Source organism: Phascolarctos cinereus, unplaced genomic scaffold, assembly GCF_003287225.1.
Source record: "Phascolarctos cinereus isolate Bilbo 61053 unplaced genomic scaffold, phaCin_HiC Scaffold_4;HRSCAF=312, whole genome shotgun sequence".
Taxonomy (NCBI): domain Eukaryota; kingdom Metazoa; phylum Chordata; class Mammalia; order Diprotodontia; family Phascolarctidae; genus Phascolarctos; species Phascolarctos cinereus.
Window position 1 is genome coordinate 540,571,799 of NW_027555847.1, and position 144,179 is coordinate 540,715,977.

Consider the following 144,179-nt stretch of genomic DNA (forward strand, 5'->3'; position numbering starts at 1 on the left):
GAGTAAAGGTACTGGGGAGGGGGCAGAATGAATAAGGAAGGTACTCAAGTTGTTATTTAAGAGTGTTCCCTTGCATGGGAGTGTGAGTGTGATAATTTGAGGAGAGACCCTAGCTAGCAAGGTTGGCTTTTTAGGTTGTTTTGTTTTCTTTTTTTCAGGAGCATCCCAGGATTCTTGGATTCTGCCCTTTTGAGGCTACACAAGACGGCTAGGGCTGGGCTGCAATTTTCATGACAAAAATTCGTTTCTTCTAGTTTGGTTGGGGGGAGGGGTTTCTAAATGGATTAAGAGATTTGCAGAATTTCACAGAGCTTCTCCACTCCCTAGGAATAGCACTCCTAGACATTTGGGATGTATAATTTGCTGGAGTACAGGCTAGTTTGCTTTTAAAGACTTGCTGAGAGATGGAGGGAGACAGAGTGGAGTACAGGCTAGTTTGCTTTTAAAGACTTGCTGAGAGATGGAGGGAGACAGAGTGTCTTTCTTCCCAATGGATATTTTGGATCTCTAACTTGGTTTGCTTTAACACCCTTCCAAATTTTTTTCCCTTTCAGGGGTCAGACATTTAGCCTAGAACAGCACCTTTTAAGGGTCTGGAGTTCAAGTGTTTCTGAACTTTGCTTTTACAGAGCAGTAATGCTTTCTAGGGTGATAATAATCTGCTGCTATTTGGTGGTGAGCAAACAATTCTCACCTTTATCTTCCTTTCAGCCTGCTTTGAAGGCTAGTACCTGCTTGCAAACTATTTGGATGAGATAAAGTTCTTGTTGAGTGAAAGTCACACTACACAGGTACTCCAGAATGGTTATGGGGTAAGTCTGTATTTGGCCATTCAGGTTAACTTAATAACAGGCTCATGGGATCCCAATAGGAAGGAATTGTAGAGATCATAAAATCATAGGCTCAGAATGGAAGGAGACCTTAGAGGTTATCTAAAATAAACTCCTTATTTTACACATGAGGAAACTGAGGGCTGGAGATATGAAACATATTGGTAGCAGATTCAAAATTTAAACCCTGTTTGCCTCTGAGGTTCCTTGTAAAGTCTTAAATCTATGGTCCTTTGATTTCAAATCCAATTCTCTTTTTAAGGTTCCAAAAGTTAATTTGTAAATTGATTGCTTGGAACTCAAAGTGCATTTTCCCACCAAAGCACTGCAAGGAACAGGATGCCAGGAATGCATCATTTTGGCCCCAGAGAAGCAGCAGGAGGAATGGGTGGAAATTATAAGAGGAAAATCTAAGCACTGTATGGAAAAAGCTTCCTAATTATGAGTTATAGCTTAGGGAGGTACTAGAGGTACTTTGCATACCTTTATGCAAAGGTCAGAAGACCACTTTTCCAAGATACTATAGAGGGAATTCTTTCCAGGTATGAGTTGAACTTGATGATCCCTTCTAACTCTCAGATTCTGGAACATTCTGTGCACCAAATCAGGAACTCCCTCTCCTCTACCTGCCAGGCCATAGAAGAGGAAACACCTCCAGCTATAAGCCACTTAGGGTTTGTCTCTAGACCTGACTTAGCATTGGTCCACCAAGTTCAAGTTCAAAAGCTTGATGAGCTCTTCTGATTGGCAGAAGTCCCAAAGATCACTCCTTGCTTCTTGTGGCATTAATAGTGGGCTGGCTCTACCACCCAACCTGGATTCCAACTCTCAAATTCCTGTGGCTTGCTCTTCCGACCACATTGCCATCTCCACTCGTGCACCTAGAATAGAAAAGAAAGAATGAAAAATCCAAGAAGGTCCTCTTTTTTGGAAAGACATATGGCTTTAGAGGAGGAAGAAGGTCTCAAAGCTTTTACCTTAAAGCATAGTTTTTCATCAGATGTTATGACTGAAGTAGTCACCTTTCTCTTCCAGACAGGAATGCGGTAATGAAAACAGTCAAAACTTACTCAAGCCTTTTAAAGAGCTCGAAGTGTTCCAACTGTGCAACTAGTTCAAAAACGCTGCTCTCAATCAAATGGCCAGCCAATCAGAAGCAATTACTGAATGTCCAGGCACCGCTCATAGTCTCTCCTAGGCATTTCCCTTAAATATTGTCACAATTCTTCAGGAAGCCATCTCCCTAGTGTATGCCATATGTAGAGATGCCATTTGAATAAACTGTTGAAATCTGTTCACTAGACCTCCATTACATTTTTTATTCCCAGGACCTAGCAAAGTTCATGGCAGATATTAAGTGTTTAATAAATACTTGTTGATTAATTGAAAAAAGCATGAAAACCTCTTGGGGAGGGAATGAGAATTTATGTAGACATTATCCCTGGTCATTCATTCACAAAATCACAGAATATCCCAGTTGGAAGGAAACTCACAAAACATACCTGAACTAGAATTGATCAGTCAATAAACATGCATTTATTAAGCACCTACTATATGCCACAATCTGTGGTAGATACCGGGGACATAAAGACTAAAGTGAAAATAGTCATTGCTCTCAAACAGTTTACAATCCTTTTTGACCTTCTCTGCAATATCTTCAATAAGTGGTTACCAGTCCTTTGCTTGTAAGAGCAAACCACTACTTTCTAAGATAGCTAATCCTTTTTGAAAAAGAGTTTTTAAAAATTATGAACTTCATCATTAACAAATACAACTTTTCAATATAAAAATAATAAAGAAAGATTGTATATGGATTTGTGAACTTCTTATTTATAGTTTTTTAAAGTGCATATTAAATTTAACAAGGTAGTAACAAAATTGCTTTGTGTAAACTTCTGACTTTTTTTCTTCTGTGTATTGTTAATGTTTCATTAAGGTTCCTTTCTTCTTTTTTTCTTAATCTCTATTACTACCTACTAACTTATTCCCTCCAATAGAACACTATCACCACCTCCCTGAACAAATAAGTGTAGTCAAGGAAAAAAAAAAACTCTGGCCACATTTTAAAATGTGTGTCTTATTCTGTACCTTAGTCTACCTATATGCCAAGAAGAAACAGGTGTATTTCATCACTGGTCCTCTGAAGTCACTATCGATCTCTGCAATGGATCAGAGATACAACACCTTTCAAAATTGGTTTTGTTTTTTTGTTTGTTTTTACATTACTATAGTCATCATGGAAAGTGTTCTCCTGGTTCTCAACTTTCTCTATGTCAGTTCATGCAAATTTTCCTAAGTTTCTCTGATTCCTTCATATTTGGTCTTACCTACTGGCCAATAGCATTCTATTATGTCCATGTATCATAATATGTTTAGCCAGTATTCACTAACTGATGGGCACTCACTTTGTTTCCCATCATTTGCTACAATAAAAAGGAATGTTATGAATATTTTTGTATAGGTGAGTCCTCATTTTATCACTGACAGGTACTTTTCTAATTATTGATAAGTTTTTCCTTATATCAAACCCAATTTGGCCTCTAAGCAGCTTCTACCAATTCTTCCTAATCGTTCCCTCTGGGGCCAAGCAAAAGAAACCTAATGCTTCTCTCAAAGGACAGATAGTTCTTCAAATACTTAAAGATATGTGCCATGCCACATATACTCCTCACACTGCTTGGGTTTAGTCATTCTTCTTGTTCCTAATCTACCTACCTGTACTAGGGAGGAAGCATGATCTGATATAAAGTTATAGAATCAGGAGAGACCTGTGTCTGACACTTCCTATGTGACCATGGTCAAGTCACTTAACCTGGCTGCTTCTTGGTCTCTCTTATCTATAAAAGAACAATTCTATATTTCAAAATAATATACTTCTCTTATTGCTATAAGGTTTATAAAGTGCTTTCTTCACATCAACACCATGAAAATATTTCCCCCATTTTACAGATGAGGAAATAGGCTCAAAAGTTAAATGACTGGCCCAAAGTCTTATAAGCTAGTAAGTCTTCAAGGTGAGATTCCAAGTCAGGTCTCCCTGCTCTACCCAGTACTCTACTTTGTTATACTGATTCTTATGGGGATCATATGGGATAATTTATGTAAAACTGATTTGCAAAATTTAAAGCATAAGAGAAATTCCTGTTATAATAATTATTGCCATCTAACATGTCTCTCCATCCTGTCCAAAAGGACAGCATGAGATTTCATCAAATACTTTGCTAAAAAACTAGGTAAACTATGTATACAACCTTCCTCTGATCTACCAGTATGGTAACTTTGTCCAAAAAAAAAAAGGAAATGAGGTTAGTCTGGTATAACTTGTTTTTGATGAAACTGCAGATTTTCAGTTGCTTCCCTTTCTAGATGTAGGTTTTCCCAAACCATTCCATTAATGGTAGAATTTTGCCGGTGTAGTACCCCCCTTTAAAGGTGAAAAATGAGTTCAAGTGGCCACTGGAAATGAATGAATGTGGGTCAGAATGGAAATACAAAGTATGCCCTTGATTCAAGGACAAAAGGGGCCGTGATTGTTTTCTGAAGGGACAATTTCCTTAATCCTAAAGGAAGGGGGGAAATGAAACATAGAGAGGAAGGGGGAAGGAGAGAGAGACAAAGAAAGAGAGACAGAGAGGAAAGAGAGACAGAGACACACAGAAAGATAGAGACACAGAGAAAGGAAAAGAAAAAAGAGGAAATAATGGGGAGGTAGAAAGGAGAGGGGAGAGAAAAGAGAACAAAGAGAGGAAAGAGATAGGAGAAGAGGCTACACTGGGAAACAGAGACAAACTCAATGTAGTTTGCAGACTACTCTCTTCCTTTAAGAAAAAATCATAACATTTACCCTTCTCTAGTTCAGCAGCACTTACTTATTCCAAAATCAATGTAAGGAGCACTGAATATGCAGTCATAGACCTGGGCTCAAATATTGCATCTGTAGCTTACTCCTTGTGTGACCATGGGAAAGTCACTTAATCTCTCTGGGCCTCCTCGATTTTCTCATCCATAAAATAAATGAATTAAATAGTCTCTAAGGTCCCTTCCAACTCTAAATCTCTAATCCTATCAATTTCAACAATTGTTAACATAGGTTAGCAATTACATCTTTCAGTTCTTTCTACATCGGTAGCACCTGGGCAGATGTTTTAAATTCATAGAGGGCACATACCTAGGTATGCTCTCTTACCATCTCCCTGCTCATGCATTTGAATACCCTATTAGGTGCTTTCGTTCCATATCTTATCCTGTGCTACTTTGTACCCATCCTCCCATAATTCCTCTTACAGGGAGTCTCTATCTCTTGATACCATGTGGATGACTGTGGAGCACGTGGGATATCCATTGGCTTTTCTTCCCTTTCCTATATCTTCTGTTCTGTTCTGCATCTCTCTCATGAAATCATTTATGCCATTCCTTCACAATTCTTCACTGGTAATATTTTATAGCCTACTCAGTGCCCACCATGCACCTCTTTTTTGATCAACTTACAACTCTAATTCTTCAGCGACTATAGTACTTCATGATTTGTAGCCTTGTGGTGTCACTGGAATATACTGTTTTAAAAAAACAAACAAACACAGGCCTTTATTTGAGGGAGAAGCCTGAGGTCATTCAAAGCAATGAAAAATTTCCCAAAGGCAACTCAGCCCACTGCCTTCAATTTATTCAATTCTTAGGCAAGCTCATTCTCAGTGTCTATCCAAGATGTATTTAGCAACAGACCAGTTCTAAGGCTTACTATCCAACTCCATATCATAGTCTACACAATGAGCATTTTTTCATCCATTTGCTTTGTGTGTTATGTTGTTCAAGGCTCTCTCCAGTGATTATGTACCTCATTTTGGAAGCTCTTTCGTGTTTTGGGGACTTAATGAAAGCAGCACAATGTCATAGGAAAATAGGAGCAACTGTAGGGCTGACCATAGCATCTTCTAGGGATTCCCTCTTTGATTTCGTTGCTCTGTTGGATATACACCTAGAAGTGGCAAACACCTGTTTTGGATATATCTCCCCATTTTGTATTAATCCTCTAGAGGGTAACTGAAGAAAGTTATCTCTGTTATCTTTCTTCTTTTTTTGTTTTGTTTTTTAGGCAACTAGGGTTAAGTGACTTGCCCAGGGTCACACAGCTAGTAAGTGTCAAGTGTTTGGTCTGAGGCTGGATTTGAACTCAGGTCCTCCTGAATCCAGGGCCAGTGCTCTATCCACTGTGCCACCTAGCTGCCCCTATCTTTCTTTTTTTTTTTAGCCCAAGGAATATTACTTTATTGACAAATAATTTTTTAAAAAGTTTTGAAGCATATTATGATTTTAGAAGATGATTATGTATCAAAGCATGTTTTAATTTCCATCCAGGGAGCTCCAGTCTCCTTATCCTAGTACTCAAATTGTCTTACATCATTATTCCCTTTCTCAAAACTATGAAATTTCACACACTTGTATAAGTTCTGAACAAAGAAAGTGAAGTGATTCAGCATAATGCAAATTCTAAACTTCTCTCTCTTTGGCTCAGCAGCTTTTTCACCCATTCTAGCTTTGCCCTCCTCTACTGCCTTTTCCATGGCTTCATGGTATTTCTCTATAGCACTTCTCAAGGTGAGGAAGATTTCCTAGAATTTCAGTTTCTCACTTTCAGTAACATCTTTGATCTGTTCTATTTCAATTTTGGTTCTTTGGACATTGTGATTAATTGTTCACCTGTTCGCATACATCTCCTTTCTTCTTTTGAAGTTTATTACATTCTTCAAGTACTAAGCATTTATATTGCTTGCCATCCCTCCTGCTTCTTATTTATTTATCTTCGGTTAGGTTGTGGCAAGCTTCTCTTTCTCAACAATGACTGGTCTTTTCAATGAGGTTTCTTCTGTGATCAGTTTCTTTAACTCTGAGCACTTTCAGTCTGGTCCTCCAGTATTGGTCCTCTTTCAAGATAACTCGTTACTTTGTCTACACCCTCTGCAAGCTCTTGCATTTTCTTTTTTGTTGTTGTTGTTGTTTTTTTGGGGGTGAGGCAATCAGGGTTAAGTAACTTGCCCGAGGTCACACAGTTAGTAAGTGTTATGTGTCTGAGGTCAGATTTTAACTCAGGTCCTCCTGACTCCAAGGTTGGTGCTCTATCCAATGCGCCACCTAGCTGCCCCATTTTCTTTTGATAGAGCTGTAGCTCCATTTGCAATGAAGGTATATGCTCAGTTGTGTCTCAATAGGCTTCATATTTCTCCATCACTTCAAGCTGTGAAGTTTTGAGTTTCTGCACTGTCTCTGTCATTTTTTCTTTATCATTTTTTAACTTCTCTGGAGAGTCCATAATTTTTTGTTTTTATGCTCTCTTGTTCTTCTTTCAAAGTAACCAATGACAATTTTAATTCATTCAAACATTTAGTGGTATCAGCAAAATAACTTCTGGGAATTTCCTTCTTGTATTGTTACTGTTTTTTGGCTAAACCCTTTCAGTGTTTGCTGAAACCCCTGAACATCAGCTAAGAGTTTCTTGAACTCTGCTTGCTCTTCCACTGGGACAGAGTCAACTTTCTCCAGTTTCATCGATGCTTCCTGTTTTGATACATGTAGCTTCTGTATTTTGTCCCTAGAAGATTTATATTGCCATAAATGTTTCATATATATTTCTCTATGTGATTCTGTGAAGTGAATGAAGTTGATAATGGCACTTAAAACCAGACATGTATATTTTCCTTTTGGATACAGAATATCAGCAAACTCAAAATCATTCACCCAGCAGATGTGAAGAAAAGATTCCATATAAATAAACAAGTTATATAATAGTAAGAAGCCTTCCACTATCTGTGAGTTCATAACTTCAACATTCACTGATACCATGTGAAAAATGGTCCAGTGCAATCCCATATACAGTTTTTAGAGTTCACAAGAAAATCCTATGGCTTTGGATTTGCAAAAATATCATTCTTGGAAAGGTTTTTGCCATCAGCTCCGCTGTCCTTCCAAGATTGAGCAGCTTCTCTCTCCACAGACTCTGAGAACGTTTTTTCCTTCTGTTATCTTTCAAAGCATCTTGTATGATTATTACATATGCATGCAGTTTTGTACTACTGAGTCAAGTGCTTTTTTTTTTTAAGTCAATGAATAATAAGCATAATGGGATCTTGCATTTTCCACACCTCTTAGTCACCTGTGTCACCGTAAAGATGTTTGCTATAGAATATCATTTGCTAAAGTCTGTCTTTTCCTGTCTCATACCTTCTTTAAGGATGCCTTATATTTATTTGTAGCTATTTCTCATTAAAATGTTGACTAGATGGGAAAGTAGGCATATGGGTTGATGGTAATTAATATTTTTAGTAACCTTTTTAATGGAAGCAATAATATCTGTGGCTTTTTCCAAATCTTGATAATTGATCCTTAAAAAATTTGATCCCAAAACCGTGTTGCCTCAAGCATTGAATTCTTCTATTTATCCTTAGTCTAGTCCAAATTATTTTTTCTGTCTTTACTTTCTTTAATCCATTCCTACTTAATGCAATGGACAATATGACATTACAGGACAAATTTCAGTGGCTTTATTATGATTGATGGAGAAAAGAGTTTGCAAAAAAAAAGATAGGTTTTTATGTCTGCTTTTTTATTTCACTTTCCATCTTTAAAAAAATGCACCTATGGTGATTTAAAGTAGTTGAATCTCTCATAAGGTTTTCTAGAAACTTGGTTCCCTTCCTGATCCTGCCTTCTGCTTCTTCCTGTTTTATTAGATATGACTGAATACAACTTCTACCACCTTCTCTGTCACATTTTACAAATGAGTTTGTATTCTAAACTAACTTCATTTTGGCTTCCATAGCTCTCCATTTTTCTAGTATTTTCTGACAGAGATGGTTTCTAGGCACTTTTAGTTTCCCCATTGTGTTAACTGATTTACTCTAAAATTCCTTAGGCAATGGTAATTATGTTGATGTTTCTTCTTTTCTCTATTTCTCATCTTTCCATGTCCATAATTTGCTTAAATAGGGCCGGTTGGAAGTTCTTCAATTGTATACCCCATCAACATATTTTTATTCTTCCTTCCAGTTTGGTATTAATTTTTTCTTTAATACATCAATGTCCTGACTTTATCCAGTCAATATATCCAGTGATCTCAGAAATGACTCACATCAGTAACCTACACCTTCCTTTATGATAAAATATAATCGATTTCATTTTTTCTCATGATTATTTACTGTTCCTCATGTCCAAGCCTATAAACTATCTTCTGGAAGAAAGTATACGTACTACATAGCTACAGAACTAACATGTAGTCTATGAAATTTTAACTTTTTTTTCTTATTTAGGAACAATGTTTTCTAACTTTTTTAAACCATCCTTCTCTCCCCCCACCTTTGCACTGAAGTCACCACATATTAATGCACATATTGATTTAATTTGGAGGGTCTTACCAAGTTCCTAATAGAATTTCTCCAAAACTTCAATCTCTGCATCATGTGCTAGCATATAATTTATAGTGCAATAATTTATGTGGTTATCTTTCTGCAAATGTTTCTCATGAGCATCAAAATACAAAGTCACTAACTGTCCCATGAACTCTGATGTCTTCTGGTTTTATTCATAGCAAGAAGAATGTTCAGATCAATACAATTTGGTTCCTCCAGTTGTATTTTATTCAGTCACTGGACAAGTATCATACATTCAGCAGACCAATAGCTAAGTTGTAATTCTTAGCAAGTCTGCTTCAATTCTGCTGCTAGGCCACTGGGAGTTCCTTGAGAGCTGGGACTGCCTTTTGGCTTTCTTTGTATCCCCGCCACTTAACTCAGTGCCAGGCACAAAGAAGGTGCTTAATAATCATTCACTGACTGACTGGCAGTAACTGTAGATATGGAAGAAAATTGCACAGGACTAATGGTCATTTTAATCTTTTTTTTTTGGAGTTATTGTTGTTCCATTAGTTGCCACAGGCAAAGAATTCATGACCAAGTAGTCAGTCTCCTGGGGACAAACCTCTCCATACTTTGGCTGATATGTCAAAAGCCAACACAATCTATTGCTGGGCAGAAATTTAAGCCTTTCCAACGTGGCGTAACTTGAAAAGGCCTAATGTTTCCTTCATTCCATGATGAGGTATCATAGTAGGACTTTGTGAAACTTTGCAAGTAATTTTTTTTTTTTGCTTTTTGGTGAGGCAGTCAGGTTTAAAAGACTTGCCCAGGGTCACACAGTTATTGTCAAGTGTCTGAGGCCACATTTGAACTCAGGTCTTCCTGACTCCAAGGCCAGAGCTCTACCCACTGTACCACCTAGCTGCCCCACTAATTTTTAAAAGATACAAAAGAAACCAATTTTATTGAAATACAGTTAACAAAAATAAATTTTTTAACAAATATGTGGGGGAAACATGTTACAGACATGAGGGACAGTGTTCACAGAATTCCAGAATTTAGAATTGGAAGGGATCATCCATATGAAAAGGAGTAGTCACTATAACATACTAAACAGAAATAGTCACTATAACGTACTAAACAAAAGGGCTGTCCAGCCCTGGTTTGAAGATTTCTAATTGAGTGGGAACCCGTTCACCACCTCTATTCCATATTTGTAGAGTTCTGATTGTTAGAAAGTTGGGGTTTTTCCCCTGACATCAAACCTCAGTTTGTTTCTCTGTACTTCCAATCATTGCTACTTCTAGGGAAAAACAGAATAAGTTCTTCCATGTCGCAGTCCCTCAAATATTTCAAAATAAATATCATTCTCCCACTTCCCTAAGTCTTTTCTAAGGCTTGTAAGTTTCTGTATATTAACATAAAAGAATATTGCTACTCTATAAGAAATGACACAGATGAGGAAAGCAGAGAAACATGGGAAGGCTTGTTTGAATTGAGGGGAAGCAAAGTGGAACCAGGAAACACTATACATCATGATCAGAACAGTATAATGTAAATGAAAACAGTACTAAAAGGAAACTGATTGGAGATAAAATACAAAGCCCAGAGGGCAAGTGATAAAAACTTTCTTCTCTTTAGGTAGAGATGTGGTGGGCTACAGGGACAGAATGTTACCTATGCCATCAGATGTGGTTACATTAGTTGGTTTTGCTCATCTTTTTTTCTTTGTTACAAGAAAGAATTTTTTGGGGAAGGAAATTATTAGGATATCAAGAATATCTAAAATGGCTAAAGATATAAAAACAGGAATCAAACAGAAAAAAGAAGCTAAAATTTTACATTCAACATTTAATGATAATGTCTGATAATCATGTCATGCTTTAAATTTTACAAAGGACTTTCTAGACGATATCTTATTTGATCCCACAACAATCTATGTGAAGTAGATACTACTTCCCCATTTTATGTACTGTTACCATTTTTACAGATTAGAAAATTGAGGCTCAAATAGCTAGTAAGTTTTAGAGGTAGAATTTGAATTCAGGGCTCTCCTGACACTGTCTAGCACTTTTTCTAAGAAGAGGAATTTATATTTTATTTGATAGGTGATGAAGAGCCAGTAAACTCTTTTAAACAGATTAGTGGTATGATTAGATCCGAGAATTAGAAAGTTTACTTTGGAAGCTGAGTTAAGGATAGATCAGAGAAGAGAGAGACTAATCAGGAAGCTACTACAATAATTCTAGCAAAAGGAAATAAGAGCTTGAACTAGAATAGTGATAATAGCAATGGATGAGAAGGGAAGAATTTAAGCAATGTTGTGAAAATAGAATCAACAGTATTTGATAACTTATTGGATGATGGTTGAAGGAAAGGGCAATACATGAGAGGATCTGAGGTTTAAAGCTGAGCGACTGGTAGAATGTTGGTGTGATCAACACAAATAGGAAAGTAGAAGGAGAATATTTAGGGGTGAGGGGAAGATGGTGGAATTCTGTATTGCACAAATTGAGTTTGAGACGCTGGTGGTTTATCTCTGTAGAGGTGTTCAGCAAGCAATTTAAAATGGCAGTCTGGAGCTCAGTATTGTGGTTGAGGCTAGAAATGCAGACATCTGCATACAGATGATAATTTAATCCATGAGAGTAAAGGAAATTGCCACGGTAGGCAACGTCAAGAAAAAAGAAAATAATAGTAACTACAGAGCTTTGGGAAGTAGGTAAAGGAAGAGAAAATGGTAAAAGAGATCAAGGAGTTGTTGGAAAGCCTGGAGGGCAACCAGGAGAACAGAGAATAATATCATGGAAAGCAAAAAAAGGGAAAAAAGGCAATGACTTATAGAGGTGAGGAGTGGCAGGTCCAATAGTGTCAAAATCTTTAGAAAAGTTAAAGAGGAAGATGACTAAAAAGAGGCCATTAGGTTTTGCAATTAGGAAGTCATATATAGGAAACTTTCCTAATGCGCAGCTTCATCATTCCTGATCCTAAAGATTTATGTTAGTTCAACTTGGATTAAAGTGTTCACTTCCATGATATTGTCGCCTCAGCAGCTGCTCCCATTGACTTTAAATGACATCCTAGTTTCCTAGGTTGAAGAGTATCAAAAGCTTGCTCTTCTTCACAATTCCACACTTCAAATCACCTCAAACCCACTCTCTCTAATTCTAATCCCATAGGAAGAAGTAGTCCTCCTTCTTGTGAAGGGCAACTTCTCTATTAATGCCCTTGTTTCTATTCCCTCCCATCTTCTCCAGCTTGCCTCTTAAATCAAATCCTCTCTCCCTAACTTCCAACCATTTTTAGCTCCTTTTCTCATACCCTTACTTATGTCCATATCTACCCCATTACTAAAACAAACTTAGCTTAACCCTATTATTGTCTTTTAGCTTTCCTGCCTTTCACAAACAAACTCCTTGAAAAAGTTATCCACATACCTTGCCTCTATTTTTTCAATTTCCACTTATTTCTCAAACCTTTGGTCTAGTTTTTGTCCTCCTCCTACCTCCAAGGTCACCAAAGATCTCTATTACTATAGCCAATGACCTTTTCTCAGTTTTCATTTTTCTGGACCTCTTTATAGTGTATGGCACTGTTGACCACCTCCTCTTTCTAGTTTTTATAATCCTAGTGTCTTCTAGTTCTCTTCCCCTCAGTCTCTTTTATAAGATTATCATCCTTATCCTGCCTGTATGTGAGAGCATACCCCAAGGCTCTGTCCTAAAGTCTCTCCTCTTCATTCACTACACTTTCTCTCTTGGTGATCTCATCAGCTTCCATAGTTTTAACTATTATCTCTATGCAGATGACCACGAATCTATGTATAATGACCTCATCTTTCTCCTGAGCTTCAGTCCCATATGTACAACTGCCTGCTAAACATTTCCAACTGGACATCCCATAAGTGTTTCATACCCAGTGTGCACAGATATAAAAGTGAAACAGTCCCTGTCCTCAAGGAACTTTTGTTCTGATAAGTGAAGACAACATATGTAGGAAAGTGATGGACAGAGAAGGTGGTATCTGGGAAATCACAGAGATGATGAGTTAATCCATGTGGTAATCAATTATCAACAGACCCTTTCTGGAAGAAATGGTAATGTTGATTACTCTGACTAGAGAAAGAAGTGGCAAATGGAAAGGGGCAGAGCTGGTAGGGATGTATCTGAGGGTAGTTTAAACTTAGGTCTTCCTGACTTCAGGCCTAGTGCTCCATCCACTGTACCACTTAACTGCTACCATTTTCTTCTTTGTATGAATGCCTACCACAGTGTCCTGCAATGGAGTATGCATTTAACAAATGTTGAATTGGATTCCGATTTACAATTGCTTTTTTTTAAAGGTTTAGCTATACCTTCTGGTGTACCTTACAGACAAGTTAGTTCATGATATCACCATGTTCAGACAGAAAGGGTTCCACCAATTCATGGGCTGTCTTGTACAAAGCACAGAGAGTTGTCTTTTTGTCTGGTTTTTTAAATTTTCTTTAATGTAAGTATGTATGTATAATAATGTACATAATATTAAAGTTATGAAACAATGTATTATTTTAGACTTTATGAAAAAGTGAAGGTGTAAGAAGTAAAGACATTTCGGATCTTAACTTTCAATTCTATCAAATTGCTGTTACCCCCCCAAAAAAAGATACCCCTTATCTTCAGTTACTCAAATGAATCTGTAAAAATAGAGTTAAGACAAATCCAAATAACATCAAAACATTTTGAATATAGGAAACATAATATCATTTACTAGCACCCAAAATAAATTCATCTTGGAGCTATTTCCATTATTATTTATTATAATAAGAATATCATTTATGAAATGCCTTTCTTTTTAACTTCCTTGTTCTTTGGGCCATTTAACCACCAGTCACTGCCTCTGTTTATTCATTTTAACATTACTAATTTAGGAAAATGATTATAAAGCAGATATTGAAGAACTGAGAATTACATAAATTTATATTCAAAATAATCACAATGTCTTATACATAGTAAGCACTTAATAAGTACTTATCTGATCAAATTATAAATGGAACCAAACAAGAAAAATTATGTTGCAATAGATGAATAATAATTGTGATATTATATACTTTTTCTTCAGCTGAGCCTTCCATTATTCCAGAAACTCAAAAAGACTCCTTTGAGTTGTTCCTCTTTCCTGCTTTATATGAAGTTTACTGGAGAACATAAAAGAGAAGCGAATGTATGTTGTTTTTTAGTTGTTTCAGTCATGTCTGACTCTTCATGACCCTATTTGAGGTTTTCTTGGCAAAGATACTGGATTGGTTTGCCATTTCCTTCTCCAGCTCATTTTACGGAAGAGGAAACTGAGGCAAACAGGGTTAAGTGACTTGCCCAGGGTCACACAGCTATTAAATGTCTAAAGCCAGATTTTAACTCAAAAGATGAGTCTTCCTGACTCCAGGCCCAGCACTCTATCCACTGTGCCACTTAGCTGGCCAAATTATATATGCACACTGCTTTATGGAAGAAGAAAAGTGAATTATAAATCTTTTCTCTGAATCTTAGTGGAAAGAAAGCTGGACATAGAGTCAAAAGACTCACCTCAGATACTTACTATAGCTGTGGGCTTATGAGCAGATCATTTTATCTGTTCCAACCTATTTCCTTTTCTGAAAAATAGGAATAAAAATACTTATTCCTCCAGATGAGGGCAGGTACCTTGGGCTTTGCCCTGGGATGCCAAAATGCAATATGCAATGACGATATACTCCTTCAGCAAACAAAAACAATGTGCTCAGAACCTAGTTAGCAAGAATAAGTAATTAAAATAGGAAGCTACTATATGGTTGTATAATCTAGCCCCACCATCCACTTCCAGTACCCTGACTTCTTTCTTCTTTCCTATTCTAGCCCTGTCCCATCCCACTTCCTAAGAATGGCATCCCTAGTAGCTACAGTCTAAAATATCTCCCCAAAGTTTCTTTCCCCTTCCCTGCTGAATTTTATAGTGCTTGCCCCATGTACCAAAATTGCTAGTCATTCCATTACTTCTCTAACTCAAAAAGTCATTGTGAGAAAAGTACATTATTAGAGTTAAAGTGTTATAAAATGAGTTGTTTCTGTTATAATGATTCCCTCCTACCAGGTATCAGGAACTGTGTACCTATTAACAGGGATATGTTTGAGGCATTTCCTCCTGAGTATTTTTCAATCCAAGGCAGCAGCTTTAAATGTACTCCTTTAGCATATTACAGTACTCTATAAACTGGGTGAGGGAATGGTTAGAAAGTATTCCATAATCCATCCTAGAATTACTCAGGGACCTCTTTCCAATTCTGGGTTGAATATGGCGACCTCACTAGCAAGTCCAATTAAATGCAGTAGAACACCTTTCCATTTAGGACTTTGCCTCCACTGGGATCTAGCATTATATACCCCTTTTTACCTTGTCCATTATTTTGATCCAGTCTTCTTGGTTTCAAGTTTTTCTCTTTGCAACTGACCCACTCAGACAGCCTTTTCCTCTTAGTATCTTATTACAGTTAAACCTACTTAGCATTTGTCATCTCCTTGTCTTCTCTCTTGGTTTTGACCCTTTGGGTCCCCTGCTCCCTGCCTGATCTGTTATGGATGTCCTTGGCTAGCAGTAGCTGCTTTTGAAGTAACTATTGTGTACATCTGAAGTCATTTAGCCTCTGTTTGCCTCAGTTTCCTCAACTGTAAAATTTGGATAATAATATTTACCTCCCAGAGTTATTGCGAGGATCAAATGAGAAAAGAATCATAAAAGGCTTAGTACAGTGCCTCACACATAGTAAGTGCTATATAAAGCTTAGCCATTATTAATGTTATTATTATTATTATCATTACCTTGACCTTCTGCTTCACTGTTAATACCAGCATAGCATTCTGTTTATGGGGACTGGCAATAAGAGAAAGCAAGTTTTTCTTGCTTTCCAGTCTGGAGATATCTGTGTACAATTACACTTCTAGTGGTTAATTAAAGGCAAAATATAAAAATCAGCACTATTAATACTGGTGATCATGAGACCAGCATCAGTGGTTCTACTGAGATAGAATGTGAGAGATCATCATTTTGGTGTCCTTTAGGATCGGTAACTTAGACCCTGGTCTAGGACTTGGATTGCAAATAAAGACCACAGTAGTATGGGTTCCATTCCAGTACTGCCCATTTGTATGAGTTGCATGATCTTATGTGGGTTACATTAACTCATTCACTTACCAGATACTTACTAAGTGCCTACTATGTGAAAATGTACCACGTTAGAAGATGCAAGATGCAGTGATTAGTAATTCATTGCTTCTCTTCAGGAATTAAAATTACTTGTGTCATTTGGGTTGCTTAAAAATTCTATACACAATGAAACAATACCATTATACATTTATATGTACTGAAGGGTAAGAAAATAGAGAAAGAGAGGATTAATGAACTGGGTGTGCAGTTCAAAAAGAAACTTAGAAAACCAACAAGTTTAAAAACCCAAAATAAGAACAAATGAAAAATCTTGATAATTAGGAAAGAAATTGACAGACTGCAAAACAGAGACTATCAAAATGATAAGCCAACTGTTCAAAGGAAGAAATTGAAGCTATCAATAATCATTTGAAAAATGGTTCAAATCACTAATAATCAGAGAAATGCAAATTAAAGCACCTTTGAGGTTCTACCTCATACTCATCTGAGGGGCAAAGAAGACAATAGAGGCATGACAAATATTGGAAGGGTTTTTGGGAAAAGTCACATTAATGCATTGTTGGGTGAAGTCGTGAATTGGTCCAGCTATTCTAGAAAGCAGTTTGGAACTATGGCCAAAAAGTTACTAAACTGTACATATTCCTCTGACCCAGCTATACCACTACTAGATCCATACCCCAAAGAGATCACAGGGAGAAGAAAAGGACTTATATGCTCAAAAATATTTATAGCATCTCTTTTTGTGGTGGCAAAGAATTGGAAATGAAGGGAATGCCCACTTATTGAGGATTGGCTAAATAAATTATAGTATATGAATGTAATGGAATATTATTTTGCTATAAGATGATGAAGCAGTATCTAAGGAAACATGTAGAATGAAGTGAGCAAAACAACTTATATAGTTGCAACTGTTATAAAGAAAAACATCTTTGAAAGGCTTTTAGAACTCTGATCAGTGCAATGATAAATTACAAGAGGACTAAGAAACATACCATTTTCCTCTTGCCAGAGAGATGATGGACTTAAAATTCACTCTGAGGCATGCATTTTTGGATATGGCCAATATAGACATTATTTTGATGGGACTATAAATATTTGTTATGAGGTATTTTTTTCCATTTAAAAAAATGTGTCAGTTGGGAGGCATTGGGAGGAAGTGATGACATACTTAAGAGCTCCTCTATTTCTGGCTGCTTGTTGTATTTTTCTTTGACCTAGAAATTGTGGATTTTGACTATGATACACTCCTGGGAGTCTTTGATATGGAATTTGTTTTAGAAGCTGACCAGTAGAATCTTTATGTTTTCAATTGCCCTTTGGTTTTAATATATTTGGATAGTTTCCTTTCATGATTTCTTGAATTATGATGACCAACCTCTTCTTTTGATCATGGCTTTTAGGTAATGAAAATAATTCTTATATTATTTCTCTTTGAACAATTTAGACAACAACAAATAGACAAAGTCTGATCGATAATGACCAATCCCAATTCCAGAAGATTCATGATGAAACATGATGGTATGCATCTCTAGAAAGAGAGGTGATGGACTCAGAGCACAAAATGAGGAGTATATACCTTTCGGATGTAGCTAACATGAGAATTTGTTTTGCTTGACTATACATGTTTGTGGCAGGTTTAGTTTTTCTAAAGGTGGGGATAGATGGAGTTTGAGAAGTAGAGAATTCAAAGCTAAAAATAAGATAAATTAAAATTAAAAATTATTTCTCTTTAATACTTTTTCCAGGTTAATTTAGAAAGTTTTCTTCTGTTTATTATATTTTCTTCTTTTTTTAGTCTTTTGACTTTTAAAAATATTTCTTCTTTCATGTAGTTATTAACTTGTTTGATCTATTCTAAATTTCAAGGAATCTGTTGTTTGGATAAGGTTTTGTATCTCTTTTGCTAAGCTATTAATTCTCCTTCCAAGTCTTTGTTTCAAAATTCTCATTTCTTTTCTTTTTAAATTTTTTTTTCATGTAATTGGGGAATATTTAATGAAATAAATAAAAATATAAACAATTGTTTTTTAAAATTTTAAGTTTCAATTACTTTCTTTACCTCCTGCCCCATCCTATTCCTTGAGAAGGCAAGCAATTTGATATCAGTTATACATGTGAAGTCATGTAAAATGTTTCCATATTAGCTACGTCACAAAAGAAAACAGAAGAAAAAACCCAAGAAAAATAAAGTTTTTAAAAAGTATGTTTCAATCTCTATTCAGAGTCCATCAGTTCTGTTTCTGGAGGTGGATATAGCATTTTTTTGTTACAGGTTCTTTCTCATTTCTTTTCCAATTCTTTCCTCTAGTACTCTCATTTAATTTATAAAACCCTTCCTTAATTCTTACTTGTGTTTCTTCCAAGAATTTTAGTTAAAATTGCACCTAAACTTTATTTTTCTTTGAAACTTTGTTAATATTTTAAATCATTCTCTTCTGATTTTGTGTATTTTGTGTCCTCATCATCCTAATTCCTTTTTTATGATGGGATTCTTTTTTTTTTTTTACTCATTCATTGAATCTTACTCCTTGAATTGGGCCTCTGTTTTGGAATCAGGCTCTTTGTATTTCTGGATGAAGGTCTAGACCTTGGTTGTTTCTTCTCTTGGGTCCCATTGCTACTTTCTCAAAATATTGAGTGCTGTATTCATCAAGAATCTCAAGGACAGCCTAGGCAGGCTTCAAGCTTTCAGTGTATCCAAAATTGTCTGATTTAGGGCAAAGTCTGATTGATGTCCTCCTGGTCTGAACTTCACAAGTTCCTGACCTGGCCTTGGGTCTGCGCATTTTGGGCTTGCCCCCAGTTGGAGCTCCAATAGACTGCTGCTTGCCCTAGCCATTATCAGCAAGTTCAAAGCGACAGCTTCAGGATCCCCCTTAGTCTGAACTCTCTGCCCTGATTATTCAGCTACAAGTTTCCTATGAGACTAGAGGTTGGATCTGAGGCCTTACTCCAGTCAGTCACACAGCTTTGGCCTGCTTCTGTTCCTGCTCCTTACCCACTATATAGCTTGAGGTATGACCATTCCATGCTCTTTCCTTGTCCACCATTCATTACTCAGTGCAAAGTCCCCTCCTTAGTCTTTACTAGATCAATGACCAGCTATGAAGTCCAAGCAATGAATCTATTCTCCACAAAGCATCAGGCACATTGCTGCATTCAGGACTTCTTGCCCTCATATACAACCACAGGACCCAGTTTAGTCCCTACACTCACAGCGATAGAAGGGAGAAATAGAAATGACCTATGAGAAATAAAGATGAAAGGTAAGATCATAGGATAGCAGACTTTAAAAAGTGGAAAAAAGCAAATTAGTGAGTCTGAGAAAATAAAACAAGGAAGTCAAATATCAATTGATCAGGAGACAGAATTTGTTAAAAAAAATACTTTAAGTTACTTCATTTATTCAAATGTATGGATGCCTAAAAACTGTCTCAAAGTGACTTAGATCCAATTATATCACATCCTAGTTCCCCAAACCAGGTTTTCTCTTTCCAAGCCAATGATTCCTCACTGCTGAATGTCTATAGTTAACTAGGAGCATTAGGAGGATCATAGACCTAGGACTGGAAACAACTTTAGAGATCATATAGTCCAATATCCTCATTTAACTTAAAGAAATTCTATGAGGTATGGGTATGTGACACTAGACTGTAAACAGTCTCTTTACCAAAACCCTACCCCTTACCCTTTTTACTAGTGGGTCATCTTATAAATTATCTATTTTACCAGGTTCAAATGCAGTCTATTGTAATGAATAATGCCATGAAATAATATCAGAAATTACAAAAATTATAAAACTTTCTAATCAGTTCAGATCCCCCCCCAAAATAAAACCAGCAAAATCTCTTTTCTTATGAATTAGCTTTCCCTATCTCAATTACAAACCTAGAACTTATAGATGTAGGCTAAATCATTATTTTTTCCAACTTTTTTTACATTTTTATTTAAAGTTTTGAGCTCTATCCTCCCCCCTCCCTGAAATGTTAAGCAATCAGATATAGGTTATACATGTGGAATTATGTAAAATATTTCCATATTAGTTATTTTGTATAAGAAGACTTGAATGAAAGAAAAAAAAGTGAAAAATAGCGTGCTTCAGTCTGTACTCAATCAATATCAGTTCTTTCTCTGGAGCCAGTTAGCATACTTCATCATTAGTTTTTGGGATTGTCTTGGATCATTGTATTGGTGAGAACAACTGTCATTCACAGTTCTTCATTGAACAATAATTGCTATTACTGTGTACAACATTCTCCTGGTTCTATTCATTTCATTATTTATCAGTTCATGTAAGTCTTTCCAGGCTTTTCTGAAATCATCCTGCTTATCATTTTTTATAGTACAATAATATTCCATTACAATTATACACCACAGCTTTTTTAGCCATTCTCCAAATGATGAGTATCCTTTTGATTTCCAATTCTTAGCCACCACAAGAGCTACTGTAAATATTTTTGTACAAATAGGTCCTTTTTGACTTTTTTGAATGTCTTTAGGATACAGACTTAGTAGTGGTATTGCTAGATCAAAGGGTATGCACAGTTTTATAGCCCTTTGGACATAGTTCCAAATTGCTCTCCAGAATGGTTGGATCTGGCTCAGATCCTTAAGAAACTAGCCAACAGCTCATAAATTTTCAGATTCCTTAAGAGTCTGGCCAATATGGTAGATCTTTAATAAACCTTGTCTCTTGCTGAAAGATAAATGGTTAGATCAGTTCACAACTCCACCAATGGTGCATTAGTGTCCCAGTTTTCCCATATCCCCTCCAACACTCAACATTTTCCTTTTTTGTCATATTAGCCACTCTGATAGGTGTGACGTGCTACCTCAGAGTTGTCTTAATTTACATTTCTCTGATCAATAGTGATTAAGTGCATTTTTTTGTATGATTATAGATAGCTTTGATTTCTTTGAAAACTGCCTGTTCATATCCTTTGACCATTTATTAATTGGGGAATGACTTATATTTTTATAAATTTGACTCAGTTCTCTATATATTTGAGAAATGAGGTCTTTAACAGACATACTTGTTGCAAAATTTTTTTCCCACTTTTCTATTTTCTTTATAATTTTATTTGTGAAAAACCATTTTAATTTTATATAATCAAAAGTATCTAGTTTACATTCTGTAATTCTCTCTATCTCTTCATTGGTCCTAAATTCTTCCCTTATCCATAAGTCTGAAAGATAAACTATTCTATGCTCTCTTAATCTGCTTATGGTATGACCCTTTATATGTAAATCATTCTATTTTGACCTTATCTTGGTTTATGGTGGGAGATGTCAGTCTATAATTAGTTTCTGCCTTATTATTTCCAGTTTTCCTAGCAGTTTTTGTCAAATAATGAGTTTTTGTTCCAAAAGCTTAGATCTTTGGGTTTATCATATGCCAGATTAGCATGGTCATTTACTATATTATAATTTGAACCTAATCTATTCCACTGACCCATCACTCCATTTCTTAGCCAGTACCAGATTGTTTTTGAGCATTATTGCTTTATAATACAGTTTGAGATCTAGTATGGCTAAACCACCTTCTTTTGCATTTTTTTTCATTGATTCCCTTGATATCCTTGACCTTTTGTTCTTTCAGATGAATTGTTATTTTTTCTAGTTCTATAAAATAATTTTTTGATAGTTTGATTGGTATGATACTGAATAAATAGATTAATTTAGGTAGAACTGTCATTTCTATTATATTGGCTCAGCCTATTCATAAGCAATTAATATTTTCCAGTTGTTTAGATCTGACTTTATTTGTGTGAAAAATGTTTTATAGTTCTGTTTATGTAGTTCCTGCATTTGTCTTGGAGGGTAGATTTCCAAGTATTTTATATTGTAAACAGTTATTTTAAATGGAATTTCTCTTTCTATCTCTTCTGCTGGGCTCTATTGGTAATATATATAGAATTGCTGATGATTTATGATTTATTTATTGCTGATGACTTATTTTATTTTATATCCTGTAATTTTGCTAAAATTGTTAATAATTTCAAGTAGATTTTTAGTTGATTCTTTAGGATTTTCTAAGTATGACATCATTTCTCCTGCAAAGAGTGATAGTTTTATCTCCTCATTGCCTATTCTAATTCCTTTCAATTCTTTTTCTCCTCTTATTGCTGTAGCTAACATTTCTAGTACAATATTAAATAATAGAAGTGATAATGGTATCCTAGCTTTGCCTCCAATTGTACTGGGAAGGCTTCTAGCTTATCCCCATTACAGATAGTGCTTGCTGATGATTTTTAGATAAATATTACTTATCACTTTAAGATAAGCTCCATTTATTCCCATGCTCTCTAGTGTTTTTAATAGGAATGGGTGCTGTATTTTCTCAAAGGCTTTTTCTTCCTCTATTGAAATAATTATATGATTTCTGTTGATTTTGTTTTTGATATGATCAATTATGCTGATAGTTTTCCTAATATTGAACTAGCCCTGCATTCCTGATTTAAATCCCACCTGGTCATAGTGTATGAGCATTGTGATATATTGCTATAATCTCTTTGCTAGTATTTTATTTAAAATTTTTAAATCAATATTCTTTAGAGAAGTTGGTCTATAATTTTCTTTCTTTGTTTTGGCTCTTTCTGGTTTGAGTATCAGCATCGTATTTGTGTTGTAAAAGAAATTTTGTAGGACTCCTTCTTCACCAATTTTTCCAAATAGTTTATATAGTATTGGGATTAATTGTTCTTTAAATATTTGGTAGAATTTGCTTGTGAATCCATCTGGTCCTGGGGATTTTTTCTTAGGAAATTCAATGATGGCTTGTTCAATTTCTTTTTTTAAAATTGGGTTAGTTCAGTATTTTATTTCTCCTCCTGTTAATTTGGGTAATTTATATTTTTGTATTCATCCATTTCATTTAGGTTGTCAAATTTATTGGCATAGAATTGGGCAAAATCACTCCTAAAAATTGTCTTAATTTCCTATTCATTAGTGATGAATTCATCCCTTTCATTTTTGATATTAGTAATTTGTTTTTCTTCTTTCCTTTTTTTTTTAAATCAAATTAACCAATGGCTTATCTATTTTATTGGTTTGTCTATTTTTTTTTCATAAAACCAGCTTCTAATTTTATTTATTAGTACAATGGTTTTCTTACTTTCAATTTTATTAATTTCTCCTTTGATTTTCAGGATATACAGTTTGATATTTAATTGGGGATTTTTAATTTGTGCTTTTTCTAGTGTTTTTTTTTAGTTGCAAGCCCATTAATTGAGCTACTTTTTCTCTACATAATTGATGTAAGCAATAAGAGATATAAATTTTCCTCAAAGTACCACTTTGGCTGCATCCCATAAATTTTGGTATACTGTCTTATTGTCATTTTCTTTAATGAAATTATTGATTGTTTCTATGATTCGTTCTTTGACTGACTGTTTTTTAGGTTTAGATTATTTAGTTTCCAATTAATTTTTAATCTCTTTTTCCAATACCCATTGTTGAATATAATTTTTATTGCATTATGATCTGAAAAAGATACATTTATCATGTCTGCTTTTCTGCATTTGGTTGTGTGGGTTTTATGTCCTAATACATGTAGGTGCCATGTACTTCTGAGAAAAAGTTATATTCATTTCTATTCCCATTCAGTTTTCTCCAGAGATCTATCATATCTAACTTTTCCAGAATTTTATTCATCTCCTTAACTTCTTTCTTGGTTTTTTTTTGGTTAGACTTATCTAGGTCTGAGAGGGCAATGTTGAGGTCCCCTACAAACATAGTTTTATTATCTATTTCCTCCTGTAACTCATTCAACTTCTTCAAAAATTTAGATGCTATACCATTTGGTGCATATATGTTTAGTATTAATATGACTTCATTGTCTAGGGTAACTTTCAGCAAGATATAGCTTCCTACTTTCTCTCTTTTAATTAGATCTATTTTTGCTTTTGCTTTGTCTGAGATCATATTGCTACCCCTGCTTTCTTTGCTTCAGCTGAAGCATCATAGATTCTGCTCCAGGTCCTCACCTTTACCCTGTGTGAGTCTCTCTGCTTCAAATGTGTTTCTTGTAAACAACACATTGTAGGATTCTGGTTTTCAATCCATTCTGCTATTCACTTCTGTTTCATGGGTATATTCATCCCATTCACATTTATAGTTATGATAACTACATATTTCCCTCCATGCTATTTTTTTGCTTATTTATTCCCTTCTCTCTTACACCCCACCCTTTCCTTCCTCAAAATTGTTTTACTTCTGATCACCACTTCCTCAATATACCCTTCTTTTTATCAGTCCTCCCTTCCCCTTCTATTATCCTCATCTCTTTTTACTTTCTTGTAGGATAAGATAGATTTCTATATCCAACTGAGTGTGTATCTTATTCCTTCTTTGAGCCAATTTTGATGAGAGTAAGGTTTAAGAAGCTTTGCCTGCCATGACCCTCAACATTTTCCCCTCCATTATAAGAGCTCTTTCATGCCTCTTTTATGTGGGATAATTTGCTCCATTCAATCTGCCTCCTCCTTCTTCCAGAATAATCTTCTTTCTCACCCTTTTATTTTGTTTTTTGGGGTATCATCCCATCAAAGTTACCTTATATTCACACCCTCTATCCACATATACACCTTCTCATTGCTCATATAATAATGAAGTTAAGAGTTACAAATATTATCTTGACATATGGAAATATAAACAATTTAACCTTACTGAATTTCTTATATTTTCTTTCTTGTATCTTTTTTTTAACCTTTTTATGTTTCCCTTGAGTCTTGTATTTGAAGGTCAAAATGTTTAATCAGCTCTGGTTTTTTAATTAGAAATGCTTGAAAGTCCTCTATTTTATTAAATGCCTGTTTTTTCCCCAGAAAGATTATATTTAATTTTGCTGGGTAGGGGATTCTTGTTTGTAATCCTAACTCCTTTGCCTTCATATTCCAAGCCCTCCAGTTCTTTAATGTGGAAAGTGCCCAATCCTGTGTAATCCTGACTATAGCTCCATGATATCTGAATTGTTTCTTTTTAGTTACTTGCAATACTATTTTCTTGCTCTGTGAGCTCTGGAAATTGGCTGTGATGTTCCTTTGAGTTTTCATTTTGGGATCTCTTTCAGGTGGTGATCAGTGTATTCTTTCAGTTTCTATTTTCTATTTTGCCCTCTGGCCTATTCTGCCTTATCAGGGCAGTTTTCTTTGATAAGTTCTTGAAAGATGTTGCCCAGACTTTTTTTTTTTATCATGACTTTCAGGTAGTCCAATAATTCTTATATTATCTGTCTTGGATCTTTTTTCTAGGCCAGTTGTTTTTCCAATTGGGCAATTTCACATTTTCTTTTCTTTTATTTTACTTTTTTGATTTTGTTTTATTGTATCTTGATGTCTCAGAGTCATTAGTTTCCATTTGTTCAATTCTAATTTTTAAGGAATTATTTTCTTCAGTGAGCTTTTGTATTTCCTTTTCCATTTGGCCAATTTAATTTTTAGTGAGTTACTTTCCTCAGTAAATTTTTGTATATCTTTTCTCAGGCTATTGACTCTTTTCATAATTCTCTTTCATTACTCTCATTTCTTTTCCCAATTTTTCTTCTACTTCTCTAAATCCTTTTTAAGATCTTCTAGGAATTCTTTTTGAACCTCAGACCAAATTGTTTTTTCTTTGAAGTTTCACATGTAGCCATTTTCACACTATTGTTCTCTTCTAAGTTTATGCCTTGATTCTCCCTACTGCTGTAGTAACTTTCTATAGTCAGGCTCTTTTTTTTCTCATTTTTTTCTGGCTTTTTTATGACTTGGTGTTTTTATGTGAGAGCTGGGCTCTGGTCCTGCACTGTCCTAAGCTTTTTTGTGCTGGGGTTCTGGGTTTTACTGCTGACTTTCACTGGACTTTGGGGCTAAGCTACTTGCTTTCTCTGGACAATAGGCTTCCCTTCTGGTTTGTACTGGGGGTTGGGGCCTCCCTGTTGGCCTCCCCTGGGTGTGGGATTTAGCTGCTGGCCTGCTCCAGGGGTGGGGCCTTTAACAGAGTTTTTCTCGTGGCTGGCCCAGGAGGAGGGATCTTGCTGCTGGTCTACCTCAGGGGTAGGGCCCTGCTTCTGGGTTCCTATGGAGACAGGGTCTCTCTGCTGGTAGGCCCAAGGGGTGGGGTCTTGCTATTGGCAAGCCCTCAGGCAGGACTTCACTCTTGCTCAGTAATGGGGTCAAGACCTTGCTGGTGGCTTGTGCTGGGGCAGGATCACTGGGGTGGGGCCTTGCTCTGCCACAGAGAGCTCACTTCCGTAGGGCTTATAGAAGGGTGGGGCCTCACTGGTGTATTGCCCCAGGCTTGGAATTTTGCTACAGGCTCCATGCTGTGAGACTGGCTACTGCTGTTGCTCTTGGACCTCACTGCCCTCCTACCCCAGTGACATAGACCTTTCCCGATGGGCTGGTAAACTGCTTCCCTGCTCCTAGATCAATTCTGAGGTGGTTTTCTAGTTGTTTGGAGGGGCATTTGGGAGGGTTTCAGAGGGTTCCTTCCTCACTCTCCCATCTTGGCACCAGAAGTCCTAAATCATTATTAATGGTCACATAATTCATCAGTATTATCAAATTTAAAATAAAGACACAAATATTTAAATAAGATATAGAAGATTTAGCTCACAGCTAAGGTTACCTCACATTGTGGAAGAAATGAGATACTAATTGAATTTTGTTCTTACTAACTATGATAACCGCTAACTGCCGTCCTGGTCTCCCCTCAATGAACTTACCTCTTCTCCTTTCACTCTCCAGTCTACATGTATTGCTTATGCAGAAAAGCCAATAGCTGGGGAAAAGTCCATTTCTCAAGGTTACTAAACCCCAAAACACAGTTCTCCTGAAATTTTCCTCAGAATAATTATACAATACCCTAAAACCAGAATTCTTTCTCTTCAGAAAGTCAGTTAATAATCTCCATAACTCCCTCAAAGGTATCTCTACAATCTCTGTGAGTCTCTGAGATTCTGGATCTCAGCAACCCAGAGTTTCATTCAGACAAGGAAACTATGTTCCATAGAGGTTAAAATTTAAGGCCGCATAACAAAGTGGAAAGGCCGGTCCTTGAATCCGGCCTTCTGATTGCAAATCTAATACTCTTCCCCACACCAAAAGCCACCAATGTCACCAAAGCAAGTTGCCAGAAACTTGTTCAGTAATGGCTTAGAGATAAATCCTATACCATCCTAAACCAGATCTTATCTGTCTCAAGTAGTTTTCCTTCAGACAAATAACATTTTTACAATGTGTTTTCCAAATGTTATTACTTCAGATTTTGTCAGGGTGGATCTTGCCTCTAGGAAAAAGTTCATCCACAGCTCAGTAGATTATCTTCATGAATCACTGTGAAATTGTAGCCCAAACAACTTATCACTTTATGTCCTACCTCTTAGTAATGTACTTTTTTGAACTTGACTAGGCTGTTGTTCAGTGACAGACATACAGTTCCTTTCCAGGCTCCATACTCAAAGCTGAATGGTTTGGTAAAACCTACCAGAATTTATATTCGACTGATACGGCATTCAAGAGCTCGTGGTTGCCTCCACACCCTGATGACAATCCATCAGAAGAAGCTTTTATTGGATGGTTACAATGCCATATCAAAAGGTTATCAAACTGCTATTGGTACACAAGTTGTGCTGAATTGACAATAAAATTTCTCTTCCAGAGCCTATTAAGAGTGTAATGTGCCATTATTAATTAATTAATAATCAAATATTAATTAATTAATAATATGCATGAAGAAGGAAGAGCCTCCCTCCAGGCACTCCTAAGTCTATCTTCCTATCACGGTGGGCAACTCAAGCAAAGGAGGATTTCAAACTTCTCTCTTTCCCTTGATCTGCATGTCTAGACTCCTGCTGAATACAATCCTAATTTTCCATTTGCATGTTCTAAACTTTCTTATTGTTTCTTTGTTTCCTTTTCTTTCTTATTTCTATCCTTTCCTTCCTTTTCTTTTTTTCTATTCTGTCTATCTTTAAAATCACCTGCTTAAGCAAGGACCTGCATATTTTGAACTACTGCTACTTTGGACAAATTGCTTCACTTAGTGAAATCCACAATTTCCTCATCCGTAAAGTGGTAGAGTGGACTAATGAGCTTTGAAGACCCTTTCAGCTCTAGGATCCTATGGTTCAGATAGAACCTTGTGTTTACCAGGTTCCCTTCCTCTAACACCACCCCCTCCTAAATATAACAGTCACTACTGCCAAAGTCATCATTATCTATCACTTTGACAATGGCACCCCTCATCTCAGAGCTCTGCTTTCCACTGCTTTACAGATTAGGGCCAAGATTCTCATTCTTGGCTTCCCAGAGCATCTGAATCATTTCTTTTGTCTCTGACTATACAGTTTGTCTTCACTGCCCATTCTGAACAAATTACTCATCATTTAATTCTGTCAGTCATCCTTCATTACTTCTATACTTTCCAAGCTATATCATATTGCTGGAAACTTCTTTCTAATGAAGGAGGATGCTCCTCCCATAGCTTTACAAGTCTTTTAAGTAGGGGTAAGGACTGGACCTGAGATTTCATTAGTACTCTCAGGGGAGGAAATGGCTTTAACAATGTAGGCTGGCAAGTTCTCTGTTATGTATAGTCTTAGGGAATTTCCAAAAGCACTGGAACATGAAGTGACATACCAGGACAATAGAGGCAGTATGCATCATAAGTAGAATCTGAACTTCTTCCTGGTTTTAAAGCCAGTTTGCTATCCACCACCTCATGCTTCCTCCCTTTTTCACTTAAATAGTTTCTAAAAATTCCCTTACTGAATGACACCTTTCCTAACCAATGGATAAAGTATATGTGAATTTCCTTGTCCAACTTGTGTATTGATCTAGTGATCATGTTTCATCTTTGACCAACAACACAAAATGCATTTGTCTTGTATAGGGTGGCATTGTTTTCTTTAATTTATATTTTTCTTTAATGTTGAATTTTCTACACATCTTGTTCATGTCAGTATTATATGTTTTAGATTATCATAACATACAAGCAAGCATCTGTGTCTTTTTAACTCAACTGTTAGCAGGTTTAAGAACTAGGATGAGTGGAAGTCTGAAGAAAATAGGAAATTCAGGCAAATGAAAGGGAGGGTCACTCAAGTACCAACCTGATTCACACAATGTTTTCTCATTCCTCACCAAGTTGAACATTTGTTTTTCTCACCTTGATCAATTATATATTGTTAAACTGGATGCTGCCTGAGGGACTAAGCTTCTCATTCTGTGCATTCTCATGACCTTCTTGCAACTAAAAGGAAAATAAGAAGTAGATCAGTGTGGCTTCTATAACAACATGGCCAACAAAATGGAGGACTAGATATTTTTTCATCAGTCCTCAGTAACTCTCAAAAATTCCCCCAAAAGAGGAATTATACATCAAAGGAAAAAGCAATTACATCCATCTCAGCAGACCCAGACACACACACACATACACACACACACACACACACACACACACACACACATATGTATATGTATATATGTATACACACATATACACATGTATATGCATATGATAACGGCCCTATGAATTAACAGCAGAGAACACTGATTCCTAACTCACTCAACACCCCTCCTTTTAAAAGCCCCCACAATCTGACAGGGTCTACATAGCCTGACCCACTGACCTGGGCTCCAAGATACACTTAGTAACTTCTTTGTTACTGCTTTAGTCTTTGTCAGACTACTATGCCTTTACTCTTACACCACCATTCTGTAGCAACAACCAGCAGACCCCAGCTCTGCCCACCCCCACTTGCAGATAAGGAAAAGGTATATAGGAAAGCATGAGAATACTCTTTTTGGGGCAACAACTCACTTTATTTGAAGCTACAGTGCTCATCTAGAGAATTAATGAACAGAGGAAAATCAAAGTACCAGCTTGAACACAGAGCTACAACAGGTCTAAAGTAAAGGGGACTGGTATCCAGCTGAGACCAGTTCTGTTGTCCTAGAAACCTCTTGGGGCAGGCACCATAGCCACTGAAAATGAATTACCCAACACCCAACAACATGAATCTGAGACAACTTCAAGGTCTAGCAGCTCCTAGGGACCCATTATCAAAGGGAAAGGAGTCAGAAAAGAGAAAAAGTCTAAAACTACCAGAGATCTCATGGGAAAGACAACTGAAATAAAAACCTAGAGCACAAGAAGATAAATCAAGAGAAATAACATTTAAAAAGAAAGGAAAATGGCCAGTGAGACATATAAACAATTGCAAATATCTAAATAAACATCACAGGAAACTAGGGGAAAAGTTTACAGCAAATTTCTCTGATAAAGGTTTCATTTCTCAAATATATAGGGAACTGAACCAAATTTGTAAAAATAATAGCCATTCTCAAATTGATAAATGGTCAAAAATTTGGATCTCTGGTGGCAGATCTCTCTAAAGAAACAAAAGAGAGAACAACTGATTGGGAACAATAACAAAAACTACAACAATAACAATTTATATAGTGCTTACTATGTGCTGGGCACTATGCTAAGCACTTTACAATTATTATCTTATTTGAGCTTCACAACATCCCAGGGAAGTAAATGCTATTATTATCCCCATTTTACAGATGAGGAAACTGAGCATATAGAAATTAAGTAATTTGCTCAGGGTCACATAGCTAGTAAATTTCTGTAGCCAGTTTTGAACTTTGGTCTTCCTGACTCTAAACTTGGCATTCTATCCACAGTATCACCTAGCTGCCCCTAATATACTGAAGTGAAGGACAATCTGAAAGAAGAGAAGAAAATATTCCTAATAATGTTAAAAGAACACATTCTCTCTAAATAAGCAAAACACATTGATCTTGAAGACAGGATGTTTAGAAACAATTTAAGAATTACAAGCCTTCTAAAAGAACATGAAATTAAAGGGAAAAAATGTTGAAAATGGTAATGCAAGAAAAAATATAAGAAAACTGTCCCAAACTTCTGAATACATAAAACAAAGTACCACTTGAAAGACTCTACAGATTGCCTCTAGAGAAGAAAAAAAAAACAACTACTGCTGAGATCTCGAAGGCATGGAATTAAATTGAACTATTCCAGTGACAAACAATAAATTCTTCAAGCAACCAGAAGAAAGATTATCATATATAAAGGAATGGAAATCCAAATAACATAAAATTATTCTGCACCCACAGGAAACTATAGAAGGGAGTGGATTAACATATTCAAAAAACAAAGTATCTCAAAATGCAACCCGAAATATCATACTCTTTGAACCAGAACCTAATCATCAATTTAAACAAGATTTACATTCAATAAATGGAAGCATTTGAAGCTTTCCTACCAAAAAAAAAAAAGCAAATATAAGCAAATTGTTCAACTTGTAAATACCTCAAATGACAGAAACTCAAAAAAGGTAAATAAATACAACTACCAAAGAAAGAAACAATAATGAAATAAATTATTCCATCTCTAGGGACCATTAAAAGGAAAAACAAATTGGAAAGCAAAAGATACCTATTGGGTTAAAAAAAAATAAAGAGAGACCGTTAAGAGATTTCTTTCTAAAAGCACACAAAGGGATAAAATGAAAGTGGAACCTAAGAAAATAGAAGATATGATGGTAACAGAATAGGCTTAAAACACCATGGACTAAACCTCACAACTTCCTATATAGGTGAATCAATGTATATTTGGGAATTATTTGAATTGGAGGAGACAGGGGAGTTAGAAGACAGAGGGGAATGTGTAATATAAATACCTTAATCAAGTCAATTATAAGCAATGAAGTAGATATAACACTCACAGTTTCTCAGCAAGGAGAAGGGTTATGGGGGGATGGAAGGAAGGAAGGAAGATGTACTAATCACCTACTATGTGCTAGGCACTCTACTAAGCACTGGATGATAGCTAGCATTATGTAGCTCTTTAAGGTCCACTACAGACCGTGACACAGTATTTAGTGATCAGTTCAGTACCATGAAAGGACACAGACCACCTAAATGGAGACTTAATAATGAATTCCTAAATAACAATAATATTAATAATAATGATGATAACAATAGCATTTATATACTACTTTAAAGTTTACAAAGCACTTTATAAATATTATCTATTTTTATCCCCACAACCTTAGGAAGTAGGTGCTATTATCTCAATTTTACAGATGAGGAAAGTGAAGCAGACAGAGGTTAAGTGACTTACCCAGTGTCACTAGTACGTGTCTGAGGCTGAATTTGAACTAAAACCTTCCTGTCCAACAGTCTATCCATTGTGCCATCAAATGGGCCAAAGAACAAATTGTAAAAATAATAATTATGTGAAAGACAGATCCAGAATGCAGGGGAAAAATTATTTCCTTAAAAACATACATTTAAAATACAGGGAGGATTAATGAACTAAATATGAATTTTTAAAAATTAGAAACAATTAAACAATAAAAGTATCTAAAAATCACATTATCTTAATAGATGAAAAAAAAAGTCTTTGACCAAGTACAACACTTATTTAGGCTAAAACCCTACAATACGTAGGCATAGATGGTTTTTTATCAAAACAAGTATCTATCTCAAATGAACAAATATTATATGCAATGGAGATTCACTGGAAGGTGTTCCAATAAATATGGAAGCAAAGCAAGAATGTCCACTTTCTCCACTACTATTCAATATAGTTCTGAAAATGCTAGCAATAGCAATGAGACAAGAGAAAGGAATTAAAGGTGTAAAGATAGTCAAAAAGGACATAAAACTATACCTTTTTGCTTATGATGTGATGATTTCCTTAAAAAATCCTAGGGAATCAGCAAAGATACCAATTTGAACAAGTTTCAGCAACGTTACAAGTCACAAAATAAACCTTCATAATTGAAAACATTTCTGTATAACAATAACATCAACAACAATAAAATATAAGAATAACAAAGTAAAATTCTATTCAAAATAACTACAAAACATAAAGTATTTAGAGGTAAATCTATGAAAGTTCAATAAAATATTTGTATAGATTCAGTGACAAAGTGCTCCTTAAAACAATTTAAAAAAAAAACAAATAGTGGGAGGAACATTCAGTACTTATTGCTAGGCCAATACCAAACTAATAAAAATTATTATACTAGCAAAGCTAATTTATAGTTTTAATGCCATAGCAATCAAACTATTAAAGGATACCTCATAGAACTTGATAAAATAATAACAAATTTAATTTTCAGAAAGAAAACAATATATCCAAAGGCTGGTTGGTTGGTTGTTGTCCTTCGTTCTGGAAGAGGACCAAAATGACATCACTATGTATCCAAAGGCTACAATGATACTGATGGAAAGAACAGCTACCAAATGATCAATGTTACAAAATTATGAAGACCAAGTATGGTCCTAAAGAAGAAATATTAGAAGATACTTGCCCTCCTCCGCAGAGTGGGAGGTCCCTACTCTGCAGAATGACATAGCTGTAGATGTGGAACATTGCATAATTTTCAGATTTTTGATGTATTGATCACTTTTGCTATTTGGTTTTATCTTCTTAACTTTTTTATCTTCTTCCTACCATCCATATAACAAAGGAAGTATTCTTTGTTGTATACATGTTACACGTATGCTCTGTGAGGGAGCAATAAAAGGGACAGAAAAAGGAATTTAGGCTATATAAAATAAAATATCGATAACATTGTTTTTGAAAGATTATTTATTATTGTTTTTTAAAGGAAGGAAATTAGATTGGCCCAAAAGGGGAGCAAGGAGTCCTTTGTGCAGTAATGGGGAATAGCCTTTCTCAATTCTGGCTGGGAACCATTTTCATGGGATGTTCCCTAGAGAGAGGACAAGAATTGAGTGGCCCTTTGGTTACATTCCTACCAGACTTCATTTCTTTACTCTTCACCCCTTTCACATTGTAGTCTGCAATGAGATTTGGCTCTTAGATATTTGAAACCACCAAATTAATGGAAGAATGTTGGAATCCACTCAGAACTTAAACTATTTTATAACTTTCTAATTCCTTTCATCTCGTGTCTCAAAATGCTATAAAAGGAAGTGTTTCAGTTTTGACAGATGGCGTAGTGAAAGGTTTCAGTAACTATCCAGGACTCTGTGAGAAGATACAACTATATGCTATCCATAAATGAACAGCTTAAAACACATGTATTATTGTGTGTATAAAAGGCCATGTAGAAAAATGTTATCATCAGCATCATATAATGGATCAGAATTTCAAAGATTTCTTCTAAATGATACATGTTCAATAACACCTTTGGAATACAAGAATGTACATTTAAAATATATAGAAGGAAACTTTGGGAGGTCAGGTCTCTACCAAATGGACAAGTGAATCAATGCAATGATCCACACAATTCAAACTTTTCCCTCATGGCTTTGGAAGACCTGGGCTTGACGTATGACCACAGGCACACAGGAAACTGTAAGTCTACAAATCCAGCTGGCTGATCTGTGTTTCCTTTCTTAAAATTTGGAATAAGTTTCAAGTTCAATTTTCCTTTCCCATTAGGAAATAAATACTTTTGCTTCAAAAGCTGTCTTTGAAGAAACTCCTTAATTGGGACTGAAAAGACACTGCATTTATTTAATTAAATTATAAGTTATATCAGAAAGTACAGAGGAAAGTTCGAAGTGATATCCATGAATTCTTCTAACTATTGCAGTGTACTGCAAGAAGAAGCAAGCATATACTAGAGGCCATTTATTTATGCTGTGTTTCTTCTTTTAAATGCAATTGATTCTTGAAACTCCACAGGGAATAATAAACTGTTTTCCCTCACCTGCTTACCAATGTCCTATTTTTCAGAAGCAATCAATTACCATAGTAGCATAATAAGAGTCAAATGTGTTATAGAGAAATATGAATATGCATTTCTACTGTAAGCATTTATATAAGGATGGGACTTTTTTATTTGGTGGTGGTGGTGGTGGTGGCTATTTTTAGAACTGCTTTTTCTCTTCCTCTCGAAATGTAACCTCGTAAGCACACTGGACTTAGACTGGCTTCTCTGAAGGGTTAAGCACTCAATAAATGTTACTAACTAAGGAGAAATCTGCTTACTTTATGGATTAGTAGAGGTCTATCACTGCTACTGGAGAATAAGTATAGGGTCACTTCAAAGCATATACCTTAACAATAGCAGATCAGTAATATCATCTGAAAAGATGAAAATAACTATACTGATATCAGTAGGCCATCGCTCCTCTGGGTACCATTTTTCCCTCTTGGTCCGTTGAAAAACATTCAGTTCTTTTTGTTGTTGTTGTGGTAGTTTCTTTAAATTATAAAACCAATATTACAAAGAGCTTATGGTCTATTAGAGTGCAAGTTAAATGTATGTAATACACATTGGGGATTTCGATTGTGGAAACTGAATGATGATGCACATATAGCAGTGCTTTCCAATCAATTTAAAATTGGCAAAATTCAAAAAAGGAGTATTTTGTGTTCCATGTCACAAAGCAAAAAGTGCTATCCTCCCTCATTGTATTTTCTCATTCAATATTTGTCTGATGTTCTGCCTGAGGAGAAAAATAGCTGTCATTTAATGCCATCAACAGAGAATCTGAAACACTTTGTTCCAACCACTGAGCTGTCTACATATAGATCATTTCCACTTCTGCTTTTCCTGTCATCTTTTAATAGTCCTTAAGTGATGAGGTTATGAAGCACAATAGGCCCACTGAAAAATGAACTGGTAAAGTTCCGTTATGCAGGATTAGGAAGAAATCTGCTAAAAGCAGAAATGAAAATCATTTTTACATAGATGTTTTTTGTTATCTGAAGTGCCTTTATTAAAGGAGAAAATATTTAAATTGGGCTATGGACTGTAATTAAGCCCCGTGGCATATGAATAGTGAGAAAAAGACCCAGTAATAACTATTGAAAGCGTGATCGTTGCTAATTTCTGCCTGGGTGATGTGTTTGTATTGCTGTCTGTTTGCAGACAGATGTGCCTTTCTTTACCTTTGTAATAGCTCCTCTTTACTTCCCTTAAAAGTACTGCATGCTTTATCTGGGTAGAAAACTCTATTTGTCATAGAGAAATGACCTGACCTTTTTTTAATCTTTCTGACAAGACAGTTCTGAATAATTCACTGGACATAAAAATGTCTTCCAATTAATGGGAAATTCAGTTGCTCTTATCATTTGTGAAATGACAGAAAATCTCTACACTTCATCCCTTTATGTCATTGCTTGCAGATACACACTGCTTCAGAGGAGAGAAAAGCAGGATTCATTGAACAAAAACTGCTTACAGTAACACACTTAAAGACTCAGGAAAGAAGAGGTCAGCACCTAGTATTCCAGTGAAAGCATATAAGGGTGAGGACAGCATTGTGACTTCTTATTTCTAGGCATCCAAATAAGGAAGAGAAAGTAGTGGTAGGTGAAATTCACTGAGTCTTTTAGTCCCATTTGGTGGTGATGAGGACTTAAACTACCAAGGTATCTCCTGGAAAAGCAATTCAGCATACCACAAGATTACCCATGAGGTTTAAGGAGTTTGTTGGAAACAATTTTCATTTGCAGACTATTGGAGAAATTAAATGCAACAAATGCCTGCCCTCACTGATTTCAGTCTCATCATGGAAGATTTAGTTGAAGGTTTACAGGTGACTTGAAGTTATCAGAATCACAAGATGTTTGCATTTAAGATGCTTGGGGAAAGGAGGGGAAACTCAGACAAAACAAACATTAGAAAAGCAAATGATTCTTACTTTTTGTCAGATTTGGGACATTAGTGGTAAGGGCTCAATCAAAGGAAAATCTAGGAGGAGAGGAATTGAAAGATGATAGTTCAAAAATATAGGTTTGCGTGCCCTACAGCAATCCTATATAGTAGCAATTAATAAAAGCACAGGAAAGATTAACAAGAAACCAAGGAAGCTAAGCTCAGAAACTCATGAGTCTAAAGGGAGAGAGTGCTCAGAAGTGACAATTAGACCATGTCTCAAAAATAAATAGGCCATGCCATATTTGGATCAGGATCCAGCCTTGAAACCAAGAAGACCTGGGTTCAAATTGCTATTTCTGACACATACTGATTGTGTGAATCTAGGTAAGTCACTTAACCACTCAGTGCTCAGGCAGTTCTCTTAAGACTATCATATTTCAGATAGTGTGCATTGGTAGAAGACATTTCCTCACTTGGGAATTTCTTATAAATTGCAGAGAAGTTGCTGTCCTGCATTGATAGAGGGAGTTTGCTCACTCCAGAGTTCCCTTTACAAGTGAAATCACAAAATTGATCCCTATCCCTATCCTCTAAAAATGAGAATTAAGAAATAAGATGATATTAACCCACTAGAAAAAACTTACATTGGTTATAAAAAATATGAGCTACACCCATATTTAATGTATCCTTGATGAAAATACAAGAAGGAAACTGGTAGGCTTTCACAAATGATCTTCATTAACATGTCACATAATCATAACAATTGATATTTACATGGCATTTTTAAGGCTTTCAAGTCACTTTCTTCACAAAAAGTCTGAGATAGGTAGCATAAGTATTATTAACCCATTTTACAGATGATGGATGATTGACTATCTTAACTGTCTCTAAGAAGTTAAGGCAGTCAATCATCCATGATCACATATCTATTAAGTATTTGAGGCAGTGTTCAAATCCAGGTCTCCCAACTTCAGGTCTACCACTCTATATACTACACCTTATTGCCTCTCACATCCTCAGTCACACAATTGACTGTGAAATTAAAAAAATTGACTGTGTGTGTTTTCTTTATTATTAAAAAGCATTTGACTTGTGAGAACAAAATGAATCCTTATGGCTGTTTAACAAGGTATCTCCCATATGTATGTTAAGAGATCATTCAAGATTCCTTGATAGTTTCAATCACAGAGAAAACTCAATTTAATAATCCCTAATTATCAACATCAAGGGACACATAAAACAAAGAGTTGTATGTAGAAAATGTCCTCGATAAATTCCAAATAGAAGTGGGATTCTCTGTAGAATATGATGAGGTTCTCTAGCTTGTGGTTTATATTGTGCTAATTTCATTAATCCTCAAAATACAATAGCACCTCTTCAAAGAAATCTATTATTAGCTTAACAATCCATATAGGAAAAAAACAAATGGATAAAAATGCTCATTGTACAGAATGTAAAATAAAATGGAATGGACAACCAACTGGGCTATTTTATCAGCACATGTATCTTAAATAGATACCGAAAAGAGATAATGAGCTGGGTCTATAATAAAATGGGAGGAAGAAAGAAAACTTGATTGAATTTAGGTGGCTGTTTTGCATTTTCTTTGATTTCTAAGATGTTCCCTGACATACAAAAGCATATCTTTTTAATATTGTTCTTTTGATGTTCTACGACTATAATTTTTTTAAAATTTCTTAGGAATAAAAATTTCAGGCGAACCAAAGAGCAGCAAAGAGACATATGGTGGGTATAAGCAGGCTGTAGCATATTGCCAATAATCACTTACATGTAAAAAAGCAATGTTAAATATAATCATCTTGGAAACAGGTAAGAAAAAGAAAGATTGGTCATGGAACAAGAGAGATAACAGATTCCATGTTCTGGGCTGATATAATTTGTTAGACTAATATGATTTTTTTAAACCTAGAAGGCCAATCAACAGAGAAGTTATAGAAGGACAAGGTACAAGATCAGAAGTTGTGCATCAGTTGCAATCTACAAAATGGAGGAGATATCCACATTGATAAGGTCTTGAATCCATTGATGTAAAGAAATAGTGAAAAAATCAGAACATTTTACCTCTCCTATGAGAAAGGAAAGTGAAAACATACATAACATATCTTTTTCACTATCTTGATTGCACAGATCATCTGTAAACAGTTAACTACAAAAAAAAATTCCACTGTAATGGAAGGATAGAAAACTAAACTAAAATAGGGAAAGAAATAAGTAAGAAGCTCTTAGAAAACTTGACTATATATAATCAGCAGGGCTTAATAACATACACCCCTGGGTACGTTAGGTATTAGCAGATGACATTGTCCACATCAGAACCATTCTGTTAAGAAATCATGGAGGACAGGAAAAAATCCCCACGGATCAGAAAGGGCACATGCTATTCCCATCTCTTAAAAAGCATGACTTTGATAACAATTAAAGACTGGTCATTTAAAAATCGATACCTAAGGAGATACTAGAACAAATTATCAAATAATCAATTTGCAGTCAGCTAGAGGAACATAAGATACAAGGAAGCAACCAGCCTGACTTTGTGAAGAGCTAAAAATATTAATGTTAGATGGGCAGAAGTACTCCTCCAGTTACTCCTGTGAGGTTTAGGAAATCAGAGACTGAAAAGGATCCCAAGAGACGAATCTAGAAGCAGTAGTGCTAGAGTTACTTCAGATGCTTTTATTTCAAACTCTACATTTATCTGTGATACCCACTTTGGCTAAACCTAAATAATTTTTAGAAAATGATAAAAATCAGTTCACAGGATCATGGAATAATAGTTAGAGCTGATAAGGGCCCTAAGAGGTCATGTCTATCCCCCTCTTTTTCAGCTGAGGAAAATGAGTTTGGGAGAGCCAAAGTGTCTTGGCCAAAGATCTAGTAGTCAGCTTATTTATAATTGCTTTCATGGGTAGTATAGGTCTGCATGGATAAAATTCAAAGGACAATGGAAAGTTAACTATAGTTAGAGGAGGGAAGACTATCCATACCACTTCCCGCTACAATGCCTGTGGTCTTTGTTTGTTTGTTGTTGTTTTTTTACTACCTAAATAAAACAGGAGTTTTACTTAGCCCATACTATCCCTTTACAGTTGGGGAGAGGGTAGGAAGTGATGTATTCATTAAGTAACTTAAAAAAGATAAGCATACTTCTTATACTTTTGCTTGGGAAACCCAAATTTCCAGATTAAACAGTTTTAGTCTGTCAAATTGATTAGATTTTCTTATAAGATATTGTAGCAAGAGCCTTAGTGATAGGGATATAATGTATCTTGATTTTAGCAAGACTTTTGAGTCTTTGCCATATTATGTTCTTGAAATGCTCAGAAAGTATAGTTTGACAACCACACTCCTGTGGTTTGACACCAAAAAAACCCTCATTTTTTATTGGACCTATGATTTCATTGCTTTGGGAAGTTGAATGTAGATCAGTACCTTCTCTGCACAATTTATTAACTAATGTGATTTAATTGAGTTTAAAATCATCAAATTTGTGGATGACCCCAAAGCAAGAGATGTTGTTATCACTCTGGAACACAGAAATTTTGAAATCTGACTTTAAACATTTTGGAAATTATCTGACAAATTAGGATGAAATTGATGAGGAATAAGGTCAATGTGGCACATTTTAAGAAACAGAACCAAATATAAGTCCAAGAATGAAAAAAAAAACTTGACCAAGTGCAAGCTTAGTATCAAAAAAACACTTGTCCACAAGCCATATAAGAGTTAAATCACAGTGCTGTTACAAAAGAAAAGCATAATGTGACACTGGTGGATAGTAAAAGATGTGTGATGGTGGAGAGCTGTTGAGCAGCCTTTCTACAGTACTAGGAATGCAGTGGGCCTATGTAAACGTTTTGTTATCAGGTTTCCTCAATCAAAGAGAGAGAGAGAGAGAGAGAGAGAGAGAGAGAGAGAGAGAGAGAGAGAATAAGAAAGAGAGAGAATAAGAAAGAAAAAGAAATTGATGAGGCCTCAGAGAAGAGGGACAAAAATTATTGAAAGGTTGGTGGGAAGGCTAAAGTAATTAGGGATGGGTTAGAGAAGGGATAAGAACAAGAGAAGAGCTAAAGAAGTGAGTTGATTGCTGTCTTCAAGTTTACGAAGGATTGTTACCAGGGGAACACAGATCTGTTGTTTTACATATATGCCAAATAGAAGAAGTAGACTTAAAGTAAAGCAGGAAAGATTTTTGTTTGGATATGAGAAAAAATTGGAATAGGCCACTGAGGAAGTTTATAGACCCTGGGAATTTTAAGCAAAGAAAGTATAACTACTTGCCCTATGTAGTTTAGAAAATTTGCTGTTCTGAAGGCCTCAGTGGCTAGACCAAGATCCTTTCCAGTTCTGAATATTCAAGATTTAGCAATTCCCCCAATCCCACCTCTGTTAATATACTTCTTACTGTAGCACAGCCTTAAATGTCCTTTCCAATTCTTTCATCTCCTCTTTACTGGTAGAATGGTAGACAGATATCCCTTAGATAAGTAAAATCTATAGTTAATTTAAATCTTCACTTTAGCCATTGGTTTCAGCTTTCTTTCCATCTCAATCTTCATAAGAGCTGATAACAAACATTGGGAAAAGGGCCCCAATTTGCTCTCTGGGGAAGATTAAAAGGCTAAAAGTTGGTCTGTGGGAGATAGGAAGTAGGGAAAGGAAACTGGTAAATCTACAAATGAAACAAGAAGCCTTTGGATAACTAAGCATTGTCAAAAGCTTTAAAGAGATAAACTGAATTTGTTGAAGCAAGGCGTATGTTATAAATGTGGTATGAATTTGATTAAAACCCAAGAGAAGTGTGAAGCTTTAGTAGTTTTTAAAGGCAGTTTTATAAACACTAATCTTTAACTATATGTTAATGATCCATGGGGTATATTCATGGCCTATTGTTTAATCTTCCCTGTTTTTGCTGGAATATATTTAATCCCATTTCACATCAACATAAACAGATGTATTCATCAGTTGGGACATTAAAACTCTGTGGGTGTGGAGAATCGGAATTCTGCAGATTTTGTCTTCCCACAGATTTCCTGTATATTTTTCTGTTCCCTACAATCTAAGCTTTCATTTTATACAGTAGAAGTTTCTGGTTTTCCTACTAGCCATCTTGTCTTTTGGATTATACAAACCTGATTAGAAAGGCTGAGCCGGAGGTGGTAAAGGGAAAGCAAAGCAGAAGGCTAGGAGGAAATAGGAGAAAGGTTTAACAAACCCAGGAAATAAAGGTTCCTGTCAATTGGTTAGCAAGCTTTGTAAAAATTCAAAGGAGGAAGAAAAGTGTCATGAAGGTAAAAGCTATCCCCACTACAAAAGCAACATCAGATTGTTTGGGAAAAGAGCTTTCTGTTAACCCGGACTAGATAGTCTCCCAGTGGACTCCACAAAACCAGCTGGATAGGGGAAAACAGGGAAGCATGGCCTCTTTTGTTAGTTGTTTTCCTTTGTCCCCTCCACAGGAGAGAGAAAGAGAGAGAGAGAGAGAGAGAGAGAGAGAGAGAGAGAGAGAGAGAGAGAGAGAGAGAGAGAGAGAGAGAGAAAAGTTAGCATCTTCCTAGTAATAGTTTTTCAGATATTAGAAATCATTGCCATTCCTTCAGTACAAAGAAAATGAGTCTCTTGATATTTTCCTAAGTCCTATTTTCCAAACTTTATTGTAGTCATTATTATTGTTATTATGATGATGATGTAAATATGATAGGCTAATAGTGTGAATTAAATTGTAATTGTCACATTTAAGTTTTATATGGTCATTCAGTATGACATAACAGTTTTTCTACCCCTCTGAATTTATATGTAAGAAAAGGTTAATACTAGAAGAGGTAGAGAGGGAAAAAAGAAGAAAGAAAGAAACTATCCCTTTTAGAAATTCTACTCGTTCAAAGGAAAATTTCCCACTGGTTTTGCCAAAATTCCTTCAGATTCCTTTGGCTCCTCCCCAAAACTTGGAAGTGACGCTGGAACCAAAATGGGGTTTCCACAGTTTTCTTCCCACCCTCATCCCCTAGGGGAATGCTGGAAAGCACATCCCTGTATACTCCGACTGCATTTGGAACTGCTACTCCGTAATGCTGAGCTCTAAGCTGGGAGGCAATTGAAATGTAAACTCACTTTATTAACTTTGAAAACATGTGTTACTTAAACTTTTGAAAAATAGCCAAAGAAGCCAAGTTGAAAAGATTACCATTATCCTGCTGATGACTAAAAGGAAATCAGCCTGGTAATAAGAAAGAGTCAAAGAAAAAAGTAAACCTGATTTGAAAAGTTTTCTATTTGTGTAGAAATTTACATTTTAGCACCAAAAAGCTTTTAAAATGAGGCTGTATAGGAAGTATTCTTGCTCATAAAGCCTACAGGCTTGGCAGGTATTCTGCTTATTTAGAGCTTGTAACAATAAAGGGCGCAGTGGAGTCAAGATGACTGAATGAGAATCAGTGTTTTTGCCCAGCTCACCTAGTGTAATTCCTCCATAACAAACTAGAAAATATGCCAGATTGGGAAAGCCAAGAAAAAGTCCTACACAAAAGCCTACAATGGAATAATCAGTCCAGGAGATCAAGACCAGAGGGAAGCCAGCAGTTCAGTGGTTAGGAACCTGCAGAACACCTTAGCAAGCTAACAGTAACTGAATCCAGCAGTAGTCTACTGAAACTTAACCTTAACATGCAGTCCAACATTCCCAAACCTGTGTTAGGAACTTACAGAGCTTTGACCATGGCGAGCAGTGAACATACTTCTCTCCAGATGGTACAGCTTCCATGTTAAAGGGCCTGGAATATGATATTCTGGAGGGCAAAGGAACTAGCATTAGAAACAAAAATCGCCTAACCAGCAAAACCGAGTATGATTCTTTAGAGGAAAAATGAATATTTAATGAAATAGAGGATTCAAACATTCCTGATGAAAATAACAGTTGAATAGAAAATTTGACATTCAAATACAGGATTCAAGAAAAGCATAAAATGGTAAATATAAGTGAGAAATCATGAAGACTAAACAAACAGTTCACATTCTTATACGGTGAGAGGATCAATGGAACCCCTTAAAACTTTATCATCACCAGGAGTCCTAGAGAGAACCTAATTAGATCAAGGGCCTAATGTATTCTATTATGTTGGGCTGATCTCAAAAGAAGAATGGAAGGTCAGAAAAGAAGAATATGCTAGAAGAGGAGAGTGTAAGGGAAGGGACAGGAAGAATGGAGAAAATAATCTCACATAAATGGGACATGCAAGGAAGAGTTTATACAATGGAGAGGACAGTGGGAAAGGAAGCCGGCAGCCCTTGAATCTCACTCTCACCTGAACTGGTTCAAGGAGGAAAGAATATACATATATACATAACTGAGTACAGAAATTTATCTTACCCTTCAGAGAAACAGAAGAGAAAATGATTAAGAAAAATAATGTGGGAGTGAGCGACTAAAGGGAGGGTAGAATGAAGGAGGCAGTAGTCAGAAGCAAAATAGATTCTTGAGAAGGGGACAAGGTAAAAAACAAAATTATAAGAATGAAAGGATAGGATGGAGAGAAATATACAATGTCTTATTATAAGTGTCTTATTTCTAAAATATATAGGGAACTGGGTCAACTCTACAAGAATATGAGCTATTCCTCAATTGATAAATGATAAGAAAGGATATGAATAGACAGTTTTCAGAGGAAGAAATCAAAGTTATATAAAAAATACTCTAAATCACTCATAGAGAAAATGCAAACAAGAACAACCCTGAATTACCACTTCACATTCATCAGATTGACTAAGATGACAAAAATGGTTTTCCATTTTTACATTGACAAATGCTAGAAGAGATGTGGGAAAATGAATACACTAATGCACTGTTGGTGAAGCTGTGAATTAGTCCAGCCATTTTAGAAAGCAATTTGGATTTGTGCCCCCCAAAACTATCAAATTGTACATATCTTTTGACCTATGCAATACTGCTAGTAGATCTATATCCCAAAGAGATCAAAGAAAGATGAAAAACTATTTATAACTTCTCTTTTTGTGATGGCAAAGATTTGGAAACTGAAGGGATGCACATCAATTGGGCAATGGCTGAATGAGTTATGGTTATACGAATATGATGGAATATTATTTTGAGATAAGAAATGGAAGGAGGTGGTTTCAGAAAATCCTGGGAAGACTTATATGAACTAATACAAAGTGAAGTGAGTAGAAACAAGAACACAATCCACACAGTAACAGCAACATAGTAATGATAACTCTGAAAAAGTTAGTGACTCTGATCAACACAATGACCCACCGCAATTCCAAAAGATTCATGATAAAACTCCAGAGAGAACTGGTAGATTAAGAATAAAGATGTAATCATTTTTTCCTCTTTCTTTTTATTTCTTTTTTAAAATTTTTTGGTCATGATAATTATATAAATTTGTTTTACATTACTATAATACTTGTAAAGGGTTTTGTTAGTCAATTAATTTCAATTCAACAAGAATCTATTAAACATTTACTATGTGCCAGTACTATAACAGGTACTGAAGAGGCAAAGGAAAAAAATGAACACTGTCCCTGACCTCAAAAAGCTTACATTCTAAAATAGCATTTTAGTATGTGACAACTTGATTAGCTTAAGGTAAAATAGATAGTTTTCCCATGGTTTTTATTGTTATGTGTTTTAAAGGCAAATATTTTCATGTAAATACCATAAAACCCCATTATAAATTACCCCTCTATACCATACATTCAGTTTTAAACTTAAATATCTTAACTTTAAACTTAAGAACAAGTCATATCTCCCCTGTTTTTACATGTTCATAGCATATCTCACTCTCTAACATGAGAAACCTATAGCACGGGTCTTAACCATGACATTACCTAATTTTATCCTCGCAACAACTCTGTGAAGTAGGTGTTATTGTTATCCCCATTTTTACCAATGGGGATTGGTAAAATGGCTTTCTGAATTCACAGTCACCTACTTGATCACTCTGCTAAAAATCTATGGCACTCAAGAACACTAGAAATAAAAAGTTAAACCAGCTATCAGTCCACTCTTAATTGTTCGCTCAGAAATTTTCAGTATGACTGTATCCTCAGAGCAAGGTCTGAGGTTGTACAGTGAGACAGGTAGATGTAAAAGACAGAGCTGTAACTGATAGGACAGAAGGAAGCCAGCTTTTTCCCAGGACACTTGAAGTGGGGTATAAATTGAGGGAACAAGATTCTGTGAAAGCTCAACCATGTTTTCCTTACTGTGAAAAACTTGAGCTTTGTTTCACAGTCCTCTGGAGGCACCAGGGTACAACCATACCACAATAATTTTGGGGGGATGTCTTTTGTGCTGCGGCAATTCCTCAAACCCCTCAACCCCCACCCATGACTTTCCTCATCATCACTGTGGCCACACCCACTGTTGTGGTATCTCATGGTGTTGCCCACCATTGGACAGTTCTCTTTCCCATAACCTTATGAGACTCCACCCAAAAGCTGGACTATCCTTTGTGTCAGCAGGTTCAGTTTGGAGTACTTATGTTAGCAAGGTGGTGGAATGAAAGTGTTGGCCATGGAATCAAGATCTGAGTTCAAATCCTGCCTCAGAAACTTATTTAGTATGACCCAGGACAAGTCACTTAACCTATCTCAGTGTTGGTTTCCTCATTGGTAAATATGGGGACAATAATAACACCTACTTCACAGAGGTGTTGTGAGGATAAAATGAGATAATATGTAAAGCATTTTGTGAACCTTGAGGTTCTGTATAAATGATAGCTATTACTATTTGTTTTGGCCATGCTCAGACTTCCACACCTATTTTTCCTAAGTTAAATGAAAAAAAAAACCCAGAAAGATGATCTGATTTTCTTGAGGCCCTACAGTAAGTCAGAAAAGGACTGAGTATCATTTTGCTGATCTCCATCCTGAAGTTCAGTCACTAGATGAGTTCTTCAGAATTTACTGATAGAGTAGGTAGGTCTACTTACCTTATGCCTAGTGCTATTTCACTATAACTTGATCAACTGACAGTGCCACATAACCGAGGTTAAAAAAAAAAGGGTTTTTTTCAAATAAGGGAGTCACATCGATTTTGTTTCTACAAAATAAATAAATAACTTGGTTTTTTCTGCCAAAGGGAAAGGGATCAGGTAGTATGAATACTAGAAAATATGCCTTAAAATCATTTAAAGGTAATTGAGTGATAGAGCTATAACTGGTTTCCTTTATGAAAAGACTATATTTTCCTTTAAAAAACGTTATTTTAGACAATGTTAGGAGCACTCTCCAAACATTATAGCAATTATTTCTTTATTAACTATGGTCCCTGGAAGCATGAAACAGAGAATGAGTTGACTGAAATGCTGAGTCAACCAAGCTATGACTGTTTAGAAGAAAAATTTCAGTGTTTTAGGGGCATACAAATGCTGCCATTATATGTTTCAGTATCGATATTCTGCCACCCATTGGAAAATACCCGTTAGCCAGTTCATAAAAGACCTTCTCCCCCCACCTCCCATCACAGTATTATTTTCGTTATTTAATGGCCTCTTTTTTGTTTAAGGAATTTTAGTTTCACAAGCACTAAACAAAATGTTAACTCAATGAGAAATTATCTGAGTGTGGCCACCCATTGCTACATGAAAAAAGTACAAATAGACAACTGGACTATTTGTCCAAGAACAAATCTAGGGAACAGCATAAATTATTTTAAAAGATCTGCTTATAAATCATTCAACTAGTCTGGCTTGGGGTTGTTTTGCAAGTGGCAAAGGGAATTGTAACATCTGTATTTCATAATGTACATTCAGTCCCACACTTTTATTTCCTGTGAGTCGATGCCAGGGTTAACCTTTCATTTCTAGTGATGCTGGAAGCTAGATGTATATAGCAAAGTGATCTGATAAGTAACAGTGAATTCAGGGAGTCACCGAAGAATAAAGTTTACATCAGCCACGAGTTCTAATAGTTACCTTATAGGACATCAAGAAAAAACTGTTTAGGGGCAGCTAGTTGGCGCAGTGGATAGAGAACGGGCCCTGGAGTCAGGAGGACCTGAGTTCAAATGCAGTCTCAGACCAGACACTTCACACTAGCTGTGTGACCCTGGGTAAGTCACTTAACCCCAATTGCCTCGCTTAAAAAAAAAAACAACCTGTTTACCTATTTGACTTCATGTTAGCTCTGAATGCACTGGAATACATTCATTTCTATCTCTTGCAAAAAAAAATCATTCTTTGGTCTCTACTCCGTCCCCTTTATGAGACAATGAAGGGGCAGGCCTGTGACAGGCTATCAGACTGTGAAGAGTTTTTGTTCTTTCCAGGGTTGCTTGGGGTGTTATGCCTGATAAGTTTCAGCTGGACTCTATAATGACTTATTGGTTGGTAAGTGCTACTTATTGGCCAATAAATTCCCCCTCTCTTTTTGTTGCTTTTCATATAGCATATGTGCATTGCTATACTAAGATGTGAATTAAGATCTCATATGTCTCACATGAAGATAGCTGAAGAGAAGCTTCTAGGAGAGTCTTTTTTTAAAAATATGTATTTTAAAAGGACTTAAGTTTATAGCATTCTTTTCAATAAACATTTCAATTAAACAGGGATTTTTAAAGTGCCTACCATGTACATGGCACTGTGCTTTCCAGATCTCTTTGATCAAATTCAACTCTCTGAGGAGAGATTTAAAGTTGGGGGGGGGGGTGGAGTCCATACAGAAGCCTTAGTTCAAATACACTAAACCTATGACTTCTTGTTTTATCATCCCTTTGGATCTTGAAAGCTTTTCAGTCTTCTAGAGTCCTCTACTTGGTTCCTTGCCTTTCTATCCTATCCACTGAAACTGGGACCACTTAATCCCAACCGGTAGACTCAGCCCTGTCTCATACTCTGGGATTACTTCTGTCCTTGAGCCAAGGGGAATGTAAAAAGACCCGATTCATTGGATAACCAGATCCTATTTCATTCCTGGTCTTGATCCTTTTTACCCTAGCTCCCTAATGGTTAGTTTTCTGCCTTATTTTCCTGTTCCTCATTATTTAGTCCATGGATTGTGTCTTAGTTTCCCAGTAACTGAGTTCCTTCTGTTGTACCTCAATGACTGAATTCCTACCTTATCCCTTAGTTTTCTCAGAGACTAGATTTCTTCTGGGCACCCCAAAAGTTGGCTTAATCTCCCCAAATGCTAACAGTTTGCCAATCTGGGCCTCAGTTGCCTCCTATTTGGTCTAATTGAATGTATGCCCTAAATCTTGGCCTCATTTTGTTAAAAAAAAAAAATATTTGAGTCCTTGCTATCTCTGCCCTCATCCCAAACTAATCTCTAGACATCAGACCTATATTTGGACTCCTCTTTTGTCCATCCCTACAATGCCTGACCCCTTTTATCTTCCTCCTCCCACATTCTTATTCTAAGCCTTAAAGCATTCTGACAGGGAAGCCATTATTCTAGTAAATAAAATGTGAATACTTTTAGAAGGTATTAAACCTCACTAGGTAGTACATTAATAATTTGTTTATCACTATGCTTGGCAGAAACTTCAGTTCTATTCAACTAGCATTTATGAACTGTCTGCCATTTGCCAGGTACTGTGCTAGACAACTGGAAAGCATGAAAGAACCTATGGGAATGAATTTTGTGTTCTGGCGTAATATCGGGGTAGTGTTGGAAAGGCCACTGTAAGAGAAATGGGTCAGAGCTAGGACAGCCCTTGAGATGCAGGTCAAAGGACATAGGATTGACAGCCAGATAACTTGTGTCTACATCTCAGTTCTATTACTTACTAGATTTGTGTCCCTTGGAAAGAACTTTTCACTTCTCTGTACCACAATTTCCTTGTCTACAAAATGAAGGCATGAGTCTAGAATCTGAATAAATGATATGATCATCTTTAGAAACTGTACAATTCTGCCTAGGGGATGAATCTGCCTGTAGAACTTGGGAGAACTCAAGAACATCGAAGGGGATGTTTAAGGTTTCAGTTCCAACAAAGAATCAGGAATTGTTTTCAGTCAGTACTGAGCTTCACTGGTTCAGAGACTTTGATAGAGAGACATAAGGCCCCTATCCCAAGGCTTAGACTACATTATAAAGATTTGGTTTGAAGGTGCTTTCTTTGAACTGGGCTTTTGATTTCAAGTGTTGGCACTGGGTGGCTGAAGGTTGGCACTGTACAACTTCTCCTCCTGAATAGTCTTCCATTTTTTGGATCTGTTATTTACTATATCATCTTCCAAAAATAGAGTGATTGGCATACTTTGAACATACTTTATCTTTTCTTCTTCTGTAAGTCATCCCAATTATTGCCCAAATTGCTCAAAGTTTAGGGAAATTTGTCTTCATAAAATTAAAAAGTAAAGCATCTCTATTTCGTGACCCAAGGAAAAAAATCACAGTTACTACAGCCCACCTACAGATTGCTGTTTGCTGAACAGTGCCAATATCATATACTCCCACAATGCCTCAAAGAATGTTTCCTGATTTGGGAAAATTATAAAGAGAGTTGACAACATAGTATCATTTTTCCCTTTTTTTCCTTTCTGTTTTTTAAAAAAAGAGGTCAAGTGAGATAAATTAAGGGAAGAAAGATGGGATGTTTTTGTGTTATGATTTCATGCCTCAAGAGGCTTTTAAGAAAGAACATTACAACTCAAAATGCTTTTTCCCTCATTTTAACATTAGTAAGAAAAATATGGTCTAAAAAAAACCATTCCTACAGTACCAAAATCAAAGCCACAAATATTTTACAATATTATTGGAAAAGCAGAAAAACATCACCAAGGAAACACTGACTTGAAGTAATGATTTCGATTTTTATTTTTGATCACAAGAACTATGAGATAGCTATTTCCTACAGTATAGAGTAGCCTCTATAGTATAGCTCGTTACTACACAGGTTCAAACATAGAAACATAAGAACTACACATAGTGCCCCCTTAGCTACTCCCAAGTTCACTGTGGCAGTTTGAAGGCAATAACTACTCAAACCACAGCCTAAGACCCCATCTTATGTGCTATCGTATTGCTAGACCATTGCAGACACATAAATCCAATAGTAAAAGGATTTAATTAAGACAGGAAACAAATAAATAAAAAGACAAGGAATAAAAAAAAATCCTGCACCAACCCACAAAGGGTTGTAAGCTTCTATACCTTCCAGATATTACAATCGAATTCATTCCTCTTCAGTGCCCCTGATTCTCCTGCACAGTGGCAGCACACAGCCACTTTATAATACACACTTCCAGTGATGGCTGCTCTGAGTATCTATAGTACAATAGTCAAGTTTAAGTTTCACAAGACTTCCTCAAAAGCAGGCTAGAAAATTACTCAAACATTTCATCTTGACTCTGGAGTCATCATGATTCAGACATGACCACTGAAGGTAAGGGATGCCATGCCCATAGCACTCACCTGCTTCTTTTCTTTCTCTCTTTTCTCTGTCCACAGCTCTCATCTTGCCTCTCTTGTTTCTAAAGTGCTTAGCACAATGCCTGGCACATTGTGGGTGCTTTATAAATGCTTACTGCCTTCCCTTCACCTTCTTCTTCACTGCTGCCTCCATAAGCACTGTGGGGAATATTGTGTAAAGACTCTCTTCTAATCATTGATGATCAATTGGACCCAAACATCATGTGAAATGCCTATGGACATACATATAACAAGATCTATAATGTGTGACTTCTGGTTTTAAAAATAAAAAGGGTCGCTATTTTGGTTTTCCATGCTTTACTGACTTGGTTCTGCCTAGTGGCAGAAGTCAGAAACTGCTTTCCTAATTTCAGTTGATTCAGTAAAAAAAAAAAAACCCAACTCCATTTAGTTCCATAAAGAGAACTTGAAATAAGATATTGCTGTTATAAGTTGGGGGAGGGGGGTGTTGTTTTTTCTTTTTGGTAAAGCAATTGCGGTTAAGTGACTTACCCAGGGTCACACAGCTAGTAAGTTCTGTTTTAACATTCCATTCTGCAATCAAACTCTTGGGTGGAAAGGAAAGGGTGGAAAGATAGGCATAGGACCAGAGATTTTTCTGTCTCTGCTTTTATCTCTAGGGTTGTCCAAAAGGAAGCCTCAGGTTCATAGATTATCATCCTTCATATTTTTCCCTGATACTCAGCTTGACAAGACTGTGATTCAGAAACCTCATTTATTTGGCATTATTAGGTAATAATGCCACTTGCCAAGTGCTATTTGTTCTACAAGTGAATTTTCCAGATAATTGAAGTTTTTCTCCTTATGCACACTTTTAAAAAGTACAACTGTTTTATGTAAATCCTTCAGAAGTATATCACACTTTCCTGTTTTCTGAAAAAGAGAATAGTAGATATGAGGTACTCTTTTCTTAATGATTCAGAGTCATCATGACAAATTCTAGGTCTGGTGAGGTACACTGTAGTGGAAATAATACTTGACTTAAAATCAGACCTGAATTCAAATCCCACCTCCTCCATTTAATAGCTATTAAATGGGTATTAAATCAGATAATATTTATAAGTTTTGCAAGCCATGAAGTGCTATGTAAATGTTAACTGGCTAGTTCATGGGGCAAGTCATTTAATCTTACTGAATGTTAGCTTCTTCATCTGTAAAATGGAAATAATAATATCTATAGAATCTAATTCATAGCATTGTTGTAAGGCTCAAATGAGATAATATGGGTAGACTGTTTTGTAAACAGCTATTATTATGAATTATTATTATTACTACATTCTAATTCAGGAGTGCCTTGAGGGACTATTAAAATAGGGAAGGCTGTTAACCCCTACACTAAATGGACCCAAACTGATGTGGGTTATTTTTTTTAAGTTATTGGTCCAATTTACCACATTGTACCTTTTTAATTTGATGTTTTTCATGAGCTTTTTGTATTCCATTTAGACACTGAGAAAGACTTCTAGGGGTTTGCTATGAACAGAGTAAATGTGGATATGAATGAATGGATTTTGTTACATTATTTTGTCTCTTCTCAGGCCTTTTTTTTAAACTTACTTTATAGTTCTCTACCATTTACCAGATGGCTGATATTGTCAATCCTGCATAAGTGATCTGTTGCTATATCTAAAAATTTCACCTTAGATTCTAGTCTCAATCCATGGTAACAGTAATATTCATTGAAGCATAATTAGTAATTAGTCATTTTCTGTATACTGCATATCCTCCTTCCATGTGTTCTTTTCCAGATGCTGCTGATGTAAATTGGACCCCTCCAAAGCAGACCATCATAGAACATGCCCAGGAGGAACTAAGTAACTTGATTCTACATTTCCTGGGACTATGTGTCCTCAGCTTCATCAGGGCCATTTTTGGTACTGTTGGCATATCATATCATATCATATCACTCTTTTCCCATCTCTTTCTGGAAGAACTGGAATCAAATCAGCAACACCACTGCATGTGGAAAGGGACAGACTACCCTTTTGTTCTACTACCATCTCTGTGACTCCTCCCAACAGAATACCCTCCCTGCTGCTCCCCTATATTTGTTGTTCCCCATTAGAATGAATAAAGAAAATAACTTACAAAACATTTATTAAATGCTTGTTATATGCCAGACATTGTGCTAAGCATTGGGTATGCAAAATTTTTGAGAACATTGTATACAGTAACAGCAATATTGTTTTAAGAATGATTTTGAGGGGCAGCTAGGTGGTGCAGTAGATAGAGCACTGGCCCTAAAGTCAGGAGTGCCCAAGTTTGAATTCTGCCTCAGACCAAATACTTGACACTTACTAGCTGTGTGACCCTGGGTAAGTCACTTAACCTCAACTGCCAAAAAAAACCAGAAAAAAAAGAATGATTTTGAGCAATTAAGTTATTTTGTCTATTACAAATACCCAAATAAAATATAAAAGAAATATAAAGAGAGATGCTGCCTGCATCCAGAGAAAGAACTGATAAATAAAAGTATGTCTAGAATAATTTTACACATATATACCTGTTTGTGTCTAATGGTAGCCATGGAGTGGGGAGGAAGAAAAAAAATTAAAAATTACACGATAATTTTGTTATCTGTTTGAAAGGAATAATAAGTTGTGAATAGTAGATTTGCAGTTTCATGTACAATTGTCTTTTTATTGCAGTGTTATATAAATGCTTTTTTATTCCATAAATTAAAAATAATGTTTTTTTAAAAAGACAGAAAGAGAAAAAGAGGAAAAGGAAAAAAAGGGAGGGAAGGAGAGAGATAGACAGAGATGGTCCCTGCCCTGAAGTAGCTTATATTCTAATAATGGCATGTAACACATATATGGGAATAGTGACCAAGGAAGGGAGTTCTGTTCTGAGAAGGTATAAAGGGTGATGGGGGTTAGAGATACTTTCTCAGCAGTAGGTAGATGGTGAGGTGGCCTGCATGGATGGCTGCATGGGATGTAAAGGTGAAGCACAGTGTGGTGCCTAGGTCTGTTCAGTAGACACACATGGACTAAGCAGGCTAGGTTTGTACACAGTCAACTGGGTTGGTCCATAGGGCAGAAGCTCCAGAGATGAGTGAATTAATTTTTCAATAAACTGGGGACATAAGCATGGATTCTGGAAAAATGGTTTTGAGGTCAAAGTCTCAGATTGTGAGTGGAGAGTGCTGGTCCAAGCCAAGAGGAATAAGTCTGCAGTGACAGGAAGACAGATGGTGAGATGGATGTGTAGGTGAAGTATGGTCTTCACTACTTATCAGTCACTGTGACTCGCAGTGCCACTCACAGTCTCCCAGCCTGAGAAGTTTGACCTCAGGTCTCAGCACCCTCTTCAGACAGTCTTCACACCCAAGAAAATGAACCATTCAGAGACATCTTTCTGCATAGCCCCTGCCTACCCAGTGACTTCCCAGAGAGACATAAGTGGTGAAAGGAAACTGCTTGACAGCAAGGTCTGTCCCAATTTGGTATTTGTGTCCCTAGCACTTAGCACAGTACTTGGCATATGGTGTTTAATAACTGCATTTCCATTTATTTGTTCACTCCTGTCAGATTTTCATTTATGGGGTTTTTTCCCCTGTTTTTGTTGTTTTTCAATGCAGTGACATTAGAACAGGCAGAAACAATCTAAACTACGGATAGAGAAACCTGAGGGTTTTGAGGGGTTTTAGGGAAGAAAGCCTCAATTCTTACCCCCAATTATCTTTCCCAATGGTCGTTCTTACTACCTGAAATTCCACCATTAGTGATTAAATTCTTTGAGTTAGGGTTCTCTTTTCAATGAAAAATATTCCTTAGAGTGTTAACATATTAAATCAGTAATCGTTCTTTTTGACCTTAGTGTGAATTAATTTAATCAGACAGATGTTTTCTTCCTGCAGAGTAGCTGAGCTCACTACACTGAAGTTCTGATTGAGGGCCTGACAGATGAAGAGAGGTAATTCAGGGGCATGGAGCAAGGCTGATTAGTATGTCTCAGCGAGGGGCTCTAGGCAGCTGGAGGTAATAATGAGGGTGCTGGGAATCTGGGGGGGGTGGGGTGGTGAGAAAAGGAGAATAAAGAATAAGAGATTGTAGGGCTTTATAGATAAACCGGCAACTTCACAGTTTTTCCTAGGGATAGCCTGTGTAATAAGGTAGCAACAAAAACTAGCTAGTCTTTGTATCATGGGAGGCAGTAGGTTGCAGACTGGTCTAAAGCAAAGGTGATGCTGCAGTTTAATGGCCCTGTTTGGAGTGGATATGGTAGGGAGGGTAGAGGCATGGAAGGGGGATGGGATGGGAGCAGTTTCTTCTGAATTGGAAGGAAGCAGGGTGGCCTTTCCTTCCAGAGCTAATTAACAGCCTCAGGGAGCATTATAATGTGTTGCTAAACTGTGAAGTTGCTTCTTCTTTACCTCTCCCTTGTACATATTTGTGTGTACTTGCCCTAATGCCCTCATGGATTATCAACTACTTCAATAAAGATAATTTTTAAGTCATTACTGTATTCCTTCCTCACCATTTTCCATTTTTTCCTAGGTCCTCTTCTTTGGACCTACCTTACAGCGTTGTCGTGAGGATCAAATGAGATATTTGTAAAGAGCTTAGCCCAGTGTTTGGCACATAGTAGGAACTTTATAAATGCTTCTTCCCTTCCCCTTCCCTAGCAGATTAATGATCATCATCATTAACATCAGAGTAGTGCTTTAAAAGGTTTGGAAAGCACTTTACATATATTTTTCTTGTTCAGTCATTTTTCAGTCGTGTCTGACTCTTCCTGACCCACTTTGGGGTTTTCTCGGCAAATATACCGGAGTGGTTTGACACTTCCTTCTCCAGCTCACTTTACAGATGAGGAAACTGAGGCAAACAGGGTTAAGTGACTTGCCCAGGGTCACACATTTAGTGTCTGAGGCCAGATTTGAACTTGGGAAGGTGAGTCTTCCTGACTCTAGGCCTGGCACTCTATCCAATGCACTATCTAGTTGCCTTACATATACTATCTTATTTGTTTATAGGATTTAGAGCTGCAAGGGACTTTAGAGGTCATTTAGCCAAATATCCTTTATTTAAAGGAGCCCAGAGAGGTGAGGTGCCTTGCCTGAGGTCTCACAGTGCTATGATTACAAAGCCTCCATTCTTTGCTTTGCACCAAGCTGCCAAGCATAGTTCCTTGTTTGAAGTAGAAAGTCAAGCAGTGATGTGCTGGAGCCAGCTCATACTAGCTCATAAGAGCTGATTATAATTTTCAACATAAGCATTTATGTTTCAGAAATTAGCAAACATTTCAAATAAGGACTTAGTTTATTATTTTGTTGACAGTCTAGAATTAAGAAAGTGATGAAGAAAATGTTAATGATGCAGATTAAACTTAAAAGTGTGTTTTATGGACATAGTAAATTTTTGGAGAGTAGGCTGTTAAACATTTACCATCTAGACTAGAGTATGGATGTAGATTATCCAATCTGATCATAGCTCGCTTAAACATTTAATCATATTCAAGAAAAAATAAAATCATTATTTTAGTGTTACAAATACAGACTGCACATCTCATTCCATTCCTAGACCTCCAATCTCCAAAAAGCAGAAGCCAAAATTCATCTTTCTGTTTATTAGGTAGCTGAATGGTGCAGTGACAGTATCTAGGCTAGAGTTTCATCAGAAAACAGCTGAGATAAACTATACAGAGAGAAACTATCCATAGCTGTAGGTCTTGGACCTCTCAGAGGAATTTGCTTGAACTTTCACTTTACTTCTCATACATAACAGGCACCCAGTGCTTGGCATATAGTGGTGCTTAATAAATGTTTACTGATTGGCTCGGCACTATGGATGTTTTCAGTAGTCCAAGAATCCCTGGGCAGGAGGCTTTGTTAGCATAGGCTTTTTAAGGAGATCTGGATGGAGTAACTTGGGTTCGCTTTTGAAGGGATTCTAATATCAGACAGTGGTTCCTTTTTCCTTTGGAGAAACCCAGGACAGAGATATAAGGAGAAGACTAATGTGAAATTATAAGGGAGACCTTTCGCTTAGTGCTTGGTGACACCTTGCTTACTCTAGTAGCAACCGGGGAGCTTTTAATTTCTCTCGTTGCATCCTTTCTCTTTAGCAGGGGTATAGACTGCATGGGTGAAGAAGAGGGGAGAGTTTTACTCAACTGCTGATTAGAAGTAATGGAGAGATGAACTTCTAGGTTCACTCCAGGGCTAGGAGATTAGAAGAGGAAGAGAAAGAATAGCATTTATTAAGGGCTTATTATGCGCCAGACACTTTACAAATATGTCATTTGAGCCTCACAACAACCCTGTGAGGTAGGTGCTATCATTATCCCCATTTTATAGTTGAGAAAATTGAGGCAGACAGAGGTTAAGTGATTTGCCCAGAGTAACACAACTGGTTAAAGTGTCTAAGGCTAGATTTGAACTCAGGTTTTCCCGACGCCAGGCCTAGGGCTCTACCCACTGCACCATTTATCTACCTAACCAACAGAAAGATGAATTTTGGCTTATGCTTTTTGGAGACTGGAAGTCTAGGAATGGAATAAAGTGTGCAGTCTATATCTGTAACAGTAAAATAATGATTTAATTTTTTTTTCTTGAATATGATTAAATGCTTATGTAAGCTATGATCAGATTGGATAATATACATCTATACTCTAGTCTAGACTAATGAAAGGAAAATTATACCTCCCACAAAGGGGCAAAGCTCAGAGAAGAATGACAACCAGATCTTTGAGAACCAGAGAGAGCTTGGCTCTTGTTACAGAGCACCCTCTGGTACAGCTGACAGATGGGAATGAGACCTTAATTAACCAGAGCACCTGCTCTGGTCCAGGCAAGTAGTCTTAGAATCCCCTAGCTGTCACACACACAATAGCCAGTAGTAAAGTTACATATGTGCTTGTCTCCACTCTTCTACAAGACTTCAAGTTCCTTGAGGGATGATCCTATATTTTACTGAAATTTACATTCTATGCCTACCCTGCCAACACCTAGCACTCAGTAGGCACTCAGATATTTGGATGAATGAATGATTCTGGAGCTACTTTTCTGTGATATATAAAACAATTTAAATTTCAAGGAATTCAAAAATATATTTATTCTTTGAGAGATTTAGAAATAGACATTGGGATGATTTGGCTGAAGGATGTTTAGGCTTAGATTTTGGTGGGTTTTTTTAAACATTAAAATCCTAATGATAGTATTCTTGGACTAAATTCTTGAACTAAAATGACTGATAATAAATTTAGGTAGTTATCAGACTTTAATGATTTTATTACCATATCAAGATCTTGCCAGGCTATAGGTGTTACCTTTCTGCCTGTAGGAGAAAGCATACCAGGTTTTCTGTGTTGGTAATGATGAGACTACAGTTGTCACTGTTCAGCCCCATGGATGGGCCAACTTAAAGCCAGGAGAAAAAATTCTGGTGTTCTTCACGAGTGGCACAAAATGGGCCTTCAAATAAATTTTGTGATTCATGGTGTTAAAATAATAATACATAAATACATAAAATAATACAAGAATTAAAGTTACAAGCATTAAAGTTTTTGCACTCTGTAAATGCTGATGCCCTGGCACAGTGTTTCTGACAATATCCCTTGGTTATGGCTTGGGGCAAGCATTTCTACCATATAGTGTGGTGTGTCTAGGCTGATGTATAGCATTAAGGGATGGACTGCCTTATTTAACCTGAAGGTATCTTTCTATCAGTAAGGTGACAGCTGAAGAACTGTTAATAGAAAGGCTTTTTAAGCTACAGCAATTTGATTAAACACTAGTCAGATGACATACAAATGGGGCTATAGACTGGGACGTGGAGGTGAGGCTTTACCATCTGTGTGAGTAGTGACCCTCTAAGAACTACAGCTGATTTCCAGAGGTTTTATTTTTTCATAATCATTCCTAGCCCAGTAGCAAAACAGAGACAAACAGCAAAAGAGGCATTGTTAGAAACGGGCTTTGGGGCCTTGACATCTGTTCTTTTGCAACCCAGCTGCTTGTAGCTCCACTTTCTGCCAGGGAGGATGACCATGACCTTGAAATTGAGTGCCCAGGACTGCTAGTCATTCCCACTGTGAGTAGGAGTACTGCACATTATGGTATGATTTCTTCCTTCTGTTGCGGATAAGCTAAGGATACCAAAAGACACAGTCGGGGGTGGAGCAGGGTTGGAGGCGGGCAAAGGAGCCAGCCCCTGGCTCTCCCGCCATTCTACTAGAAGGATACACTACTGCCTTCAAAAAAAAAGTTGGCCTTTAAGCTGAAACTGAAATGCCAAGAAAATGGCAATGGAGCGAATGCACCACTCTGCATCCTGTCACTTTTCAAGTTAATTTTAGAATATTTCAACTATAATTTTTAAGTAACACATGGCAGAGGACACCAGTGTTAATAATGCAATTTAAAAAGCAATTAAAAGTAGTAAATATAACCTCATCAACTTGTGCTTCCCTGCCTCGTTCTGAAGCTGTTGATTCCTACCTCTAAAATAAAACTGGCAACTTTAATCAGACTCTCGGAGTGTCTTGCTAGCATTATCTGTGAACAAATAATGTCATTCCATTTTAGAGAGAGAGAGAAAAGCAGAGTGACAGAGACAAACAGAGATTAAGTACATTCTCCAAAGCTGCACTTTATTTGTTGACCATTTTGCTGATAGAAATTATCAGGACCTGGATGAGGTGAAGAGTGTTTGAATAATAGTCCCCATCAGTGCTGTGGTAACCCCTTCAGCCAAGTATCAACCTGCTTTGCCATCTCTATTTACTGGCCGGTTCTGGCTCTTCAAAAGAATAGCAACAAATCAGGGGCCACAGGAGGAGCCTTAGGGGAAACTGAAGGGGATGTTGTCAAAACTGCATCAGCCAGCGGGAGTCCCACTTACACACTTAGAGTCTGGGGGGCTAAGCCATAAATAAGCTAATAGGTCACTTTGTGACTAGTGCTTTGTAGGCCTGGACTGAGAGAAATAAAATGCATGAGATGGCGTACTTATAAAGCCTTCCTGTCCATGTTTTACAGATGTCCATGTGTCTGAATGAGGGAAATAGTTTATTTAAATAATTTTTCATAAACTCTGCCTTTCATTCCTCACCAATCACAATGTGGCTTACCAGTTTGCTCTTCCCTCCCATCTTTTAAGCCTTTCTCTTCCTTTCCTTAGCCCTCTGACACTGAAATAACCCACTTTTGAAAGATACCATGTTATGATCTTGTCTTTGATCTCATTTCTCACAGGTCACTTTTATTGCGTTTTTCTTAGACTTCTTAGGAACTCTGTCAGTGTGTGCTTCCTTAATACTTCTGGCTCACAACCAATGCTTGTATTTTCTTAGTCTCACAGTATTGGATAATGCAAAGGTACAGCCGGGGAGGATCTGAGAAAGGATATGCAAGAATATCTGAGTGACTAGTGTTTGGGCCAGACCTCTGATTTCATTGATGGTAAAGTGGAAAGAGTGCTGGATTTAGCGTGAGAAAGTCTTGGTTTAAGTCAGAGCTCACCTGGATAGGTGGGTCCAGACTTGTGATTTTATTGGTTTTAAGTCCTGTTGAAAAAATTCCCTCTTACTAAAGTAAATTAGCATCTCCTTAGTAACTTAGTGACTCAGAGAGTTGCCTAGGGTACTGAGAAGTTAAGTGACTTGCCCTAGGTTGCAGGGAGATGGCACTTGAACCCAGGTCTTCCTAACTGACAGGCTGGCTCTCAATCTACTCTGCCAAATAACCCTGCTGGTGACATATGAGGCACTTAATAAATGCTTAATTGATTGGTTCACCTCATATATTGCCATATTGTTCTCTAATTATTTCACATGCATTAGTTGTATCTTCCTGCCTAGGTGGTCAGTATTCTGAGGGAAGGACCATGTCTTGGATTTCTGTGAATCCTCACTGCCCAGCCCTGACTCACCCACCCAATATTTTGGACAGTTCTGAGCATAAGCTACCCACTAACTATTTGTTGATTGAGTGACTCAAGTAAATCACTTCTAACATTTGGTTTATCCCTGTGATTCTGATTGCTGGATTTTCCTTCTGGAAGCCTAAGGAACATTCCAAGATTTGCCATGAATCTTCCAAATAGCCCTGTGAGATAAGCAAGAAGTATTCCAAATATGGTCAATTCCTAATTATTCCAGGCTGGACTGTTTGGATTGTGGCTCATCCAAAGCTTTACCTACCTCTCCTCAACTCTATTGCTTTGCTGTTTTCACATATTAGCACATCTTCCTGAGGTCAGGCAAGGGAAGAAAGAACAAAACTTTGCTGACTGATTAGTTGCTAAGAAACCCCACTTTATCAATTCTAAGCCTTGATTTCATAGTTGCTGACTTGCAACATTATCCTCAACCATCCGGAAACTTTTTCTTAACCACTTACTGTGGCCAAAAAAAAAAAGTTCTTTCAGTTTAGAACCTTAGAATCTATGAGGCCACAGGTTCCCCACCCCTGGACTAGTCAAACTCCTACATTCTCTCTACAATGTTCCCAGTAGATAGTCAGAACTATCCATTCTCTCTACGACAGCTCTTATAAAAATTCATCACGCTTCTGCTTGATACCTCCAGGATGGAGAACTCACTATCTTCCAAGGTAGCTGTACTTCATAATTCTACAATGCAATATTTTGCATTATGACTATTTTTATATAGTGCTGTGCTTTATGAAATAATTTACATATTCATAGCTCCATTACAGAAATTTTAACAAATTTTATGAAAATGTGCTGAACTTACAGGATTTTTTTGGTGATTCTATTATTCAGTGTTAGAATTTACCTCAGCACATAAATAAATAAGTTTTGGTAGAATTTTTTTAGATAATTGCTATATCACATCACTTACCCAGCACCCTGCTCCTAAATTCCCCCTCCTCATTGAGCAGTTCTTGCATCAACACCACCACTCTCACTCTATCAAAAAGACCAATTGTACAAGAATAGGGTGAACTTCTTTATCAAATGCTTTAATAAAATCTATGTAAACAACATCTACAGCAAATTAGTTTTAGTAATCTTTTCATAAAAGTAAATAAGGTTGATCTGGAATGATTTGTTTTTGATGATTCCGTATTGATTCTTTGTAACCCTCTCTCCATATTCACCAACCATTTATTTAAAGATCCAGTCTAAAAATTTTCAAGCCTACTTGTCTATGTTTTTGTCTCTTTTTCTAAAAAAAATCATAAAAATAAATAAATATATAAATGAATGAATAAACAAAAACAAACCAAAAAAAAAATCAGGACAAAATCTGCCTTTCTCCAATTGTACATCTGAGAATGTAATTCATCTGGGCCAAATGATCTGAACTGATCAAGGGCAAGTAGGTGTTCTTTGACATTTAACCTTAACTTTTACTTCCATTGGGTATCAACTCCCCATTAGCCATTTTTGTGTAATGTCCAGTACAAAGGGTATTGGCAGAAGAGAATCCAAAGAAGTATTGAGAAGCTCCGTCTACACTTTGTTGACAGTGGTCAGCATCATCCCATCCAGCCCAAGATCCTGTCCCTTCTTTGAGCCTCCTTTTTCTCCCAGTAAAGCTGACTTTGCTTCTCTTGCCCACCTCAATTTATTCTGAACTTCAGCATACCTGATACCTTCTGTAGGACTACAGCACATTGATATATTCATTCTGTTAACTGGCCTTGTTTCCATCTTCTGTACATTTATTTATTTATTTTTTGGTGAGGCATTTGGGGTTAAGTGACTTGCCCAGAGTCACACAGCTAGGAAGTGTTATGGGTCTGAGGCCAGATTTGAACCCAGGTCCTCCTGACTTCAGGGCCGGTGCTCTATTCTCTGTGCCTCCTAGCTGTCCCTATACATTTCTTTTTTAAAATCTGAGTTGGTTGATGAATTCTTTGGGCATCTACATTTGTCTCTCCAAATAAATCTCATTTTTCTCCCTTCTGAGAACTGTTTCCTTTCATGCCATCAGAATATTAAACTGAAATATCTCCTCTCCCTCCTGAGATAAATTCCCTTGCAACATTTTTAGTCCATGAAATGCTATTATCCTACCAGATGTAGAGGTGTTGTACTCCGTCCACTCTGCAGGAAGAAGAAGATAATGGTTCTGCCCATTCATGTGAAGGAAATGAGGAAGACATCTGAGGAAGAAATTACTATTGGTTGATGTGTTGGTTAGTTTTTCTGAACTACTATTTTTCTGATTTTTTTATTCTTTTTTAAGAGATATTGTTCTTGGAAGGGAAGGTACATATTGGGAAATGAAGAATAATGTAAAATAAAAATATATTAATAAGTAATTTAAATTTAAAATCAATTTATTTCAGTTTGGAGGGACTAATAGAGGCACAAGAAAATCATCATTACTTATATTAGATACAATTGTAAATAATAGTGATTACAATTCATTTCTACCAGATATTTCTGTTTACAAATGACGTCCTAAATGTGGTTCATAAAAATCTCAAAAAAGTTTGGCCTCACTATTCACACAGGAAAAGCCAAGTGGATGACAAATGCTTATTATTCAGACTATCATATAAGATTGAAGAACAACCTATAGAGTTTATCTATCATTACATGTATATGAGACTGTTACTACAAATAGGAAATGAATTGGGCTCAGAGGTAAACAGAAAAAGGAAAATGAACTAGATTGTTTTTAGGAAATTAGACAGTTCCTTTAATGACTTCAAGCTTCTTCTTAAAACAGGCCCATTTTTTCTAACATCAGTATTCTGTCAGTGATACCGTATGGCAGCAAGTAATCAAATATAGAATACTAAAGAACTGAAGTTGATGATCACCCAAAGGGGAATGATAAGCACATGGTAAATAGGCTGTAACACATTGTAAGTCAGCAATTACACAAAAGAAGGGACATAAAGAATGCAATTAGAGAAATGTATGACTAGAAAAAGTGATGGGCCTTTAATATAACAATAATGAGAAATAACTGATGGACAGCCCCCATGCTATTCCACTGGCATCCATTTGTTGTCAAGAGATCTCAAGGAAGGGTCCCACCATATCAAGTTGGGAAATTTAAAAGGGAGGACATAGATAAGGTTCTAACTGGATCTGTCAGCCTGGATTGGTTGTGATTTACATTACTGAAGGGAATATCCTCATCAATAAGATCACAGATCCATTAGAATACTGGAATATTTGAACAATAATTAAATTTATTGCAAATCATACATATCCATTCCATGGACGGCAGAATTTAGTGTCACCAAAAATATGTCAGCAGATTTATTAGGAATCTACCCGTCATGCTGGTGCTACAATAAAATCTTACTACTCTGACTGGAAAAAAGTGTCAACTTAATGACAAGTTATAAGATTCCATATCTTTCATAGCTCCTTCTTGCATGTTGCACCTTAGATGACTGACTACCTTATTGACCTTCAGTACTGCCTGTCGTCGACGATGAGTCTATGAACAAAATACAAATCTCAAAGAGTAACTTCACTTCCGGGATAGCTGGGTAGTGAGTTTAATCTAGTAGGCAGTGGTTGGTCCTGTTTTTATAAACTTATTGACAAGTCCTGCTGCTTATAAACCCTTTAGGTATACAGCCACAGTAGCCATATTTTTGTTTCTGTTTTATGTCAGCCTGTAAGTATCGAATCTGAGGCTATTGATTTTTTTTCCTAGAGGAGGCCAAGTAAGACATATTAAAATGTTATTTTGCGTTTGTATTTTTTAACAAGTGAGTATATAATCCCTAAAAGAGAGTATGATAATCCTCCTTTTAAAAAAAAGGAATAAACTAAGAAAATAAGTTCATGCTGTGGCTTCATAAAGACCATTCTGCATTTCCTGCTGTGAGTTATCTCCTCCTCACCCAGTGACACTTGAATATCCCCCTTTGGGGCAGATGGCTTTCATTATTACAATCCCTGAAACTCAATGGATTCACTGAGCAACACTCCATTTTCAAGAAAAAGACAAAGGTTAATGGTAAATCCAAGTAGTTCTACTCCCGACTGGTCTGCTCCTAGCTCCACTGATTTCCAGGCTGCTCTCAGTATTTTCAGAGCAGTAGGGGGAAGCTGGTAGATTATTTTCCAAAAGATGGATGCCATCTCCTGGGAGTCTATGAAACTGCATGACCTAGGCCTAAGAAAAGCTGAGTAACCATTTCTGGCAAGTTTTCTTCTTTCTTCCTTTTTTAAAAAAAGAGTGTCAGTCTTCCCCAAATCAGATCTCAATATGTAGCTGGTGTGGACAGAGATCCCTAAGCACACAGAGTAATCACATACTCAGGTGTCACTTATTATGACAGTTAATAGCTGTTCTAAAGAATGTAGTGGCTTGCCCTTCACAGATCTATGTCATGATGTTGCCTCATTACATGGGTTATTTATGGTGTACTGGTGATTTAAACTGCATTTGACATAGGTTGGACCACAGAGTTGTCACTGCTGATGTTGCATGATTTGGTTGTCTCCCCCTCAAACAGAACAGAATGAAGTCAGAGAATAGAGCTGTCTCTTTCTAGTTAATTCTAGAATGTAAAACAAAGTTTATTTTCTCCATGCCTTACATAATACATCTCCAGGGTGAATAAACAACCCCACAGGGCTTTCTATGCACATGCTACCTGTAATGTTCCCTTGTGCCTCTTACCTATATTTTTATTCCTCCACTAAACAAAAAATATTGAACTTTTTTTTCTCCTTTTGAGTGAGGGTATGAGATAGGAATGATTCAACTTTCATTTGAATAAGCCCCCAAAATAAATATGAGTCATCTTCTGTGAATAGGTCCTTGAAATAAAACTGCATGATCCATTGACTCTCTGAATGTCTTGCACTTAAGGGAAGCAAAATGCTTTCACCTTTTCTCTCTCCAAACACATATATGAAAAAGGCCAAAGACGGAGCAAGGAACTAAACCTCCTTCCTTGGGTTTCAGATGAGTGAGTGATATGTTACCATAACATGGATATTTAATGTACCTCATTTAAGAGGGTCAGAGATGAAACACTACTGCTTGCTTGTCTAAACCAGTCTGGCCTGGGAAACATAATATTTAATAAGTCATATTTAATTAGCTTTCATCTAATGTGGTGCTCTGTTGGCTATTATTTGTGTAGCCCTCCAGGGTTTTCTATATAAGGCCTGGTTTTATTGTCCATTGATATCATGTCTGCTAAGAGATTTTTATCAGAAAATATCATAGGTGTTCCCCACATAATACTGAGAAATATTCATCAGTAAGAAGCACTGATGGCATTATAAAAAAAAAAAAAGCTCAACACCGTAACTGCCTCAAATCTTTGCAGGAAGAGGGGGAGTGACAGAGAATCAGTGTTTTTTCTGTTTTACATTGAACATGGATCTGTCATTTCCAAGAACAGATCATACTGTGTTGTGGGAGGCCAAGGTTTGGAGACTCTTTTGATGCTGAGATTTTCAATGGTTAGGCATCATCAGTTAGGCCCCAATTCCCTTTGAAAGCAACCCAAGGAAGCAGCCCTAACTGGGAGTCATGCTGGCTGACCACGAACCTGAGCTCATGCAGCCAAGGCTCTGGAGACAAAGGAGAGAAAGTTCATGGAAACAAGCGTCTACTCAACTGGGTGTTGTGTTCTTGATTCTGCAATTGATTCTTGAGATCAAAGGCACTTCATGCAGGCCAAGACTTGTTATTTTTGTCATTTGAAGAGCGTTAGCAATATGCAGTGTGGTGAGAGTAACCTAGTTAAACCCTTGCTTTAAAAAGCATCACTGGATTGAAATCCTCCTTCATGAAATCCTTGTGACCTGGCATTTATTCCATAGGGGAGGGTTTGGCTCTTGCATGGAGTGGAAGGGTTCAATAATTTCTCCCTCTCTGAGAGCAGAAATGTTCATGTTTCTAGACTGTCTTTCAATTAGTGGTGAACAGAGAAGCAGCATGTTATAATGGAAAGGCTGCAAATAGGATAATAGTTCTAGAGCTGGAAGAGACCTCTAAGGCCATCTAAACCAACCTCTTCATTTTACTGATGAAGAAACTGAGGCCCACAGAGGTTAGGTGACTTGCCCAAGGTCACACAGGTGACAGGCCAAAAGAAGCAGCATCTAAACCCACATCCTCCGATTCCAAAGCCAGCTTTTCCCTATTATGCCACACTTCCTCTGTTGAACTGAAGTCAAATGAGACCTGGGCTTAAATCTTGCCTCTGATACTAGCTGCAGTGGTGCTGGGCAAGATACAGTCTTTCTCAGCCTCTTTCCTCATCTGTAAAATAGTTATAAAAATACCTGTAACACCTACTTCTCAGGATTGTTGTGAGAATCGAATGAGATGATGTAAAGCATGGAGAAAACTTAAAATGCTATATAAAGTGAACTATTATTAATTTCTGCATCCCACCATCCTAAATACTTGGCACATTACAAAGGCTCATGTTTCTTTATTCTGTGTCTCCTCCCAGTTCATCTTTGGTCATGGAACTTAGTAAAGACTAGATAATAAAAATATTGATTTTTTTCTGCCCATCTGTTCCCCTATAACCCTTTTCTTGTGTCAGGGAGTAGCAGGAGCTTCAGAGAAGCAGAGAGGTCTTTTGTGGAGCTGGGCAGAAGGATGCTGACTAGGATAAGAGTGTAGGGTGGGGTCCTCATGGAGTTTCTCCTCAAAGTTTGAAGAAAAAACCTAGCCCCTTCCTTCTTCTTTCCTCAACCACTTGAATCCATCCAGGGATGACTTTTTTTTTAAATTTTATTGATTTGTTTTAGTTTCACATTGCAAATATTTTATAAATTACTCTCACGTCATGAGAAGTCTCTTGTTATAAATTAAAACAATTAAGGAAAACTAATAATACTGTGACCTCATCAATAATACTGTAACAACTTTCACCTGAAAGTTTATACAATATTTCACATCTGTGGCACCGCTAACTTATTTTTTTAAAAAAATTAACACAAATCTATTTTCTTTCCCTCTCATTCCCCCACCCCTACCACAATGGATAAAAAAGAAAAGGAAAATAAATTTCTTGTAAAAAGTATGCATAGTCAAGCAAAAAAAGTTTTCTTGGTGTCCAAAAATTAATTACGTCTCATTCTGTATCCTAAATCCATGACCTTACTATAACTGATAGCATGTTTCATCATTGGTCTTCCATAATCATGGACAGTCATTATATTGATGATAGTTGTTACAGCTTTCAAAGTTCTTTATTTTTACAGATTGTTGTTACTGTATAAATTTTTTTCCTGGTTCTACTAATTTCATTCTTTAACAATTCATAAAAATCCTCAAAATTATTCATTTTTATAATGTTGATGTTAATTGTTTTTCTGGTTCTACTCACTTCACTATATATTAGTTTGTGTAAATCTTTTCCTGTCTCTTTGAAATTATCTATTTCTTCACTCCATACATTACATTAGTATTCCATTACATGGGGTGTATGGAGGGAGGACTAGCACCTCTGGTGTGAGGGTTTCAGGGCTGCTTGTCCACCTTTGGTGTCCGCCTTCACCAACTCTCACCTGTGGCTACAAGAAGCTGTAGCATGTGCATCGGCCACATCCTGGTAAACTGTCATGGTAAATGGGCTAAACCAGGTTGAGTAAGGGTAACCAATAGGCCTCAAACCTATCAGTGAGTTAGGGGGATGTCTACCCCAAATATGTGCAGACTTTCCCCAGTGGATTGGGCCGATGAGAATAACTTGTTCCAATGGTCATGAAGGTGGCTGAGGCAGGCACTATGGAATGGTTAGAACTTGGTTAGGCATATCAAACATGCCACGGTCATCCACTGCATTTCAGGCCATTGCCAGTCATCTTGACTTTTGTTCTACCATTGGACTTCAATGACTCAGGAGGAGAGAATGAGGATGATGACTTTGCACAATTCTACCTCACTTAAATCCAATTTGCTTATAAATCAAGACATCATTCTTGTGATGTCATTGGTCCTCTTCAAATACAAAGGATAAACAACATGATTCTATCACTTCCATATACCACAATTTGTTTGGTCATTCCTCAACTGATGGGAATCCCCTTAGTTTCCAGGGTTTTTTTTTCTACCATGGATAGAGCTACCACAAATATTTTTATTATTATTTATTCATAAGGACCTTTTCCTCTTTCTTTGATTTCTTTCAGGTATAGGCCTACCAGTGGTATACCTGAATCAAAAGACACATACTGTTCAGTAATTCTTTGTGCATAATTCCAAATTGCTTTCTAGAATGCTCATACCCATTCACAGGTTCATTAACAGTACATCAATGTATCTGTTTTCCCACAACCCCTCCAACAGTTATCATTTTCCTCTTTTGTCATCTTTTCTCTGATGGGTATGAGGTGGAATCTCAAAATTGCTTTAATTTGCATTTCTCTAATTAGTAGTGATTTGGAATATTTTTTTCACGTAGACATATAAGAAAACATAAATAAGATGGGTTTCTTTGGGGAGAACTTTTGAATCTCATCCTTGTGTTAGAAGAACAGAGAGGTCAAGAACTGAATTTGAGGAAGGGAAATAGTGAAGAATTTGAAGAGAGCTGAAAGAGTAGAAGAAATGGAGCTAAAGGAAAATAATTTAGGAAAAAGGAAAGACAGATGAGCAAAAGAACCCAAGAAAGAGAAAAGCAGAAGGCAGCAAAGAAATTAAGGAAAAAACAGCAGAAAGAGAAGAAACTGAGCTGAAAGAGAAGTAGAAAGAAAAGGGTTCAAGAAGACTGTGGTTGGTAAGACAAGGTAAGAAAAACAAATTAGCAAGACAAAAGTTTAGTGAGAGAAGGAAAAGAAAACTGAGTGTGGCTGTCCAGGTGACAAGAGGTGCTAAAGAAATTGTCCAGGTATTATGGGGTGCTAAAGAAATGAGAAGCCCAATGACAATTCTGGAGTGAAGACACCCACAAACAGCTTGCAACAGCAGTAATACGGAGGAGACAACTAGCATGAAAGATGAGGAATCCAAAAATCTTATTTCTAGTTAAGCATGGAAAGCAGGATGAATTTTATTGTGACCTACATTGAAGGCATGATGCTTATATTTCCACAAGACTGCTATCTATGTGCAAAGCATAGGCAATTCTCTTCTCCTAGAACAGAAGGTAAAATGACTAACCTTCTACTCTCCAGGTTATCAGGCCAGGTATAGTAGTGTTCCTTTAGAGAGCAGAAGAAAGGCTTCAGTGTGTAAACAAAAAATAAAATCCACTCTAAGATAGAGAGTGAAATACTAATCCAAGTAAGGAAATTGGAGGGGAGATTGTGTGTGTGTGGTGGTGGTTTGTCCTTCATTCTCAAAGAGGACCATGACCATGAAGATGATGCCATGACTTGCAAGTGAATTGGTTTACAGTGAGGGAGAACCTCATAGGAGAAAGGCAAGAAGGACCACTGGAAACCCAGAATTATGCAATAAATTTGAGGTCCTTTCTAAACAAAAAGGAGCTACATACTCTGAGGAGGAGGCCATTGTTTGTCCTGAAAGGGATGACAGAATAGATCTATAGTCCTGCAATGTGAGGGATCATCCAGTAGGAGTCAGAAGACACAAGTAGTGGGGTTTCCCTTCTCATCTCTGTGCCCTGGCTTATCTGAAGTCACAACCAAAGTCTTGCATTTTGCAAGAAGTCTTTCTAAATCCCCCTTAAAACTAATACCTTCCCTCTGCTGATTATCTCCAATTCAACCAGTATATCTTGTTTATATGTAGTTATTTTCATGTTATCGCTCACAATACGTTGAGGGCTCTTTGAGAGCAGGAACTGTCTTTTGCCTCTCTTTGTATCCACAACACTTAGCAGTGTCTGGAACATAAAAGGTACCTAATAAATCCTAGTTGACTGACTGACTTCGGTGAATCCCTGCTGAGTTTAACCAAAGCAGCTATCTGTCATCCTTATAATAACAATAAAGGGACCTGATCTCTTTCTGGGTAATATGACAGAAAATCTGTTAAGACATGTCCAACTTTTCACTTCTATTGATTCATATGGACACAAATAATAGGGTTAGATGGAACCTAGGAAGCATGGCTAAAGGTTATTTAGTTTTAGAAAGGAGCTGAAGATGTTAGGATGGAATCTAAACTTCTGCACTATGGGTTAAAATATAGAGATCATAAATTCCCGACCAGTGATGGAGTATACCTAACAAAGCCTGATGAGAATGTTTTTGCTGTAAGTCTTGAATATCTAATAAATAGGACTTTAAACTAAAAAAGGATGGGGAAAGGAATATATTCCCCAACTAAATACAATAAAGAATAGTTATAAGATAAAGGATGCAGTAGGAAAATCCTTGGTCTCAAACATCTATACCCTAATACTCAAAGCGTGGCCAACAATCAAAAAGAAATAGGTATCCTAACACAAGGAAGAATATTTGACTTCATGGGTATCAATGAGGTTTGGTGAAATGAAATCCAGACTAAAATATGTCTCTGGATGGGTATACCTTATTCAAAAGCAACAGGATAGGAAAAAGGAGTATGGATAGTATAACATTGTACATTAGGAAAGTATATTTGTGTCAGGAAAATGAGGAAGTAGAGGAGTGAAATACAGAGGAGAACATTTGGATGGTGTTTTCACCATTGCAGTTCATCAAAGACAAAGGATTCAGAAGAGAAAAAAAAACAGATTAGGTAACTGAGCAGCTGGTTAAGAAGATGCTAACAGAAAATGGGATTAGTATTTCTGCAGTGTGGATTAAAATACAGGATTAACAGGCTCCTGGATAAGCATTAAGGTACCTTAAAAGGGCTAATAAGAATATATTTACTTGGAATCCTGCAAATTTAGCCAAAAGGGCTTTAAAATGAAAAGTAAAAGAGAGTAAGAAAACTCTGTGTGTGTGTGTGTGTGTGTGTGTGTGTGTGTGTGTGTGTGTGTGTATGCCTACCAACTTAGATGCCAAAGATACTTACTAAAATGTAGATGGGGGGAAATAGCAGTAGAGATATCTAGATGTTTGCAGGAGAAAAAAAATCAAGTAAGGAGCCAACAATAAAGAGATACGTAGCTTCATATACACAAATCCACAAAGTACGTCTAACAAGGTAAACTGGTAATCCAAAGGCAAGTTTGATTTCATAGATACGATTGAGGCTTGGTGATTGGAATATGGCTCTCAATGGCTACACCTTATTCATAGGAAGCAGATTAGGTAACAAGAGGAGTGATGTGAGGAACACTGCATAGTAATATGATCTACTCACTGAGGAAATCAAGGAACCAGAAAGGGGAAGTATGGTGGACAACATTAGTTGAAAATCAATGGAAGGAGAAAAGAAACTATATTGTCATAAGAGCACAATACAGATCAGTTAGACCCCAAAAAAAGGGGGGGGGAGGGAACAGGAAGAGACAGGGAAAGAGATCACAGGCCTTATACAAAGTAATATGAGGGAATTAATTACCCAAATACATGTTGGAGCCTTCTCTCTAATAAAAGCAGATGTATGGCTAGCTTTCATGACAGTTTCATCTTTAAAAGAGTGCAGCAATCAACAAGCAGAAATTCCCCTGTTTCTGTCTCTCAGAGAAGCAGTGTGATATAGTAGACAAGGAATTAACCTTAAAGCCAAAAAGACTTGGGTTCAAATTCTGCCTGTGACACTATAAGAACTCCATGATTCTTAACCTCTCAGTGTTCTAAGCAACTTTCTAAGACTAATTTGCTGAATTGCACTGGTGGAAAAGGTTCGTTGCACCTAGAGTTCTTTATATCAGTGAAATTACAGGTCAAGCCCCTATCCCACCAAAGTTTAGGGGAAAGTGAGTTCAAGCTTAGAAAGCACATCTGTCAAAGGGGTAATGCACAACTCACACATGTTGGAGGTCCTTTTCTCCCCTTTTGATGTTCCTTTTAGGTATGGTGTAGATTTCTATTGGGTTCCTCATAGAGTTCTAAAGCTAGGATACCAATGAAAAATCTAAATCCTCTGTTTTTTTGAAGCCCACAAAGTCCTCCTCTGCTCAAGGTGTCCCATTCCAGAAAAGGAAAAAAGTCCTCTCAGGGGTTTGACTGGAAGTACTCTCCTTAATCCCACTGGAATGTTTCGGTTCTGATCTGGCTTGCTATTCTAAAGACAATGTGCAAGCGACTGAACATTTACACCTAGTTCATACCTGTGATGGATTAGACTTTAGACTATCTCCAAACTACAAACTTTATTAATTCTAAGATATTCCAGTTATAATTTTGAAAAAAGATGTACGTGCTCAAATAAATATTTCTCTCCTTTGTGCTTGAACCATAGGACGCTAGTAGATACCTAGCTTAGAGAAATATAGATTACGCATAAATGACTATTGACAGAAATTTTATATTATTTGAGGAAACAGATGCTAGTCTAAGATCTTACATTTTTGTACTTTGAGCCTGAATAGTTGAACTTTTTTTAGTTTGGCTTATAATTTTTTCTGTTATGAAGAGTAGCTGATCTGATTGTATAGTGCAAAAAACTGTGGCATGATGAACAGGTTGTGTTTATTATTTGCTGCATCTTCTGAAAGGGAGAGTATCTTAAAAGGGTATAATAAGATTTCTCTCATAGCCTTTTCAGAGGCAAGAGTTGGGGAATAAATATTGTAATTAATCAACTGTCATAAATATGGGAAGCTTTAGAAAAATTCTATTTAGAAAAACATTAACTTTAAATAAGTGATAAATCCGTGAAGATACAGTGTAGTATAATGGGGAAAGAGGCAGATTTAGAGTCTAAGAATCTGGCCTCAAATCACAGAATCATAGAATTGGAGAGTTAGAAAGAACTTCGGTCTATAAAATCTATATACAAAAGGAATTACCACTCTCCTGACTCTGCCATGGATTACCTAAGTGACTTTGGGCAAGTCACTTCTCTAAGACTTAGTTGGCTAATTTATAAATATCAGAAGATGCATCTCTATAAACTCTAAAGCACATTTCATGTCTAAACTTATACTCCTATGATACATTTCAGTAAAACAATCATGGTCTCATATCAGTACATTGGCACAGAATACAAAGTCATGTATCTGACACCAAATTCCTTCTATGACACAAATATGGTTTTGATGCCATAAGCAGGAAAAACAAAAACTGAAAAATAAAACTATAGATTAATTTCCCCAATGAATAATGACGCAAAAATTTTAAATAAAATACTACCAAGGAGACTATCGACATATATCACAAAGATCATACACTACGGCCAGATGAGATTTATACTAGGAATGCAGGACTGGTTCAATATTAGGAAAATTACACTCTTAATTTACCATATCACTAACAAAAACATAAAAAATAATATGATTACATCAACAGAAGAAGAAAAAGCTTTTGGGAAAACACAACATGCATTTCTATTAAAAAAAAAACACAAGAAAGCATAGAAATAAACGGAGATTTTCTTAAAATAAGTAGTATCTATCCAAAACAAAGAGTAAGCATTATCTGTAATGGGGTTAAACTAGAAGTCTTCCCAATAAGATCAGGGATAGATGCCTATTATCACCATTATTATTCGATATTATACTAGAAATGCTAGCTATAACAATAAGAGAAGAAAAAGAAATTGAAGGAATAAGAATAGGCAATGAAGAAACAAACTATCACTCTTTGCAGATGATATAATAGTAGACTTAGAAAACTCAAGAAGAGAAAATAAAAAACTAGTTGAAACAAATAAACAATTTTAGCAAAGTTGCATGATATAAAATAAAGCCACATAAATCAGCATTGCTATAGATTACCAAAAAAAACTCAACAGGATGAGATAGAAAGGGAAATTCAATTTAAAATAACTGCAGATCACATACAATGCTTGGGAGTCTACCTTAACGCACATACAGGAACTGTATTAACACCATTACAAAACACTTCACACAAATAAAAACAGATCTAAACAATTAGAGAAATATTAATTACTCATGGGTAGGCCATGCCAATATAATAAAAATGACAATTCTACCTATATTCAGTGCCATACCAAATGACCAAAGAATTATTTTTAGAGCTAGAAAAAAAATTTATCTGTGAGAGCAAAAGGCTAAGAGTAGAATAGAATAGGCAGACAATATACAGAAGTAAATAAACAGCAATCTAGTGTTTGCTAAACCCAAGGATGTAAATTTTTGGGGCAAGAACTCACTATTCAACAAAAACTTCCAGAAAAACTGGAACACAGTCTAGAAGAAACTAGGCATAGACCAACATCTCACATCATATTCCAACAAAAGGTCAAAATAGGCACCATTTAGACATAAAGGGTGATATCATAAACAAATTAGGGGAGCATGGAAAAAAATTACTAGTCACATCTATGGATAAAGGAAGAGTTTATGAACAAATGAGATAGAAAGGATTGTGGAAAGTAAAATGCATAATTTTAATTATATGAAATCAAAAGGTTTTTGCACAAACAAATCTAATGCAGCCAAAATTAGAAGAAAAGGGGGCAGCTAGGTGGTGCAGGGGACAGAGCTCTAGCCTTGGAATTGGGAGGACCTGAGTTCAAATCTGGCCTTAGACACTTGACACTTAACTAGTTGTGTGACCCTGGGAAAGTCACTTGACACTGATTGCCCCACTAAAACAAAATACACACACACACACACACACACACACACACACGTATATGTATATTCCAAACAAAATTAGAAGGAAAGCAGGAAATTGGGAGAAAAATTTTACAGTGAATCACTTTGATAGAGTTCTCATTTCTCAAATATATAAGGAGCTGAGCCAAATTTATAAAAATAAGAGTCATTCCCCAATTACTAAGTGGTCAAAGGCTATGAATAGGCAGTTTTCAGAAAAAATCAAAGCTATCAATAGTCATATGAAAAAAATGCTTTAAATCATTTATCATTAGAAAAATGCAAATTAAAAAAATTATGAGGTACCCCTCACACCTATCAGATTGGCTAACATTATAGAAAAGGAAAATGGCAAGTGCTGGAGGGGATACCAAAAAATAGTCATACTGATGCAACTGTTGATGGAGCTATGTAGTCAACCTTTCTAGAAAACAATTTGGAACTATACCCAAAGTGCTATAAAACTGTACATACACTTACTGAGTCTATATCCCAATGAAATCAAAGAAAAAGGAAAAGGACTTTTATGTCCAAAAAATACTTACAGCAGCTTTTTTGTGGTAAAGAAGAATTGGAAACTGAGGACATGCTCATCAATTGGGAAATGGTTGAAAGAGTTGTGCTATGTAATGTGATGGAATACTATTGGGCTATAAGAAATCAGGAAGAAGATGGTTTCAGAAAAACCTGGGAAGACTTATATTTACTCACACAAAGTGAAGTGAACAGAAACAGAAGAACACTGTTACACAGTAATAATAATAATCCACTGTGAAACACTTAGCTATTCTGAACAATACAATGATCCATGACAATTTCAAAGGACTCGATGAAAATTACTATCTACTTTCAGAGTGACAACTGTTGAACTCTAGTACAGAATGAAACATATTTTTTCACTTTATTTTTCTTGTCTTTTTAAAATTGCAACATGTTTAGTATGGAAATACGTTTTTCATTACTTCACCTGCTTGCTTTTTCAATGACTGGGGGGAGAAGCTTGAGGGAGGAAGAGAATTGGAAATCAAAATTTAAAAAATTAGTGTTGAGTTTACAGAATACAACATGCTGCCACAGGCTCATTAGTTCACCCAAATCATATTTTTAGAAAGACTTTCCAAGATATTACATGGGCCCTTCCTCTAAGGCACTGTAGAAGGCTCAGTAGATATAAAATTGTCAGGGCTTAGTCACCAACTACTTTATTTCTTTGGTTGCCATTGGGTCTGTGGCAATAATTTTCTTCCACTCTCTAAGGGATCCCTGTCCAAAGTAAGTTAAATGTGACCCACACAGCCATTTGTCTTAAACATCAGAATTATTTGCCAGACAATGAAATAAAAGTAAAAGTGAAAGAGTACTCCAGTTCACTTTTCTGCTCTGTAAGCATCCCAAGCTATTGGCCATCCCACATCAATGCCCCATGCAGCTGCCCAGACTGGCAGGCATAATCACCACAGGAAATGCCATGTGTTTGATGTTCGCTGTCACACTTGCCAAATGGTACACAATGCCAAAGGGGGAATGAGTTGAATGACAACTAGTTTGTTTCAAGCAGGGAAACAGAATAATAAGGAGGAAGAAGAGAGTAGAGATGAAAAGTCAGAGACACACACAGACAGAGATTAAGAGACAGATGGAGTCAGAGAGTGAGAGACATAGAGAAAGACAGAGACAAAGAAGGACAGAGACAGAAAGAGATCAAGAATTTACATACAACCAGGTCATTCATTTTTTTGTGGCAAGGAGAGAGAAGGGATCAAATATACTACATGTCTGCAGGAACTTAGTGCCTTTGCTCTAAAATTCTGCCATGCTTGTACAATATTGACTGGAATATTAACTGGAATCAGTTGTATAAAACATGGCCTGTATCTTTTTTCCTCTTCCTCTCCCCTTATATCCAATTGGTTTTCAAGTCCCGTTGATTCTATCTCTGTAGTATCTCTTGTACCCATCTCTTCCAGTCACTCCCCATTCTTAAATCCTTCCCATTACCACTGCTACTACTGAAATCCAGGACCTCATTACTTCCTATCTATATTACTGAAACAGCCTTCTAAAAGATTTCCTTACGCCTAGTCTCCATGCTCTCTGATACAACCTTCATGTAACTGCGAAATTAATCTTCCCATTGAACCAATCTGACCAAAGCACTTCTCAGCTCAGAACTGCACAATACCTCCCTGCCACAAATAGGATAAAGTGCAAACTCTTGATCTTTGCATTCAAGGTTCATTGCATTTTAACCAAACTGGATGACTCTCTGTTCTCCAGTCCTGTCCTGCCTTCTTCCATCAGCATGTATCATTCAGACCATCCCTGATTCCTATATTTAGTCTATTGACATCTCTACTAATTGAAATTCCTCTCTTCCTTCAAGGTCCAGTCTATGAAAACTTCCATATCAAACCTTCCCAGAACAGAAATACTCTTTCCTTCCTGAAAAATATTTAAAAGATTTTTGCCTGATCTCCCCTTTACCATTAGCACATTCTTTCTTGTATTATACTTATGTGATCGTTGTAGTTTCCTAAAAAAAAAAAATTAATAAACCTCTAAGCATCCAGAGAACAGAGGCTATTCCATGTTTTATTTTGGTATGCTAATATTTAGTACAGTGTTATTTAAAAGATATCCAATAAATTTGGGTTTTGTTTTGGGTTTTCAAGCTGGAAAGGATCTGAGGGATCATTCTTCTCAATCCCTTCATCTTATTTCATTTACTCTTTGGCATTTCAATGTTTTTCTTTAATATCTAAATTTCCCTCATATGCCTCCCCTCCCGTCAGAGGACAATCATGTAGTTTTAATTTTTTTCTTTTATTAACCTATCCCTCCCACTACCTTCTCTGTTGAGCAAATTAAAGGAAAATTATAATAAAAGTCCTCTGTACATGGATGCACAGTCCAGCAAAACAAATTCCCATGTTGTCCATGTCTGAAAACATTTGTCTCATTACATTTAAATTTATCACCTTTCTAAGAGATGGTGAGTGGTCTTCATTCTTTTGGATTTCTGGTTTATCATTGTACTGATCTGAGTTCTAAAGTCTTCCAAAATTGTTTTTCTCTATAATGTTATCATTGTATAAATTGCTCTTCTAATTCTACTCATTGCTCTTCATCAGTTCAGAGAGGTCTTTCTAGTTTCCTCTGAAACTATTCCTTTTGTCATTTCTTATTGTACAATAATATCTCATTAAATTCATATACCACAGTTTCTTTAGCCATTCCCCAAATAGGAGGATAGCCCAATAGCTTCCAATTTTTGGAAACCATGAAAGGGGCTTCTATAAACATTTTATATCTATCTGTTTGTTTGCCTCTTTGATTTCTTTGGAATATAAGGCACAGCTGGGTCAAAGAGTACGCACAGTTCACTAACTTAATGAACGTATTTCCAAATTGGTCCAATTCACAGTTCCAACAATGGTATGCTAATGTACCTTTTTTTTCCTATAGACCCTCCAATATTTGTCATTTTTACCAATTTGATGGATGTGAGGTAGAACCTGGAAGTTTATTTAATATGCATTTCTATAATTATTAGTAATTTAGAACATTTTTTCATATCATTGTTGATAGCATGGATTCCTTCCTTAGAAAACTGCACTGAATAAGTAAATTAATTTAGGTATTATTGTCATTTTTATTATACTGGTTTGGTCAACCCATGAGCAATGCAATCTTATAAATTTGAATCAATTTCTTTTATAGCTTAGATATGAGATCTTTATCAGAGAAACTTGCTGTAAAGATTTTCCCCCAGCTACAGGGTTTCTTTTCTCATTTTAACAGTAGGTGTGTTTGTGTGAAGTCTTTTTAATTTTATATAATCAAAATATCCATTTTTTCTTGTGTGAGTCTGTCACTTCACGAACTCCCCTTTCCATAGATCTGAAGGATAATTTCTTCCTTATTCTCTAATTTGTTAATGATGTTACCTTTCATATCTAGGTCATGTATCCATCTGCAGCTTATCTTGGTATACTGTATGAGGTGTCGATCTGAACCTAATTTCTGCCCAATTTCAGTCCAGTTTTCTTAGCAGTTTTCCTCAAATTGTGATTCCTTTCCCCATGAACTGAGGTCTTTGAGTTTATCAAACACTATACTGCTATGTCTGATTGCTTCTGTATTGTGAAGCTGATCTATTCCACTTATCAACCTCTCTCTTTTTCAAACCAGTACCAAATCATTTTAATGATTATAGCTTAAGGGTTTACACAGGTATGATTTATCACGTTAAGAAAAGGTCCATTTATTCCTATGATTTCTACAATTTTTAATAAAAATAGGTGTTGGACTTTTTAATATCTATTGATATAATCATATGTTTTCATTATTAACATAGTTTGTTATATTTTTGGGCTTCTTTATGCTGAAACAATCCTAAATTTCTGGCATAAACTCAACTTGGTCATAATGTATATTCTTTCTGGTGTATTGTTGCAGGGTAACATTTTGTTTAAAATTTTTATGTCAATATCATTAGGAATATATGTCTGTATTTGCCTTTCTCAACTTTCTATCTCATTGGTTTAGATACTGATGACATTTGTATCAGTGAAAGGGATTGAAAGGGTGCCTGCTTTTCTCATTATTGGAAATATGAATATTGGAATAGTATTGGAATTAATTGTTCTTTGAATGTTTGACTTAATTCACTTGCAGATCTATTTGGTCCTGGATGTGGTTTCTTAAGGGAATTAATTTGTGGCTTGTTCAATTTATTTTTCTGATACTGAGCTACTTTCTTTTTCTGATATTAGGTTACTCAAATAGTCAATTTCTTCTTTCATTAATCTATGTAATTCATATTTTTATAAGTATCTATTTCCTGTAGGTTTTCAGTTTTACTATCATATACTTGAACACAATAGTTTTGATAATTTCCTTTATTCCCTCTTCAATTATTGTGATTTATTTTTCATTTTTGAGATGAACAACTTTGTTTTCCTCTCTCTTTTTAAATATTAAATTGTTTATTTTTATTATTTTTGGACAAAAAAGCTTTTTGTCAATTAAACGGTCTTTTTTATTTTCTGTTTTATTAATCTCTTATTTAATTTTCAAAATTTCTATGAAGTTTCATCCTATTTAATCTTTTAACTTATTTTTAAACGTATTTCATTTATATCTTTTGTCTTTAACATCAAAGCCATTTCTGTACTACCTCTGCCTGATTTGAACTTTGATCAATAATTGATCAATCAACAAACATTTGTGAAGCACCTACTATGTTCTAGGCACTGTGCTAGACATTGGGGATTAAAAAAAACACAAAATTGAGGCAATTCCTACTCTAAAGGAACTTACAATTGGAGAGATGAGAGGTGCATATATAACTATGTACAGAGGGAAAAAAACATAAGGAGAATTAACAGAAATAAGTGAGTCTAGTTAAATTGAATGTTGTTAGGCAGGGAGGTCAGTAACAGTTGAGAGGATGGGGAAAGGTTTTATATAGAAGATGGTGCTTGATCTGAATTGTGAAGGAAAAGAGGAATTCTATGACATAGAGGCAAGGAGGGAGTGAATTTCAGATATGGCAGACATCTAGTGAAAAGGCAATGGCTATGAAAGATGGAATTCTATATATGAAGGAGAAGAAGAAGAAGGTCAGTTTGGCTGAATCACTGTTTGTGGGGAGGAGAGTAATGTCCAACAAGATTTGAAAGCTATTTTCATGACAAGTTGTTAAAGATTTTAAATAATAAACAGAGAAGGTTATATATAATCCTAGAGACAGCATGAGGCCACTGAAGTTTATTGAGCAGGGGAGTATGATAAAGAAAGAGAATTAATCTGATAGAGTGACAGAATCTTACAATGAATGCAATACAACATATTGTATATGATGTATGCAATAATACATCATATACAATGATCCTATCACATCCTAAGATTCCCTCACCTTTCTACTATGAAGGGGGAAGGAAGTATGCTTCATTCTACTCTAATAACTTCATTGACTTCAGTTACTCAGATTCTATTTTTCAGTGACTTTTAAATTTACATGGTTGTGGTACTGTGTATACTGTTCTGGTTCTGCTTGTTTTGCTCTTTATCAGTTCATACAAATCTTCCTACATTTCTCTAAATTCCTTAAAGTCTTCATTCCTCACCACATAATAATATATTATTACATTCATGTACCAAACACCCCAGTGATTTCTAGTTCTTTCCTATGAAAAAGAATGCTGCTATGAATATGTTGGTATTTATGGGACCCTGGTTTTTGTCTTTGATCTTCTTGGGGTATGTTTCTGGCAATGAACTCACTGGGTCAAATGGTGTGGGTGGTTTAATCACTTTTCCTGCATCATACCAAACTGACATCCACAATGGTTGACACTTTACAGCACCTGTCTTTCCACACTCTCTCCAACATTGGCAACTCCAAACTTTTGTCATCTTTGCCAGTTTGTATGGGTAATCTCAGAGTTGTTTTGGAGCATGTTTTCATTTGGTCACTTATAGTTTGCAATCTGTTTTTTAAAATGTTTATTTAATTTGTTTTTAATTTATGAAATAAAACAAGCATTTCCATAACATAGAATTAAAAAAGATGATTGTACATGAAACTGCAAATCTATCATATGCAACTTGTTATTCCTTTTAAATATATAATAAATTTGTCATAAATTTCTTTTTTTCCTCTTTCCGTCCCCCCCCCCCAGCCCTACAGATGGTTACCATTAGACACAAATATGTGTATGTAAGATCATTCTATATATACTTGTATTTATCATTTCTTTCCCTGGATGCAGATAGTGTCTTCCTTCATAGGTCCTTTGTAGTTAACGTGGGTATTTATAATAGTTAAAATTACTTAATTGCTCACAGTTGTTCTTAAAACAATACTGCTGTTACTGTGTGCAATACTCTCTTGGTTCTGCTCATTTCACTCTTCATTATTTTGTGCAAGTCTATCCATATTCTTCTAAAACCAACTAGCTCATCATTTCTTGTAGCACAGTAGTATTCCATCGCAATCATATACCACAACTTGTTTAGCTATTCTCCAATTGACAGGCATCCCCACAATTTCCAATTCTTTGCTATCCTTTTGAAAAATATTTGTTTATATTCTTTCATCAACTTATCTACTAGGAAACGGCTCTTCGTATTATATTTAATAAATGTTTATTGAACTGAATTGAGACCTAATATATCTTCATTAACTATTCTTTCATTTGTTGGAATTCAGGAAAACCTGAAAGCAATCTTCCTTGAAAAACATACTCTTGCCAGACTATCTTCCACTTTCACTAAGCTCCTTTCAGCAATCTGCCTCCCAAATAGGCCTTCTGTTATTGGCTGCCAGCCTGATCTTGGTCTCAGTAAAGCTGATACTTGTGGTAGGCCAACCACAAACCTCAAATGTAAATGTCCTGGATGTAGAGATTCCAGTGAATCTAATCAATTGTATTTTTTCATGTATGCAAAGTGAGTTGAATTTTTTAAAGTAACATTCCTCACATTGGTAATATTAGCAGACAGAAAGGTGTCATTTTAAACTTTAAATACCTTGGAGTCAGGAAAATCTGGGCTCAAGTCCTTCCTCTGACCCAGGTGTCAATCTGAACTGAAAGGGGAAGTTTCCTCACTATAAGCTCCCTAGATAAAGGAAATCACAGGTCTAGACTAAAATAAATTACACAATAAAATACATTATATTTTTGCCTAAGGCATTACATGAAAATAGCTTTTTTAAATAGGCATAATGGTTATCAAACTTGCAGGACATAGTATCAAATGATACATTCCCTTCAATAAGAAACACCATTACCAACTGACATCCACTTAGTCAATAAATCTTTATTAAGTGTCTGCCACATGCCAGAGACACTGTGCTAAATGCTAGGGATACAAAGAAAGGCAAGAGACGGTCCTTGCCCTCAAGGAGCTCACACTATAATAGGGAAGACAAAACATAAAAAACCCAAAACTTTAGTCCTTCCTTTTAACCCATATGCCTTCTGCATACGATTTAATTCAATTAATTTTTATTTGTTTAGAGAAGTGTAGGCTAAGTGGCACAGTGGACAGAATGCCAGGCCTGGAGTCAGGAAGTCTCATCTTCCTGAGTTGAAATCTGGCCTCAGACACTTACTAGATATATAACCCTGGTCTAGTCACTTACCTCTGTTTGCCTCAGTTTTCTTATCCACAAAACGATCTGGAGAAGGAAATGGCAAACTACCCTGCTATCTGCCAAGAAAACCCCAAATGGGGTCATGAAGAGTCAGACATGACTGAAACTATTCAACGATAATAGTCCAAGAGTAATCTTTGGTACCTACCTTGGAGAAGGAATTCTTTCTGAACATCCAAACATAAAAATCTTTTAAAGACATGAACAAAGAATAGGGATGTTCCAAGTCTTTTAAACAGGTGAAACCATGAACATAAGTTAGAAGTAAAGAGTGTACCAAGCCAAAATGTCCAAGAGGCTAGTTTAAAGGTCAGAGCTGTTTCAAGAATCATGGAAAACTTAGGAGAAAAATATGAACTGTATATAACCATTTTAATCAAAACCACATCATGAACACCAAACTTTGTAACACTGTCAGCATATTTAAACACAGAAGACACGATATATATAGAAACAGAACTCTAGGCAACATATTCAGGTACCTTTTTATTATAAGTGAGGGAGGGAACATATAGATAATTTCAACAGTTTTTCTTAGTCAATGTTTTTTCATGCTTGGATGTTGTAATTGTTGTGATCAGAGTTTCCTCAAAGACTCTACGACTTACGTCTACGTAAACAGCACCAACGAAGGGAAAAGATTGATTTGAATTGGTCTACTGGTCCTGTACTATTTACTGGAAAAGCACTTAGACACGTGATTGGTCACTGAACTAAGAAGAACAAATAAAGTAACTAGCCCAGGGAAAGTTGATGGTCCATTTCACTAGGGTACATGTCATTCTCATAAACCTTTGTTTGTGTTAGTATCTAGTCAGAGAGTAAATTAGGCATAATCTTCCCAGATTTCAGATCTAAGTGCTGCTCTGAATGGACTAAAAAGTTAAGGTACTGGGAAAGCAATCCTTCCTTGCTTGGCACTGCAAAGCAGAGGGGGAGGAGGAACAGAACTGTCTAATCACTGCTCTTTAACTTTGATTCTAATCAAATGCACTTGATGTAAATGAATTCAGATTTTGATCCAAGCCACATCTTTTGTTTTAATTAAAAATTTCCAAGGCTTCATAACTTGCCTGAGAAAAAAAGTTACTCCAGTTTAGTGCTTTCATGGGAAATAACATCCCAAGAGGAAACTTACTTCTTGAGATTAAAAATAGGTTCAGACAGTTTGGTCTGTAAGATGTAATTTTTAAAAAGAAAAAAAATCAATGTATTTCCCAAAAAATGAGAAAAAATATTAAGTACACCATTAATTTGATATCAGATAAGGAATACTTGGGCCAAGATAAATTATCATGACGGCACAGTAGAAAATTAACTTTGTGAAAAACAAGACTATAAAATAGGAGAAAGGAAGAATCCAGAGACATGTAGTCTCAAGTTACATAGACCATGTTTTTGACAATTGAACAAGCAACCCCCACCTGGCATGATATCCAGTATTTGAGGGATAAAAGCAACCTGGAGGAGAGAGACTGTTGCTCTGCTAATTTAACAAGTCCCTCATCACTCACATGGGTTGTTGTTATGGGGACCTAGTATGCAACTCTGCCAAGGACTAGGAAGAATATCCTGTACTGTTAATCACTAATATTATTATATCCTTTGACAATCTTAGTAAAAGTATAATTAGCATTACTGTAGTGTGAATGTTCATTTGCACTAAAGTCTGAGTGAATTCAATGAATCTTTTCTCTGCCTACCTACAGGTTTGTTGTGAGGAGAGTGCAATGCAAATCTTAAAGTTAAAAACAGTGTTATTAACTAGGTCCTATAAAGTCACAGCCCTGAACAGGTGACGACCAATCATCCAGCATTCTGGCCCTCACTGCTACAAGCCCATTTACCATGGGGGTCCCACCCAGAATGCAATAGCTACCTGAAATCTAGGCATTAAGTAGCAAAGGGATCCATGAGGCTGTGCCATTGCTCAACCTGCTGTGGTTACATCAAGATGTCAGACTAATACTGGCCAGGGGCTAGAATGCTACTCCAACATTGCTATTAATAATAATAAAAATATGCTATTAGAAGAACAGAATCACCCCCAGATTGCCATTCTCACTATACATGAAACCAAAGGAGACAAAGGAGTTATGATTTAATGGAAAGCTGGATCAAAGATCATCTTGAAAAAGGTAAACTAAATATAAATAGTTAGTAGGGATGGTTTCATTGTGTGCGCAAAAGCAACAAGAAGTATCATTTCATGATTTGGTCATCTCACTTTATGGTGCTCATAATTAGCAAGTGTAAAAATAACACAAGGAAAATTATTGTACTTTTTTTCAGAATGCCTTGTTTGTATTTTTATACTTTCTTTTAATTTATGGAATAAAACAAGCATTTCTATAACATAGTATAATAAAAAGATGACCGCACATGAAATTGCAAATTAATTATGTACAACTTGCTTTTTTTAAATATATAATAAAATTATGTAAATTTATTTTACATTTACTGACATTTGTTAGAGATGATAAAGAAGTAAAGAAATTCTATGAGAAAACTACAAGACAATATAAACCCTGACATTTGGTGGCTTTATATAAAAATGGACATAAATTAAGAGTGGGAATAGCAGAATGGCACCATGGCTTCCCCTTCCCCCAACATGCCACTGTTTCTGCTTCTAGTTCAGCACCCACACCCATCCACATGGCTCCTTGCAAAGAAGGAGCCTATCATTCCCATCACCACCACCACCAACGGCCAAACAACTGCCATCCCCAGTACTTAGCAAGTGGTTGCACATAATAAATTCTTAGTAATTTCTTTTTCATTCTGTCATAGGAGAAGATGACAAAAATATATTGGAAAATATGGTCTGTGATAAAGAAATGAAAGCAGCCAAAAGCCTGTAAGATTATTCAGAAGCTTCAAATATATATAACAAGAACTCTGACTTTGAGAAGGGAAATGGAAGACATCAACCATAGCCAGAACCAACCAACAGCTAAAAAACAAAATAGACTGTATTGTAACAGATTAGCAATTATTACCTACTGCAGTGGAAATCGTATCAGATTTAGTTGTCTATGTGAAGTCAAATTATTGATTAATTAGACAAAGGTTAAAATCAGCTTCAAAGTAGGATAACTGTATGTAGCTATAATAGGTTCAACCCAACCTATCTAAACAAAATGGTGAAAAATAGTTGCCATAACAGAAGCCAAAATAATATCAACTCTTTTTATTAATATCAGTAACAACAGAGTGCTTGAAGGTTTGTGAAATGCTGTGTCTATATGTGTATACATACATATGTACATATATAATACAACTTGTTATTTATTGTTGTTATTTGTCCTTCGTTCTTGAAGAAGACCAATGACATAAGGAAGGTGATGTCTAACTTGCAAGTGAATTGGACTTAAGGGAAGCCCAGCTGTGCAAAGTTATCAGCCTCTCTCTCTCTCCTTCAGAGCCTCCAGACACCAAGTGTCTTGGTCCAGTGGAAAAATATAGGGCAGGACAACTGGAAATAGCCCCGGATGCAGTGCGAGATGTTGGCCTTTTTAAGCTAGTCTTTCCCAGGTCTTGGTTTGTTAGAGGCAACATACAGTGCTTTAAGGTTTGCAAAATGTTGTGTCTATGTGTGTATATACATACATACACATATAAGTATACATGGTGTTTCAAAAGTTTTAGTGCAATTTTAAGCTATTAAAGCGACGAGGCACTAAAATTTTTGGGGTACCCCATATAAAATAATTTGTTTCAAAGAAGAAACTACTCAGCAAATTCTTGATCTGTTTACCCAGGCAAGCAAAACAACACTAGTTTATAATGTAGTAAATATGTGTAAAATGTTACTAAAGAAGTTGTTAGAACATTAATTAAACCTTTGATAATCCAAAGCAGCGGAAAGGAAAACAAACCTATAAAAAGTTTGACATGAGAACCCAGAAGGCCTGACGATGCTGAAAAAAGCATTTATACTTGAAGCTGGAAGAACAACAAACAAATAGATGTGAAATTGAACAGATTTGCTTTGTTCTATAGCAACTTATTCATATCACTGACTGTCATACGTTCTCATAAAGATTTTTACAGAAATGGGAAAGTAGAGTTATAGTTATATTGCTACTTCTTAAAATATATTCCATCCCTGTGGCCTCTTCCTCTGTTTCCTCCCTCCATTTAAAGAAGGATGACCAAGGCTAGCCATGTCCTCATTCCTTTCCAGTAAGCACTCCTGACTCTGTCTTCCCTCCATCAGAATGTAAGCACCTTGAAAAGAGGGACTATCTTTCTGTTATTTGTATTTCCAGGACATAGAAAAGTGCCTGGACACATATATGTATCACAGTACCTAAGTTAAAATGGTCCTTGAGACAATTAAATTGGAAAGTAATATGAGCTCCTTGTGCAGTGACTATTAAATTTTTATTTTGTATTCCTCACACCTAGCACAGTACCTAAAACATATTAAGTCCTTAATAAATGTACACTAATTGACTGATTGACCTAATAAATGCTTACTGGTTGATTGACAAAAGAATACCATACTGGAGGTGACACAACTTTAAAAGCACTCTAGGATTGATTTAAAAAAATAAGTCAAAGGGAATAGGCTAAGAGAATGGAAAAGCCTATAGACAGAATTATTATCCCCCCAAAAAGTGACCAAGTCAATAAGCATTTATTAAGCACTTAGTACCAGGCACTATTCTAAGTCCTGGAAATACAAATAGCAGGAAGACACTCAATGTGTTTAAGGAGCTTACATTCTGATAGGGGAAGACAACATATAAAAGGAAAGAGAGTGAAGAATATGGTGAGATGGAGTGGGACAGTCTAGAGAGTCAATAGTGCATACTGGAGAAGATATGACTAGCCTGGGCATCTTTCCTAAAACGAAAGGAGGAAACAGCCAATCAGAGTAAGATGCCGGGGTGGAGCATACTTCCAAGAAATTGATATTTACCCACAACTCTACTTTCCTACTTTCTCATGTCTATAAAAATTGTTATGAGAATGTTCTATTGATGCAGTAAGGGTATCCGGTGAAAAAAAAAAGAAGGGAATGAGGAGAACTTTACTGTAATACAAATGACTGAGAGGTAAATAAAATATACTGTGTTCATTTTTGGTTGATTTTTTTAAAAAAGCATCTGTTAGAAATGATTGGAATTCTCCTACCACAAGCTGTTCCCATTCATATGTTAAGATTATACAAGTGATTAAATATATACAAGATTCCTTGATAAATATCACCATGATCTTTTGATCTATGCATAACTCCAAATGAGGTATAAAAGACAGAGTCATATGATTGCAAAGGTATTTGCCACTGTCATAATCAATATCCTGCCAAGGTAAGTGAACTTATCCACAGCATTCAAAATTTCTCACACTGAACTGCCAAGCATTCAAACTCTACTGCAGAGAGCACTATTCCAGTGGGCTGGCCATGTAGTCCGAGTGCCAAACTCACATTTACCTAAAAGACTATTTTACAAAGAACTTGCTCAGTGCTCACACAGAGGTCAAAAGAAGGGATACAAGGACACTTTCAAGGTCTCTCTGAAGAAATTTAGCATTGATTGTGAGACTTGAGACATTGGCAAGAACAACCCAGCATGGCATGCCTACGTCAAAGAAGGCACTGCGCTCCATCAGCAAAAGAGAATCACAATAGCACAAAGGAAATGTGAGGTGTAAATCTAGAGACATCTCTGTCCCAAATGTTCAAACGGCCTATTTGTGCCTGGCCTGTGGCGGAGCCTTCTGAGTTCATGGTGGACTTATCAGCCACAGTTGAACACACTGTACCTTGACCGCAACATCCTGATATCATTGATTTTCTTCGAGTACAAAGGACAAACAAGTGCATGTCCTAGGCAGAGTCCAAATAAAAACAAGGTGCCCTCTATGGTGCTTGTCTAGATGCTTCCGTTTGCAGACAGCATTATACTAACAACCCTGAACTCTGAAACAGCAAAGGACCTCCTCCATGAGATCCAGGGATAATCAAAATAGATCAATTTGGCAATCCAAGAAAAACCAAATGGTTGAAGTCTACATATTTCCTATATTATGACGTGCAATAAGACTCTCTTAAAGTTCTTTTCTGATGCTTCATCATGACATTAGGTAATGTGGAGGTCTTGAAGTCTCTGCCAGCTTAGACACAAGCTTGGATGGCCATACGAAGTCAAAAAGGATTTAATTCATAGAACCGGCAACAGATTGTATGTGAATTATCTGAGTATCTAGTTAAATCAGAGAGGACTATCACCAGACTGGCAGAAATAGGATGAATTTTTCAGTCACAACAATTTTCCAAGATTTCCTACTGAATTGTGGAGAGGTTACAATCTGTATCAGTATTACCCACATCAACAAAATCACAGATCATTAAAGCACAGATATCATGACATGCAGTTGGATGAGCAACCCAATGACTCACCTTGAGCAGTCTCAACATATGAAGCAGTCTCAACATATGAATAATTGGTTGGCCTCAGAAATGAGTTGGAACAGAACAGAACACTGCCAGGTCTCAATGAGTATAAGTAAAGAATCCTCTAAAGTGGTCACATGTATTCAAATTCACACATTTGAAGTTATAATTATGTAAAATAAGGTAACTGATTCTAACCCAATGGAAATATGCAATTCAAATTTGAATAATGTGACCACTTCGAGAGGATTCATGGTTAGCATTAAATAGGACCTCACTATACACGGCTTTGGAAACTAAGTGGTACTCTGAGTTAACCCCAAGCTATTCTCTATTGCAAAAGTTCGTCTTCTTAAGAATGTTCTCCCAGTAATAATATACGACTATAAATCATAGAACAATTTAATTCATTTCAACAAGCACTAATTAAGCACCTGTGTTCAATGTATTGCTGATAAAAAGGTATTTTTAAAAAAAAAATCCCTGCCCTCAAGGTTTTTATATTCTGCTGGAGGATAGAATGAGTAAACAGAAATAAATACAAGGTTAATTTGAGAAGGGAGTGAATGCTAACAACTAGAGAGATAGGAAAAGAAGTCTCCTGAAGGAAGTGACACACTGATTCTAACCCTTGAAGAAAGTTAAGGGCTATAGGAGGCAGATATCAGGACAGATTGCCATTTCACACATAGGGGATACTGTGTATAGGCAAGAAGGTGGTAGATGTAATGCCAAGTTCAAGTAGTTCTATTGGTAGGCTAGTTTGCCTAAAATGTAGAGCATTTAAAGGGGAGTAATATGAAATAAGTGTGAAAAAGTGGGTTGGAGACAGAATGTAAAGGGATCTGAATGCCAAACTGGGGAGTTTGTATTTTATCCTAGAGGCAACACTATCATCTCAAAAGAAGCAAAATTACAGATGACTCACAGGGTAATGAAAAGTCATATGGTAAGTATAAGTAGCCTACTGAATAATACTATTGAGAACTTGCATCCAAGAAGTGGTTAAGGGGAAAAAAAGAAACCACAAAAACCAGAAATATTCTTTGGCACATATGTGTTTCAACAGAAAAGGGCCAGTCATATAGCAAATAAAGGATAATGGAGGTGCAATTGGAGTGCACTGGGGTCCATGAAATTAAAGGACCTACCAGAAGACCTCCAGTATGTTGCACACAATTCTTGGGGAGGATGGAGATATATATATATATATATATTTATTTATTTATTATTTATTCATTTATATACACACACATATATATATACATATATACATATGTAGACACACGCACATCCACACCCATACTCATATATATATATATATATATATATATATATATATATATATATATATACACACACACACACACACACACACACACACACACACACACACATACAAACATATATGAGCATGGACAAACATAGCACTAGAATGTGAAGCGGAGGATTAGCTAAACAGCCACACCAATAAAATCATGGATCCATCAAAGCATCCAAGCAGTCCAAGAATCATGTTAAAGGTTCAAATATCAAGGACTTGCTTTTTTTATTTGTTTGTTTGTTTTTGGTGAGGCAATCAGGGTTAAGTGACTTGCCCAGCCAGTAAGTATAAAGTGTTTGGTCTGAGGCCTATTTTGAACTCAGGTCTTCCTGACATCAGGGCTGGTGCTCTATCCACTGTACCACCCAGCTGCCCCGAAAAGACAACATTTAAAGGGGAACTGGAAAACTGGAAGGGAAGGGTGGAGGTAACCTTGGCAAAGCAAGGATGCCAGTGAGGAGGTGTTGTCTCAAGGTTGATTACTAGCTCTGCCAGCAAGGATGTTTGGGCATTAACTATACATTTCAATTATCTAGGCTCTTATTGTCTCTCACTATCATGAATAATTGAAAATGGGTTTTAAGTAGTGAGGAACATTCAAAATTGGAACCAAAAAAGCACAATTAAATTCTGCAGAATAACTTTTAAAAATATATTTAAGTGACACTCAGTAATAAGGTTGGTAGACTTTTTCATATCTCAGCCAGCTGCATTATGTTCTGAAGGAATAACTAACTGAAGAGCACATACCCAAGATTTTGCACGAAAAGAAAAACAAAAGGAGGCAGGTCTGGCATGTGGCTTGCTCTCTGGAATGCTCACAAGTGCCTAAAATAATTCAGTAAGAGGCCCATTGTAATGTGTGCTCACTACATCTGGAAAATGCTTGTACTAGGTAAAGCCTGTCTCCATTCTTTAACTCTGCTACTAACTCACTATGTGACCTTGGGCAAATCACTTAACCCCTCTAGGCTTCAGTCTTCTCATTTGTAAAATAAGGGGCTGGATTCCAGCTGTGAAATGCTGTGTATTTGGATTTTTTTTTTCAAATTTGGCAGGCCCATTTTATCACCTTTCATCATAAATGGGTTGCAAACATGTTATCTTCTGCCTGTTGCTTTTTTGTATGTGTACAGTGCTGGTACTGAGTAGGAACTATTTTTTTTTTAACATCTCAACTATAATTCTCTAGATTTTACAATAACAAGTAAAGGTCAGGGTTGCAAAGGTCATAAAAATAGCAGGCTATAAATAATGTTAAATGTGGTATACTTCCTTTTTATGTTGAGATGAAAGTATAGACTTTGGCTATATGGGCGGAGGAATGGAGCAAGTTGAAAAAGCAAACGTTATCTGCTTTAATAGAACTCAGGGGTATACTGTACGGGTGACACAGATACATTACTCTCCTTAGCCATGGTAGAGTTACTTATGTGCACTGGGGAAAGAATATACCTCTATATTTAGAGTAGTTTGGCCCGAGCCAAGTACAAGAAAGAATGTGGGAAAGGATGTGGAGAGGGAGAAAAATATATTTATTAATATTTGGTTTGCTCATTTCTAGAAAGACAGCTTAGTAAATACAATGCCCATATGCAATGTTCCTGTTTGTAATTATACATAGGGGTGTATTAAAAAGAAATCAGTCTGAAAACTGAAAACCAGCCGATTTTTTGGGGGAGGGGTCATTTTCATATATGGCTAAATATCTTCTTGCTTAATATATATGTGTGTGTGTATACATATATATATATATATATATATATATATATATATATATATATATGTATATGTATATGTATATGGCTGGTAGTGCCTGGCAGCAAAAAAAGTGTTAGCACCTATGTGTATAGGTAGGGCCATACTGAAATAGCAACTATCTGGCTTCCTAATGATGAAGCTGTGTGTTCAGTGTCTCCTTACAAGATCAAAATCCATGGTGAGGGAGAGAGTGGAAAAAAAAGAGAAAGAAACAAGCCTGGAAGGAAAAAATGTAGCTTCCAATAAATGGCCCTTTATAGACATTCTGGATGGGAAATTGCTGTACTAAGGAAACACTATGTATAAAAATTGGAAAGCCTATTGTTTACTTAGATGTATGAAAAGAAATAGGTCAGTGACTTTGTTTCCATGGTGACTATTATTGAAATAAGACAAACTGACACCAATGCTGATTTATTTTCCTATTCAAACCCTCTTTAAAGATCACTTTAATCTGAGTTTGCTACTGGATATAAACACAGTGACTGAATGAGCTTTCAAAGGAATTACCTTTTGCTACTTGCAAATGAGAAAGGAAGAAAGGATATGAGAGAGAGAGAGAGAGAGAGAGAGAGAGAGAGAGAGAGAGAGAGAGAGAGAGTGAGTATGTAACAAAATAAAAAGAATCCAGGTTCATAACTTACAAGTTTGGGAGATAAGATAATACATATAATCATAGCCTTACATATAGTCATTATATTCTTGGCTAACTGAAAATTTTATTTTTATCTATAAGTTGATTCGTTGTTACCCTCCAAATTCTAAACTTGTTTATTTCCATTTACTGAATGTTTTTCTTATGCTTTATTATGGTAGTTTGATTTCCAAATGCATACTCAATCTGTATTTTTAATAACCAGTTATAATTAATACGATATTAGTTTGAACATAGCCTACAACTTTTTCCCAAATCTGCCTTGCCTGAAACTTTAGTATGTTATATAAGTGATATTTTTTCCAGTATATATTTTCTGTATATTTTTTTCTTAAAAAAATCTTTTAAGGGTCAACATATAATGGGGGGTAATTTACATTTGGATAAGTACTATGCTCTAAAGCAAAGACTGAGGCCAATTACAGATTAAATGAAATTAACATATTGTCAGTCTTTTTGATCATTTTAATCATCAAGGAAAATCACTATGTGATTAATTCTACAAGAACAATTAAAATTAATTTTCAAGACAACTGAAGTATCCTGATCAGCCACACGGCAGTCTGATTCGATGCTTCATGTAGATGCAACAGTATATGTCTAGGATGTCACAGGATGAAATGGAAAAATAAATTTTGTAAATTTGCTCCAAACTTGTTTCCAGATACAGAAACCGAGATTCATAATAAATTCAACTGGACAACATTATTTCTCCAATCACTCAGGCTTGAAAACCTAATTCATATTTTATTCATCCTTAGTCCATAATATCTAGATAGCCACAAATAATCTGTTGATTCTTCCTTATTAATATTTCCCACACATATTCCTTCCTTTCAATTCCCATTGCCACCATCCTAGTCCAGGCCCTTATGACATCATTCTTGGATTACTGTAATAACTTCTTAGTGGATATGCCTGTCCCTGGTCTCTCTCCCCTCCAATATATCCTGACCCATGATTTCCAGCTTCCTTTTTGTAAAAAAAAACTTCTTATATCATTTCATTTTCCAGGCTCAGATCCTTCATCAATTCACAATTATCTACAGGATGAAGTCCGAAGTACTTAAGATAGCATTCAAGAGCATTCATAATTAGGCCACAGCTTGCCTTATTCTCTTCATTCTCCTTTCTAACCAGCAGCACTATCAGTATCATAGACTACAATTAGGTCCTGATTAGTGCAAATAATGAATCCCTTAAAATGATCAGATATATTTGAATATGCACTATTCAAAGTAATAATTATGTTAAAATATGGTAACTGGTTTCAACTCAATGGAAATAATCAGTATGAATTTGATGATGCAACCACTTCAGGGGGGACAGGGACTCATTTTTTGCACTAATTAGGACCTAGTTGTACATCTTTGTTTCCCCCTCAATTATACCAGTCACTAAGACTTTTACAGTAGATATAAATATGACTGGAAAGAACCATTGCCCCAAAATTCTGACAGCATTCCAAATATATTTTCTCTCCCTTTAGGTAGGCAATTTTTTTTTGATGCTGGTACCAATATATTTTAATGTTGGCATTGCTAACTGTGGGGCAGAACTGTTTTAAATTCAGTGGGCTATTAATCTTTACAAAGTGAAATTGGATTAGCTGAAAAGGAACTACCAAAGGAAAAAAAGAAACCATGGTCCAGACAGATTTGCAAAAGAATTCTATAAAATGTTTAAGGAACATTTAACAATTATGCTCCACAAATTATTCTTAAAAACTGAGATAGAAAGCTCACTACCAAACTCTTTCCTTGTGAGATAAATATAATCTGAATACCTAAGCCAGGAAAGGATAAAGCAAAGAAGGAGAAATACACACTACGACCACTAATAAATATTTTAAAAGTTAGCAAAAAGACTACAGCATTTTTTTTTAAATTACTATCAGTAAGTTGGATTTATGCAGGGGATGCAAGGGTGGTTCAATATTTGGGGAAACGATTAACATAATCATCATACTAAAAACAAAAAAAAAACTCCAACCTTCATATTATACAAGTAGGTAGAAAAAAAAATCTTTGATAAAATAAAAACACACGCTAAAAACACTAACAGGCACGAAGATTTTGAGTGAGGTGGAGTATAAAACAAAGACTTCTACCTTCTTACGTCATAATTTTCCCATTACCACCTTCTCACCCTTCTGGCTGACCCATTCCTTCTACACAGGGGCATTAGCAGAGCAATATCGGTTAGGGCAATGGTATATCCATGATGCCAACAACAAAAAATTACAAATGAAGGCATAAGCTTCCATTTAAAGATTTGTGTGTTCTCAAATTTAGCTGAATTCTGTTTTAACAAAACATCACAACTATACGAGGAGGTTGGGGTTTTTTTGTTTGTTTGGGGTTTTTTTTAGCCATCTAGCCAACAATCCATGGTGCTACTACTTGCTATGGGTGGACAAGATGAATATTGTTTGAACAAGAAATATTTTATAAAAGGTGCTGTCAGAAACCCACTAAGCAGTCGTTCTACTCAACAAGATGTCCTTTGAGCAAGAGCTTGTGCATTGTAACTACTGCAAGTATTAATTAAAAATTGACATTAAAAAAACCAAATAACTACAAAATGCATAAAGTAACTGAAAAGTCAATCTACAATGTGCACTTAAGACTTACATAAAGACAATCACAAGTCTCTTTAAAGAAATATTGACATAATTGGAGGGATATTCACTGCTTATGGTTGGACCATGAAAATATTATTAAAATGATGATATGTTAATTTATGGATGCAATTCAATATTAATCAAACCATCAAGGGGACATTTTATGAAGTTAGACAACGTAACAACATAGTTATTTTAGAGGAACTCGAGGAAAGTCTAGAAACTAAAGGAAAAGAACAAAAATGTAAGAATGAAGGGATAATAATACTTCCAGACCTTAAGTTATACTATAAAGCATTAATCATCAAAACTATTTGTTACTGGTTAAACAATATATCAATAGATAAAGCAAGAATCAGAAAGAACTGAACAAGTTATAAGGGCTCAGTAACTTGAAAACATAAATTACTTTTAGGAAGAATTCCTTATTTGTAAGAACTGCTGGAAAACATAAAAGCAATTTAGCAGAAATTAGGTTTAGACCAACAGCTTACACCACATACACCACATAAGCACATACCTTACACTACACACACTCAAAATGGATATAAAACTTGAATATTAAATGGCATACTATTAAAAAGGCAGAAATGAACCAGGTCACGTACTTTTCATAGCTATGGCTAAGAGAAGAGTTCTTAACTAAACAAGGATAGAGGTGATGCAAACAATAAAAGATAATTTTGAATCCATGAAATTAAAAAGGTTTAACATAAACAGAATCAAACTAAGATAAAACTAGGATAAAAAAGGAAGATGTCAATTAGAGAAATATTTTTGCATCAAATAGCTCTGATAATGTTTTGATATCCAAGATACATAGGGATATAATATACATACATAAAACCAAGAATCATTTTCCCAAATGAAAAATTATCAAAGAGCATTATAAAGTTAACAAAAGAATTGCCAGCTACTTGAAAGATCACACTAGATTATTAAAAATAAGAGAAATATAACTCATACACAGCAAATGGGAAAATATGAGAAAAAATGGGAATAGTCAATTTTGGAGGGGCTGAGAAAAGACAGGCACATGAACACAACATTGATGGGGCTCTGAATTGCTCCAATAATTCTGGAAAATAATTTGTAATTTTGTTTTAAAAAGCAACTACAATATTGATACCTTTCAATCCAGAGCTCCTACTGGGAGGCATATACACTTGAGAAACTTAAATAAACTGATACAGGTTGAAATAAGCAGACCTAGAAGATTAATATGCAAGTGATTACAAATATGTAAATAAAAATAACAAAACAAATTTCACTGAATAAGAAAATACACTTTGCTCTCTTCTTTGCTGTGGTGGGGAACAACAGGTATGGAACATTGCATAATATTGTTAGACTCCATTTATATGTTGATGAGTTTTATTAAACTGGCTTATTTCTTTCTTTTTAATTCTTTGTACAGGGGAGTGTTTTCTGGGTTTGGGATGAGTGAGAGATATATTCTGAAATGGTGACAGAAAAACAAGAGATCTAATAAAAATTTAAATTTAAAAAAAATATATATATGACTTTTTTTAAAATTTCAGTGTCAAGTGCTTATAGAATAAAAACATGAAAGCTATGAAATTATCATGGATTTTTTTCTATATTTGGGGATATGTAAAGCACTTTGTAAACTTAAACACTAGATAACTTAATTAGATCTCATACCCTTCAAAGAGCATCACTTGAAAACAAGGCATTATTGGTTCAACTTAATCACCCCGAAAGCAGTCTAGCAGAAACCAGGCATAGACCAACATCTCGTATTACATACCAGGATAAGTTCACATTGGGTACAGTAGACATAAATGGTGCTATTATAAGCAAATTAGGGGAGCATGGGAGAAATTTCTTGTTAGATCTATGGAAAGGGGAAAAGTTCAGTACCAAACCAGAGATAGGTTCATGGGAGGTAAAATGGATAATTTTGATTACAGAGAATTAAAAATAAAACAAATGGAGCCAAAATTAGAAGAAAAGCAGGAGACGAGAAGTAAATTTTGTAGCAAGTTTCTCTGATAAAGGTCTCATTTCTCAAACATATGGAGAACTGATCCAGATTTATTAGAATAAAAGCCATTCACCAAATGCAAGGGATATGAATAGGCAGTCTTCAGAGGAACAAGTCAAAGCTATCAGTAGTAATATGAAAAAAAAATGTTCTTAGTCACTAATTATTAGAGAAATGCAAATTTTAAAAACTCTGAGATCCATCATATTGGCTAAGATGACAGAAAAGGAAAATGACAAATGCTGGAAAAGTTGTGGAAAAAATAGGCACACTAATGCACTACTGGTGGAGCTGTGAACCAGTCCAACCATTCTTGAGAGCAATTTGGAACTGTGTTCAAAAAGATATAAAACTATGCATACCCTTTGACTCAGCAATGCCACTATTAAGTCTGTATTCCCCCCAAAAAAATAAAGAAAAGGAAAACGATCCATATGTACAAAAATATTTACAGTGGCTCTTTTTGTGGTGACAAAGATTGGAAACTGAGGGGATGCCCATCAATTGGGGAATGGCTGAAGAGATTATGGTAAAATAATGTGATGGAACACTTGTGCTTAAAAAAAAATGATAAAAGGAATGGTTTCAGAAAAACCTGGAAAGACTTAAATGAATTAATGCAAAGTGAAATGAGCAGAACCAGAACAATTTACATAGAAATAGCAACATTATAATTTAATCAACCATGAAAGACAGATGAATACAATGATCTACCACAATTCTAAAGGATTCATGATGAAAAATGCTATCCACTTCTAGATGGAGAACTAATGGACTCAACGGTACAGAGTGAAGCTTTTTTTCCTGTTTCTTTTTCTAGTTTTTCCCCAGAATTTGGCTAACATAGAAATGTATTTTATGTGGCTTCATATGGATACTGGGTATTGCACTTCTTGCCTTCTCAATGGGTGGGGGGGAGAGAGAATTTGGACTAAAAATAAAATTGAACTAAAAAAAACGATCTCCCTAAACTCATCTGCTTCCTGTTCCCAGTCAGTCTACCTCCAGTCTGACCATCCCTCCACTCAGTCCTGGATCTCCTACTGCCAGCCTCAACTTTATCAAGGTATATGGTACAGTGGGAAGGACATTGGATTAGAGAACTGGTGCTCCAATCCCAATTCTTAATACTTACTACTTCTGTGACCTTGGAAAAATCATTTAAACTCTTTGAGCCTCAGTTTCCTCATATTGAAAATGAGGTTGGACTACATGATCTTGAAGGTCTCTTCCAGGTATAAATTTATTATCACATGAATCAGCTTACCTTTTGCTATGTCTACTTCAGACCTTTCCCCAGCCATAGCTTAAACTCTTGCTATCAATTCCTGCTCCATTTACTAGATTGGCATCCTGTCTCATAGCTATTTTTGTCACTATCAGCTGACACTCTTCTTATCCATATGGTGCTAAGTGGCCCTGCAACACCACTTGTGGACTGAATTCTGTCTAACTGGATAGTGAAAAAAACTGAAGACAGGGCAGCTTAACATAGTTAGGCACATGACTGTAAAAAGTAAGATTTCAAAATACACACACACATATATTTTAAAGATTACATGGATCTATGTTCAGGGACTATCAGTAACCAAACTGCTTTGAGTCAGTCAACTAAAACAAACAGGCATTTATTAAGCACCTACTCTGTGCCAGGCACTGTGCTAAGTGCCAGGGACACAAAGAAAGGCAGAAGATAATCCCTGCTCTGAAGTGGCTCCTATCAAATTGGGGGGGGGGGAAATATAAAAATACTATGCACCTATAAGATAGATGGGGGGGTTGTATGTAATACAGCATAAACTAGAGATAATCATCTTAAAGGAGAATGAAAAAGGCTTCTTGTAGAAGGTGGGACATTAGCTGAAACTTGAAGGAAGCCAGGAGGAAGAAGTGAGAAAGGAAATATCCACCCCTTGGCTTTTCTTCTGGCCCTGACCAGATGATGCCTCACATTGCAGGCCCTATGGATCTATTTTATCAAACAACTATGTTCAAACAAGATATATATGTATAGTATAAGTTGGAGGTAATTAACAATGGGAAGGCATTAGCATTAGCATGAGGGGTTGTAACTATACTGCATAGTATGCAGCACATGAGAGACCCATCTAAGTTTTAGGACTAACTGACCATGTGTTTTCCATGATATCTTTCCATTAAACCTCACAACCTCTCCAGGATGTGGGACATGGAGACTGATAGAAGAAACGAAGTCAATTATGTTCTCCTGTGGTTTGGAAGGTAAGGTGTCTCAGAAAACACACAGTTCTCAAGAACAATGAAAGGTTATATCACAAGAGATAGCTACTGGATCCAACTTCATAGCAAAAGATGTTTATTTTCCAATAAAGAGTCTGAGTCTGTTAGAAGCTGGGAGAAGGTGTTGAAAATAAACTTTCCTTAGGTTGGATTCTTTGAATGGGCAAAAAAATCCCAGGAATGTGGGACAACCAAATGTCTCTAGTTTTGTGTTGCTTTGCACAGGAAGTGGATGAATAGTTGGGTCCCAAAGATTTATCATTTACTATGTATTTTAGGCTATGGATACTTAGTGGATGCCAAAAAGGAGTCTTTAAAACAAAGTCACTTCAGTTTGTGTGTTAGCCACTGGCTATAGCAGAAAGAAGACTGCATTTGGAATTTGAGAACTTGTGTTCAAATCCTAGCTCTGCTACTTACACCTCTACAAGTTCTTTGTTTTGTGGGGGGTTTTTTGAAGGGTTTTTTTTTAGGCAATCATGGTTAAGTGACTTGCCCAGGGTCACACAGCTAGTAAGTGTCTGAGACCAGATTTGACTTTAGGGCTGGTGTTTTGTCCACTGTGCTACCTAGATGCCCCACTGTAAGTTTTAAAGGTGTGGTGGAGTGATCTAGAATTAGAGAGCCAATTGTTAAATTTACAGCATGAACATTTACATCTGAAATATTGGCAAATGCTATAAATCGTGGTTTTATTTGTTTGGTTGATTCTCTATTTTTAATAAAGTAATGGATAAAATAATGCTAATAATGCAGATTAGCATGTCATGGGTTCACCCCCACCCCACCTTCACCCTGTCACGATGTTGTTAAACATCTATCAGCATATCACTTTCTATAAACTTGGGAAAGTGTCTTCACCCCTCTGATTCTCAGTTTTCTCTGCTGGAAAATGAGGAAGTTAGGCTCAATGTTCTTTACGATCTCTTCTAGCTCTAACCCCTTTGGTTTTCTCTCTTCTTTTCACCCACTTTAAGTACAGGTATGACAGGAGTGGACATTGGGCATTGAGCAGAAGGAGTGAAAAAATTAGAAAAGAGCTTGTGAGGGGCAAGGAGTATCTTTGTTTCTTGGCAGCTTCAAGCTGGGCCCTAGGGGGATGAGTCTAAGAAATCTACATGTTTACTCACATAGGTTGTTTGGGAGTTCATCAAGACAAGAAAGAAAATAGGGATCCAGAGAAGACACTTTGTCTGGGAGACCGAATTCTGCTTTTGGCTTGAGCTCACACTTTTTCTTCAGGGAACCTGTGGGTTTCAAATCTGCCACCCAGTTCTATAATTTTGGCAACTGGCTAGCCAGACCCTCCTATGACACTTTGTTCAGGCCTGCCCTTCCTGGGCCTTTTCTTCTTTTGTACCCTATTAAAATTCCTTATCATTTTGCAGCTGATATTACCAAACTGGAGGGAAAGCCAGAGGACTGCCTAAGATTTAGACTCTATATAATATTAAGATGGGACTGTCTGATAATTAACCTTGCTAACCTCCCAAGGGGTACAAGCATTTTAAAAGAGGTGCACTGCCCAAAGTAACAGATCTTTAATGGTGGGATTTCAGCAGCAATACTTTGGGGTAGGAAGACCTTCTAGTCACTCTTCAAATTATAACCCTTCAATTTAATTCAAGAAGCATTTATGAAGTGCCTAGTAGGTACCAGATATTATACTGTCGTTAGGGCCACAAAGACAACAACAAAATGGCTCCTGCTCTGAATGACTTTATATTTCATCAGAAGCTCATTCAATTCAATTTTTAAAAATTCAGTAAATATTCCTTAAGTACCTGTGTACTGAGCACCAGAACTGGAGGCTAAGTGACTTGCCAATTGTTATCAAGTGTCTGAGGCAGAATTTAAATGCTGGTCTTCTGGCTCCATGTTGAGCACATAACTACTATTCCATTCTGAGGGAAAGAGATTGGACCTGTGATTTTATTGGTATAGAGAATGCCCAGGTGAGGAAACTCCTTATACCAATGTGTCTCTGTAATATACGGTTGGAAAGTTGTCTAAAGCAACTTAGTAACACAGTGCTAGTACTCTCTAAAGCAGCCAGTTCTAGATATAAGAACAGATAAAGTTAGACAAGACCTGATCCCTGCCAAGTGCAGAAGGGAATTCAAAGATGACGATAATATAAAATAACACACAAAAAGACAATACCCTCATGATGTCATTGGTTCTCTTCAAAAACAAGGGACAAAGGGAAGCTAGGTGGCAAAGTGGATAGAGCACCGGCCCTAGAGTCAGGTGGACCTGAGTTCAAATCCAGCCTCAGACACACTCACTAGCTGTGTGACTCTGGGCAAGTCACTTAACCCCAATTGCCTCACAAAAAAGAGAAGAGAGGAGAGGAGAGGAGAGGAGAGGAGAGGAGAGGAGAGGAGAGGAGAGGAGAGGAGAGGAGAGGAGAGGAGAGGAGAGAGAAAACAAGGGACAAACAACAATGATATCCTGTGGTATTGGACAGAATACTGGACTAAGAGTTAGGAAGACACAGAGTTCAGATCCTGCCTTAGACACTTACTTGCTGTGTGGAACTGGGTCAATCATTAAACTTTTCTGGACCTCAATTTCCTTATCTATAAAATGAAGATAATTATATCTATAGTACCTACGATTCTAACATCACAGAACTAGAGCTGAGGGAGCTCAAAGGCCATCTAATCGACTCCCCAGAAACTGAAGTCTGTGGAAGTTAAGTGTCTTGCCCAAGTCACACAAGTAGTTAGGGTCAGAGGTGAGAGGTGGGATTTGAACCCATGTCCTCTAACTCCAGAGACAATAATCATAAGGTTATTTGTAAGGTTCACATGTTAAGCCCTGAAGACTTTTAAAAGCTATATAAGTGTCAGTTCTTATTATTAACTCAGCTCAATATCTTCAACAAAAAGGAATATTTAATGGACATTACCAAATTTGAATATAGGGGATGAGAACAAAGAGGGAAAGGAACAAACATTTATATAGCTACTGAATACCAGCCACTGTTCTAAGCACGTTTTACAAATATCATCTCATTTTTTTTCAAATATTCCATTTGATTGCTTAAGTACGTAGTGCAATGATGATGATGATGATAAAAAGGAGACAGAGAGAGGCAGTGTGGTATAGTAAATAGAGAGCTGGCTTTGAATCTAGGAAGGCCTGTTAGTCCTGCCCCAACACAAACTAGCTGAATGACCCTTCGAAAGTCACTTAGCCTCCAGTGTTGTAGGAAATGCTGCCTTTAGGTTGCAACAATGCATTTGGCATGAGTTTCTTCACCTTGGCACTCCCCAGATCAGTAAAATCACAGGTCAAATCCCCATTCCCAAAACTGAGCAGTAGATAATATGTTCAACCTGGGAGTCAGGAAGACCAGGGTTCCAAGCCTACCTTAGATGCTTAACTAGCTCTGTCACAAATGGCAAGTTACAAACCTTCTCAGCCTCAGTGCCCTCCTTCCTAAACCTAGGCCAATAATATCTGTAATACCTACCCTACGGATTGCTCCGAGGCTCAAATGAGTGGATAGATGTAAAGGATTTTGCAAAGTTTAAAGATCTACATGAATGTCAGTTCTTAAATGAAAACATGGAGATTATTTTTCTCTTCTCCATCTCAAATTCTCTTTACTCACCCTCCTGTTAGGCCTTTTTTTCCCCCCCAAGGCCCACTTTCCAGAAAACTCCCCCTAAACAAATTTGAGTGAACCCAACAGTCTGGTGCAAAGAAAGGATGCCAACGTCTACATATTGTTTCGCTCATCTATGCCCCCTTTCATGTTTTCAAAGTCTTTAAGACTTTGGCTGAGGGCTCAGGGGAGTAAGGTCCAGAGGATGAATAGTGATGGTCTAACTTTTGGAGAAGGGTAGTTTCAGTCTACTAGAATAAGTCAATGCTGTCAGCAGCTTGTGCACACTGAGGGAAACTGCTTTCCTGAGGCCTATTGGAGAGAAATTTGAGATGAGCCTGGTCTTGCTGAGAGCTATCTCTCTTCATCTGCCTTTTAAGGTATTGCCTGCTTTCAGTGCTCTATGGTAAAGAAAGCCTTGAAAGGCAAAGGAGAGGAAACTGCTCAAGGCAGAGGATAATAAATGGTTAAAGTATGGGTTTAAATGGATGCTGGAAATGGGAATGCCCATGAGAATTCTCGTAAAAATAAATCCACAGCCTCAATCCCCTCCCTTCTCTTTACTGTTTGGGGGGGAGGGTGGTGGAGGGGGTGGAGATATACTAGACTAGAGCATCTGTGTTCAGAAGAGAGAACTCTTTTATTTATGCCCTTGTCTCTGATATTTCTTTTATCTCCTTTTTCCAGAAAAAGTTGGATGCAGTCATCGAAAGAAAGGAGGAAAAAAAAAAAAGCCCAACAGTGCACAGTACAGTAATGACAGATGTTGACTAGGACTCCCTCCGCTACTGAAAGCAGCCTTGTGTATATTCGGTTTCTAACACAAGTATTAGTTTCCCACATGAGACTTTGGCCTTTTGACAAACAGCCATGGAAAGTCAGTGGTCATAACTAACTCTAAGGAGCAGCTCTGGCTGGCCCTGAGCGCTGGGAGGCAAGGCAAGGGAAATGAAAAGAGGAGGAGCCGGCTGGCCCAGCCCTAACCCGAGCTGGGCACTGCCCCCGCAGCCGGGCAGCCTGCCATCAGGGAGCCTTCGAAAGCCCCGCTTTTCCCGGGGCGTTGCTGAAATGTGGTGCGAGCGAGCGAGGCGGGCAGCGCCCGAGAAAGCTGGTCTTTCAGCTGGGGAGTGGGAGGCAGCCGCAGGCTCCGGACTTCTCTTCCAGATCCAGCAAGTCGGAGCTAACATTTTTTGCCCACGTGCACCCAAAGCTTCATCCATCTCAGCCCTTTCAAGGGGCCTGCCTGCGGTTTCCCAGAGCCCCCACCTCCTCTCCGCTTTTTTTTTTTGGCGTTTTCAGGTTCTGGCTGCGCCGAATTCCCTTTATTGTCACATAGCCAGTAAGAGTTTGAATTTACTGTTTGTCCTCAGGCACCTACCTACCTGATGGTCTTCCTCAACCATCTGTTTTCCCTAAATGAGCTCAGCTCTTCTCCCCTCTTCTCTGAACTTTCTTCATGGGAACAAACACTCGTTTCCTCGTTTGAGGTTTGATTAGACAAGTGCTCTGATATCCACTGGATGTCTTTTTAACAAGGTACAGGCTGCTTCTTGACGGCTGCTTTTTTCAAAGCCACCTTCTTCCAGCTGTTCTTGATTTAGCCACGCCCCACAACCCCCACCCCGCAGATTCTTCTCACTAAATGTGGTTTATTTTTCAGGCATTATGTTACATTGTTGACTTGATATTTGGGGATGTGATATACACTCTCTACAATCAGCGTTGGGGTTCTTCGTAGAGATCTTCCTTTTCCATTATTATTCTCAATTTCATCACCTCCTCTGCCCACTTAAATCTTTGTTTGCCATTAACACCGCCTCGGTTTGCTCTCCCTAGTCCAGATGCAGCACCCAGCCCAGTAGGAGCTTTTTAAACCAAATTTAGCTTCCTGGCCCTGAAGGTCAGTGACAGAAAATTAGAAGTTTGGAATGAGGGAGAGGGGGCGGGAAAGGGTGGAGTGTTTGGCATGGTTCTCTGTAGGCTGGTGCCTTGCCTCAGTCTGAGAAGTGTTATTATCCATCCCCAGCATGAGGTGGGAATATTACAAAACCAGTTTTAAACCTCATTGAACACCCTTATTGAAAAGTAGTTCAAAAAGCCAAGCACATGTAAGGGATCTAAATCAGCCGGCTCTGAAAATTACATGGAAGACAGTTTTTGAGCTCAAGCCATTGCTAAGAGCTATTATTGCATATAAAGGTTAGTTACATTAATCAAATAGCAGACAGAAAATGTTTGACACTTCTCAAGAAAATAAAGGAGAAAACTACTTCTTAACAACTGAGGAGAAATAAACAGCCATAGATGCTTTTATATTCTTAATGTAGATATTTGCTCCTTAGATGTAATCTCACTTTTTTACAAAGTACCACAAGGTAGCAGATATAGTGCTAACATTCCTAGATTTGGAGTAATAAGGACCTGGTTTTGCCAGTCACAATCTCTCTGAACCCCAGTTTTCCTCAGTAGTAAAATGGAGATAATAGTTAACTACCTATCTAGGCTCACATGGTTATGTGAGGAAAACACTAACAGACCTATAAATATGAGTTGGTTTTTTCTACTTAATAATGCATAAAAGAAATAATGGAGAAGAGCTGGCAGCTGGGGACTAAAGAGATATCATGTATTTATCCCTATACTTGGCAGTTTTCCTTCTAGTAACTGACAGGAGACACTGGGAAATATCCATAACCAGCTATTGAGAAATGAATACTTAGAGGCATTTTACCACTAGGCTAGTCCAAGGTTGAGGGTAAACTGCCATGTTGTTGTTTTTTTTTATTCTAAATTAAAATGAGCAGAGTAAGTTACAAATGAATTTTCTAACTGGAATCATATTAGATGTAGAGTTGATTGATAAAAGTTAAGTATTAGTAAGAAAGATATCAAATTGTATTTTCACCTTTGTTTACTTTAAAGTAATTATAAACCAGTAAAAATTGGATTAGTCACTCCATTTTTGAAGGAGAAGCATTTTGCTTTTGGGTTGGCTGATGTGTGAGCATAAATATGGGTGTGAATTGGAGATGGAAGTGTTAACAGCAAAATTCCCAAGAATGATAAGGATTGGAGGAATTATTGGCAGTGGATTCCTTCAAGGGGAGAGGGGAATGGGAGAAGGGCAGATAGGAAAATCCTGGGGCAGAGCAAGAATGGGATGGGGGAAGGTCTTAATGGCTGTGTTCCCCTTCTAAATGGGAATTCCAGAAACCCAAGGGAGAGAGTAGAAGTAGCTACCAGGCTGAAGAGCTATAAGGTAAGACTTTCAGATCCACCAACTGATCTCAATTTTGGGGTTAAAGGATTTATATTTCTAAACCATTATATTAAATTTTAATGCTTTGCTTGGGGATATGATATACACTCTCAACAATCAGTGTTGGGATTCTTCACAGAAGAACTATTTGGTTAGGGATAGACAGAAACAAAAATGTGTGGCTTTACACACAGTCCTTCCAATTTCAGGCATGCCATATGCCTTTTATTCTGGACTAAATGGCTGAGGCACCATTGCCACCTGGTGGGAACATGCCCAAATTACAAGTCCAGATTTTTGAAGCCTAGACAAATAATTTTTGATGGTATACCTGTAAACCTAAAATCATGAGGTACCTAGTATCATAGCTCTAGAGTTTGGAGGTACTGAAGAGGCCATCTATGCTAACCCCTTTATTTTACATGTGAAGAAACTGAGGCCTAAGGAAGTCAAATGGTCCCACAGGTAATAACTTCAAATATGACAGAAGCATAGGGAGAGGAAGTTGGATAATTTTGACCCAACTTCTTGAGTCTAATCTTCATAGTACAGCTTTACCATTTTACTTGGGATATTATGAATCCATAGAACATCATAGAAATAAGGTACAAAAACATTTCTATTTTTACATTTTAAATTTTTTAGATATTTTGTTTATATGTTACAAACATTTACAGATTAATCCCACTTTGGAGAAGCCTCTTGTAATAAAGCAAAAATAGTTAAATAAAACTAATAATACAGTGGTTTTATCTGAAAGTTTATGTAATATTTTATACCTGTAACTTTCACCCCTTCAGTTCTGCAATCATCACTTCTCTGAAACGGATAGCATGTTTCATCATAGATTCTTTGCAATCATTAAGTCACTATATTGATCATATTCTTACAGATTTCAAAGTTGTTTGTTTTTTATGGTGTTGTATAAATTGTTCTCCTGATTCTGCTCATTTCATTTTCATTAATTTATAAGTCTTCAAAAATGTTTGTTGTTAAATTATTAATGTTACAAATTGTCCTGGCTTTGCTCACTTTACTCTGAGTCAGTTTATGTAAGTCTTTCCATGTCTCTTTGAAATCATCTCTTTCCTCATTTCTTACAGAACAATAGTGTCTCATCACATTCATATACCATGACTTATTCAGCCATTCTTCAATTGTAAGACATCCTCTTACTTTCTAGTTTTTTGCCCCCACAAAAAGAGCTGATATAAATATTTTTATACATAAAGTACCTTTTCCTCTTACTTTTATCTCTTGTTGCCTTGGGCCTAGCAGCAATATATCTGGATCAAAGAACATGCATGCACTGTTTAGTAACTTTTCACGTCTAATTCCAATTTGTTTTCCAGAACGGTTGTGCCCATTCATAGGTCTACCAACAGTGCATCGATATACCCAATTTCCCATAATCCTTCCAGTACTTATTTCTCTTTTTGGTCATCTTTGCTACTCTAATGGATGAGGTGAGATCCCAGAATTGCTTTAAACCCTTTGTATACTGTTTCTTACCAGCTTTATTTCCCTGAGAGAAGTTGACAGTGAAAAGAGCATAGCAGAGTAAACATTACTTTTCCTTCTTTTTACCCCGCCCCCAGGAATATCGTGAGGATCCTGATGTCCTGAGAGGACGAGTCCAGACAAAAGTTCTTGTTCTTATAGCCCTGAAAGTTTAATCCCAGACCATTCCCAACTATGGAATGATAAAGACTAAAGAAATAAATAACAGAACAACCTAAAGAGTCCAGGACCTCTATAGGAGTCTTTAAAAAATAAGGATCATCACTCTGGAAAGAAATAAGATATTAGCCATATTTCCTTCTAGACTTTTGGACTTTTGGTGGAAGAATTAAGGAACAAAAGCTGGCTACTACTGAAAACTGCCTGGTGACCATGTATCATAGACACTGAACACACAATCTTTGTGTATATAGGCCAAGGCTGACCATAATAACTATCCAACAATGGGTTTGCAAGGTTCACCTCACAATCTGGGTAAGAGTGGTACAAGGTAGGGTATAACTTCAAGGCATTACTGGAAAGGACTTTACCCTACCTCATCATTGCTCCACCACCCCTTCCCATTTCCTCTACACTTCTGAGAGGTAAGTCTTGATACGTAAATCACATTGACTTTAATTCACACTATAGTACAAACAACTGATAGATAATCCTTTACTAAGAAGAGGTTTCATGGACATTGGGTGTCTGAGAGAGAGAAGCAGCATAACAAAGTTGTAAATTATATGGAAAAGGGAAGCTGAAAATAAATTTATCACTTCACAATTTTACCTGAGGGTTTCTCCTTGAATCCAGAACCCTGGGATGTTCCTTGAATTGCTCAAGTCTACCTGGGGACCTCATGTCTACTCTAGATCCAATGACATCACTGTAAAGAAGAACTGACTAGTCCCACCCCAGTCCAGACTCATACCCATACTGGTACATTTCCATGGACAGATATTGAAGGGCATGAGAAAACTGAGTTTTTCCTGTTGCCATCCAGTACATTTTGGTCTGGGTCTAGAACTATTGTAATGGAGATGATTTGTGGAGAATGATGTCTTATTCCCCGATGTGCTGCATAAGAAAAAAATTATAGGCATGGCAATTGAACTAGACCACATATTTAGAAAAGAGGTCCCTGCCGAATTCAACATAATTTTAGGGTATTGAGAGATATATTCTCAAGGATATAAAAAGAAGGGAGGATAAAAAACACAATTAGAGGATGTTCTGTGGATGATAAACCAGCAAAGGATATTGAGAAGGAAGAGTCAGACAGGTAGGAGGAGAGATAGGAGAGGGCAATGTCACCAAAACAAGAGAAGAAAGGATATCCAGAAAGAGAATATGTTCAACAGCATCAAATGTTGCAGAGATGTCAAGAAACACGAAGACTTAAAAAAGGCCATATTATTTGGCAATTAAGATATATTGACAACTGTGCTCAACTTCAATTGAGTGGTGAGGTCTGAAACCTGAGAAGTGAATGAGAAGAGAAGAAATTGAGTCAACGAGTGTAGACAACTTTTTTTTAGGAGGTTGATTGAGAAAAAAAAGAATCAGGACAATAGCTTGAGGAGGTAGAGTTTAGTGAAGTTTTGTTTTGTTTTATTTTTTTAGGGATATGGAAATGGACATTTTTAAGAGTCAGGGAAGAAACCAATAGATAGGGAGAGACTGAAGACCAAAGAAAAATAGAATGATTGAGGGGGCAGTCTGTTGAAGAAGGGAATAAGGAATGGGATAATGGGCACATGTCATGTGTAGAAGGGATAGCCTTAATAAGGAGAAAGGCTACCTTATTATCAGAGAGTGGGATAACAGAAACAAGAGTGTAGAATGATTTCAAGTGATTTTGAGAAAAGAAGGGGAGAAGAGAGAAATCACCACAAATGACTTCAGTTTTTCAATAAAGTAAGAGGGTAAGTCCTGAGCTGAGAGTATGGGAGAAGGAAGAAGTATGACAGACTTGAGGAGAGGAGAGAGGTTTGGAACAGTCTCTGTGGGAAGAGGTATTGAGAATCATTTAGGGAAGAATAAAAAGATTGCCTTGTTATAATGAGAGCCCAGTTGAAGTTAGACAAAATAAATGTGCAATGTACCCAGACAACTTGATTGCATGATTTCCTCCAGCTCCATTCGGAAGCATGTGAGCAGGAATGAATGAGACATATGGTGGGAGTAATCCAGGGTTGGGATGTGGCATGGGATAGACGTCAAAGGATAAGGGTGCAAAAGATTCAAGTCAAGTCAACAAACATCTATTAAGTACCTAATATATGCCAGGCCCTGTGCTAAGTAAGCACTAGATTGGAGGATGATGTGTGGTTGAGCAGGTTAAACAATAGGACAGAAATTGGAAATGGAGAAAAGTGAAGTTGGAGCCAGGGCTATAGCCTAAGAAAGTATGAAGTGGTACGGAGAGCCATTGAATTATTGAAGAAGTATGGGGTAGAAAAGACTGGATTTCATTTTAATCATGGTGCCTTGCACATAGTAGATGCTTAATAAATGTTTGTTGAATTGAATTAAATTGACTACAAGGTATCTTCATGTACCTCACATTATTTCCTTCATGTACCAATCCCAAGAAAGCAAATTTTTGTGACATACAAAAACAAAACTAAGAAAGTTTCAAGTCATAACAGAAAGCCCATAGATTACTCTGCTGCATTTTAATCTGAGTCTCCCATTCCAGCTCCTGCAGTGGACAAAACCCACCCCCTTAGTCCATAAAAGGAAGAAGATTCTCGTTGGCTTCTCTTGGTGAGCTGAGAAAAGCCAATACTTCTCTCCTACAGAGGCTGTCCTCTTTGTAGGTTTATGCCAAACTCCACTTCTAATTACTGGGTCACATAACCAGACCAAAAGTGATTAATAAAATTTCAGTGTACTGCATGAAGTACATAAATAAATGTTAATTTACTCTATTGACCAAAGTATACTTCCTGCCTCCTCAGTCCTTACATTTTGTCTGTTCAGGCCAATAATGCGAAGGTTTTTGGAAATGGGTGACTACCATGAAAACACCACCTCCTTGTCCCTCCCAAGAAGTTTTGCTATTAACTTCTCTGTAAAAGAAAGACGTTTGACTTCATTTCAGGATTTAAGAGTTAGGAGTCACATACAAAAATCACTCTGAGTTTCATCCTGTACTCTTTTTGGCTTTATACATGAACGAGTTTGTGGATGGATGAGGTACTTGGAGGACTGTATGTGTTAGTATTGAAGGATTTTCAGCCTGTGAATTAAGGAAGCAGACATCTTAATTTTTAAAACTGTTGTTGTGTTAAGCACTTTACAGCCAGACTCCTCTTTGACTGCTAAATCCAATAAATCTGTAGGGCTGTGGGCCTTGGGACTTATGCATAGCTGCTAATGCATGCCAGTAGTGGTTTCCCCAGTGAAAGAAGCTGTGTAACAAACAATGCACAAAAGCATACACATGCACATGCATGCATTTAAATTCAGTCCCTTGTATTACATTGGCAGCATTCTTAACTAAAGTTCAATCTGTAAGTGGTGAACATATGATTGCTATAGTTACCTTCTGTGGCCTGTCAAAGATAGATGGCAACATTTTGATTCAAGGAAACCTGCCCAGGATGAGGGCTAGACAGAGACAGTTCAGCCTCACACTGAGTTAGGAAGCAATGATAAATTCCAAAGAAAGCCAAGTAATGCCATGTAGTGACTACATGTGTCACCATGCCACCATCATGTCAGCTTAGGTGTTTCCATGATTCAGTGTCTTATCAATAAATCCTTCCTTTCCTCTCTGACCTGTCTGTAATAAGCTGATGCTCCAATCCAAATAACAAGAAAAGAAAACTATGCCAAAATTTAGTAAGCCTGCAAAATTTGTATATATCCCATTTGTATCTCCGAACATGTCTGCACAATCCAAGCTATTCGTATCTGTTATACATAATATAGGTTCATTGAGCTAAAAGGGATTTTGGAAATTATCTAATCCAACTTCATTTTTAGATGGAGAAATTCTCTATATCGAAGATAACTATTCAATTTACCAAGTACCAAAATTGAAGAATGAATAAAAGGGGAAATCTGTCAATGCCTTGGAGGAAGATAGGAAACTATGTATGGTGAGATTTTCCTAAATGCTACTATTGATAGATGATGTTATATTAATTCCAAAGCTTCATTGGTAAAAATCCACAGCACTGAGAAAGATTAGTCTAACTATTCACTCTGACAAAACAAACTGGAAAATGCAAAATGCACAGACTATGATGTAGTTAGATGAGCAGATCATCAAATTAATTCTTATAAGTGCACATACATATCTTACATAATAGGAAGAAAATGGGTGGATCATATTTGGAAAATTATGTAGCATATTCTTTCATCCTAAATTTCTTGCTGCCTTAAAAGCCTCTCTAGTTAACATCAATATTTTCCCAAAGATCCTATTCACCTGATAATCATGGTATATTAATAGTCCAGCAATAAAAACAAATGACAACACAATGAAACACAGGTTGTGGGCATAAGTGGAAAGAGTGAATGAATGAATGAATGAAAACAGCATTTATTAAGCACTTACAACGTGCTAAGTCCTGTGAATACAGATATAAGAGTAAGACAACCCCTACCCTCATGGAGTTTATATTCTAAAAGGAGATAACATAAGGAAGAGGTGATCAGGGTGATCAGGGACAGAAGCATATTAATAATGATGACTTGCATTTAAGAAGTGACATGAAATGTGTTTTCAGGGTTATACAACACTAGAAAAGAAGGTGGGAGCATCATTTTAAAAATGAAAAACAATGTATCTCTCTAGTGCTACATTGGTAGAGCTAGGGATAGTGCCCAGACCCTTGATTTTATTAGTTCAGGAGACTCCTTTATCAAGAAACTCCCTCTACTGAGGCAAGTTATTACCTTCTCTTCAACTTGTAGCTTTAGAGAGGTGCCTAGGGCACTGAGAGATTGTGACTTCCCCAAGGTCGCACAGCACTGCACTATCTCTCTCTAAATTGGTACTCCGCTCTAAAATATTGAAAGAACCAGAGAAAGACCTTCAACACAAGAATAACATAGCATGAAAAAGTGTAGAATTAGAATTCCTGTTAGAAATACCCACACCAATTAAATCACAGCTTCATCAAAGTATCAGAATTTCCACAGGCTCATGAGTAATTCTAATTTAGCTTAGCTGCTGTCCAGTGTTAAATTTTATTACTCGACTTTAAGTTAAATATCTTTCTACTAGGAACTTCTAACAGACATCTGTAAACACATCATACTTTACTAATCTCTTTATGGACATATTAGAAAGCAACTCTTGGGCTGGTACAATTTTTTTGCATATTCAATAAATACCTTCAAAAAGTCAATTATATGCAGTCACAGTGTTATGTACTAGAAATCCAAAGATGAAGAAAGCATGATCCCTGTCCTTGAGTAGCTTATAATAGATAAAACAGGAATAAAAATAACTTTCATATACATTAAATGTGGTAATTACATGGGAAAAAATGCAAGCAAAATGACATGAGACCAATTCAGGTGGGCACCTTCTCTGCGACTTACGATGCTAAAAGTCAAGTGACATTTGTGTCCAACTTTTGTGACCCCATTTTGCTCTTTTGTTTTTTTGCAAAGATGCTAAAGTGGTTTGCCATTTTCTTCTCCAGCTCATTTTACAGATGAAGAAACTGAAGGAAACAGGGTCACACTTGCCTGGGGTCACACAGCTAGTAAGTGTCTGAGGCTGGATTTGAATTCATGAAGATAAGTATTCCTGATTCCAAGCCTAGTGCTATATTTACTGAGCCACCTAGCTAGGAAAATATATAACAGTTGTTCATCAGGACACAGTAGCACTATAACAGGGGTGTTCTGGAACCAGACGTGGAACTAGCTCAGGAATTTTCAGTGTAAGCATTTAGACCTCAGAAATCTGCAAACTACAAATCAAGGCTTGGTTTACTGTTTTGTTGACTGTCTAGATTTAAGAAAATGATGGAAAAGATGTTAATAATGCAGATTAAATTTAAAATTGTGTCCTTAAAATTGTGTGCATTCTTAGAGAGCTCATTTGTCAGCAGTCTGTACAACACATTTTGGACTAGTATAAGAAAGAATAAGAGGAGGTATGGTATAGTGGATAGAGAGTTAGAACTAAGAAGACCTGGGTTCAAGCCCTACTTTTGACACATACTGACTGTGTGATCCTGGGAAAGTCATTGAACTTCTCAGTGTCTTATACAGCTCTGTACAAGTTGCAGAGAAGGTGCCCACCTGCATCAGTAGATACAGATTCTCATCTGAGGATTCTCTGTTCCAGTGAAATCATATGTACAGTAATCTACCCAGAAATAAAGAAGTAAACACTTCAGGTAAATCAAGATATTAGCTATCTCTTATGCCTTCCCTTTGGGATTTGAATAAAGCAAAGGAACATCAACATTCTACATTTTCAAAGACAGCCTTGGAATCTCATTTAATCCTCCTTTCTTACTCCTGGGAGAGTATTGTTTCTTAAGCATTAAGCTTACTCAAAAAATCTTCAGTGGCTACCTATTTCCTTCTAAATAAAGCTCAGCTCAAAATCTTTTGCCTTTTTTTAGCCTTAATAACTAATATTTACATAGCATGTAAGTATGTTTCAGTCATTATGCTAAGTGCTTTATAATTATTATCTCTTTTTGATTGTCACAACAACCCTAGGAGGTAGGTGCTATTATTATTCCCATTTTACTGGATGAGGAAACTGAGGCAAACAGAGGTTAAGTGAATTACCCAGGTTCACACACTAAGTGTCTGAGGTCAAATTTGAACTCAGGTCTCTCTGACTCCAGACCTAACCCTCTCTGTATTATGTCCCTCCCCCCAGCTGCCTAGATCACATTATTTCCCTAACATACCCTATGCTTCAGACAAACTGACACTTTAACATTTCTCTCTCAGTGCTATTTGTCACACTCTTCCCTATCCATAGAAAGTTTTCCCATCCTTTCTTTGTCTTTTGTATTCCAACTCCATCCCTAATTCAAATACTGCCTTCTCTGGAAAGCTTTTTTGGTAAAGACTTTCCCCCTCAGATCTCACCTAACACTTTTTTTTCCCCAACTCTAATGTTTTCCTGGACATCTGTACACAGCATGTGTTTAATAAATGTTTATTGACTGATGTAGCAGAATTGAGCCTCTAGGCAGCAACATGTAATGGAGACAGAGAAGGGAGTCAGGCTCAGGACAGCCCAAGCATGCCTGGGAATGATGGATATGGACCAAACCTTAGATCAGGGGCTCTTAACCATTTTGTGTGTGTCATGGGCCTCTTTGGCAGTGAAGTTTATGGAAACCTTCTCAGAATAATTTTTCATGCATAAAATACACAGGATTACAAAGGAAACCCATTATACTAAACAATAATTATCAAAATATATATTCCTTTAAAACACAAATTCGTGAATCTTTTGTTAAGAGCTTCTGCCTTAGAGATATCCAGAAACTGGAATTCAAAATGGACCTGGAGCTATGAAGCCAGGTAAGCTGTCCAAAGTTAGCTTTAACATAGATGGGCTAGGTTAAAGGGCAGTAATATATAAAACACAGGAGCCAGAAGAACAGAGATACTAAATAGTAAGTACTTTAAGTATAGCACTTTAAGGTTTATAAAGTACTTTCTGTAAATCTTGATGGAGCTTCACAATAACCCCACTAGTCAGAAAACTGAGGTTTGCGTTATAGAGATTTTAGTAAGAAAGAACATCACAGATAACAATAATAGCTAATATTTATATAGCACTTACTAAGTACCAGGAACTGAGCTAAGGATTTTACAATTATTATCTCTTTTGATCCTTACAACAACCCTGGGAGGTAGGTGCTATTATTTTCTCCATTTTATGGATGAGGAAACTAAGGCAAACAGAAGTCATAGACTTGTCCAGGATCACAAAGCTCATACATATTTGAGGCAATTTGAACTCAGGCTTTCCTGGCTTCAGGCCCAGTGCTCTATCCACTACACCACCTAGCTGCCCCGAGAAAACATCATTTTCTCTGGGTCTAGTTCCCAGCTTGGCCCAGAAGCTCCTTTTTCTGATGGTAAGAACGATGGCCTAATAGGAACTCTTACTCTCTCTCCCCATGTATATTTGACTTCAAGCTTACATCAAGTATGCCCAGCGGGGCCCCTCAGAGAAGAAGCGATTTATAATGAAATTCCAACCTATTTGCAAAAATGTTTGTTTCTTTATCTTTAAAGATTTTTTGTTAAAAATTATGTTATCAAGCTGTAGAAGCAATTTTTGATTTGTATATTGTATTTGAACTAGAAAATTTCCCTGAAAGTCCAAGGGCTCCAATGGAAATAATTAAATGTCTTTCTGCCCCATCAGAAAGTCATATCTGTTTTATTGAATGAGATTCATCCCAACATAACACTCTTTCAATGACTTCCTTTGGGATCCTGAGAACTATTGACTGGGAAGTGAATTGAAGGAAGCATGACTGAGGTGAAAGAGCACTAACTCTGGAATCAGAGGACTAGGTTCCAATCCCACTTATGATACCACCTGTGTAACCTTAGGAAATTCACTTAAAACCCTTGGGACTCAGTCTCTGCATCTGTAAAATGAAGGGGTTGGAATAGATGTTCACTAAAGTCCCTTCTTCCTCATTTCTATGATTCTTTCCAGAGCTGTGTTCATAGCAGACTATCAGAAGAACGTAGATATAGTACTAGCAGACTCACAGAGAAGTGTTTATAACAGACTAGAGAAAAAACAGAGGCATTAATAATCAAGTGTAGCCTCAGAGGTCTAACAGTGAAGCATGCCTCCTGCCTCTTGTCATAGAGGTGGCGGAATATAAATATAGAATGAGGCATACACCATCAGATAGGATCAATGAGGTGATTTATTTGAGGGGGCATCAAGAAATGACAGCTGTATTATATCCAGCACTTAGCACAGTGCCTAGATAGTAGGTACTTAATAAGTGCTAGTTGACTGACTGTATTTTTTTAAAGCATTGATAAACTTTTTTAAAATCTTAAAGCTCTAAAAGAAGAAAAATAACTATTAGTATAGAAGTTAAAAAGAAAAAAAGATATAATACCCTTATTTTATAGATAGATGGGAAAATTAGACTTAAAAAGTTAAAGTGACTTGCCCAAGGTCGTAGACCAGTAAGTATCAGAGTAAGGGTTCTTTAACCATTTGAAGGTCTTTCACTGAAGAAGGGTTTGACTGTGGAGAGTAGAACTAGGAGTATTGGGTAGAAGTTGCAGAGAGGCAGATTTCTGTTAAATATAAAAACTTGATTTTTAAAGCCCTTCAGGATCTAACCTCAATCTGTCTTTCTAGCCTCATTGTATAGTATTGTCCTTCCCACATGCTTCCACTGAGCCCAACTTACATACAGTGGACACTCCATCCCATGTCTTCATGCCTTTGCCCTGGATGCATCTCCTTCCTGGAATGTAGTCTCTCCTCATGTCCTACTCAGAAAATCCCTCTACCTTCAAGACACAGTTCAAGCACCACCTGCCACACCAAAATTTCTTAACCTGAGCCCAAGACTTTTTAAAAAAATATTTTGATAACTATATTTGAATATAATTGGTCTCCTTTGTAATCCTATATATTTTGTTTTACACATTTAAAAATATTATTCTGATTTCCCAATTGACAAATGGTCAAAGGATATGAATAGGCAGTTTTCAGATGAAGAAATTAAAGCTATCTATAATCATATGGAAAAATGCTCTAAATCACTATTGGTTAGAGAAATGAAAATCAAAACAACTCTGAGGTACCACATCACACCTATCAGATTGGCCAACATGACAAAACAGGACAATGATAAATGTTGGAGAAGATGTGGGAAAATTGGAACACTAACGCATTATTGGTGGATTTGTGAAATGATCCAACCATTTGGGAGAGCAATTTGGAACTATGCCCAAAGGGCTATAAAAATGTGCATACCCTTCGACCCAGCATAGCACTTCTCGGGCTATATCATGAAAATTGGAAAAGGACCCACATGTACATAAATATTTGTGGTGGCAAAGAATTGGAAATTGAGAGGATGCCCATCAATTGGGGAATGGCTGAACAAGTTGTGGTATATGAATGTAATGGAATACTATTGTGCTATAAGAAATGATGAACAGGCTGACTTCAGAAAAACCTGGAAAGACTAGTACGGGCTGATGCTGACTGAACTGGGCAGAACCAGGAGAAAGCTGTACACAGTAATAGCCACATTGTGCAATGACTAATATTGATAGACTTAACCCTTCTCAGCATCTAAGACATTTTTGAAGGCCTCATGATGGAAAATGCTATCCACATCCAAAGAAAGAACTATGAAGTTTGAATGCAAATCAAAGCAGGGGCAATGAGATACCAGGGGGTACTCCTCAATGAGATATCTTGTTCTACGCAATTGAAACTAGGCAGATCAGCAGATGCAAAATAGAGTGCACTGAAAATCAAGTTTCTAGCCTCCATGAAGGAAGACATTGGGAAGAGTTTGGTACACCATTCTCCAGCCCTCTAATCAAGGCTGAGGGTGGTGGTTTCAATTGAGGCTTGAGTTAAAAGTGTGGTAGTGAGTTTAGAAGTGATGAGCTTTACCTGGGAAGGGTATCTTGTACTATGGAGTTGAAACAAGGCAGGACAGCAGATGCAAAGTAGAGAAAGCAAAATCCTCCCAACTATTAGTGGCTTCTCTCCCAAACTACTTTATAAATATTTGCTTGCCTCTCTCTCCATCTCTGTCTCTCTATCTGTCTCTTTCTCTCTTTCTCTCTCTCTCTCTCTCTCTCTCTCTCTCTCTCTCTCTCTCTCTCTCTCTCTCTCTCTCTCTCCTGGAAAACCTATATCTTTATCCATGTCGTCAATACTCATTTTAATTAACACAAGGTAAAACATAGATTATTAGGGCACTCCTTTGGAAGTCTCCTTCTAGGTTGACGTTGAACCCTTAATGATTATTCTGTGAATCTAGATATTCAACTAATTTCAAATCCAGTAAATTGTTTTGTTGTCTAATCCACATGTCTCCATCTCTTTAAAGTTATCTGTTTCCTAATTTCTTACAACACAACAGTATTCGTTCATATTTATACACTGCAACTTACATAGCCATAAGTGCTGGGAAGTTGCCTGTGACTAGAGGTGGTTTCTCTTAAAGCCAATGTAAAAAGAGGTCCTGATCATGGTCATCAAGACAGACCTTTCTCTTTATCTCATTATTAGCTGTGTTTAATTCTTTTACATTGTTACAAGAGACTTCTCATAGTATGGTGATAATCTGTAAATGTGTGTAATGTAAAATAAAAACACATCTACAAAACACTTTTTAATAAAAAAAAAAGAAAAGAATATGGGGAGGCAACATTCATGGATTTGAAATGAGATTCTTCTATTTCATAGCCGTGTGTCCTTGGACAAGTCCTTTCCCTTTTCTAGACCTCAGTTTCTTCACGTATGAGGTGAGGTCATTGACACAATGACCTCTTAGGTGCCTTTCAGTTCTAAGTGTATGATCCTTTGAACATACACATTTGTAACTATAAAGAATGTTTTAAACATCTGATTTAAGATTAATCCACCCAGATCCTGGCGTTAGATAACTTCCCATTCCAATAGTGGTCAACAACCACAATTGATTGAAATCAAACATTCAAGTAGAGGAGGGTAACAGTTGAAGGTTGAGAGAATATAAAGCCTGTAAACTGACTTCTAATGGGCAGCCATGACTCAGTTGGCAGTGAAAGTAAAAATCAAGTGTATAAAACCATAGTACTGTGAAGCTAAGTGATTGAAATACAGGCAAACCTTCAGCCCCTGGGCTGTCATTCAGAGACTCTTCCTTTCCTGGACCTCATCAAATGCCTCATTCAGTAATGCAAGCATCCTGGGGTGACTCCCACTAGTGACTCTCAGCGTATTAATGAATTCTCCTGAGGCTTACTAAGTAAGACTAAATATGTGTCATTTAGAAACTACCACCCTGTCAACACTCCCAGTGCTGAAAATGTGCTGCAGAAACCTCTTGTCTTCAGAGATGACATGGACCAGAATGGTATGGAAGAAGGGAAATGCTAGGAGATGGCCACAGGGGTCTGATAATCGGGGTAAAAACATAGTTTGGGATGCCATTTACTCCACCATCTTTGATCATCCTATTTGTCTCATTAGTAAGAACCTACTCAGCATGAATGAAATTACTTTGCCTCCACTTGTATATATCTGAAAAGCAGAGATTTCCAATCTCACCCATAGGCAGTTTTAAAATGCCTGGCAGCATTCTGTGCTGTGTGCTGTCCCTTGGCATGGTACATGGCACCCGTGATTTCCTTACACTCTCCTCCAAGTTTTAAATTCATCATGGAATCTAAAACAGATGTACTGAATCGAGGGAGGTCTCAAGCGGCATTGTTTTGTTTCTGGTGGGAATGCCCTGAATAAGCATGTTCTCAGGCAGACATTTCTGATAAGATCCAGGCAATAAAAGATCCCAGCATGCTTTAAACACGGCCGTTTTTGCCATTTGTGTCCAAGGAAATTTGGAATGGATGGATTGCTGAAGGAGAACTGACTGAGTTTATGGCTCCACCTTTCACTGAAATATTCACATTTGGAAGATGTCACAGGCCAGAGAACCAGACATTTGGATTAAGAGGAAGAAGCAGTGTTTGGAAGGGTAGAGCTACTAAGTCCATGTATGGGCTGTAATTCAGTTAACTAGGATACAGAACAAATGAGACCAAATCTGCAGGTTTAATTCAGGGTCAGCCACATGGGCTTGGGTTGGAATACCCACATCATGCAGAGGAATTTGTTAGGCAGCCTACTTTAGTGGAAAAAAGAACCGGATTAGTGAGTCAAAATTTCTGGGTTTACTACTCATTACCGGGTCAAGTCAGTTAAATCTGAGCTTCATTTTTCTCATCTGTAGAATGAGGATAATAATATTTATACTACCTGCCTCATAAGGTACATGTTAAGATGAAATGAGATAATGCCAGTCAATAAGCATTGTAGAGGGGAGTAATACATTAAAATGCCAGGAAGGTAGAAAGGAGCCAAGTTATAAAGTGCTTTAATGACCAAACAGAGGATTTTGCATTTGATCTTGGAGGCAATATGGAGTCACTGGAGTTTACTGAGTAGGTGTAGAGGGAAAGGAAGTGCTGTCATGATCAGACCTGTACTTTAGGGAGATCACTTTGGCTGTTGACTGGACCATGGACTGGATTAGGGAGATTTGAGGCAGGTACACCAACTGAAAGGCTATTATAATAGTCCAGACAGGAGGAGATGAGGACCTGCTGTGTGGGGGGAGGACCAGGGTGGGGCAGCTGTGTCAGAGGAGAGAAGGGGATATATAGGAGAAATATTGCAAAGGTGGAAACAAGACTGGGCAACACATTGGATATGGGGTTTGAGTAAGAATGAGAAGTAGAGGATGACATCCAGGTTGAAAGCCTGGGAGAGTGGAAGGATGGTGATGCTCTCCATCAGGAAACTTAGGAAGAGGAGTGTATATATAGAGAAAGACAATAAGTTCTATTTTAGGGGCATAGAGTGTGTTTAAGGAAAACTAGTATCTCTTGTGTGAGGGCGCTGTTGAGCCCTTTTCAGGACTGCTTTCCACCTTTGGCGTCCACCTGATTCACCTAATTCACCTGTGGCTCCAAGAAGCTGTAGCACACGCAGTAGCCACATGTTGGTAAAATGTTTTGTTAGATGGGCTAAACCAGGTTGAGAGTAACTGATGGGTCTCAAACCAGCCAGTGAATTAGGGGGGTGTCTACCTAAGTGTGTGAAGACTTCCCCCAGAGGAGAGGGCAGATAAGAACAATTTGTTCCAATGGCCATGAAGGCAGCTGAAGCAGGCATTGTAGAGTGCTTAGAGCTTGGTAAGACATTGAAGATCCCAAGGTCATCCACTGGGCCATCACCAGTTATCTTGACTTTTGTCTTGCCACTAGCCTCCAATGACTCTGAAAGACAAAGTGAGGCTGATGACTTTGGGCAATGCTGTTACACTGAAATCCAATTTATGCATGAATCAAAAGACATCATGTATATCATTTTACTATTTTCACTTACATCAAAGTACTGTGGTGACAAGCAAGTGATGAAGCAGCAGGTGCAGATACATTGGGAGCTGTGGTCATAACCCTACCTGCAGGCAGCCTAAGCCATAGGGTCATCTCACTAGACTGAAGCAGCAGTGGGATTTAGCAGCCTCTGGGTGTCCAAGTAGCCTTTCTTAAGGGCCGCAATGCTTACCTCCTGGTGTGAGGAAGGGGCTAGAAAAGGTGCCCCCCAAATTGTCTGCCTCCAGCCCTGGCCTGCTTACCACAACAGATGGGGACCCCACCCTGCAGTCAAAACACAAAAAAAAATGTACAAAAACTTTTGCAAAGAAGATTCCAGTCACCATTGGTATATGGGATATGGACATGCTTATGGACAATATGGTATCAAGTAGACCTGAAAGAAAAACAGCTTTTTTTTTTTTAGGCAATTGGGATTAAATGACTTGCCCAGGGTCACACAGCTAGTTAAGTGTCAAGTGTTTGGTCTGAGGCCGGATTTGAACTCAGGTCCTCCTGACTTCAGGGCTGGTGCTCTATCTACTGCACCACCTAGCTGCCCCAACAAACAGCTTTTGTTGTGAGAGAATTCAGCAGGTATCATATTCAAATAGCAGCTCTGTGAAACAAGGCTGGCAAATGAAGGCCAGTTTACTGAAGTCAGAGCTGGATACATATTTTTCTGGAGTGGCTGCAGCAGAGGAGAGTGCTGTGAAACTGGCGTAGGTTTTGCAATCAAAACTAATCTAGTCAACAAGCTTGTATGTCTACCAAGAGGAGTGAATGACAGGCTCATGACAATGTGATTGCTACTTGCAAGAAAGCAACACACCACCATCATCAGTGCCTATACTCCCACCATGACAAACCCTGATAAGGTCAAAGAAAAATTTTATGAAGACTGGGAGACCCTCATCATCAATGTGCCAAAAAAGGACAAATTTATAATTCTGTAACGCAAAAGTAGGCCCAGACTATCAGACGTAGCAGGGAGTGCTTGGGAGGAATGGAGTCAGAAACAGCAACATCAGTGGTCACTTACTACTAAAGAGTTGTGCATCTTATGACCTTCTCATCACCAACACTGTCTTCCATTTACCTAAATGCAATAAAATCTTCGTGGATGCACTTTCACAGCAAACATTGGCATTTAATAGGCTGTCATTGTAAGGAGAAGAGACAGGATGTGGGAGTGACGAAGGCTGAGTGGGGGGCGGGGCAGAGTGCTGGATTGATCATAGACTTATTCTCTCTGAGCTAAATATTCACATTCAACAAACGTGGCAACCCAAAAGCAAAACTACCAGAAGACTTAATGTCAACAGATTAGAGTACTTCTCTGAGTGGGAACAGTTTGTCGCTAACTTGGAGGGAAAGCTGAACCAGCACAAGGTTGGCAACAGTGAAGTGAAGCAGAAAAAGAGTGGGCAGCTTTTAGAGATTTGGTGTAAAGCACTGCATTTACTCATCTGGGTCACAACACTTGCAAACATCAAGATCGGTTTGACAAAAATGATGGGGAAATTTAGAAGCTGCTGAGCTAAAAAACCGAGAACTCCATGGGGTTTACCAGCAGGATAGTTCATCTGTCTCTAAGAAGGCAGTGTTTAAGTCCATCAAAAGTAAAATATAAAGCTTAGAGAGATACAGGATTCTTGGCTCAGTAAGAAGGTAGATAAAATTTAGTTTTACATTGATAGTAACAATCCAAAGCACTTTGGATTGATCCTGGAAAGATGGGCTGAACACGTCCATAGTGTTCTCAGTAGATCGTCATCAATCGATGAAGCCAATGACCTCAGGTTGAAATCCATCCATCTCTAGATGAATTTCCAACCAAAAAAGAGGTTTTGAATGCCATTAGACTCCATTCATATGGCAAAGCACCTGAGATTTGCAAGGCAGGAGGGGTCCACTGCTCATACAAAAGCTGACTGAAATTTTCTGGGTTATATGGCAAAAGGAGGTTATCCTCCAGGAGTTCAAAGATGCCTCCATTGTCCATCTCTATAAAGGTAAAGGAAAATAGATTCTCCTGTGACAATCACAGGTGGGGGTGGGGGTGTCTTTCCCTTAGTCATTGCCGGCAAGATTCTTGCCAGAGTCCTCCTTAACAGGTTAATCCTTCACCCAAAAGATGGTCACATACCTGACAGCCGGTATGGCATCAGAAAGAGCCAAGGAAAGGGTGATATAGTATTTCCTGCCTGACCATTTCAGGAAAAATGCAAGGAGCAGAACAGAGGTCTGTACACAATGTTAATCAGTCTGACCAAGGCCTTTAATACTGTCAGTTGTGGGGATGTGTGGAAAATTATAGCAAAATTTGGTTGCCTGAAGTTCATCAGTATCGTACATCAGTTTCATGATGGCATGCTTGCCCCAGTTCTGGATAATGGCTGATGTTTTTGTGCTTTCCCAGTCAGTCGCCAATGGAGTAAAGCAGCACTGTGTACTTGCTCCCATTCTTTTTAGCACGATGTTTTCAGCAATACTGTCAGATACCTTCAGTGAGGATGAAAATGGCATCAAGGTCAGCTACCACACTAATGGTAAATTATTTAACTTGAAAGTTACAAGCCAAGACTAAAGTGGAGGGAGAGTTGGTGCATGATTTTTTGTTCACAGATGATTGTGCACTCAAAGCAACCTCTGACGCTGAGATGCAAGAAAGTATGTATCAATTCTGTACTGTTTGTACTAATTTTGGCCTAACAGTCAACACTGAGAAAACACAGATGCTCCGTCAGCCAGCACCACACCATCCATAAGTGGAACCATCAGTTACAACAAACGGAAAATATTGAATACTGTGGATAGGTTCACTTAACTTAGCAGTGTTATTTTCCAGGGATGTCCACATAGATGTTGAGGTTGATGCACACATTGCCAGAGCTAGCTCAGTGTTTGGGAGGCTCCAAAAGAAACTGTGGGAGAGAAGGGGTATGAGGCTGCCTACCAATGTCTACAGAGCTACTGGGCTGACTTCATTGCTGTATGCCTGTGAAGCCTAGACAGTATACCAGTGATGTGCAAAGAAACTGAATCACTTCCTTTTGAATTATCTTAGAAAGATTCTGAAGATTACCTGGCAATATGATGTACTGGACATCATGGTCCTTTCTTGAACTAAACTGCCAAGCATTCAAACTCTATTGCAGAAAGTGCAACTCCAATAGGCTGGCCATGTTGTTTGAACACCAAACATACATTTGCTTAAAAGACAGAGAACTCACACAAGGCAAGTGCTCACACATAAGTCAGAAGAAGCAATACAAGAACACTCTCAAGGTCTCTCTGAAGAACTTTGGAACTGATTGTGAGACCTGGGAGACACTGGCACAGGACCGCCCTGCATGGCATACCCTCATCAAAGAAGTCACTGTGCTTGATGAGTGAAGCAAAATTGCAGTAGCTCAAAAGAAACATGAGATGCACAAATTTAGAGACATCTCCACTCCAAATATTCGTGTGAACTATTTGTGCCTGACCTGTGGTAGAGCCTTCTGAGCTTACATTGGTCTGATCAGACACAGTCAGACACACCGTACCTTGACTCCAGCATAGTGATGTCACTTTGGTCCTCTTCAAGAACAGAGGACAACAAACAACCGAATTCTGTTTTGGACACGTTGAGTTTGAGATGTCTATGGGACATCCAGTTCAACATGCCATGTTCCATAACTATAATGTGATCATACATAGATGTATATGTATCTATGTATGTATTATTATATTATTAAATATTGTCAGCATGAGAAACAGAGTGACTGGATGAGCCAAGAGAGCCAGCTGGCTGCAGGACACACATCAGGAGATATGAAGATAGTTGAACGGGTGGAGAGGCCTTCATCTTAGAATTAAGGGATTTCAACTATTGCCAAAACTAAAGTATGGTGATAGCTACCCATGCTGTGAGTGAATGCCCCTTATCTGGAACTGATAATTATATTTATGGTAGAAGACAATTTGGTTCAGATAGCTACCAGGTAGCTAAAATGAGTTAAGTTGAAAAGATTTGAGGTTGCTTGGGATCTTTTTATCTTCAGCACCTAGCGCAATACCTGGCATACAATAGACGCTTAATACATGCATCTTATATTGGATTAAAGAGTATAGAGTTTTGCAAGTGTGTGGAGTCTAAGCAATTGCATGTGTCTTTGGGATTGATCAATCAATAAAGTATTCCTTAAGGACTTATTATGTTCCAGGTATTGTAAAAACAAAAATGAAACAATCCTGGCCCTCATGGAAGTAGCATTCTATCAATGGAGACTATGTATATACATAGAAGTAGGTATAAAACAAGTTTAAAAAAATAGATGCAGCTTAAACTTAAAAGTGCGGTAGCTAGGTGGTGCAGTGAATAGACTGCTAGGCCTGTAGTCAGAAAGACCTGAGTTCAAATCCAGCATCAGACACTTATTAGCTGTGTGACCCTAGGCAAGTCTCTTAACCCTGTTCACCTCAGTTTCCTCATCTGTAAAATGAGCTGGAGAAGGAAATGACAAGTCACTCCAGTATCTTTGCCAAGAAAATCCCAAATGAGGTCATGACATGACTGAAAGGACTGAACAACAACCAAACTTAGAAGTATTTTGTATGTACATTCTCCCCACACACACTTTCCCTCCCCCAGAAAGCTGGTTGTTAAATATGTACAAGCCCACCCTGTAGCCCAAATAAGTATGATACAAAATAGCAAATAACAAGTGCACAGGAGAGTTACAAACAAGTGTTTCTAAAATCAGAGGAAGGAGAAATGACTGCTGACTGACAGTGGGGAGGATCTAAGGAAGCTTCATGAAGGAAGCGGCTTCTTAGCTAGACTGACGCCTGGGTGTTGGAGGAGGTGTTCAAATGCAGATTGTGACTTTTACAAAGTAACTTCAACAATAGAAATTGAGAGGGTTGGTAAGGGCATCCTGGACCCAGCAAATGAATAAAAAAGAGAGGAACAGATTCGAAGAGGCAAGCAAATGGTCCCCTCTGGCAGGATCATAGAGTGCATATGACGGAAATGTATAAAGTAAGGTTGAAAAAAGGAAGTTGAAGTCAGATTGTTAAGGGCTTTTGATACCAGGTTAAGGAGCATGAACTTTATTCAACAGGCAATTCTGAAATTTTAAGGGTTAACCAAAATAAAGCTTGAAAAAAATCTTTCTTTCTGCTACATATAGAATAAAATAAAGTATGGAAGAGGCTGGAGACAGAGAAGAGAGAAAGTAGGTTACCAAAATGACATGTGTTTTTAGCTAGTGCTTAATGTGGGAAGATCACAGAATCACAGAATTTCAGAGTTGGAAGAGACCTCAATGGCCATCTATTCCAAACCATAACTGAAAAACAATAGCTGTTAAAAACCACCTGGCAAGGGGACAAGCAGCTTTTACTTAAAGATTTCTAAACAGAAGGAGCCCTCTCCCTCCCGAAGCAGCCCATTCTCAAATCTTGTACCTTGGGTCAAAAAAAGAGTAGAGAGAGGAAGATTGCACAGGGTCAGGCAAAAAAACTTTATTTTTAAAAAAAGAATATGGTAACCTTCTTTTCCTTCACAATTCTATTTTCTAAGAAATCTTCAATTCTGCCAAGCAAGAAAGGAGAGGAAATAAGTATAAAAATGGAATTGGAGACTGTAGCACTGAACCAAATGCCAAAGGACAGGAGTATATGAAAAACCATTTCCACCAAGAAAGCCTCTGTTCACTGTTGTGGGGGTGGATTTAGGAGCATGAAAGCAACTCGGGCCTCTGCATGTCACAAAGTTTCTGCAGCAGTCAGTTCCAGAGTAATACTTCTGAGATTTTATCAGTGTGAGTCCTCCCTCCACTTAGACAAGTTGAAACCCCTTCTAAGGCTTGGAGGGCAGTTTAATCAGTCATTATACCCCACTGCACCCCACCCCACAAAACAGCATAGGTCAATCTTCCAACAATGAGACTTTCCAAACTTAACTTGACTCATCCTTCGGACAATATTACATAATACAGCGCATCACTAGACCCAAACTTCAAGCCTTTCCAACTTGGTAGCGTCTATCACGTTTTTCCTCCTTTGGTACATGTTGGCCCCCCTCCATGTCACAATGAGGCATTAAAGTAAGACTTTAGAGGAAGTCTCCAATAATCAATCAATCAGCATTTATTAAATATCTTTTATGTGCCAGGTACAGTGGAAGGCACTGATACAATGGCAAAAAAAAAAAAAAGGAAAAAGAAACAATCCCTGCTCTCAACGATTCTATCAGAATAGTAATAATGTTTGTAATGATGGCTTACATTTATATAGTACTTCAGATTTACAAGGTATTTTCATCACAACACTCCTATATGGCAGAAAATTATTATCTCCATTTCACAGATATAGAAACTGAGACTCAGGCTAGATTCAGTGACTTGCCCAAGGTTACACAGATAGTACGGAAGTGAATTTGAACCCACTGAATTGTATGCTTGGGATGCCCTACTTTCTCCTTTTTATCCTGTCACACTCTTTTAAAGCCCAACTAAAATACTTTCTCCTCTAGGAAGCCTCCTCTTACCCCTCCTCATTGATAATGACTATCAGACCTCATATTGACATTTGGTTTTCTAAACAAACTCTAATCATGCAATTTTGTGTTTGTGGTTTATTCTCCTACTAGATTGTAAATTCTTTCACAGGAGGGACTCTCTTACCTAAATGTTGTATCCCCTTTCCCCATCTCTCCCAAACTCCCAACCCAGTGCTCTGCGTATAAGTAGTACCTAAGAAATATTTTCTGTCTGACTGATTGAATAAAGGAAGTCATCATTTGTAGCTAGAATCCAGTGGAGGAAATGTCCACTAAAAGACTGAATTTGTGGCTAATACTTTAATTCGATGGAAAACTATTTGTTTAGATCCTTTATTAAGTAAGCACCCCTACAAAAATACTTGGCAGAGCTCATGGTTTTCTATTTTGTCATAGAAATTTGAGGATTTTGAAGCCCTCACTTGACCAGCAGCAGATGGAACAACATTTGGAGTGCCTAGCACTTAAGCATCACCATGAATGGACAATGAGAGAGCACTCACTGATTGGCTGCATATCATAGTGGATTAGTTCCAGCTGCAAATGAGAAAGGAGTAATAAGAACAGTTGCTTCTGTGGCTAAAACATAAAATACATCCAAGGTCAGATCCCCATTCATAAATGGAGTAAAAAACACACATGCATATTTAATATGATTTAGTAGAAAGAGCACTAAATAGAGAATCTGGAAACCTGGGCTTAAGTCCTCACTGATACTTGCTAGCCATATGATCTTCAATAAGTCATTTAGCTTCCCTGAAGATCAGTTTCCTCATATGTAAAATGGGTTGGAACTGGCGGGAGTTACTTCTAATTCCAAGGCTATGGTTCAATAATTTACTTCCAGCAATGGACAATAATAGGATTTTATTACTGAAAGAGACCTTAGAGGTCATCCATTCTAATCCTCTCATTTTAAAGATGAGTAAACAAAAACCGAGAAAAGTCACATAATTTGCCTAAGATCACATACACAATAAGTGGATCCAGGATTCAACCCCAGGTCCTCTGATTTGAAATCTGGTGCTCTTTCTACTACATCAAATCCTTGCAACAGGTATCTGGCAAATTTTGTTCCATGGAAGAGGTTTCAGCTTAGAATCACAGTTTAGGGCTAAATGGATTAATTCATTTTTCCTAGTTCTAGAAGAGTCATGTAGACATTTATATGTTCTTCAAATACAAAGCCATTACTACAACTAAATAAGTTGAGTGTCATAGGTAGCTTCTGGAAGAAATGACTTCTCTTTAGAGTCATGCTTTGTAGAACATAGATCAGCTAAAATAAATAAATAAACAAATAAATGCAGCATAGTTTTATTTTGTTTATATTGAATTGCCATTTTAAATAAATTAAGAAGTATTCATTTTAACCCCAAGCCAACCAACAATATCTTTGTAAATGAACGTACTTGAAAAAACAGATGCTTAGACTTTTCATCTAATAGTAACTAAAATGGTACTTCAAAGGAATGACAACAAAAGAAGAAAACAGTAAGGTAGAGAGGCTATTGGAAGAAAGACATACCAAGGCACTGTTGACAGACCTATAAGTTAGGCTATCTATTGCAGGTATCAATTTATAATTATGCAAGAAAAAGCAGTGAACTTTTCATACCCTTTTACCAATAATCCCTCTACTGGGTATAAACCCCAAGGAGGTCAAGGATCACAAAATGACAAAACTATTAATAGCCACAATTTCTGTGGTAGCAAAAATATGGAAACAAAGCAGATGTCCATCAACTGGGGAATTGCCTAACAAATTATCATCTATAAAAAATAATGGAAAATTGTTGTGCTGCAAAAAAAAATGCCAAGTATGAGGAATTCAGATAAATATGGTGAAAATATATAAGAAGTGGTGCAAAAGAAATATGTAGAAGCAGCAGAAAAAATATACACAAAAACTATAATAATGTAAATAAAAACAACACTGAACAACAGTCAAATACTATTTAACTCTAATGAGTAGCGTTGGCCCTAGAAAATGGAGGATGAGACACATTTTCCTCCACTTAATAGAGAAGTATGTGTATGGAATGTTGTATTCTCTGTTGCATGTAATCTCCACTGGGATAGTTGTTTCTTCTTAACAGTTTTTTTTTCACTTTGCAAGGAAGGGTCTGCTGTCTATAAATGACTATGATGTAAAAAATAAGCATTAATAAAGCTATTAAAATTACATTTAAAATTGAATTAAACTTCACAGTGCTTAGTTTGGACAAAAATTAAGAACAATAATAGGAAGCTTCAGATTTACAAAGTCCTTTTTTTCATAACAGGCACAGAAAGTAGGGAGTATAAGTATTATTATTTCCGTTTTACAGACAAGGAAAGAGGGTAAAAGGGCTTAAGTGATAATCTCCATTGGTGATAAGAGGTACTAAAATATGATCATTGAAATCAGCATCAATTTTAAATTTACCCACAGTGTAAATTCCAAAGCCAGGTCTAGGCTACCTAGAATAACCAGGCTATTGTTGGCACTTACCAAATGCAGAATAATAATCATAAAAATTGCTCCCTAGACTTAGATGAATTTCTAATCTTGTTGGTATCTGGTGTGCATCACCAGACACAGAATTTACACTTGATGCTGCTGATTTGACCATATATTACAAACTTTAATTTTTAAAACAAAATTATATCAGTGTTATAAGCAAAGGCAACTTGTAAAATCTGGGCTGCAGGCAAGAATACACAGAATTTCAAAGAGTGGAGAAATGGAGCATAATTGCAATAATATTTGATGTGAATGACATTAATGGATTGTTGTAAGAAGTAGACCGAACTCCCATTGTTAACGACAATGCCTTACATCCATGTTAGTCATATGGTCAAAGGAAATGCTGTTTGTGGCAGAGGGGAAAAATGACTTTTCTTGGCATCATCTGAAAATTCTCATCCCCCAGGACATAGCTGCAATACTTTTTCTAGAGATAAACAAAACTCTGATTGAGGCTTTTTTGACCCTACAAGTTGAGCCTGTTAGTTAAAAGTTGACCTACTTTATATCCATTCCTCTCCCGCCCACACTTTAGAAAACTAATTGGTGCTTTCTTCGAGTACTGTTATATGTTTTGCTTCAAGTCATAGACATAGAATAAAGATGGAGTGTTCAGTCTGCAAAGAGGGGGGAAAGTAATCCACCAAAATAGAACACAAACATCTTCTGTAGTTTCACTGTTTATTAATAACACATTTTCTTGCCAGCTTATTTCTTTGTAGACCACAGAAGAGAACAAATCCCATTTATGCTGAATACCGACGTCAGTGAAAGTTGTAATGCCCTTTAATTGATCCCTCTAAAGGAAGTTTACCTCATTCCCCTAAAAATAAAAGCAAACATTCTAACCTGAGAATGTCTGTCCTCTTTCTAAAGGAAAAGTTGATTCTAACAGGCTATGCTCCATAGCTCAAAGCACTTTCATTCTTTTTCTGCCACATGCTAGGAATATTGGGAGATTTGGGGTTTGGATCAAATCTGCTGTTGTGAAAAAAAAATGAAGTTCAAATTATAATCAGCATAATTGTAGACGAGGAACAATCTTAATTTAATTCCCATTTATCAGTGTCGTAAGTGGAAGATTCTAGCAGCTGATATCAGGGTGTCATCTGTCAAGATATTAGGAGACACTCTGTTTTCTAGAGCTAAGGCCCAGCAAGTAAGTTGTGCCCTGAGTTTGGCATAACAACAATCCTTTATGCTCACCTTCTGGATGATCTCACACTCTGACAAAATCATATAACTATTGTATTGCATTGACCAGTATGGCTTGCAAGCCATTTCTCTCACTTTGAAATTAAACTTCTGTTTGATTCCTGACTTTCCTGTCTGTAGACTTCTCTGTTTGGCTCTGGCTACCCACGGATTAGAGGCTGGCTCCATCCAATTGACACATCATCGCTATTAAAATGTGGCATCTAGAACTGAACCTAATATTCCAAATATTGTCTGGCTAGTACAATATACAGTGGGACTATTATCTTCCTTCAGCCAGGAGTCCTAAAACTTACCATGCTGGGTTGTGCAGATCAAGTGAGAATCACGAGTAGGAAATGAACGAAACCTCATTATATCATATAAATCTCAGATATTATTATTGTTCCTATTGTGTTTATTAAAATCATCAGAACAACCTGTGATTGCCTTCAGTTTTTTGGAAACAGCATCACACTGTATGTTGAGTCACATTGGGCTTGTAGAAAACAAAACCTCCTAGGTATTTTTTCACATGAACTACTTGCTATCAAGACAGCCACATCTTTTACGCTATATTTGGATGATTGCCTTTTTAAAATTCAACTCAATTCAGTGAGCATTTATGCAGTAACTGTTATATGCCAGGAACTGTACTAGGCTATGGTGATACAAAGACAAAAGTAAAAATAGTCCCTGCTCTAAAGAAGCTTACATTCTACTGAGAGAAACGTGTACACAGATAAATAAAAGCAAAACATATACAAATAAATACAAAATAATTATATAAGAATAGAAGACCTAAGTGAGTGGAACAGGAAAGAACATGATAGGGACACTTGAGCTAACCCTGAATGGAGGCAGAGATTGTAAAAGGTGAAAAGGAAAAGGAGGGGGCAAGGAGGGAGGAGGAGCAAAACGTTCAAGGCCTATAAATATCCTATAAAAAGGAGGAAGTCGGAAGACAAAATGTTTTATACAGGGAACAGCATGTTGACCAATTTGGCTAGAAAATAGAGCATGTGAGGGCAATATAATGGGGAATAAGCCTAGAAAGATGACAGATTTGCACTGGGAGCAGGACTCTATGTTTATGTCTGGTATGTTTCATATTGCTCATTTCATTAGCCCATTATCAAAATTTTTATTCTGACATATACTGTAGTGGCTTTTTCTCTTAGCTTTGTGTCATCTTCAGATTTTATAAATGTGACACAAACTGTGCTAAGGCTTTAGGGACATTCTATATTTTCACTAGGGTCCCAAATAAAAATGTTGAGCCAAAGATCAAGAATCAATCTCTGCAACATCCCATTAGAGACATCTCTACAGGTTGACATCAACCAATTAATTAGTGCTCCTTGAGTAGCCAATTGTTCAACCAGCTATGAATCCAATTAACTATATTATCTTTCAGATATGAAGCCTTTCTTGATCCTCAGCTTCCCATTCCCAAATACTTGTGCTTCCCTCCAAAATCACCTTCTATTTCTTTTTTATGTATTTTGTATATAATTATATAGGTATATTGATAGAATTTAAGCTCCTTGAGGGCAGGAGCTATTTTATTTTTGCCTTTGTATGTCCCAGCACCCAGTACAACATCTGGAATATAGTAGGCACTTAAGATAGATTTGTTTTTGTTTTTTTTTTTTTAACATGAAAGAGGTGGCTTTTGAGCTGAGCTTTCAGAGAAACTAGGGATTCCAGGAAGCTACTATAAGAAGGGTATGCATTACAGATGTGAGGGTATAACCTATACAAAGGCACAGAGAATGGGGATGGAATGTCACGAGTGAAAAACAGCAAGATGGTTCATTTGGCTGAACTAAGGGAGTATGTGAAGGGAAATGATGGCTATCAAGGCTGGAAAGGTGGGTAGAAGCCAGTTTGGGAAAGACTCTACGTTCCGAGCAGAAGAGTTTATAACTGATCCTAGAGGTAATAGAGAATAATTGGAGTTGATTGAGAAAGGGTTTGACATCATCAGACCTGCACTTTAGGAAAATCACTTTGATGGTTATGTGAAGTATAGTTTGGAAAGAGGAGAGATTAGTTGCAGGGAGCCCAATGAAGAGACTATTGTAGTCATCCAAGTAATGAGGTGAAAGGAACGGGATAAGAGGCATTGTGAAGACGTTCAGTCGTTTTTTTCAATCATATCTGACTCTTCGTGACCCCGTTTAGGATTTTCTTAGCAAAGATCTCTGACTCATTTTACAGATTGAGGAAACTGGGTCAAACAGGCATAAGTGATGTGCCTGGGGTCACACAGCTAGTAAGTGTCTGAGGCTGAGTTTGATTATAAGCACAGGGCTCTCTCTATTGTGCCACCTAGCTGCCTTATTGTGAAGACTGAATCAACAAATTCAGGCAATGTATAACTAAATGGAACCATCAGTGTCCTCGTAACTGCAATTAGTGTCTCTTCCCTAGGTCATTTCTGTTAGTGGTATCATTACTTTTTTTAGGTGCAAGACATTAAATCATACTGGATTCTTTACTCACTTTCACCCTCTACATCCAATCTCCCACCAAATCTGGTTGTTTAATCTTTGCACTGTCTCTTAGCTTTATCCCTTCCTCACATCCTCACTGCCATCCCCTTAGCCCAACTGTTATCACTTCACTCCAGGAATTATTGCAAAACCCTGCTGGCTGGCCTTTCTGCCACCTCCATCTTCTCTCCACTGCAATCTATCATGTATATTACTGTCTAACCAAGTATCTTAAAAGATGATTTTCATCATGTCACCTTCTTGCTCAAGTCTACCAAAAATCTCCCTATTACCTGCCATATGAATTCCAAATTCCTTTACTTTGTTTTCAAAGCCCTTCATAAGCTGGCCGTCATTTGCCATGGTGTCACTTTCCCGCTGCTATTAATTCCTGAAAGCTAATTCTTGACAATTATTGGTCTGTAAGTATGATGAATATGAAGGAAACTGTTTTTAATTTGATTTGGCCAGCACCAATCATTGAATCCTTAATACTTTAAGAAAAGTAAAACAACCTATTTTACTCTCAGTTTCCTTATCTGTAAAATGGGAATAATAATAGCACCTATCTCACAGGATTGTGAGCATCAAAAGAGATAACTTAGTTTGCAAATGTTAGAGCAGTATATAAATGCACATTATTATTATTGTTATCAGATGAAAAAAAGAAACATGGAAAAGAGGTAAGAGCATCAAACAAATTCGGGACATCCCTGGGTTTAGGTACAAATCTCACTTCTGCCTGTCCTTAGGTAGATCACTTAATACCTAGGTTTCCATAGCCTTCTTTATAAAAAATGAATATGTTCACAGTAGGAAGATCAAATAACATAATATATGATGACAGTATGCTTTGCAAAGCTTAGATAACCATTAAAAATGTTAATTATTATAACAATAATGAGAGCAGGTATTGTTTCATTTTTTGTGTTCATGTCCCCAATTGTTAACACAGTGCCTGGCACATAGTATGAACTTAATTAGTGCTATGTTGCTTAACAATAAATGTGGCTGTTAAAAAATGCATGACTTTTCAACATTGGTAAAAAACCAATTCTAGGTATTTGGCAGAATATAAGGTAAGATAACAGCTGAAGTGCCGTGTGGGAGTGAGCCCGGCTCAAGGACAAACCTATGGCCAAGCTAATGATGGAGAAAGCTGGGGTAGGGTGGGGCAACAGGGGAGATTTTGAAAGAGGCTGTTTGAATATGAAGGGAGAAATTGGAGAAATGGATGTTGGTAGAGCACCCTCTCTAAACCCTTGGGTATTAAAGCAGGAATTTAGAAGGACTTGCGAAAGGCTGGAGCAACCCCAAGGGATTTAGAAGTAATCCTCCCTTGGTGGGGCTATAATATTAATGTAGCTTATGTTCCAAGAGGGGAACCTGCTCAGACTTGTCTGGTATTACAGGGACGGAAGAAATTAAATTCTCATACCTGATGGTAAGACTAAGTGAGCCTGAGATGAAGAGTGGAAACACAATGGCGTAGAAGCCAAGCAAAGTCTGAGGTTCCCTGCTTGGTTACATAGTGTCATCTTCAGGAAAGACCCAAAAGGCATTCAGAGTTGGCTGCTCAGTGTAGACTATACACAGTTATCAAGTGTTTAGAAACTGGAGGAATAGGAAACTGAAATTTCTAGCATTTGCCTGACTTGCCACTTGTGGGTTTGATGAACTGGTAAGGTCAAGTATATATCAATTATTAACCTGTTAGACTTTATTTCTACCATTCTCATCAAAGCTTTTTTACGGTGTGCCCTTATAAATGAACTTCAGTGAAAGGCACACAGGAAATGGATGAATGGAAGTGGCCTGTCGAATGGGAGCATACGAGCTGTAAGGTTTGTTTGAAGGATATGGTCATATTCCCCAGACTGATGGAAAATCTGACATCATACCTGAAGGGGCAGATAGAGCCACCAGATAAATAATTACCATCTATTCTGAGAGTACATGGAGACTGGTGGGTATCATAGCCCCGCTCTCTACTGGTAGGTGAAGCTGGCTTCCCTTCCTCCTGTTTCAACCTTAGCCAAATGTCCAAGTATACCCAAGAAGATGAACAATGTGCAAAGTCATTCGGAGCTTGCACAGGTAAGGGCAGAACAGAAACATTCTCTCAGCGCCCCCCTTACAAAACCCCACACTGATTACCCAATAGGACTTGTTGAGTACAGTTTGCTTGTTTTAAGCACCAGACATAATTGAGGAAAAAATAATACAAATATTGAATTATCTGGAAGCTTAATTTCCACATAGACAAGTAATTTTTTATCATTTTCTCCAATTTCCCCCAGAGGGGCGTGAGATTTTTATTACCGTTTAATAGACATAATAACCAACGAGGCAGCTAGGTGACACAGTGGATAAAGTGCCAGGCCTAAAGTTAGGAAGATTCTTCTTCTTGAGTTCAAATCTGACCTCAGACACCTACCAGCTGTGTGACCCTGGGCAAGTCACTTAACCCTGTTTGCTTTAGTTCCTCATCTATAAAAACGATCTGGAGAAGGAGATAGCAAACCACTCCAGTATCTTTGCCAAGAAAACCCCAAGTGGGGTCATGAAGAGTCAGACACGAGCGAAATAACTGAACAACAACCAAGGAAAAGTATCACACATCATCAAGTGATGGCAACAAGGAATGGAATCTAGATATCTAAACTAAAAGTCTGCTGTCTATAAGTTTGAATGGGTTATTCCTGTTCCAGGCTGAAAGCAAAGAAACAGTGAATGAACTTGTTTAAGTAAGTCCAAATTACGGAATTAGGAAGGTGCCTGATCTTACTTGGCACAAGTGTTCTTCCTCCAAATGACCTAGGTTTACTTTAACCTCATCTTTAACTCTTTACTCTCTCTCATCCTACACATCCAGTCGGTTATCAGATCTTGTCATTTCTAACTCTGGAATCTGCTCCTCCCCTACTCTACTCAGCAAGGAGTTAGGAAACTCTACTCAGACAGCCATCACCTAGTTCAGTTCACTCTAGTTACCACCTTTGCTGGCACTACTGGAATAGGGCCCTCTTTGGGCTTCCTGCCCCCGAGTCTCTTGCTTCCCTTATCTGACAAAGTGATTTTTCTGAAACAAGGTCTGATCATGTTACTCCCCTCCCCCATAAATTCTAACGGCTCTCAGTTGCCTCTAATATCGAACACAAGCTGCTCTGTTTAGCTTTTTAATGCCAAAACGACACAGCCCCAACCTGCCTCTCCAATATTATTGTACGTTTTGCCCTTTTCTGTACTCTACGATACATCCAAACTGGCCTTTGTGATGTTGCTCATACATGCCACTCAGATCTTGTCTTTGCATTGACTTTCCCCTGGGACTGGAATGCAGGTTCAGGCCTCTTAGAATCTTGTTTCCTTAATCAGAAAAGAAAAGAAAAAAAACTCTACTTCAGTGCTACCTTCTACATGAATCCTTTTCTCATTTCCCTAGTTGCTATTGCCTTCCTCTCTACCAAAAAAACAACAAAACTAGTTTGTATTTACTTTGTATTTATTTACGTGTATGAGGTCTCCCAGATGGAGCAAGGACTGTTACATTTTTGTATGTGTGCCCCAAGGCCTAGAATGGTTCCAAATACATAGTAGGTACTTTAAGACACTCATTGATTGACTACTATGTAGATGGAATAAGACTTGAATCTCCTGGTCAAAGAAGAGTCAAATAGTAAAGAAGGGACTATAAAGGAATGTGCTGAGATACTAGTAGTAAGGAATCAAGATGGTCTCTGTGGGATGTTGCAGAGGAGGGGAGACAAGAGTTAAGGTGACATATGAGAAGAAACATCACAAGCAAAAGCAACATAAAAGAAGCATATATCCAGAACAAAAATGAACAAGGAGGAATGAGTGGTATCTTTAAGGTAATGCTATTTTGAGAGAAACTAAGTACAGTATGAAGGGATCAACTGTCTTATTCTCAGCTTAGTAAGTAGAAGTAATGGGCTATACATAGGATGTGCCTGTACACATCTGACAAGTGACACCGAGGTTTGGATTTGCAGCAACAAAAGGTTCCATTTTTATCAGTCAATTCCACAAAAATTGTCTTGAGGCAGGAAATAAAGGCATACAGCAAAAAATGTCTTTTACCCGCCTTCATTTTGGAGATGAAAGTGATCATATTTTGAGAGAAATCCCCTATTTTGGCACCATTTTTAAAAAAATTGATGAATGCCATGTTGAAACATGTTTATCTTGGGCTCTATAAAAGGGGTAGCACAGGATAGTCAGACAGATGCCAGGAATGTCTGCTCCTAGCATTTATGCATGATCTCCAGAATTTGACCCTGGAATGGCAGTTCCTATCAGTTGAATTCTGAACAGATATTTGCCTTGCATACTTTCTTGTGGAATCTATATCCCGGTGAGGGTGCTCACAAAAATTTGAAAGAATGAACAATAGACATTGTTAACCATTACCCTCAAAATACCAAATGTCACAGAATGAATGCTTCAGCAGATGGCAAAATGCCCTCCTCCTCCCTGGCCCAATGCCAAAAATATTAAATGAGGGAGTTTAGAGGGACTTGCCTTAGGCTGGAGCAACCCCGGGGGATTTGATACCAATTTTGAAAATCAAGGGTCAATTTAGAGGTGTTTCTTTTAAAATAATTGTACTTTCACCTGTATTCTAAATCTGTTTCTGTGGAAATTCAGTTTTCTATCAGTCCACAGCTGACTTTTCACCAAGGGAATTGGTTTAGTCTTAATGCTTGGTCATTATCACCTTTGGAGGGGCTCAATATAATGATAGAAATCATTAAATTGGACACTGTGCCTGGGAATTCTGTCATATAAATATAATTCTAAAATACAGAAAAATTTAGAGGTGATGAGGGCATCACCATCATGATGAAGGTGAGAAGAGGACAATCTATTTGTCCAGATTGTCTTGACTGTCACTTTCCTAATTCCATGCTCAGAATGCCTTCTCCTTGCCTACCTCTGACAAATCATAGAATCTGAGAGCTGGAAGCAATCTTTCAACCCATGCCTGAACAAAAATTCTCTCTACAACATACTCACAGAAATGGTAATACCGGCTTTATGAGGCAGAATTATTTGGGCACCATCCATTTCATGTTTGGAGAATTCTAATTGTAAAGATATTTTCCTGACATCAAACCTTTATTTGACTACCTGAAACTTCTATCCATGACTCCTAGTTCTGCTCTAATGAGCCAAGTGTTTTTGTTGTTGTTCATTCATTTCAGTTGTGTCTGACTGTTTTTGACCCCATTTCGGGTTTTCCTGGCAAAGATACTGGAGTGGTTTGCCATTTCCTTCTCCAGCTCATTTTACAGATGATGAAACTGAGGCAAACAGGGTTAAGTAACTTCCTAGGATCACATGCTATTAAGTGTCAGAGGCTGGATTTGAATTCAGGAAGTTGAGTCTTCCTGACTCCAGGCCCAACACCCTATCCACCTAGCTGTGCTACCTAGTTGCCTAATGAGCCAAGTAAAATAAGCATAATCTCTCTACCATATGATAACTCCTTCAAAGTCTTGAAGACAAATATGATGTCTACCCTTCCGCCAAATTCTTCTTTTCTTCAAGCTAAATATTACCAGTTCCTTCAACCAGCCTTCATATGGCATGGCTTCCAGTCCTCTCACTACAGTAGTCACTTTCTTCTACACATGTTCCATTTGTCTAGGTGTTTCCTAAAATGAGGCATACGGAATTGAACCTCATACTCCAGATAAGGTTTAATCAGGAAAGAGTACGTTGGTTGTATCACCTTTCTAGTTCTGGAGACTCTAGTGTTAAACTCTTTTGACTCATATTGAGACCATAGGCCACTGAAATCCCCAGAACTTTTTCACCAAAACTGTTTTCTAGACTGCCTCCTGATCTAGTACTTGTGAAGTTGATTAAGAAAAAAAAAATCCAAGTCTAGAATATTGTATCTACCCCTAATAAATTTAATCTCATCCAAAGCTTTGGCCAATTGTTCTTGTTTGTAGAAATATTTGGGGATGTACTGTCTTCCAATCTGTTAGCTTTCCACCTGTCTTTATGTCATCTGCAAATTTAAGAAGTGTACCTCCTATTACTCCACCCAAATAACTTGCAGAAAAGTAAAAAGTACAAGGCCAAGGACTCTTCATAAACATAAAGGTATACACTAGGCTATACCAGGCTTTCTTCTCCTCTGTCCTCACCTTCTCTTGATGAACTGATCCCCTGTCCTAAAATCCTCATTGTTTCTACTTCATCAACCAGGATCAGGTCCATAGCAGCAATTCTCTGCATTGCTTCCTCTGTCTTTTGAAGGATAAAACAATCATTAGGGCATGTAGAGAATTTATCAGCTGCTCTGCTTTTGTCAGTGAGAGCACCAGCAAATGTCTGAATCATTAGAGTTCCCCCATCACTATAGTATCAAGTCTCTAACAAGCTTGTGACATGTTTCCCAAATTCCTTTTCTTCTTCCTTGTTCTGTTTGTAAAATAGGACAATGATAATGCTTGTTTCTCCCTTTGTTGATCATCATCCCCATGTCTCTCCCATGCTTTTTCTGACTGGATCCTGGTTTCCTCATCTGAGCCAATATACAATGGTACTCCACGAGTCTTTTTATTTATTTTTTCCTTTTTAATGAGGTATTCTGATATATATTACAGCTATGAATCTCATCCCATCAAGTGTAAGGAATACCTGTGAGGTCCAAATTACTTCCTTGTTGTTGAATTCTTAACCAAATAAAGGATAGAGGTGATAATAAAAGATTATATGAATTGATTATATGAAATTGAAAAGTTTTGTAGAAACAATATTTATTCAACTAGGATTAGAAGAGACTGACTAGTAAAACATCTAATGTTCAGATATATAGGAAACTAAAAAAAATAAAAGACTGAATCATTTCCCAATAGATACATGATCAAAAGAAATGAATAAACAATTTTCAAAAGAATAAAACTTGTATAAACAACCATTTGAAAAATCATCCCAAATCATTAATAATATAAAAAATTCAAATCAAAATAATTGAGATTCTACCTCACATGCAGCAAATTGGAAAATATGACAAAAGATGGAAATAATCAATGTTGGAGGGATTGTAGAAAGATAGCACACTAACACACTATTGGTAAAGCTGTGAATCAATCCAACCTTTCTGGAAAACAATTTGGAATTATGCTAAGAAAGTGACTAACAGTGACTTTGACCTGGAGATTCCACTATTTAGGCATATAACCCAAGGAGATCGACATTAAAAAGGAATCCATATACACCAAGATATTTATAAGAGCATTTTTTGAAGTTGCAAATAACTGGAAGCAAAGATGACCATCAATGGTTATCATTTAGGGAATAAACAAATGGTGGTACACAAATAAAATGGAATATTATTGCTCTGTAAAAAACTGTGGGTATGATAAATACAAAGAAGAATAGGAAACCCTGGAAAGGATGCAAAATGAAGTAAGAAGAGTTAGAACAATGTTTACAATGATTACAACAATGTAAATAGAAAGAACAACCCAACTGTTAAAACTGAAGGCTATGAAATTATAATGATGGACTTTGACTCTAAAGAAGAGATTCTAGAAGGCACCTTCCACCTTCTTTGAAGAGGTGGAGGACTATGAGCATGGAACTCTATATGTAACTTTGGACTTTTTTAATATGTTGGATTATTTTGTCAAATCACCTATTTTTCTTTTTTATTATTCTTTTATGTGAAGTGAATGGGAGGTAGAAGGGAAGAGATACCTTAAAAAATGTAAAGGTTATTTTTAATTGCCTCCTTACATTAAGATCTGTAGTTCACTGTTACCCATACATGTTTTGTGCATATGCATCTGGACATCTGAGGACATGTGTTTTCATATGGCATTCTTCTTATGTTA

The 144,179-nt window shown here is 37.0% G+C and overlaps 1 pseudogene; it reads right to left on the reverse strand.

The window, feature by feature from the left end:
- Window positions 1–1,615: 1,615 nt before the first annotated feature.
- On the reverse strand, window positions 1,616–105,903 carry LOC110208780 (kinetochore protein Nuf2-like; annotated as a pseudogene).
- Between the last annotated feature and the right edge of the window lie 38,276 nt (window positions 105,904–144,179).